The following is a 142,500-nucleotide window of genomic DNA, read 5'->3' as shown; positions in this document are numbered from 1 at the left end:
TAAGAGCACACAGGAGAACTGTCTGGATTATCACATGGGAATTTTCTCACCTACCACACCACAAAGTCTACTGTAAAACACACACACACACACACACACACACACCACACACTGACCATACCACTCATGCTCTAAGTGCGCTGGCTGAGTGGCTTGTGAAACTTTTGTTCATTAAGCTGCTTTTTTCTGGGCTTAGTCTTATTTTCCACTTTCCTTAATTCAGCTTGTTATTGCGAGAGTGTACTGTAGCCTTTGCTGCGTTTGTGTGTGTGTGTGTGTGTGTGTGTGTGTGTGAAGAGAGAGAGAGAGAGAGAGAGAGGTGTGTGTGTGTGTGTGTGTGTGTGTGTGTGTGTGTGTGGCATGAGTGTTTGCGAGTGAGTTCTGCTTCCAGATGTGTCTTGTGGGCACTTAGGGCCAACAGTGTATGCTTTTTATGAAGTATGCTTGCTGTTTTATATAAGTGTGTGTGTGTGTGTGTGTGTGAGTGTGTTTTGTTCCATACTCTCAGACTACTAATAAAGTCCCTTTACTCCATACACATCTGGGAGCCATGTGTGTGTGTGTGTGTAGGAACAAATTCTGAGTAAGGTCAAAAATATTACATCATTAGCGAGGGTGTGTCCAGTTTTACTTGAATTACTCAAAACAACGTGTTTCTGAATGTGTCCTATGATCCTATGTTCAAATTTATTTCGTAGGTCTCCTAACTATATTGTGTGTGTGTGTGTGTGTGTGTGTGTGTGTTTACAGGTGAAAGGATAGACCACAGACCGAAGATGATGATGCCGAGTTTGATTTCCATGGAAAGTTCTGGGTGAAGGATTTAGCACTGGTGTAGGCGGAGTCTCAGGGAAAGGGGTGTGGTCATGGCTTCCACCACGCCAACCAATGCCGTGCCCTCTAAGAAGAGCCGCAACAAGCCAGAGGTGGAGTCTCTGCAGGCAGCCAATGAGGACCTGAAGAGCAAACTGAGTGACATTCAAAATGAGCTACAGCAGGAGAAAGCCAAGGTAAGGGCTTCTACATACCTGACGCACCCGACCGGTAGCGCGACAACGTGATGTCAAAATGATAAAAATCTTGCTGGCGCCAGGGTTGAAACCAGGTAGCGGTGGGTAAGCCCACTCATTTTTTTTCAGGCCCGTAGCGACAAGGCGGAAACAGGAAGATGGACTAGTTCGAGGGCAAGTGAGAGTTGCAGTGTTTTGTTACTGTCGTGAATTTTTAATAGTTTGCTGGATAAGTTAACAAAGTTACCAGTGAGAGTTGCAACACATGGAATTAAGAGGAAATAATAGAAACGATTTATTTTCAAACAAAGGATATCCATTAAGGCCTGAACAAAATCTCTTTCCACTTCAGGAAATTACACAAACTCAGCCAGCTGTTAGCTAGCTAGCCAGCTAACTAAACTGTTTAAATTATTAAAATTTCCCTCGGGATGACTAAGATATCTATCTATATATCCATCCATCTATCTATCTATCTATCTACCTGTGCACACACCTTGGAAACTAGATGATAATGATGATGGTAGTTGTGAATAGTAGCAACCAAAGTCTGAAGTACCATCACAGAGGCTAGCTAGGTAGCTACCAGTGTTTCTTACTGCAGCTTCTTCTGCTGTGTAAGGTAGTTAGCGTTAGTCTTTTCACAACAGCGACACCTCTGTTCAGGAGAATATTGTAACTAGTGTCGCGACCACCACGCGCGAGTATAAATGGTTACGGGGTTTCTGTAACGTCACATTGTCGCGCTACAGGTCGGGTGCGTCGAGTATGTGGGACGTTTAAGACTGGCCTATGCTCTGGGGAAAACCAATAGAGATCGGCCTTTTTAAACAACATTCCGTGACATGCAACCAGGGAGTGTTCCGTGTAAGCATATGATGTGTGCCATGCCCCAGTGTGTATGATGTGTGCCATGCCCCATGCCCCAGTGTGTATGATGTGTGCCATGCCCCATGCCCCAGTGTGTATGATGTGTGCCATGCCCCAGTGTGTATGATGTGTGCCATGCCCCAGTGTCCATGCCCCAGTGTGTATGATGTGTGCCATGTCCCATGCCCCAGTGTGTATAATGTGTGCCATGCCCCATGCCCCAGTGTGTATGATGTGTGCCATGCCCCAGTGTGTATGATGTGTGCCATGCCCCATGCCCCAGTGTGTATGATGTGTGCCATGCCCCAGTGTGTATGATGTGTGCCATGCCCCATGCCCCAGTGTGTATGATGTGCCCCATGCCCCATGCCCCAGTGTGTATGATGTGTGCCATACCCCATGCCCCAGTGTGTGTGATGTGTGCCATACCCCATGCCAGTGTGTGTGCCATGCCCCATGCCCCACAGTGTGTATGATGTGTCCCATGCCCCAGTGTGTATGATGTGTGCCATGCCCCGTGCCCCAGTGTGTATGATGTGTGCCATGCCCCAGTGTGTATGATGTGTGCCATGCCCCATGCCCCAGTGTGTATGATGTGTGCCATGCCCCAGTGTGTATGATGTGTGCCATGCCCCATGCCCCAGTGTGTATGATGTGTGCCATGCCCCATGCCCCAGTGTGTATGATGTGTCCCATGCCCCAGTGTGTATGATGTGTGCCATGCCCCAGTATGTATGATGTGTGCCATGCCCCAGTGTGTATGATGTGCCCCATGCCCTAGTGTGTATGATGTGTGCCATGCCCCATGCCCCAGTGTGTATGATGTGTCCCATGCCCCAGTGTGTATGATGTGTGCCATGCCCCAGTGTGTATGATGTGTGCCATGCCCCATGCCCCAGTGTGTATGATGTGTGCCATGCCCCATGCCCCAGTGTGTATGATGTGTCCCATGCCCCAGTGTGTATGATGTGTGCCATGCCCCAGTATGTATGATGTGTGCCATGCCCCAGTGTGCTTTTCCTTGCTGGTACTTGTCTTGTCTGCCCGCTGTTGTGTGCCCGTGCATACTTGCACATGCCAGTCTGCTATTCTGTATTGATGTATTCAGTATCAATGTATTCAGTGTCTGCAAGTCTATGTATTTGTGTTTATAAACATCAGAGAAGCTGAAGATACAACTCTGTGAAATCTCTTAAGTACTCTATTAAACCTCAGTGTCTCCATCCTCCAATATCTCCTCAGTGTCTCCATCCTCCAATATCTCCTCAGTGTCTCCATCCTCCAATATCTCCTCAGTGTCTCCATCCTCCGAAATCTTCTCAGTGTCTCCATCCTCCGAAATCTCCTCAGTGTCTCCATCCTCCGAAATCTCCTCAGTGTCTCCATCCTCCAATATCTTCTATTTTGTCCTTTCCTCTCTATCTCTCCCACTTGCTTGCACACTTTCTCTCTCTCTCCTCTCTCCTCTCTCTCTTTCTCTCTTTCTCTCTCTCTCCCTCTCTCTCTCCCTCGCTGGTTGTGTTTGAGTGTCATTGTGTACTTTCAAGCAGGAAGTTTCACTGATGCAGTGGCCTGCTTTGATCTCTGGGTACAGTGTACAGGAGATACCAGTAGATTTTTTATAGTACACACATCACACAGGGAGAATATCTATTCAGCAGTGTACTGTCTTTCTGGTTGTTATGCCACTGTATGGCCACTAGGTGGGATCAGTTACATGTGCATATGCAAGGGTGTGAAAGACCATGTTTACTGGAATTTAGTTATCTTGAAGTGACCCTTTTGTTTTTAATCGAGTAATGGTTTATTTCACCATGTGTTAATTGTGGTTAGCACTCTAGTCCCATGGTCTAGTGTAGCGCTACTGTCCAGTGGCAGAGATGCTGTGTGATGTCTCAGGCGCTCTCCCTGCTGGATCTCCCGATCCCGCTCCTGCTGCAGTTGCACTTGACATGTGGCATGGCTGCCTTCACATTTGCACTTCCCAGAGAGAACCATGACAGCAGAGACCTAGGGGCTTTCCAAGTCTGTGGTTTTAGTTACAACAAACCTGGATAATGTTACTTCAGAGTGCGTTGTACACCTCCTAAAAGAGGAGAATACTGGCTTCATCGTGCAAGCAAAACAAAGCCATAGTGCTCTTCTAGTAGGAGGTTTACCACTCTGAACGAACTTACCAGGTTTGTGGCAAAACCACATTTGGAATTCCCCCCTAGGACTGCTTGTGGCATCAGACAATGTACACAGCACAGCACAGTGAGGGAGAGGAGGGCACTCGCCACTCAGGGATGGATTACTGAACGGGCCTACCAGGGGCGGTGCCTTTATGGGTGCCCATGAGCCCAGTGGCTCATAATCCGTCCACGACACCCCTGTGCACTGGGAGGGCAGGCCCATTCTGACTGTCTACGTCTTTGCTGGTTATGTAAGGGGGAGCATGTGTTTGTCCCGATTTGAATACTTACTCATGTAGTGACGTTATGTATGAGTTCATCAGCTTTGGCTGCAGCGTGAACTGAACACACATGTTGGTAGTGGACCAAGAGTGTGTAGCTTTGGTCCAGAATAGCAGGGTTGCCATGACGTCATCCATCACAAGAGCACAGATGGTCTCGGTCCCTTACAGTCGTTGCTGTCCACTTGTTGGTTGAAAAAACATGAGTGGCAGGCGTGATCTGCAATCAATCACACAGACACAGTATTGTCCCAAGCAATGCGGCAGAAGATGGGTCTGTGAGTGCCACAGCACACTTGTATAGGCCGTGGTCTGGCCATGAACTCTCTGACCTCCCTGTGACCCCTGTAAGTTGCTTACTTAGTAGGTAACATATTTGTTTTCTTTTGTTTGTTTTTTTGTTGTTGACTTTGGTCAACTGCCGTTGTTTATAAAAGTGCTGTATGAATACAATGACATTGACATTACTTACTTATCGGAACGTCACATATTACCTACCGTCACGTATGTCCAACCTCTTACATGTATGTGTCACTTAATATTCATTTCAATATAAACCAAGACGGCGGATTCCTAAAGAAACGCAAGCACCCACACCATAAGTTTATCTAAATTACAGTGTTGTAAGGCTGCATGTACAAATCCGCTTGGATCTCCAGTGGAATTTTGATTTGCCGACGACAATTCTCGGGCTAACCGTTCATGTGCCTGAGAAAGGTTGGGAATAAGCACCCACCAGCCCAGCACTAAACTCTGAGCGTGGTAAACAAAATCGGATATTTCAGGCAGTAAAAGCCCCGGTAAGAACCAAACTAGATTTTGTTCAAATATACACACCTATGGCTACTGAAAAATGTAAGGTTCCTTTAGCAAATGTTATTTTGAAGTATTAAAAAACATATTTTTTGTAAGAATTTTCGAACGAAATGGTTTGTAATTAGCACGTTTACGATAACTTACTTAATCACAGAAGGCCAACACCAGTTCACTCCTCCTGCCATCCTCCTGCTGCCTTTTCCTGCTTAGGTTCCTACTCTTCATCTCCTTGGTCACTGTCTGGTGCCCGGCTTCTTGGCTGTGCTGTCTGGTGCCCGGCTTTTTGGCTGTGCTGTCTGGTGCCCGGCTTCTTGGCTGTGCTGTCTGGTGCCCGGCTTCTTGAATGTGCTGTCTGGTGCCAGGCTTTTTGGCTGGGTTGTGCCCTTGCACTTCAGTGTTGTGGGGTCTTGGTTGTTGTGCCATGTTCTTGTCTCAGCACGTGTGTGATCCGTTTACATCGTCTCCTTTTAATATCTACAGTGATGAGTTGTGTAGGTGTCCTGTTGTATGCTATAGTAGATGCTATTCATGGAACAGATGACCAGTTATGGATCCATTTCCATAATGGGCCCCTAGGGTCCCTCTAGGGCCAGCGCTCACTTAGATGTTTTGTGCTGATGTATCAAAGTTCTCTTTACTTTTCAAAGAGGTTACAGGCTTCTCTTATTTTAGCTGAATATGTGTTTGTGTGTGTGTGTGTGTGTGTGTGTGTGTGTGTGTGTGTGTGTGTGTGTGTGTGTGTGTGTGTGTGTGTGTGTATGTGTGTGGGTGTGAGTGTGTGTGTTTCTGCGTATGTGATGCCTCCACAACCACATGACTTCTCCTACAATTGTGTTTTAGTTCAGTGGTCAAGTGCCTAGAGCCCATGTTCATGTTGCTCATAATAAATGTGACTGAACTGAGTTGAAGTGAATTGTAAATGGAGTTCTGAGACATGTGAGCTAGAAGAGGAAGTCCATTCCATGTGTCGTGGCGCTGTCCTGTTCTCTCTCTTCCTGTGCTAACTTAGTCGTGGGCTGCTGGGTGATGCTGCTCATTGTAAAAACATCCTCTGACTCATTTGTGGGGATCCTTTGGCAGGCGTCCCTTCACGACTCAGATCAGACATATTTGGGTTAAGTTAAGACGTTGGTCGTTAAATCTTTATAGGCTCTACCTGCCAAGATTCCTCTGTTACAGCTGAATGTCTTAGTTACAGCCCAAATACAGGCCAATTTGAAGAAGAAAAGCCCATCACTCACTTTATGTTTCTGTGCTTGTCTGCATCTTTTCTCATCTGCCCATTTCTCTCTCTCTCTCTCTCTCTCTCTCTCTCTCTGTCTCTCTTTCTCTCCCTCTCTCGTCGATTTTGGCTGTGTTCGGCATTAGATTAGTTTCAGGGAGGCAGTTGTTTAACTTGTACAACTATAAAATCTCTCTCTCTCTCTCTTCCTCCCTCTATCTTCTTTTCTCCCTCCCTCGCTCTCACTGTATTTCTCTTTCTCTCTCTCTCCCCCTCTTTCCCTCTCCTCCCTCCATTTGGTAGCGGTTAGGTGGTAGTAGCCAGGTGGTAGTGGCTAAGGAGCTGGGCTAGCATGCAGTAGCTTGAAAAAAAGTTGTGGGTTCAATTCCCGGCTTGCACCATTGTGCCCTTGAGCAAGGTACTTAACCCTGAGATGCTCTGAGGACAAATTGACACTTGTAAGTCATTTCGGATAAAATGACTAAATGTAAATGTACTCTTTTCTGTCTGTCGTCCACCCCCTGGTCAGATGTGTAAGTTGCGGGAGCGTGTCCAGGAGTTGCGTTCGCAGCGGGAGTGCGAGCAGCACAAGCACTCGGTGGCCATGACGGAGCTGCGGGTCAAGCTACACGAGGAGCGCCAGCGCGATGTGGCCGCCGCCCGCGAGGTGTTGGCACGGCAACATGAGGCCGAGCTGGCCAGGCTGGCGCGGGTGCGTGATGCTGAGGTGCAGCGGCTACAGGCGCAGGTCAACGCCCTCAGGGAGGGAGGCGGAGTCAACAGCGAGGTATACCATCTGTCCACCTGTCTATCCGTTCACTGCTTGTCTACTGTGTGTCTTCATGTCTGTCTGTCTGCTTCTTTATATGACTGTCTGACTGTCTGTCTGTCTGTCTGCCTGTCTATATCTGTTTGTCTGCCTGTCTGCATGTCCATATGTCTGTCTGTCTGTCTGTCTGCCTGTCTATATATGTCTGTCTGTCTGTCTGCCTCTTTATATGACTGTCTGTATGTCTGTCTGTCTGTCTGTCTATATGTCTGTCTGTCTGTCTGTCTGTCTGCATGTCTATATGTTTGTCTGTCTGTCTGTCTGCCTGTCTATATGTCTGTCTGTCTGTCTGCCTCTTTATATGACTGACTGTTTGTCTGCCTGTCTGTCTGTCTGCATGTCTATATATCTGTCTGTTTGTCTGCCTCTCTATGTCTGTCTGCCTGATATATATATATATGTCTGTCTGTCTGTCTGTCCATGTGCCCGCCCAGTATGTTTGTTCCTTTAAAATCAGAATGTAGTTGTAGTTGTAGTGGTAGTTTTAGTAAGACTAGAAGTTCCTAGCCATATAGTGGCCATTGAGACAATCAATTTTCTGACAGCACACACACACACACACACACGCACACGCACACGCACACGCACACGCACACGCACACGCACTTCCTAACTGCCGCCCACCTGTGCAGATACGGAGCATGCTCAGAGAAGATGCCCGGGAGGAAGTGAGGCGGGGACACGAGGCAGAGAAGCTCCGCCTCTCCCAGGAGCTGCAGGAGGTGCGGTCGGCACGGCGACAGGCAGAGGAGGCCCTGGCCGTAGTGCAGCAGGCGGACAAGGCCAAAGCAAACGATCTCCGAGTGGCCCATCAGCAGCACCAGGAGGAGATCCAGAGGATCAAGCGAGAGAGCGAGAGAGACATCCGCCGACTGGTGAGAAAGACAAATAAAAGAGAAAGAGCGAGAGACATCCGCCGACTGGTGAGAAAGAGACATAAAAGAGACAAGAGATGATGAGGAAGAAGAAACTATTGAAAGACTGAATTAGGCAGATAGACACAGAAAGGGAGAAAAGGTTTAAATGTTGACAGATAGGGAAAGATTAGACCAATTTCAAATGTATTTTTAATTTACAAACTGCAGACCAGAAAAAGCTCTCTGTAGCCTTTAAGACAGAAGTGAGAGGGGTTTGGGCCTCATATCAAATATCAAGAGCCAAAACACAGCAATGCACTACTTTTATTTGTAATGTTCAAATGTGTGTGTGTGTGTGTGTGTCTGTGTATGGTGTGTGCGTGTCTGTGTGTGTGTATGGTGTGTGTGTGTGTGTGTGTGTGTATGGTGTGTGTGTGTGTGTGTCTGTATGGTGTGTGTGGGTCTGTGTATGGTGTGTGTGTAGATGGAGGAGCTGCGTGGTCGTGACCGTGTCCTGCAGACACTGGAGAAGGAGCTGGGTGTCCAGGCGGGTCAGACCAAGAGACTCCTGCTCCAGAGGGAGGAAGCCGAGAAGAACCACGGCAGCCCCAAACGAGAGGTCGCACCCTGCATCGGAGACAGTCCAGAGTACCCCAACAACCAGGTAACACTTTCAGGGTCTGTACGTGTGTGTATGTGTGTGTGTGTGCGTCTGTGTGTATATGTGTGCGTGTGTACGTATGTGCGTGTGTGCTTGTGTGTATGTGTGTGTGTGTGTGCATGTGTGTGTGTGTGTATGTGTGTGTGTGTGTGTGTGTGTGGACTTGTGTGTGTGTGTGTGTGCGTGTGTGTACGTGTGCGTGTGTGTGTGTCTGTGTGTGAGTGTGTATGTGTGCGTGTGTGTATGGGTGTGTGTGTGTGTGTGTACTTGTGTGTGTGTGTGTGCGTGTGGGTACGTGTGTCTGTGTGTGAGTGTGTATGTGTAAGCGAAAAGTTCAAGTTGCAGCTTTAGCATGGAAGTGATCAAGCTCTTGCTTGCAGTTTGTATTATTGTGGTTTTAAAGTTGGCAGTAAAAGCCACTCTACATGTGAGTAGCACAAAGCATTCTGTGTTTGGTCAGAGCTGTCTAAACCTGTAACATACTTTCATCAAGGTTTGCATCTGTAAATTCTTCCCCTGTGTTAAGATCCAAATCAAAGTATTAAAATGTGTGTTTGTGTGTGTGACAGAATCTTCGGTAAGAATGCATTAATTCATTCATGATTTATGCATGACTTCATGCCTTAATATCTCATGAATCATCACGAATTGACATGAGTTCACCATATGTCATTCATGACCTCATGCATGAACAACATATCAATTAAAGCATTAAGTATGGTGGGTACATCATTATAAATTATGCTTTATTACGTAAGCATGATCATGATGATTTTTGTTTTTCTGTCACAAATGTGGTCATGACGGTAACTACTCATGGAATTCAATTCAGGCTTATTGTACATGAATTATCATGAATTCATTTCACAATTTTGCCATCATTACTAACACGTCATTCATCAGTGTTAAAGTAGGACTTATTCACCACTTTAGTTGAGGAGCCACAAACATGATGAATTCATGAGTAATTAATGTAATTAATTATCATGTAATTTCTCAGTTTTGCCATTATTAATACCATGACCATGTCATACATCAGTGTTAAAGAAGGACCTATTCACCACTTTAGCTGAGGGGCCACAAACATGATGAATACATGAGAAGCTAATGCTTAGTTAATGATGATGTGCATGCATAAGATAAAATGAATTCTTGTATTATTGCCCTAATAACTCAAGAAGTCTTACATGCATTAGTTCATGATAATTCATGTACAATAAGCCTGAATTGAATTCCATGAGTAGTTACCATGATGACCACATTTGTGACAGAAAAACAAAAATCATCATGATCATGCTTAATAAAGCATAATTCATAATGATGTACCCACCATGCTTTAGTTGATATGTTGTTCATGGATGAGGTCATGAATGACATAATATGGTGAACTCATGTCAATTCCTGATGATTCATGAGATATTAAGGCATGAAGTAATGCATAAATCATGAATGAATTAATGCATGAATTCATGATGATTCATGTTCCCTTACCGAATCTTCACTTCCCTTCCTTCCTTCCCTCTCTATCCTCCCTTCTTCTCCTCTTCTCTCTGTCCCTCCCTCTCTCTCCATCCCTCTCTTTTTGCCCTCTCTCTGATGCCCTTGCCTTGGCTTTCCCCATCTCTCAATCACCTTTCTTTATTTGTCTGATTTCTCTCTCCCTCTCTCTCTCTCTCCCTTTCCCTCTATCTTTCTCAGGAGAGTGCAGATGAGAGGGATACTCGGAGGTTTCAGCTGAAGATTGCCGAACTGCAGTCTGTTATCAGAAAGCTGGAGGACCGAAACGCACTGCTGTCTGATGAAAGAAATGAACTGGTACACACACACAAAACACACACACACACACATACACACAAACACACACACACACACACACACACACACACACACACACACACACACACATAGACACAGACACACATATACACACACATATACACACACACACACACACACACACACACACACACACACACACACACACACACACACACACACAAGCACATGTGTCTAGTGAAGGGACAATTATAGCCACAAGGGGGGGCTAGATATTTGATTGTAGGGCTCCCAGCCATGGCCTTGAAAGTCCCATCCATCAGCATCACCTAGCTGCTCCACTAGCACACTCAGGCTACTGATATTCCCACCTGTCCCAAGGCTTTCTGTGCAATCTTTCTGTCTGTCTTTTTGTCTGTCTGTCTGTCTGTCTGTCTGTCCGTCTTTCTTTCTGGCTGCCTGTTCTCTTCTCGCATTGTTGTTTTTCTCCCATCCTCCTTTACCATCCCATCTTACACTCTCTCTCTCTCTCTCTCTCTCTCTCTCTGTGTGTGTGTGTGTGCCTCAGCTGAAGCGGGTGCGTGAGGCGGATGGGCAGATGAAGCCCCTTCTGGAGAAGAACAGGCGGATGAGTAAGAAGAATGATGATCTGCTGCAGAGTCTGCAGCGCATGGAGGACAAGCTGAATAACCTGAGCAGAGAGAACGCTGAGCTGGTGAGACACACACACACACACACACACACACACACACACACACGCGCACACACACACACACACACACACACACACACACACACACACACACACACACCGCATGCGCTGCCTTGCCGCAAGACGCTATGCGACGCCAAGACGACACGCCTGCCTTTACGCACACGCACACGCACACACACACACACACATGTACAAATGCACACACACACAAACACAAACACACTCTCTCTCAGATGTATAGGCCAAAAAGTTAATACACACAAACACACACACATACACTGAAACATGGTAACACATAACAAAGACAACATACAGTACATACATTACACACACAATCAGACGCTATGGGCTTTGTGCACTAGCTTACTTGAAGTCGGCAAACCAGTTTCTTGTTCTTTGACATGGCTGTTAACAAGCACCTGAATAGGAGTAATTCAGTTGTATCAAAATGTGTTCACCTTCCCTCATTATTTTGTGCAGCCACTTTACATAGGCTAGCATTTTTAGAAAAATTGGTGGAAGCTAAAATTGCTTTGAAGCTAACAACTTTGAAGCCTTAGAGCTGCCCATGGACATTACCACAAGACTCATGCACATTGTATTTCTTACGTTTTGGAACAACTAAAGCACTTACTGTATCTTCAGGTGCTTGTTGACAGCCATGTCAATGAACAGGAAACTGGTTTGCCGACTTGTGCACAGAGCCCATATGCTTTTCCCAGTACTGCACCACAGAACCCATATGCTGTTCCCAGTACTGCACCACAGACCCCATATGCTTTTCCCAGTACTGCACCACAGACCCCATATGCTTTTCCCAGTACTGCACCACAGAGCCCATATGCTGTTCCCAGTACTGCACCACAGAGCCCATATGCTGTTCCCAGTACTGCACCACAGACCCCATATGCTGTTCCCAGTACTGCACCACAGAGCCCATATGCTTTTCCCAGTACTGCACCACAGGCCCATATGCTGTTCCCAGTACTGCACCACAGAGCCCATATGCTGTTCCCAGTACTGCACCACAGAGCCCATATGCTGTTCCCAGTACTGCACCACAGAGCCCATATCTACTCTGTGTTTCTCTCGCTCTCAGAAGGAGAACTCCTCACAGCAGTCAAACTCCCAGCATGCCGCTTTAAGACGGCCCAGTTCGCTAACAGACCTAAGCCACGCCCATGAACAGCAGGAGGTGGAGTTTCTGCGTCTCCAGGTGACGGAGCAGCGCAGATTCATCGAGGAGCTGCAGGTGGGTTGCTATGGTTACACTCTTGCAGCGCGTCTGTCTTACAACTGTGTGCGATAGGCATGAGTTATTCACAGTGAAGGAAACTACAACTAAAAAACGTCTTATTGTCTGTGCTGGCAAAATGTCTCAACATTATAGTGGTACATTTAGAATAAGCATCTGTATGTGTGTACTGGTGTGTGTGTATCTGTGTCTGTGTGTGTGTGTGTGTGTGTGTGTGTGTGTGTGTGTGTGTGTGTGTGTGTGTTGGTCTTGTCTTGCCTTGCCTTCGTTATGGACTGTTTTTTTTTTTGCCCGATCTCAATCTTTTAGTTTATTTTGAGATCTCGGTTAACAAACTGATTTGTGTACAAAGGATGTCTGTTAGAGTGTGTGATTTTTGTCTTCATTTGACATTGATGCATAATTGCACCAGTTGAGTAATTACTTGTTAGCTGATTAGCTTTTTCATGCTGTGAGGTTAATTAGTTTGTTTACATCGTTAGGAGTGATTGCATGAGGGCACACCTCCAAGCTCTTCTCTCTCCTTCTTTTCTCTCCCTCCTTCTTCTCCTCCTTTCATCACTTAGTCATCTTGTGTCCTAATATTTTAATGAATCTGCATTATTTATAGAATGTAATAAAGCATATTATAGATATTTACCTATTGGCTTTTTATAGTTAGATAGCTTCATAACATATCACCTGATCTGTACATTCATGAATCTTGAAAGTAAACACACAAGCACACACATTGTTCTTTTAAAGCAATAGATTAGATACTGGTTCATTCATTTGAGATGAAAAACACCATTGTTCAGACTTTTGACACATGAACAACTTTTGTCAGTGTGTGTGTGTGTGTGTTTTAGGGTGACTGATGTCAAGTGTTTTTCCTCTTTCTCCTCAGGAGCGAGAGAAGTTGCCGATCAACAAGAAGAACAAGCGGAAAGGTCTGAAAGTGCCCAAGGTGAGCGCACCTCTCCTTCCATCTCCCCTCCTCACTTCATCTCTCACTCTGTCCACCTCCCTCTTTCCTATCCTCTCTTCTCTCCCTCTCTCTGCCCTCCTGTCTCTATCTTCCTCTTCCTCCCTCGTTCTTTCATCCCTCTCTCAGGATGTTCTCATCTTAGTGTAGGCCCTCACAGCTTCAGCTGGTTGATGTGGCATTACCAAGCAACTGTGTGTAGCAATGTGTGTGTGTGTGTGTGTGTGTGTGTGTGTGTGTGTGTGTGTTCTGTGTGTGTGTGTGTGTGTGTGTGTGTGTGTGTGTGAGAGAGAGAGTGAGAGAGAGAGAGAGAGAGAGAGAGAGAGAGAGAGAGAGAGAGAGAGAGAGAGAGACATGGAAAGATAGATGGAGGATGTGTTTGGGGATGAGACCTAATTGGACTCTTGGGGACTCTTCAGGGCCTCTCTCTCTTTTCCTCTCCCTCTCTCTCTCGTTCTCTCTGGTTGTGTATGTGTGTGTGTGTGTGTGTGAGAGAGAGAGAAAAAGAGAGTGGGGGTAAAGATTGAGAGCCGTTGCCAGGTGGAGCTTTCATAGTTGAAAAACACAGAGGATGTTACCAAGGGGGAGGAGTTAACTCTGTGTATAAACTTGCTCATTTCCACACACATGCAAACCCATATAAACCAGTAGTGCGTTATTGTTCGACACATACACACATGGACTGGCGCTGTAAGGAACCTGTCTGTTGACCGCCGCTGTGTCGTCGTTGCTGGAACCTTTCAGTTTGACTGTTCAAGCAGAAGAACAATGATGATGATGATGATGTTGCCGATGACTGAGAAGGTCACAATGCTGAAGGACGTGATGAAGATTAGTGCTTTTTAGTGCTTTTCAGTGCTTTGGACCAGCTCACGCTTTCTTCCACACGCGCACACACGCACGCACACACACACTCAAGATGACGGAATACTTCCTGCTTATTCTCTATTTCTCGTCCTTCATATGTCTGTGTGCGCTGGTTTGTCTTTATTTCTCTGGCTGTCAGGAGATGACCTATAAAAATGATGGTAAGACCACACACACACACCCACACATACACACACAAGGAAGCTTGAAATATTAATGATTCAAGGGGTCACGTCAGTGCAAACCTGTGTGTGTATGTGTGTGTATAGCTCTGTGTAGCTCTGATAAAGTGTCTTTAGTTTGTCACCTGCATTAGTTTGATGATTTGTTTGGACTGCTACCATGCAGTCATGTTATACTTTAGTTATGGTGATATATTGTTTTATGTTAAATATGAACTTTCTCGTTGTTGCCAACCAGATGACCTTGACTAATGACCTTGGACAAAATAATGACCTTGGACAAAAAAATCTCCTGCGCAATATGTCTGTGAAGAGTATATATTATTCTACCAATCTTCAAGTATATTCTCCATCTTTCTCTCTCTCTCTCTTTCTCTCCTATCTTGCTCTCTCTTTCTCTTCTTTCTGTGCTGCAGAAGCATGTTGTGGAGACATATTTTGGATTTGATGAGGAGTCTGTGGATTCGGAAACCTCCTCGCTCACCTCCTTCAACACTGACCACACCCCGGCCACCCCAGAGGAGGATCCAGAGGATGTAAGGATGGTCTTACTAACATCTATAACACATTTAGAAACGTTTATAAAACACTTATAAAACATTTATAAGAGCATTTGGATGTGTATGTATGGAAGAGCCATCGTATTAACAACTATAATACATTTATAAACATTTATAAAACACTTATAAAACATTTATAAGAGCATTTGGATGTGTGTACATGTAAGCATCACTACATCATGTACCTACTCTGTTATTGCTGATTGCATTGCTGCGTTAGTATCCATGTGCTGTGTGACTTATTGCATCTGAGTTGAGGGATTATCCTTCTGGTTGACGTTTAGCAGCAGTGTAAGGGGGCGTTCACACTGACTCGCCTTTTTCACCTCCAGATAGTGATTATTCCAAATTAGTGAGAGTTAAAAAAACGTGCCAGGTAGAAATTGATTGTGTACATGTTGTTGCTATGATACATTGTATTTAGCTTGGCAGCTAAGCAACGACCCATTGTTGAAAAAAACGCAACCTCAAAAATTTGAACTATTTTTAACTTTCAGCGTCTCATGTTTTTAGTAGCCCGCCTTTTTTTCTGATTGTGCCCCGCTTTTTATAAACACTAAGCACGTTGCAATGGTCAGTTGCGCCTTTCCAAAGGGAAACAATTGAATTTGAGCGCCTGGAGGGGAAAACTCTTGTCAGTGTAAACCCTGCCTAATTCTGTAATTGTTTTATTTATTTATTTATATTCAGTTTAGTTTAAAGCACAGGAATATAGTTGGAAATCTCAACTCAGTTAGACCAGTTGTGTCAGCGTATGTGTGTGTATTTAAACTGTTGGCAATTTCTATAATGTAGTGTCAGAGAGAGTGTGTATTTAAACTGTTGGCAAAATCGAAAATGCAGCTCAGTTAGAATGATTGTGTCAGAATGTTTATGTCTTCAGGGTGCTTATCTGTAAAGAGTGCTTACCTCTTGTTTGTGATTGGTCAGACTTTCTGCAGGGAGGAGGCGGAGCTACGTTTCCGTCAGCTGACTCGTGAATACCAGGCTCTACAGCGAGCTTACGCCCTCCTACAAGAGACCACCGGCCCACTAGATCCAGAGAGACATTGTAGGGTAAGTCTGTGTGCTTGTGTTTGTGTGTGTGTGTGTGTGTGTGTGTGTGTGTGTGTGGGTGTGTGTGTGTATGTCCTCACAGCCTTTGCTTACGTACATGAGGCCACTGCCCCCTGGATCCATAGAGGCACTGGGGTGTTTGTGTTTGTGTGTGTGTATGTGTATGTGTATGTGTGTGTGTGTGTGTGTGTGAGTGTGTGTGTGTGTGTGTGTGTGAATGTGTGAGTGTGTGTGAATGTTTGCATGTGTGTACACTTGCACTCCAATTTCTATCTGTGTGTTTTTACTATTCTGATGATGTGTGCCCTGATGACTGTCCTGATTGATGTGATGGTTACATGTGATGGTTACATGTCTGCGTCTTTGATTGGCTGTGTGCTCTCCCTGCGCCTGTCTGATTGGCTGTGCTGTGTGTCCATCAGACACGGGAGCAGCTGCAGGCGGAGCTGACCGCCTGTCAGGCGCGGATCGTGGACCTGGAGCGCAGCCTGGCCGAGAAGGGGCAGGTAACGCAGAGAAAGGGCGGGGAACGGGGCGTCCTGGCTCCACTCTTATTGGTTGTGCTGCTTGTCTGTCTGGTGGCGGGGGGCCTGTGCTGGCGCTATGCTGACAGGGTGTGCCGAAGCCTCACTATGTGATGTCACAGCTACGCTGGCCAATCCCGCAAGGCCCTGGCTGTGTTTTACTCATGCTCCGCCCACTCATCTGGTGCTGCGTTCCAAGTGCTCTTAATATGGTGCACGCACCCTGCATCCAAACCACCCCACAACCAAACCACTCCACAACCAAACCACCCCGTATCCAAACCACCCTGCATCCAAACCACCCCACAACCAAACCACCCCACAACCAAACCACCCTGCATCCAAACCACCCCGCATCCAAACCACCCTGCATCCAAACCACCCGACAACCAAACCACCCTGCATCCAAACCACTCCACAACCAAACCACCCCACAACCAAACCACCCTGCATCCAAACCACCCTGTATCCAAACCACCCCACAACCAAACCACCCCGCATCCAAACCACCCTGCATCCAAACCACCCGACAACCAAACCACCCTGCATCCAAACCACTCCACAACCAAACCACCCCACAACCAAACCACCCTGCATCCAAACCACCCCACAACCAAACCACCCTGCATCCAAACCACCCCACAACCAAACCACCCCGCATCCAAACCACCCTCGATCACTTTTAATCCACCCTGCATCAACACTACACGCTAATATATACTAAAGCAAAACAGTGACATTTCATTAGGGCTGCACAATATGGCGAAAAGAACTAATTGCGATTTTTCTGACAGATATTGCAATTGTGATTTTATTTGCAATTTAATTTTTGAAAGTCAAGCTACAGTTTAATACTTTGATACAGTTCAAAACTTTAATTTAGGTTGGTTCTGATTGGTGATCATGTATAGTGCATGAGGAGCAACACTCCTGTTATGTGAGCTTCACTGCCAGTCACACAAGGAGGATGCCATACATATATAAGCATTGGGACAGAGTTGCAAGCTGGACGATTAATTGCAACCTTTATGATTAGCTAACTGCATTAGATCAAAGTTAAAAAAATTGTAATTTCAAGCACTCACATACTTTTACTTTAATTTAAGACACATTAAAGACACACATACACAAACACACACACGTGCACATGTGTTAAGTTAAGGAATTAAGAAGACTAATTTCTAAGATATCCTAAGCACTACATAAAAAAGACTAATTTATAAAGATATCCTAAGCACTATGCAGAGTATTTTTTTCTGAGGACCTGCATATGAATGTAGGCAAGTGTACTAATACCAGGCAAAGAGAATCATTTCATGATGACAATCACACTTGATCTTTCAAGTTATATTGAATTAAGAGTACACTGTCAACACTGTCCTATGAGCAGACGTCCTAGGAGAAAAATGCTATTTGGTGTATTTGGTCTGTTACAGTTCTCGGTTTGGGTTATGTAGTTTCACACACAGTCACACCACAGTCCTGCATGCACACCAATCATTTAAAAAGGCGCATCAGTTTGTCTTTCTGTTGCTCAAAGCTTTTCTCCACTCAGCTTCCTGAATGTCTGTCCTTGCATGTCTACCAATGACCAGCTCCTCCTTCCATTGGTTGGCTGTTTCTGTTTGTTTTGATTTGCATGTATTCTCTTGTGACTTCACTTCTTGTAAAACTGGTAATGGATTCTGCTGTTTGTTCAATAAAAGTCAAAGCAAAGCCCTGTCTTCTGTCCATTTGCATGTGTGTGTCTAAATTAGTCTTGATGCATGCTTGTGTGGTCCATTTGCATGTGTGTGTGTGTAAATTAGTCTTGATGCATGCTTGTGTGTTTTGTGTGTATTGAGACTATGTGCATATGAGATGTGTGTGTGTATTAAGACTATGCGTGTATAAGTTGTGTGTGTGTATTAAGACTATGCGTGTATAAGTTGTGTGTGTGTATTAAAGCTATGCGTGTATAAGTTGTGTGTGTGTATGAGCTGTGGGAGTGCCTTATGAGTATAGTCTATTATTTTTCTATGAAGTTATTTAGACACCAGTATGAATGGTGTTATATTCTCAACTTAAGTGTGTGTGTGTGTTAGTGTGTGTATGGGTAAGAGTGAGACACTACAGTGGAAAGAGAGGAGGTGTGTGTGTGTGTGTGTGTGTATGAGAGAGATCACTGAGGTGTGTGTGTGTGTGTGTGTGTGTGTGTGTATGAGAGAGATCACTGAGGTGTGTGTGTGTGTGTGTATATGATTAATCAGGTGTGTGTGATGCAGGATGCTAAGTGGGTGGAAGAGAAGCAGAACCTCATCAGAACAAACCAGGAGCTCCGAGAGAAGGTACGTAGACTGTGTGTGTGTGTGTGTGTGTGTGTGTGTTTGCTTCATGCTGCCTCAAATATTAGTTCAGTGTAATTACCGGTAAGCATGCAACTAAAGTGGCCCCACCTACAACTGGTCATAGGTCAAAGGTTATTTACTGGCATAAGTGAAAGGACCATGGTCATATGATCTGTGAGCTGTTAGAAAGGACACACAATAAAACTCAACACTACATTAATGTGTGATAAAGGACACAATAAAGCTCAACGCTACATTAATGTTTGATGCTATGCATTACACACCCTCTCTTCCTGTCCTTCTATCATTTCCTCTCTTCCTGTCTGCCTCTCTTTCCTCTCGTTCTCTCTCTCACTCGCTCTCTCCATCTGTCTCAGATCACGCAGCTGGAGCAGGCGGAGCTGCGTCTGCGGTCGGAGGTGCAGGACTCTCACGATCAGAATGAGCTGCTGGAGTTCCGAGTCCTCGAGCTCGAAGTAAGAGACTCCTTCCTGTTACCGCAGCAACCACCATCTGCCCTGCCACCGTCACGTGGAGGCGACACGCACCGGCAGGCCAAACACGCCGTCTACATTCAATAACACACACACATGCATTACACATATAGTTTTATATACAGATGTATGTAAGCATGATATGTTTACATATGGAAACACACATACACACACATCCATTCATACATTACACATTTATATGTGTATATAGAGACATGTTAATGTGACCTGTTTACATATAGCAACACACATACAAATGTACATAAAGAGGGATGCATCAGGCAACACTCACACTTAAAGGAGATCTCCAGTGAAGGCTTTCCCTATCCCACAAGCAGTGAACATCTCAGCAATACTCATCACATACGTCCTGTTTTGAAAATGTGTTCATAACTGGTCTACACACACACACACACACACACACACACACACACACCTGGATGTGATGCACTGTATATTGTCCACTATCTGAAGCCTTGCATGTATATAATGCACAGCCCCCCCACACACACACACACACACACACACACACACACACACACACACACACACACACACACACTCCTCATTTGCACTTGTCTATGTGTCTGTGTTCTGTTGTCCCCCAGCCCTTAAGTCTGTCATTATTAAAATTATTATTTTTTACATTGAGATGTACAGTTATGAAGTTTAAGACATTTTATTTGAGTTTGAATGCAATAAAATGTATTTGATTTCAATTCCTCCATTTATTCATGCATTGTCTCTGTGTTTGTGAAGTGTGTGTGTGTGTGCGTATGTGCACATATTAGTGTTTGTATGCATATGTGGGAGTTTGTGTGCACGTACATGAGTGTGTATGCATGCATCTTCTTATCCTGCATGACTGAGGTATGAAAAACACACACACACACACACATCGGGATAATGACTTGGAATATACAACAATGTTAAACCTCCAAACACCAAAACACAGATGTCATATGTAATGAGTTCTCTAGAGTGTGAGGTGATAACTAAACATGCTCTACTCTAGACTCCACTGCACCCCGAGTCCAGCTGCTTAATCCCCCTGCATGAGTCTTATAGTGTTTCTGTTGGACTTTGGGTTTTTGACTGGGTTTGTGTTTTGATTTTTCTATTAAGTTTTCAATGAAGTCTCATTTTCTATATCCACACCTCAACACCTCACACACACACTCATTTTTCATCTGTGTGTCCATTCAACATTCAAACACGCAATGCATCTCTGTACACCATAGGCAATGTGATGGATTTTATTCTCTTTATCTAACCTAAGCGCTTTCTCTTCATCACCACTCTAATGTCCTACTCTTAGTTTCTCTCTCTCTCACTCACTCTCACACACACACACACACACACACACACACACACACACACATACACACAGAAACAAACAAACACACACACACACATACATATGATATGGTGATGAAGCTGATGAACAATAGTAATGAGAACATAAACACCTCAACTATGCTGGTCATGAACGAATATCATAAAGTGTGTTAATGTGTTCATTCAGTCTTGAAATGTCTTCATTCAGTATTGAAATGTCTTCATTCAGCCTTGAAATGTATTCATTTAAAACATCTGGTCACCTCTAATTGACCATGAGACTCTTAAGCGTCTCAAAAAGGGACTGGACCGAACTAGAAGACCATAGGAGAATGAGGCCAAGGGGTGGGGTTAAACCTGTTAAAATCACCAATGGGACAGGAAGTAGGTTTGTATAATGACCTGTTCACCAATAACAGAGGAAGTATATGGGAATAATGGTATTCAGACTGATAAGAATGTTGGAGGTTGGTATAATTGTGTTTTGACCAAAAGGAGAGCGACTAGGTGGACATGATTGTGTTTTGGCCAATAGGATAGCGACTGGGTGGGCATAATTGTGTTTTGGCCAATAGGATTGCGACTGGGTGGGCATGATTGTGTTTTCGCCAATAGGATTGCGACTGGTTGGGCATGATTGTGTTTTGGCCAATAGGATAGCGACTGGGTGGGCATGATTGTGTTTTGGCCAATAGGATAGCGACTGGGTGGGCATGATTGTGTTTTGGCCGATAGAAGTGTGACTAGGTGGGCATAATTGTGTTTTGACCAATAGGAACGGGAGCGTCGATCACCTGCATTTAACCTCCAGATATCTGCCATGGAAAACAGCAGCAGCCTACAACTGCACTGTCATGAGGAGGGAGTGCAGGTACTGCACACACACGCACACACACACGCACACACACACACACACACACACACACACACACACACACACACACACCCCTAGGAGGACATTCAGAGAGCAGAATACAGAAATAGCCATTTCATATGTATTCATACAAAAGTACAGATGTATCTACACATATGGGAAACATACACCACGCAGGCTTACACACTGAATAAGCACACACATAAACAATGATGAGGACCTATGGATACTTGATGCTGACAAACTGCATGAGAAGTAGCACTGGATTTGTTGATATTAAAGGTGCTCTAAGTGACGTTGCGCGGTTTCAAACTAAAACATTTTTTGTCACATACAGCAGACATCACTTCACCATCTGCTAGCTGACTGTGCCCTGAATACACTGTAAAAAAAAATGCGGTCTCTGTGGACAGCCCAGGCTCCAAAAACAGCAACAAAAACAACCTGGTCCAGCCTGGACCATAAAAACATAACAAACTGTTCCAGCCAATCACCAACGAGATGCGCGTTTAAGAGAGTTTCCATTGCACGGGAGGGAGGGGGAGGGAGTAGCGAGTTAGCTCTCTGTTTTGTTTGAACATCAACAGAAGTGACGTTACCCAGCATCGCTTAGAGCGCCTTTAATGTAATTTCACAGAAAGAATGTGAAAAAATGTAGAGGGCAGTACCTAATGCTTTAGCTGATGTGTTGTGCGTAGCTGATGTGTTCATGATAATTCATGTACCCTTATTGTAAAGTGTTACCCAATAGGGGCTATCACTAGCCTACCTTCTCATGCTCCAATTCCTGAGTGCTTTTGCTAGCTCTCTAGATCCAGGATACAGAAATGATGGAGCATTCGTGTTTCACTGAGGAACATTTAGAAGCTTCTGGATTGAATGTGGTTCTGATCTGGAACATATCAGGTCCAATACATGTATACTGATGTTCCTGTATTAAGTTTAATATAATATATTATGCTTACAGTAGTACACATACACACTTGTAAACATGCTTGTGTGTGTGTTTGTCTGTGTGTGTTTGTAAACCTTAGGATGTGATCATCCCCGAGCTGGTGAAAAAGTTGGATATTTTGGGAGATAATGGGGTGAGTGCAGGTCTTTGCATGTGTGTGTGTGTGTGTGTCTGTCTGTCTGTCTGTCTGTGTGTGTCTCTCTCTCTCTCTCTCTGTGTCTGTGTGTGTGTGTGTGTGTGAACATGTACAGTAGCTGCAGACTTTTAAAAAGGCATGTGTATGCCTCTTCTCCTCTTCTCTTCTTTCTGTTTCTCTCTGTCTGTCTCTTTCTCTCTCTGCATGACCTCTTCAGAACCTGCGCAATGAGGAGCAGGTGACTGTGATTCAGGCCTGCACTGTGCTTTCCTTATGTGAGAAGGTACCTACTTAACTAGTCATTTAAAAACTCATATAACGGCTATTACAGTATATGTCATGTAACACATCTATCTGCTGACCTTGTCTCACTCCCATGCACTAATGCAAGCGGTCTCCTCAGCTTCTTCTGCTATAGAACACTTCAACCTAAATAGTGAACAAACCATGCATAAACAACTCTATTGGCCATGCATAAACAACTCTATTGACCATGCATAAACAACTGTTTTTTGACCATGCATAAACAACTCTATTGGCCATGAATAAACAACTCTATTGGCCATGCATAAACAACTCTATTGACCATGCATAAACAACTCTTGGCCATGCATAAACAAGTCTTATTGACCATGCATAAACAACTCTATTGACAGGGAGGGTTACACAGACTTAGATTTGGGGTTGGATATTTTTAGCTTGAGCACTTAGTAGTTTAAGGGCAGTTACTAATTGTCTGCCACCTCTTTTGCTCCTTCTAGTGGCTGAAGCAGATAGACAGCACAGAGGCAGCTCTTACTCAGAAGATGGTTGATCTGGAGAATGAGAAGGTGACATATCACACACACACATGCACACACATGCACATCCCCGCCATGCCAACCCACCCATAAGTCAGTTACAGGTTTATATTATTATCTTTTGTTTGACTATCACAAGCAAGTATCACATATTTGATCAGTTAATCAGTGTTGCCGCCAAATTTCTATTTTACATTATGCATCGTCATTCTTATTTTTGCATTGTGGATCACTTGCGTAGTTAACCGTTTCTGGTAATCAGTATTATCACCACTTCCAGTGACACATCCTCGTCTCATAGCATGTCTGAGCATCCCTCCACCTGGAGCCACCATGGTGACGGTTCTCTGCAGAATTCTGGTGGTAGACCATCACTGACAGGCTGAACTCTCATCTCTTCATTTTGAAATGTTTTCTTGTTCTAAATGGGATCTCGTGTATCTAATCTAATCTGTCTATGCACCAGAAGGAAACTAGCAAGGTGTATTTATTTATTCAGGAATTATTTCAACTATTGTGTGGTCAAATAGTCCCTTTTTGCTGAATGAATTCTCAACAAATGTTTTCTTTCTCATCCCATTTAGCACATGGTTCACTGAACCATCCTTAAAGAAAGGAGGCCCCACAATTCCTTATGGCAGCAATATTTAAAGCAACACACCATTTAGCCATTCACCCGTACTGTAGCAGTATCATTTGCATTATGTTTCCTAATCACACAACATGTTGGTTTCTCTTAGCACTACAATCTTTATGAATTCATCTTCACATCTATCCTTGGCATCTGGGCCCAGTTGTTCAAAAGACATCTGATCGGATTTCGGCTATCAGATTGCATCAAATCTTGAAAATGGGTTGTTCAAAAGGAAAAAAAGGATCCTGAAATTGGATTGGATCATGTAATCTAATCTTGGTTTTGATCTGGATAAAACCTTCACTTTTGAGTTGGATTGGAATAAATTTGATCCAAAAAATTAGGATTACCCTGATTCCAATAGAAGGGTGGATTTCAGGCACAAAATGTTAAAGTAATAGGAGACGAAGTAAGATTATATTTATTTATTTGTTGTGGTTAAGATGAAGGGTCTGATAATGGAAGGGGGTGTTTGTATTGTTTTATTGTGATGTTATCGGTCTCTTTAGATAACACAATCAAAGTTACCTCAGGCCACCTATTCTAACTGTTGTTCCTTACATAGCCACTAGGATACGTGATATAGTTCCATTTAGAAACACAGGTAATCCGGATTTCGTAATCCTGAAAAGGTTGTATCCTCAATTGCTTTGAAAAACAGGCAGAAAAGAAACATGGATTACCTGATCCTGGATTGTAAAACATGGGATTTCTAAATCTGTATAATTCTGATCCAGATTAAACTTTTTGAACAACTGGGCCCTGATGTTTTTAAGAGGTCAGGGAGATATTGTCAGCAACAGACATGGGGCATAGTTGTTTTGACTGTTTGACCACAGCCCGGGTCATAGTCCTCTTCTGATGATGTAATGTGCAGGAGCTGTTCAGCAAGCAGAAAGGCTTCCTGGAGGAGGAGCTGGACTACAGGAAGCAGGCTTTAGACCACGCCCACATGGTAAGGGCTAATGAAATATTCTGCATTCTGTGTTTCCACATAGGTGTTCTAATGAAATATTTAGCGTTCTGTGCTGGCATAGGTGTTGTGTACACATAGGTGATGTGTTCTTGCCAATGTGTGTGTGTGTGCGCGCGTGGTCTTTATCCAGAGGGTGCGGGAGTTGGAGGCCACACTGTATGCCATGTTGCAGCAGAACCCTGACAGCCGTTTGGGCGAGACTTTGAATGACAGGCAGAGGGCGGAGCTTGCAGAGGCGATGGAGGCGGTGCGGAGGCAAATCCTCCGACAGAGCAGACAGGCAGACAGCATCATTCTACAACAACGTATGGAACTACTACAGTCAGCACAGCAGGTGTGTGTGTGTGTGTGTGTGTGTGTGTGTGTGTGTGTGTAAGCCAGCAGACAATATCATCTTAAGCTACAGATGAAATTGAATTCGGAATAAATCTGAAACAAGAAACAAATGATTAGAATTGCATGAGGTGATTCTTGTGACTCTTGCTGGTATTAGTTGAAAGCCACTCTGACTGCTGTATTGATTCCCCCTATAGCGAATCAGAGAACTGGAGGATAAGATCGATCTGCAGAGACGCCAAATCAAAGAGATAGAGGAGAAGGTATGTGGGAGGATTAGGCTGTCTGGATCTGTGTGTGTCCAGAGTTGGCTCTATGTGTGTGAGTGTTTGTGTTCAAGACACATTCCAGCATGTCTGTTTATGTGGCATGTTCTAATCTAAAGGGTACAAGAGTGTGTATGTGTGTTGTGTGTTAGTACGACATGCCAGCTGTGTGTGTGTATGTGTGGCTATGAAGAGTGCGGTTTGATTGTGTGTGTATGAATTACCTGTAGTCCCACTTTAGATGCTGACCTGTTTGTGTGTGTGTATATATGAATTACCTGTAGTCCCACTTTAGATGCTGACCTGTGTGTGTGTGTATATGAATTACCTGTACTACCAGTTTAGATGCTGACCTGTGTGTGTGTGTGTATATGAATTACTTGTACTACCAGTTTAGATGATGACCTGTGTGTGTGTGTATATGAATTACCTGTACTACCAGTTTAGATGATGACCTGTGTGTGTGTGTATATGAATTACCTGTACTACCAGTTTAGATGATGACCCGTGTCTCCTCTCTTTTCTCCATTTATTTTCTGGTTATAGTTTTTGTTCCTGTTCTTGTTCTTCTCTCTAGCGTTTATCCTCTGGCCTTAACACAAACACACACACACACACAATCACACTCCTCACAATCAGAAACCACTCACAACCTCTTTCACACGTGGACACACACTCTGCCTCTCACACTCAGTTTGACCTACCTGGTCACACCCATGGGACCTGATTGGACATTCCTTGCTCTGTTCTTGTGCGTGATTGGTTCCTGTGTTTGGTGATGTGTGGGAACTGTGCACATGATTGGTCACTGGTCTCTCAAACTTCTATGAACAGAGTCAGAATGTAATCTTGTCTGTATATTTGTTATATTGTTTACACAATCACTTCTTTGATTTAGTTTCAATAAATTATATTGTATTTTTTCCCATGGTGGTTTGGATTCATTTGGAAATTGAGTGTACTTGTCTATGAACTGGTTTCTAAAGCATATTTCTGTCTCAGTCATTCAGCTTTCCAGCACTTCTGGGGCGCGTTTCCCAAAACCATAGTTGCTAACTAAGTTAACAACTTTGTTGGTTGCAATGCAGTTTCCCATTGCCAACCAACTAAGTTGCTAACAGGTTAGCAACTATGGTCTTGGGAAATGCACCCTTGCTCGGTAAGACATGGATGTGCAGTGGAAACTAATGTTAATGCTCAATATCAAACATGGACTGCTGTATTGAAATGCCACTACAAAGCTGTTGTAGCACGTTTCACAACACAATAAGACATAATTCTGCTGTTTACTGTTCACTGTGTGTTCATATTGCTGTGACGTCAATTTGACCGACATGGAATCCCGACTTCATTTGAATGGCCGTTCTTGTACTTTTCCGAGTCAGAAGTCATTTTTCACCCAAGATCTAAGTACAATGGAACGCAGCATTACATAAGGCATTAGAAACTCGCAATTCAACAAATACTTCACTAATGATCTCTTTTTATAATGTACATGTTTTATTTTTGTATTAAGTTTTGTTTACACATTGTCTTGGTATTGTACAGGTCATTCTTACAGCCTCTGATAAGAGTAATAATTACACAAAACACGCGGACGAGTTGAGACACACACACACACACACACACACACACACACACACACACAATCTCTACCAAACACTCTGTAGAGACAACTATGCAAACATTCTCAACCAACTTACTCACTCTCTTTCTCACTAACACACACACGCACAAACACACACACACACACGCACACACACGCACACTTCCCTTACACATATTGAGATAAAAATGTAAAACATCAACTCAGGAAAAAAAAAAAGAAGTAAAAACACCCCTTGACCTCCACACAAGGGGTCACACACACACACACACACACATACAGAGTAAAAGAGATACATGAATATGATTACTAAAAGTTACCAACAAGATTACTCATAATTACAAAATAAAAGACAAAAAGGTATTGGGTTTGAAAAATAAGATAACTAAATCAAAACAAACCAAAGAAGGCAAGGCAAGTGAGTCAGAGAGAGCCAGTGGGGGCCAGTGTGGAGGGTGGGGGGGTGGGTAGGGGTCCGGGACGGATGCGGCCCTGGTCTGGTGCATGTCTAGACTCAGTTGCTATGCAAGCAAACTTTACAGAAGCTAACGCATAGGGGACACAAGTGAAATGCACCAAATACACATTTAGCAGATGTGGCTAACATGCTAACAAGATGTTAAGCACACTTGAGGGGGGATATGCTAACCAAACATGTAAGTAGACATGGAGAGGATGCTAACCAAATGTATAGCAAACAAGTAGAGGATGCTAATCAGACGTGTAGCACACATGGAGAAGATGCTAACCAGATGTTTAACCAGACATTTAGAAGTCAGTTGATGTGGAACAGTGTTTACAAACACACTTAGCAGACAAATACTGGATGAGCAGCAGAGATCTAAAAGTGTTGTAGTAGATGAAGACACGTTATCGTGTAATAGACACAGATGAGATGCCTAGCCAGTGCCTAGCAGATATAGATCTCGGAGAGGACCTTCAAATGAATCACCGCTATCAGACAAGATAGCTAACTGCTAACATTCACGTGGCTGACACAAAGCGAACAACAGCTGAGCAAATGGCTGAGAGGTGAGTATGAGTGTCAGCTAGCCATAAAGTCACGTTTTAAGCCCTAAATCCCGGCATCTGGGGTTAGTGTAGAACAATGCTGCATTACTGGCTCTCAGAGGAAGCTTGAACAAAAACACTCAACACACTGAGATGGGGTGGCAGCTAGTTAGACAGACAGACAGACAGACAGACTCACACACACACATACACACTTATGGCACACAAGATAGGCAAGGTTTGAGAGGAGATGACAGACACACACTGGCATCATGTTCTACAGAAAGGCCACCACTACAGTGACTTTTTATACAGACAGACACACATGCTGACACACACAAATATAAGCACGCGCACACGCACACTCAAGCACACACACACTCACACACGCACGCACACACATACTAAACCAGAGGTACAGACAGACATAAAATGTAATACACCAAATCTCTGGTGTCAGTCAGGTCAGCAAAACGCTCTAATATTAAAATCACAAAGACAAGAGAGCAAGTGTATGTGTGCGTGCGTGTGTGCGTGTGTTTGTGTGCGACATGTTCTACACATATGGAAGCTTCCAAAGAATACTGGCTCTCACGCATACCATAGTGGTTTGTCTTTGCAAGTTTGTTTTTGCATTGATATAGACTCCTCCCCTACCTTGCAAACACACACAACAATGCGCAAACACACACACACACACACAGAAACCAACACGCACATACACGCACACAAGCATGCATGCAGCTTCATGATGCTTTTCCCATGACAAACAAACCACATACTTTGTCTAAGACCACACACACACACACACACACAGGCGAAGTCCTCTACAGTAACATTAGACTTCATCCATATGATGTCCATCCACTGTGCCACCGCTGTCTCTCTCTGTCCCTCCCTCACTCACTCACTCACTCCTGCCCTTCCTCTGTAATGGCCGCTTTAGAAGTCCCTTGCGGCGTCGGCGGTTGGTTCCGCGTGCCGCAGCAAGTTGGATGTGGCCTCCGACGCCACAATCAGAGGCCGCACCACAGTGGGCGGGATCTGCCGCAGGACTCCGCCCACTGCCCCAGGCAAGCCTTTCTGCTCGTGCCCTCGAGACGCCACGACACACAGCGTCTGCGCTGTATCAATCACACCCTACAACACACACACACACACACGATACACTTTGATTAGACCAAAGATAAACAGACATTCACAGGTACTGTTATATGTATATGTTGACCGTCTTTAAACACATATTAAGTTAACATACATTCACACACTACTTCGAGGGGAGAGAGCAGTCAAACCACCCAGCCACGAACCACAGTCCTCCTGGGTACTTAGTTCACAGCTTGAGCGCGAAGCCAAGGAGCCAGGCTCATAGGTATGGCAGTAGGGGTCGACCAATTATCGGCCGGGCCGATTATTAGGGCCGATATTTAATTTTTTATAATGTCGGTATCCGTTTTTTCACCGATAAGCCCGATATTGAAATGGATAAAAGAATGAAGCAGCTACTTTGTCTGTACAGCGTCTCACTCCCTGCATTTGCTACTCTGTGGTCGGTGAGCATTGTCCGCCCACTACACCGTCTGATTTGTTAGTTAGCACGAATGCAGCCAATCAGGATCGAAGACTGAACACAGAGAAAGTTTAGGATTCAAGTTTAGGAGGCAAACTGTAGACTGGGCTTCAGCTGTACGGAGCTATTTTTCGAAGATAAGGAAGGTACCTTACATTGCTGAAGTTGCAATGAATCACAATCATCTACACTGAAGTTATAAAAACACCACTTTGGGCGGCTATTGTCTCTTTGATCCGGATCAGTAAATAAAGCACCCACTTCCTTCATTTAGCGAATTCCCGATTGATTTAACGTTAGTGATATGCTGTTTAGCCTAGGCTACTGGTTAGCCTACAAACTTCGGAGTGCTGTCGTCGGGGAGTTCTTCGCGTCCGCCGTCCATTAATTGTGAATAGCGGGACACCTCGGGCGGACGTTATCCCTTAGGCCTACATAGTGGACAAGTCCTAAATTATCGACAGCCAACGTCAAAAGTCTAGTTCTTCTTTTTTTGAAACGGACTGTCAGAAAAGACTAGGCTACAGGCACCCAGGGCCAGCTGTAATTTAATTCGACCTGAAGTAGCCTAAATCGCGGCCTGAGCTGGCTATTAACGTGCCTTTTAGGCTCACCAAAGTGTACCCTACATATGGACACAAATTGCATGCTTAAATAGCCTAAGAACTATTTTAAAACTGTTTTGTTAAACTGTTCAACCGTAACACTTGCCATCACACATGCACCTCTTCCTCTCCCTCTCTCGTGCACTCACACACACGATGGCAAAGCATTCTCTTTGTGACAGGTCCCTTAACAAGCACATAGGGGCCTAGCCCATTGTGTAGGACTAGTCTATGAAAATAATTGCTATCACTCAGTTCTTGGATTAACATCATACACAGGATTTACACTTGTGATGCAAGTTGATAGACAATTATCGTGTATCAAAAGAAGAAAGAAAAGTTTGCATAATTAAATGCTTTTGAATGATTTTTTGCAGCATATCACCTTTACTATCTACCCCCATTTTTGACAACTGACATATCGGTTTTACGTATCGGTTATCGGCCTCCTGTTTTGGTAATAATTGATATCGGTATCGGCCCTGAAAAAAACATATCGGTCGATCCCTATATGGCAGTCAGAATGCATATGCAACCATAGGCACTCGGTCACACACGCATAAGTGTCTGCAAACACGCACGCACGCACACCTCTGCTGATGACTAGCAGGTGCATCTCTACCAGGCCACACAATGAGAAGTGCTCACCTCTTTGACAGTGTCGTAGGCTTTGGCCACGCCCTCCCTGAGGTCGGCAGGTTGGGGGGTTCGTCTGGGTCTGGGGGCAGGTCGTCCTTCTGTGATGCAACGCGTCAAGGGTGGAGTCGGGGACAGGATATCGTAAACAGTCTCAGCTGTGGCCTAAAACACGCACACACATACATTGTTCGCATTTGCACAGGTTAAGTGCATACACACACACAAGTGTAAGTGTATGTACAGTATATGCATATGCATGTTTATGTCTGTGAATGGGTGTGTATGTGTTTCTGTGCGTATTTGCATACATGTGTATGCATGTGAGAGAGAGAGAGAGAGTGTGATTGTGTGTGTTTCTGTACGTATTGGTATACATGTGGATGCATGTGTGTGTGTGTGTGTTTCTGTTCGTGTTTGTCAACATGTGGATGCATGTGTGTGTGTGTGTCTGTGTGTGTGTGTGTAATGACCTGAATGGCCTGCACCAGGCGGTTGCTGAGCTCCAGGGCTGCTGCAGCAGTTGATGTGCCGAACGATGCTGCCCCCCTCTGGAGGCCGCGGATAATGCGGCCGTCCCGTCGGTACTGCTCGATGGGCATCCAGAACAGATCCCTCACTCCATGGACTGGACAGAGGGACAGACAAGAATGAATATGAAATAAATATATATAATATATATATATATATATATATATATATATATATATATATATATATATATATATATATATATATATATACATATATATATACATACATTCATACACACACACACACTTACAGCCAACAACAGAGCCTATATCCAACACAGTATGCTCCCAAGTTATAGTTTAATTACGCGGACGTTTTCGGGCCGCCCAAACGTCCGCGAAACTATAACTATAACATATACTGGTGTTATGGACTTTCCCTCTCTCTCATCGTAAGTGTTTTGTCCAGCACCCAGGATTAGATCGGGATGTGCGTGCGTTTTTTCCTCTTTATACTATATCCAACACTCAAATCTCTCATGAGGCCCAGGTGGAGCACAATCAAAGCTACTCACATAACTGCACTACAGAGTGCATGGGGCCTACACCTCCCAGAATTCCCGGCAGCTGGTTCTTCCTGATGTCCGTCAGCCACTCATTCACAGCGTATTGAATCACCTTATCAACTCCCAACAGACTTCAAACAGGAAAACATACAACAAAAAAAATTAACTTTGTTACATACTTACATCATTGATCAAGATTTCAATAGCAAAACAGTGCATTTGAATCACCACACAGAAGCATGATTACATAAGACATAAGGGAGAGACGTGGTCACCAGACACAAGCCTCAATAAGGACAGAGAAGAGAAAGAAGGAAAAAAAAAAGAGAGAATAAGGGGTTGAAGAGACAAATAAAGAGCGAAGGTAGAGAAGTTACCCATGTCGACAGCAGAGTCTCTTTAGCTTCAGTTCAGAGCAATTCAGCTGGGCTAATCCAATCAGAATGCCCGCAAAGGTACCCTGTGGGATATCATCAACATCAGACATCACAATACTCTCTGCTCTTGTACTCTGTTTATTCTCTAAAAAAACAAACAGAAAGGAACACAGAGATGGAAACGGAAATAAACAACATCTCCACACAATCACTTATGCATTTAAGCACATTTTATTACTGTTCTGATTTCAGTCCACTTACCTGCTAAATCACTTATGCAATTAAGCACATTTCACTACTGTTCTGATTTCAGTCCACTCACCTGCTCAATGACCACATGCTTGCCTTGGTAGTCCAGCCAGATGGGCACCTCAGACGTGAAGCGGAACTCCCTGAAAATATGATAGACAGAACACGGGAAGTGGAGGGGGAAGAGAGAGGGAGGGAGTAACAGAGAGATATTGGGTGAAAGAAAGACAGGTAATCCAGGTGAGTATGAGAAAGAGAGAGAGAAAGAAAGAATGAGGGGGGGTTGTGGGAGACAGATCTGATTTGGCATCTCTACTGTGATCTGGTTCTGATTGGACCTTCTTAAAGGTGATGTAGGTGCATCTCTACTGAGATCTGGTTCTGATTGGACCTTCTTAAAGGTGATGTAGGTTTGTTTACCGGAAGTAGATTGGCTGCTCAGTGGAGGTAGAGGAGCCAGCGGAAGAGGAGCTCTGCTCGCTGAAGGTCGTTTCCACTGACACGCTGAGGTCAGTGCCCAGCCCAGCAACAGGCTCTGCGTCGTCAGGCTGCTTCTGAGTAGCTTCAGGTTTCACTACAGAGAGACAGAGTCACGTCAGAGAGGACAGGAAAATGAGGGATGAATGCAGACAGACAGAAAGGAAAAGAAATGCAGACAGACAAGTGAGAGAGAGAGAGAGACAGGGAGTTTGATGTTTACATGTTCATGTTGACCTGCGCATTTTATTTATTTATTATTTATTTTTTATTTGTTCTCTCTTTTGTGATATTACTGTGTCATTCGTGACACTAGATTTGGCAACACTGTAGTCATAGTCATGCTAATAAAGCACTTTGAGTTTGAGTCTGAGAGGGAGCGAGTGGCGTGGAGTGGAGAAGTTTGGCGTCTTTCGTACCTTCAGCCGCCAGGTCTACAGGCAGGTAGGGGTTCACTCCAGACGCCATGTTGCTGAAGAAGTCTTTTAAGAAGAACAAGGCATCCTGGGAAATGGAGGAAACACAACCCTCTTGAACACCATGACAATACACAGCAGAAGTTAGACCCTCATAACCCACACAACTAATCAGAAGTGTGTGTATGTGTGTGTACCTGGTCTATGTTGAGTCTCAGTGGCAGAAGGCTGACTCTCAGGCAGCACTCTGGCCCTCCCAGTCCTGACTCTGGGCACAACTGCAGCGCCTTCACCGTCAGCTGGAACACACACAGATTATGGATGAGTGACCGTTTGTGTGTGTGTATAAACGAAAAGGACACAGAATATCAACAGAATATGTGTGTATTTACCAAGACATTTCACTGGTCAGACAGGGTCAGACAGGGTCAAACCACAGATTTGTGTGCATGTGTCTGTGTGTGTGTGTGTGTGTGTGTGTGTATGTGTGTGTTCACCATGTTAGAGTGGGCTCTGCGCGGCATGCTCTCGCTGGTGTACAGGTAGAGGAACTTGTTGATCTGGGAGGAGGCCAGGCGATCTCGCACCTCCAGCTCCTGCACTATGAACACCTGCCGAGACACCGGCTGCTCCCCGACGCCCACACACACCCCCTCCTCCCCACCTGGGGCCGCTGCGGGGGGTGTCACCACGTACGACTCGTGCTGAAAGCTCACCTATGGGCACATGCCATACACACACACACACACAAACAGATATATCTCATTAGGGCTGGGCAATATATCGGTCTTACGACTACGACCGATATATTTTTGAAAAAGATATGTAGTTGAGACAATATCGTAATACCGGTATTATGTCAAATAATGGGCCATTTTATCAAAGCCACTTGCTCTTCTGTGTTTAGACCATTCAGATAGCCGCAGCTCTGCTCAACTAACTGCCCCTTAAGCGCGTGCACGCTCCCCTCGCCCAGCACTACAAACTTTCAAACATGACGGACACGGAGTCAGATTTTGTTTACCTTGATCAGAGGTTGGTGCTGATGCCTATAATTCCGTCGGCACATCAACGGCTAGACCGAGCTCCAAGCGGTTTTGTACACGCAGATTTAAGTTGCAACACTGTTTAGCAGCTACAGCTCTTCGACTCACGGTAAAATGTAATTTTGGTAGGCCTACATAGCTTAGCTAATTTAAATACACTGATGAATGCTTGCGTTTAGCGATATACAGTAGCAGATCTAAAGTCCTCAGGGAGACAACCTACACGCTGATTTTATTAAGAGGATATGCACGCGACTCGCGAGCAGTTAGGGCATAATTTTTTATGATTCCTGAAACCCCATTCAATCGTGCATAGGGATTTTTCTTACGAACCGGAACATGCAAAAATGAACGCATACAACGACGACGGTAGCGTCTATCACACTCTTGATGAGTGACTCAGTTACATTGTTTTAGTAGCCTAATTGTTTAAAACTATTTTTGTTGTTAATAGCAACATGTCTAGGCCATCATAGTCTACATTTGCTTGTCATCTAGGCCCTATCAAACCCTTACAGGTAAAAAAACTGCATTGTGTGACAAAACTGCAGGTTTTTTCAATATTGTTGTGCCCAAAATAGCCTATTGCATTGTGCAGTACAATGTAGGCCTGCGTTGTCAGTCAGGGTCAACTTTTGGTCTTTTGTTATTTGCACAGCTTTATCAGAGCAACTGTAGCCTATGCCTATTGTAGGCCTATATGTTATTGTTTACACTTTTTTGCACAGCTCTGTTAGAGCAGTCTGAAATTAATATAATTAAAACTGGCTGTCATAATTGTTGTGTTGAGTGAATATATGAAGCACTTCGCTCTTTCTATTTGAAATATCAATATCGTATCGATATCGTATATCGCCAATCAGCCCCAAAATATCCAGATATCAGTTTTGGTCCATATCGCCCAGCCCTATATCTCATCTTGCTGGAGAAAATCGTGGACAAGGAATTTCTCTTTACACACACACGCTACCTTGGTGAGCTGGATCTCCATGAGCAGTGTGTGTTGGCGGCCGCTGCCTCCTTGCCAGCGCCAGGAGTTCTGGGGACGGGAGGAAGGCACGGAGCGCGAGGGCGAACCACGAGCACCAGCTGGAGCAGAGCGACCCCTATAGGACAGGAGGATAATTACACAACTACACAGCACCCCATGCTACACTATGTAGCTCAGCGGGGTGTGTGTGTGTGTGTGTGTGTGTGTGTGTGTGTGTATATGAGCGTGTGTGTGTGAGCGTGTGTGTGTTTGTGTGTGAGCGTGTGTGTGAGAGCACGAGCGTGTGTGTGAACGTGTGTGAGTGCGTGAGCGTCCTCTTGGCTGTGCTGGTGTGTGTGCATGGGTGTGTACCTCTGGGTTTGTTGGTGGGCGTGAGGTGTTGCAGGCTTGCCCCCGAAGTCCTTGCCCCCGTACAGGTGCCAGACCCCGGAGATCTCCTTCAGCACCAGCCGAGTCTGGGGCACCGGGAAGCGCGACGGGGCACGCAGCAGATCCGAACTGCCCCGGGGGCGAGAGAAATAGCCCTCCTTCACACGGATGGGGCCCGGAAGCAACACGGTCACCACAGGCTCGCCATCACGGGGCTACGGAGCGGTCAGAGAGAGAGAGAGAGAGAAAGGGAAAAAAGAGAGAGAGAGAGAGAGAGAGAGAGAGAGAGAGAGAGGAGAAAAAGTGAGGGGACATGAAGTGGTGTTATGTTAAGACCGTGAGATGGTGTCAAAATCACATGGACAAATACACAAGAGGACACAGAGACACTCATTCACATGTGGACAAGAACCCTGGCAAACCGCACGATAGCACAGACACACACACACACAAACTAATCACTCTCCAGAGCAAGACACACAACAACTACAGTAAGATACACACAAATAAGACTGCAAGCAAAAAACCCCAACACACCAGACCACAGTAAACTCAAAACACACACACACACACACACACACACACACACACTTACCGGGATGCCCATGCCTGGAGCCTCCAGAATGCAGAAGTCATCATTGTCGGTGGACCCCTCGGAGCCTTCATCAGACACCATGTCTGCGTGCGCCTCTGTTGCCGTGGCAACCTCCCCGTCCAGCGCCAGGTCATCCCCCTCCAGCACCGCCGGACGCGGCTTAGGGGCCTCCCCCGGGAACAGGTACACCGAGACCGGCGAGGCTCGCGGCACAGAGGTGGGAGAATCTGCCAATCACAGCCAAACAGCCAATCAGAAGAGAGGAAAACAATCCAACAACACTGATAAGTGCATTTGGAAGATAACATTTCATTCGGCAGTCCCAACAGATTGACTCATCTGAAACTGAAACATACAGTAAACATATAATAATGTTCTGATTTTTGTGATCAAATGTTGAGCTCACCAGAGTCCAGCCTCTCGTCTCTGCTCCTCTCTGTGTCAATCAAGGCATCGGCTAGATCGTATTGGTTGATTTCAGCCGTCTCGGCAGGGGGGCATGGTGGAAGGGAGGCGGGGCTTTCTGATAGCTTCACAGGTCACAGGGTCATCACCATAACGACAGCCAATAAAAAAGGGGCACATTTACATACAACAGAGCACCAATATGTGAAGTACTACAGATGAAATATCACATGTTCTGTTTCTCACGTTTACATTTCAATACTTCGTTTGATCTATTTATCATTTTATAATCATGTTTACAATACAAACAAAATCTGACACATTTCCACATGTAAACTTGCGTGCCTTACCGGAAGCTTCTGTCCAGCGATCTCAGTGGGGGACGTGTGTTTGGGCGGGGGATGCAGGTCGCCCTGGCCGACCAGGTACTGCAGCAGGTTGACCAGGGCGGCGCACGAGTCAGCACAGGTGTGGAGGTGCACCACGTTATTGGAGCAGCGCAGTTCAAACAAGGGCTGGGTCTGGAGATGGAGATGGACACACACACACACACACACACACACAATGAGGAGGTTGAGTATTCCTCTTTCTTACAAGGGTATCCCTACACTAAAATAAATGATTGACCATTTGTGACTGTGTGTGTGTGTGTGTGTGTGTGTGTGTGTGTATGGGTGTCTCTGAGCGTGTGCTCTTTACCAGTTTTCCAGAGTTGCCGCCTTTCCAGGTGGTGATGGCCAACTCCAAAAGATCAATGTCCAACACACAGACATAATCTACAAGAGAGCAAATGGATTTAACATGCAATGTTTGGTTCCAGGTTAGAGTAGATTGTTCCGCAAAGACCAACAAAGCTGTATGTCATTGAATAAATACACACACAGGAAGCAGGAAATGAGCTAATAATAAGATAGAGCCAGTAAGCTATGTTGTGTGGGTGGTAGAGTAATAGGTGGGAGGTAGCATAGTAGCTAAGAAACTTGGCTAGCTTGCCGTAACCAAAAAGGTTATGGGTTTGAGCCCCGAAAATAAAAATAAATAGAATTTTACCTCTCCTCAGATCCACGGTGTCACTCTCACACTTGTCCGAGAGATACAGAGCAGAATCATCCAGGATGAACCTACAAGAAAACATCAAATAAAAACCAGTGAACACACAGACAATCACAGCTATGGAGAGTAGCCTAGGTGAGCTCCTAGCATCTCCATTTAAATCACAATAGCTGGCTGAGGGCATCAGCATTATTGAAATCTCCACAGTTACCTGAGATGGAAAGTGGCTGTGTCCACAATGATGTTGCTGGACAGAGAGAAGGATTCGGCCGTGAACAGCACTCGCAGAGGAAGGTACAGGGGCCTGAGAGAGACACAAGAGGGCGGGGGTGGAAAATGAAGGAACACAAAAAAAACATTCTGGACTGACAGAGAGAGCCTACAAGATAGAGAGACTGGAGAGACGAGAGGCAGTGGATCACAAGAATTGGGTTTCTCTCTTCCGAGTCTCTATCCTACAATGTGACTTTAGTGGGTTGTCTAATAGCAGGACTTACTACCACTACTGGCAGTGGATTTGAGTGTGAGCAGACAGGTATTTGACTAGGTGTGTGTTACCTGTAGTCCACTGCACAGGTGGCGAGGTGTGTGTGTAGCACCGTGATCACAGCAGGGGATGTGTATCCCAAAATGTTATCATCCACCACATCCAGGAAATCCACCAGCTGAGGAACACACATAGAGGTTTGTCATTACCTGAATCAGCTTTGACCAGACCGGTCACTCATCCCTACACCCCAAATCCAGCCCAACACTGTTACCTGCTCATGCCAGCTGTGATTGGTCAGTGCCATGTAATGTCGTAATGTGGCGCCATGGAGACGCAGAGCAACCAGGAACTCCTGAATAAAGAGGAAAAAAGAGTGAGTTGCAATAGGGCACGCATGCACGCACGCACACACACACACAGATCTGATCATGAAAACAATCTAGAGATTTGTCTTACCGAGTGACAGTAAATCATAAATACATCCAATACGTCTCAACGGTTTAAGACCCATTTAAATGTGGCAAACTTATGAAACACATTATCCCCTTATGCAACACACAGACAGACAACGGCTGAGCACTGACCTTCACATTCCTCTGTGGGTCCAGTGTGATCTTGATGGCAGTGGACAACATCTGCACACCAGCCTCCCGGCCACCAACGCTAGTCACCCCCACCTCTGTGGGGCAGATGGTAGGGTCCAAATGTTCAGGGGCTGTGAACCTGGGCATCTCCAACTTCTCAGGGAGGGGGGAGTCGGGTACAACCGCTACACAGAGAGAGAGATTGGATTTTAAATGGGGCAAAATTAGACTTGCCTAATCTCCACGTTGCCATGGCAACGCCTCCTGAAGCGTGACCTCTGGCCTCACCTCTATGGTGTAGCTCCACCCTCCTGCTCTCTAGTGTTAGGAAGTTGAGATGGGGGGTGTTCTGATGCTGCGTCACGCTGAACATCTTCCCCCCCTCCACATCCAGGATGAGCTCTCCGTGACTCAGTTCCACCTTGCGGCCGGCTTCGTTCTGATGGGGAGAGGGAGGAGGGCACCACACATGAGAGATAGAGAAGAGTCAAGTGACGGACTTACAGTTTGGTTCTTTTTTCAGAATCACAAGAATTGGGTTTCTCTCTTCCGAGTCTCTATACTACAATGTGACTTTAGTGGGTTGTCTATTGCTCATAACTTTTTTTAAAACTTGCAAGACAAACTCAAAGGTTTCAACCTACAGACAGCCCTTCACACAAGTTCTCATAGAAGGCATGTGGATACATCTCAGAGTGGTGACAGGATGAGTGGATTGGCTCACCTTGCTGTCCGTCATGGCCTGGACACGCCCCTTGCCTATTAGCACAGTGAGGCACAGCAGGCTGAGGGTGTGCTCAGGGCAGGACAAGGACTTCTTCCGACGGGCTGATTCTTTGGCGGAGTAGAACTGGTCCTCTTCGTCAGAGTCAGAGTCTACAGAGACACATATACAAATGTGATTGCAAAAAACTGTGAGAAACTCTATAAGGAGTCATGATGTAGGGACGTTATGCATGCTAGAGCAGTGAGAAACTCTATAAGGAGTCATGATGTAGGGACATTATGTATGCAGTGAGAAACTCTATACGGAGTTGTGACGTAGGGACATTATGTTTGCATGGATAGATGAATTAGGTGTATGTGTGACCGCAAAGAGTAAGTCGAGGATGACACGAATTCTGAGATGCTATTGGATGGTTGGACTGAAACATCTCGGACATGTGATTGGAATATAGGATGATTTGAAACTAATTGTCAGATCAACTGAGGATGTAACTGCATCTGCAACAGGCGCACAGACTGGTGCAAGTACAAGTGCATGGGACTGGGTGGCACTGTGTACTGTGGCAGAGTCTGACCGAGTCTGAAAGCTGATTTGCAGAGCAGGAACTCGTCGTCCCGAGTGGAGCGGAATGCGGGGGCCTGCGGCCGCTCTGGGTCAGCAGGAGGCGCCACAGGAGGCTCCCACATCAACAAGTCGTTATTTATCCTGAGAGAGAGAGACGTTTAAAACACTTAGTTCACTGAACCTCTACTCAAGCCTTTACATTACTACATGGAATGCATTGGAGCATCCAGAAACACAGACAACCAATCAAATCCTCAAATTAATAAGAAATCAGAAACCCCAGCTCCTCTGTTTCACACCACACACCCAACACCTCAGTGATAAATCACACAAGCATCAGACGCTCCCATATATACCGTAAAAGTCATCATTCATTCTGAGAGGTGCTCCCCTATCAGCAAGACATTATTAACACTGAGAGATAGATAGGCTCCCATATCAAGAGGGGGGAAATGGAGAGAGAAAGAGAGAGGGATAGATAGAAACAGGGAGAGGTCTAACATTCCATCATACATTGTCTTTGTCAGTTTCTTATGTGATGTTATACACAATGTTAAATGGCAAGAAGGCATTTTACCAGTTCATGCCATAGTATGGACCAGTGACACAGCTAGGTGATTTGTAACCAGAACCCTAGTCTTGTAGGATAGCTCCTGTAATAGCCAACGCCATGTAGACATCTTGGCAGACACCTTGGCCAGTACACCCTCCCAATTCCTGTGTCGGCAATCCTCAGTACCCAGAAATACTCCTGAGACTCCGAAACCCTTCTCTCTCCCACCTTCAGCCCTTTTGGCAGGGCCTAGCCAGCCCTACTCTGCTGCCCAAGGTCTGTTTAACCCTCTACGAGGCCCCTAAGCAACAACAAGAACACTACGGATCACAATCAGACCCCCCAATAAAGAGCTCTGTAAAAGGCCATTCATATCATTCCTGTGAAAAGGCCAGTGTTATAAGTACAGTGTGGATAAAATACTTATCTTCTAGCTGTAATTGGGATTCTTAAAAGCATTATTTTTTTTTTTATCATAACCAATGTAGAGCAGGTAAATGCAATCAACTGTAAATGCTCCGAAAGTAATCTGCTGTGATCGGAGGTCATTTATACAATTCTGTAGAAGATGAAGACACATTCTCCTTGAGGCTTTATGGGTATGCAGTGACGTCCAGGTGAAAGCTTGAAGGTTACCTGTTGTAAACGCTGTTGAAGGCCTCTTTGCTGGGCAGCAAGATGTAGGCGGTGGGCAGTACGATGTCCACCACACACTGACTCTCTGACACACACTGCTCCTGAAACACACGCATCTCCTCTGGATCTGCTGGGATGACCATCTGAGAGGGGTTGAGTGGGAGGGAAGACAAAAGGGTGAAAAAGCCGATACTGTATGAGTGGAAACTAGCACACATATTGAGTTGAGCCATAGGCTGAAAACAGAGGCCAGTCAAGGCAGATGTGCCTATGAAGGTTATGTGAGTAACAGGGTATGTCTGTCTGTGTGTGTGTGTGTGTGTGTGTGTGTGTTTGTGTGTGTGTGTGTGTGTGTGTTGCAGGTACCTCTTCAGTTTCAAACATGGTGCGGTTAGATGAGAATGGTGAGCTGTTCTTCTCGTGCATCTCACACGGGTTCTCCAGAGACATGGAACCCAAACCCAGGTCCTGGAGAACCCCACCCACTACAGCCTCAGCGCTGACATTGCCCCGCACACGCACAGAGATCCTACAGAGAGACAGCCATGGAGTGAGAGATCCTCTTCAGTGAGTTCTACATATCTTAGAACATATATACTATTTTATATACTACCCATTTCCATATACACACAAAGACACACACACACACACACACCTGGGGATGGCATCAGGATTCTGCTGGTCTGGGCTCTTCTGCACACGGATGCAGGGGAACGATCCACCTTCCCACCCCTCATACACACCTGAGACAGAGACAAGAGGCAAAGCAGAGAGAGAGAGAGAGAGAGAGAGAGAGAGAGAGAGAGAGAGAGAGGAGGGAGGAGAGAAAGAAAAAGAGGAGAGAGAAAGAGGGAGAGAGAGTACATGAAGTAACTATAAAATCTGAACCTTAACAAACAAACAGTCTTCCGAATCTATATATATATCGCTATATACTATATATATATATATATATATATATATATATATATATATATATATATATATATATATATATATATATATATATATATATATATATATATATACACACACACACACACACACACACACATACCGTGCAGGTCACTGAAGGTGGCTTCAAACAGCGTGCTGAGGTTGAGGTCTGTATGGGAGTCTGAATTGGGCGGCGTGTGTGTGTCTGCGTACGCTCTGGCGCGCGAGTGCTTGTGTGCGTCCGCTGGCAGATCGGACAGGCCCGACTGGGTTTGGATCTCCAGATGCGACACCTCCAGCTTTAGGGTCTCGCTCCTCACCGCCCGCTGGGTCATAGGTCTCCGCTCCTCCGGGGGTCGGAGGTCAGGGATAGGGAAACGAATCTTGAGGACCGCGTGAGGAGAGAGGAGAGAGAGGGAGGAGCGCTGCTCTATACACTGAGTCTGCACAGACAGACAGACAGACAGAGAAAGGGAGATGAAGAAGACAAGGCCGTGAAACAGAGAGAAAAAGTGACCCTTTCTGTCTAACTGGGCCAGGAAGGACAGAATATATTATTGCCTTGAAACATTACAGATTATTCCCCTGAACGTTGATCATCAACCACTGTACTTTCCACGTCTGACAGTATTTATGGCAAGAGACTGAGTTCATGTGACTTTTAGAGGTCAAGATCGTGTCAGATGTCGATGGTACGCTCACCTGCGTTTTTGTGGGTGAATGGGAATCAGTGGAGCTCAGTGATTGGCTGATACAGTCCAGGCGGCCGATGATGTCAAGATCCAGCTCAGCAGTCAGTTCCCCAAGTTCTATACGCAACACACTTTCTCTGTGCAACACACGCTGTTTCGCTCCCTACACACACAAATCAAAAGTGACAACAAATATATATATATATATATATATATATATATATATATATATATATATATATATATATATATATATGTATGTATGACTCTCCAAGGTACTCTCCAAAGCAGTCGGAAATCGCACGTTGCCGTGTTGAGGGGACATAGAATGTGTCTGCTAAAACGGTCAAATTTCACAGCAGACTGTTTACACTTCCACATTGTAAATTAATTTGACAGAAATTCAAACCGTATACCTTTAAAAATACTTTTGTTGAGATGGTGTATTCCTACCAGTGTCATGCTGGTGCCATGCACCTGTTTAACGCTATTAATAGGTTTACGGGATTCATTGACTGACACAAGTAAGAAAACACAATAACACGCTGATTACCACCATGGCTCCTAATTTGAATGGTGAGCTAAGGGCAAAGCCTTAAGTCTTAAGTCAATTTGCAAATTTAACACCATGGGCAAGACAGTCATCGCAAACAATGATGTGTCAGCTCCCAATGCTCCCGCATGCCACAGGACTGCTATAGTTGATAGAGAAATTTCATGGAAAATTTGCTTGTTGTCTGCCATTTAAATTAGAGCCCCATGTGACAGACATGCTGTGAACAACATGCTAGTTTCTCTAATGTTGCGTGCGTGCTACCTTGCGCGTGTTCCTCTCCGAGAGGCTGTGATGGATCTGAGCACAGGGTCGGGCGGTGGCTCCCACAGTGAACAGGCCTGCCGTCTGGAACTGGATGAGCTGCCAAGGAACACACACATATACACACAGTTACACACACACACAGTTATACACATGGACACACACACACGCCATTATTATACACACATGAACTCACATACACATGCACACAATTACACAAATAGACACAGACCAACTAGCTTTTGAACTAGAATTTCCCCTGGGGATCAATAAAGTATCAATAAAGTATCTATCTATCTATCTATCTAGCTTTTTGAAGGTGAACTAACAAGACAGCCTCTATCTCGGTATACTCCAGCTGTTCCAGGCTGGTTTGTATGTGTGTTTCTGTATGTGTGTGTACACCTCTGTATATTGAAATTGATTGAGTGTGAGAGTGTGAGTGTACCTCTGTGTACTGAGGTCCTGTGCTTTCCCATAGACACTCGAGCAGCTCCAGTCTGCTGAAGGACAGGTCGGAGGTCACCGCACGTGTGTGTCGCCCAGCACTCCGCATCTCACACGATATCTGCATGGCTGCTCCCGTCAGCCTAACACACACACACACACACACACACACACACACACACACACACACACACAGAAGACAACAAAAAAACTATTTATATCAAAAGACTATTATCAAGTACTATCATCTCATACTTCATGTATGACTGCAGAACCCCTAAGGTGCTCTAAGGTGCTGTGTGTGTGAGTGTGTGAGTGTGTGCACCCGATCTGTAAGTGCATACCTGATGTGTGAGTGTGGGCAGGCTCTGCTAAATCCTGCTCTGAGGTGATGGAAGTCTCTTTCACTGAACATGCTGTCTCTAAAGAAGGCCAACTCTTTAAAGAACACCTCTGAGACCGCAGCCAATGAGGGCTCTCCGTCTGGCCCAGGGGGCGGGTTCTGCTCCAGCAGTGTCAGTGTGACCCCGCCCAAGGTCAGGCGGAGCAAAGCATCTGGCTTCAGGGGCTGCGATTTGCTGCCACCTGAGGATCGACCTATCATGGGAGAGAGAGCGGTTACATATGCATGACAGGGTGGGATTCCCATAATGCATTGTGCTGCATTGGAGCAGCATATACAGGGTTTTAAAAGGGTATGAATTCTTACTTAATAAACATGAACTCTCCCTCTCATGCTAGCCCAACATCTACTAAATCTCATGGGCCTAGACAACCAGGAAGCTAATTGTGAAGCTAACTCATTTAAATCAGTTTGGTTTGTGCTTCCATGTGTGAGTGTGTGTGTACCTGGTGGCCGGTTATATTGGGGCAGAGATGATAAGGATCCTGCTACAGGATAACGTCTGGGACAGTTCAGCATACCCTGTAGACACACACACACACAAAAGATTACTCCAGGTTATGACACATAGCAGTTTAGTTTTGGTAGGATTTGATAGGATCCTTGATAGGATCCGTCTCTTCATGGGCTTTGTTAGTGCAGTCATGATCTAATCGTTGACTTGGTAATGACAGAGTCATCTGAACATTATGTTCTTTATTTGATACTGCTATTTTTATTAGCATCATCAGCAAGTTCACAGCCAGCAGATTATTGCGACGATGCTTCCTGGACTTACATGTTTGAAAAGACCCAGTGGTGATGACTGATACGGCAGAGGCTAACAGGGGCTAAACAATATATCATTTTACATTTCTGCTACTTTCTCAAATGCATGTTTTTCATTTCATTTTAAAATGCTGTACTATTATCATCAACTATCAATATCGCAATTCATTTCACATAATTGCACTGTAAAGAAAGTTAGTTATATTAGTTCAAACACACACACACACACACACACACGCACTGACCTGTGGAGAGAGAGGGTGCGTAAAACTCTGTTGGCTGTGTGTGGACGACTCCATATCGCTGTCTGAGAACTCACTGCCTGAACGTGCAGATAACACACTGCTGCTCATGCCAGGCCCCATGGAGTAGAACATCTCTGCACACACACAAACACACACACGTGTGTGTTTATGTGTGTTTATGAATACACACACATACGTAGTATACAAGCACAAAATGCAAAAATAATACACTCATCTCATGTCCTTCCCAATAAAAGACATCAAAAAATCACTGGAAACATACAGTATCTGATTAACTCAACACACATGCACTCACACACACACACACACACACACTAACCTCCATTCTCCCGGCCTGTGAGGAACGGTTCTTCATCAAGTTCTGGAGCGTAGTTCTCCGTGCTAAGCTGTTTGTTGAGGTCTTCCTCAATCACTCGTAGATCCTCAGTTCCCAGTGGGCGACTACGACCACCACACACCCCCACAGACTCTACAGACACACACACACAGAGACACAGGTCACTAGGGATAAAATCCATCCAATATCCAATATGAAAACACAACATCACCAACATCTCTACAGCTGATCTGATAGAGTATGTAATCAAGTAACCCTTGGACCCTCGTAATGCTTTTATTGTTTACTGAAAATACTGAGGATAGTGTCCCAGGCAACTGAGGGTACTAGGGACACTGGACAGAGCAGAGAGCATTGCACTGCCCCCACAGCCACTACCATCCCTAGTTTCTATGGAGACAAGTGAGAGGCCTTGTACTGGGTCACCTGTCTCAATGCAGAGGGCCTCGAGCAGGCTGGTCAGGTCAGTGATCTGGTCAGGGCTGAGAAAGAGGTGCAGGCAGCCCACTTTCCCATCCAACTCCAGCTGAGAGAGTGAGGGAGAGATGGAGAGAGAGAGAGGAGGAGAGGGAGGGAGAGATGGAGAGAGGAGGAGGAAAGGGAGAGGGAGAGAGAGAGAGGGAGGGAGTGATGGAGAGAGAGGAGGAGAGGGAAGAAGAGAGAGAGGAGAGGGAGAGAGAGATGGGAGAGAGAGGAGGAGAGGGAGAGAGAGATAGAGCAAAGGAGAGGGGGGGAGAGATGGGAGAGACAGAGGAGAGAGAGAGGGAGAAGTGGAGAAAGGGATTGAGTAGAGGTGACCGAAAGGGAAGCAAGGGGGACAGAGGAGAGGGGGACAGAGAAAGGGAGAGGAGAGAAATAGACAGATAGAGAAGAAAGAGTGGGAAAGGCAGAAAGGCAGTAATGTAAAGAGATCCATTGACTCGCATCACACACACCCCCACCACTCACACACACACACACACATACACACAGACCCACTTACCTTGGGTCCAGGCAACATGTCATTCTGCTTGATTTTAACTGTGGTCTCCATGAAGCCAGAGCAGCTGCCAATCAACAGAGGCTGGCTGGGGGGGTGAAAGGGCGCCCTGGGGCCTTCGTCAACCTCATCATCATCCTCCTCCTCCTCGTCCTCCTCCTCCTCCTCATCATCTCCCTCCTCTTTCGTATCTTCCTCCACGGGATCATCAGCAATCAAATCCTGAGGGGCAGTGACACACATTAAGCAGCTAGTTTGGCTTTAGGTCATGTGGCTATGCTCATCCACAATAGCACTAACCAAATGATGTGTTTATGAATGCACAAGGATGTCAAAGTGTGTGTGTGTGTTTACCCGAGGTCCTCCCATCTTCTCATAGAACAGCTGAACTGCACTGAGCTGGAGGATCTTGTGTAAGAAGGCAGGTGGCTGGTGGATGTCTACAGGCACCGTTTGACTGGAGTCCCTCACTGCCTCATCACAGTAGTCCAGCCTGCAGTACCACAGAGCACCCAGGGGCAGCGCACACAGAAACAAACACAAAGATACAAAGGCACAGTGTTTTTAACCAAGAGCCAATGAACCCAGTCCATTCCGTTTCAGCATAAGGGGTCAATCAAAAGAACAAGTCAAAACAAGCTGATACAAAATCAAAACAAAACAAGCTGATACAAAATCATCTATAAAATCATGTTTATAATGATTATAACATTATAATAGCTAGCTAACTGGTGCTCTGGCAACAACCTCTCACTAAATGTCAGCTAAACAAAAGAGATGACGGTGGACTACAGGAGACAGCAAGCAGGAGAGCACCAGACCATCCACATCAGTGGTGCCGAGGTGGAAAGGGTCAGCAGATTTAGGCTCCTGGGGGTGAATTTATTTCTGTACTCCTACATTTCTTGATTTTATTTACATGTTTGTTTTTGAGAGTAAGGCTACATGAGCAGCAAGTCCCCAAAGGACATAACAGTAGTGTAAATACATTGTCTGCTGGGCCTGATACTTGATAAGGAAGTGCAATGGCGAAAGCTCAGTGTTGGGCTTGTGTTTGTGCTTGAGTTGTGTAAGAATCATACAGCATGTCTGAATCAGTCCATTGTTGGTGTACTAAACAAATCTGGTCATCATCAGCTCATGTAAACTGTTTGAAAGCAGCCGCCCTCCCCTGTGTCATCATCGTGCTTCTGTGATGACCCTCTACAAGAGTGCGTGTGTGTGTGTGTGTGTGTGTGTGTGTGTATGTGTTGATTTGAGGGTAGCCAACTTCAATCCTCAGCGAAATGCGATCATGACAAAGTTAGCAGCAATGGCACTTAGTCTCCTTACAACTAAAATGGAGTTGCTTGCTCAAGGCAGCAGGGTCAAGTTCAGGACAGGACTATTTAACTTCCTGAAAGTGTGAAAGAAACTGTGCGTGTGTGTGTGTGTGTCTTACCGTTTGATGTTCATCTCTAAGGCAACCCCAGACTCGGCGTCCAGGGGATGGTGTTCGATCCGGACGATGGTGTCCAGGAAGGTAACTTTGATCCGCCGCAGCACTAAATGAAACAGAGAATGTGAGAGAAGACCATGTGTGTTACACAGAAGGTGCAAGAGTGACAGTATGCAAGGAAATCATCTGGGTGTGTGCAGATTGAGTGTGTGTGTAGAGTTGATGTGTGTCTGTGTAGAGTTGATAGGTGTGTACATGGTAAAAAGTGTGTGTTAAAGGTGGATCCAGAGCAAGGCTTTGAACCTGTTCATGGAACAAAAACCTGAAACAATTGATAGACTGCTAGGAACAAAATCAGAACAAAGAACTTTTTACTATTACTATTTACTTTTTTAATGGTAACCGGTTAATTTTTTTTTCTTTTATTATTACAACGATTAAAATATTGTCTGTTTAGAAACTGTGTATTTGTGGCTGCTTTATTTAGAACATCAAGCTGAATTGGCTAAAATACTCTATCAGCAGAGTGAACGCCTTCGGATGATATAGAGCGGCTACTAGCTAAAGAAAGAGAGACCTCCGTTGTAGCAAAGTGTAGTGTGCCCACTGCGTCTCTCTTAGATGCTTGTTTGAGAGAAGTGTGTTTAAAGTGCAATGGAAAGGCCCTCAGTTACTGGGCCGCTATGGCTGTAACCAATCCCAATTTGCACAAACTTGCCATGAGTGTCATTGCAAATCTGGTTAGAAGCCCTGTTTGTCAGACAACAAGTGGGGATTAGGTGCCATTTCACCACATACCGAAGCTTAACAACTGAGTTTTATTGTGGCCAGGTTTAGTATCCCATGTTTTCTGGCAGGTTTGTAACTTGGTCTTTTGACAACTTTGGATTTTACAGTAGGATACATGACATCAAACATCTAGCTGACAAATAAGCCAAGCTAAGCAGCAGTTGGAACGGTTCTTCAAGAAATGAGTGAAGTGATTGAAGTTGTGTTAAATGTTAACGGGGGTGGGAGCAAACGTACACAATTTGCTTGTTTCACTGGTTGGGACTCGTGGGCTTTTTTGTATTCCAAGACCAGGCAAGACCACTCATCACAAAGATTTAAGATAACGCAGGAAGGAAGCGAAGAGGAAATAAGGACTTATCCAGTTGAAATGTCTCGCAGCACAATACATTTCCCATATCTCTGTTGGGACAGTTTCATGTCTCTGTTGCAGTGAGAGTGATGGGCGTCAAGACATCACAATGGGCAAGCATCTTCTAAGAGCTGTTTTTAATGAGTATTGTGTGTATGAAGTTTATGAGTGAACAGACTAGGCTTATTTTTTGGCATAACTCACCTCAAATGCCTTAAAACAAAAGTACAGATGCCTGAAAATTCTACTTAAGCATTTGTCATCACTCACATACATTACATACAGTACTCTGCTTGCAATAGTAAGTCCCTGCCCCCCCCCCTACATACACAGCACATTATTTCATCAGGAAGCTTCTCCAACACACATATTGCACACTGCCCTCTCCCCACATACACAGCACACTATCCCATCTCCCCTGTCATCCCCCCAACACACACACCAAGACCCCTGGCAGTTGGGTTAGCCCCTTGAGCCGTGGATCTGCCCAAGGTTTCTTCCTTGGTAAGGGAGTTTTCCTTGCCCCTGTTGCTCTTGGGTGCTCCTTGTTGGTGCCCCCACCCAATCCCAATCCTCCCCACCTTTTTTTATGCAGCCCTTGCCACTTAATCTACTAAACCCCTCTTCTACTGCACTTTTTACCCCCATTAATGCACAAATAGGCTGACACCAGACATAATTTCACTGCATTTCTTACTTCCAGTAACTATATGCATGTGACAATAAACTTCCTTGTATCCTTGCACTTTGTTACTTCCCATCTCTGTGGAACACACATATAGCTTCAGAGAAAACCTCAACTTTCTTTGATCATAGTGCACACACACACACACACACACACAAGATAGACAACATATTCCTAGTTGTGTCAATGATCTACATATGATATGACATCAAACAAAGACAAGGGTGCTTTGACAGTGCACAGTACCAAACATGCAGACACCTGTCACCCCACAGGCCCAGGCAGCCGTGGCCCACTGGTTAGCACTCTGGACTTGTAACCGGAGGGTTGCCGGTTCGAGCCCCGACCAGTGGGCCGCGGCTGAAGTGCCCTTGAGCAAGGCACCTAACCCCTCACTGCTCCCCGAGCGCCACCGTTGTAGCAGACAGCTCACTGCGCCGGGATTAGTGTGTGCTTCACCTCACTGTGTGTTCACTGTGTGCTGTGTGTGTTTCACTAATTCACCGATTGGGTTAAATGCAGAGACCAAATTTCCCTCACGGGATCAAAAAAGTATATATACTTATACTTACAGCTGCCTCATCAGCTCACATATCCACGCACACACACACACCTGTCTCGATGGTTTGTGCAAACATCTCCAGACCCTCCAAAGGTGCAGGCGGCTCTTCGGATGCCTCTGGCGGGTCCTTCAGGCACTCCTGGGCCAGCTGCATGCTGGATGTCATGCAGGAGGACCAGCCCTGAGAGTCCCATCCTCCTCCTATATTCACACACACACACCAATTACATCAGCTTAACACGCCAAAGAAGCACTACATTTTATTTTGGGAGTGACAGAGGCGAGAGAATGAGAGTTACAGTTATCCACCTTCACATCAAGTGTGTACAACAAAGCAAAGTTTCAGCCCATAAGTCAAACCAATGTCCCATGTCGCCTGTGGAGGTGACATGTTCTCACCTGTTCTGTACTTGGGGCGACATGTGATTTGTAAACCGGTGACTTCAAGGATGCAGTGGTCTGTGACCAGCGCGGCCCACGGTATAGTCACGGCGATGCTGCTGACAAAGCCTTCCAAAATCTCCAACGGAGCCCCGAGGGACTCCAACAACTCGTTCACCGCCTGTAACGTTAAGGCGTTCACAACATGAGCACAAGTTTATAAAGAAAGTAACGAGGCCGTGAGAGGAGAAACTAGGAGGGACCCTGGAGACATTCCTTAAAGAAATACAGACCGTACACCACATCCATAACGCTAAAGGGCTAGTAGATAAGGTACAGGGCGGTTAACGTTATCTGGAGAGCAAAACAATCCGCTAGCTGGCTAACGTTATTTAGCACCCAGCAATAATCATCACAACCCAATCACAGAACTGTCTTCTAAGTATGTCATGTAATATGCTCACACCATTTTACCGCGAACACATATGCTCTGAAATAACATGACACAGCCGTAGCTTTTAAGACTCGTTTTCATAGAGTCCTTGGTTGCGAAATCTTCTTGGAAAGAAGCTGCCTAGCGCACAGCTAGTTTACGTTCCTCAGTTAGCTAGATAGCTAGGATGCCGTGCTTACTTGCGAGCAAACGGCTTCTAGCAAGCCTGCCAGGACCCGATACTGATAACTTACCCATACATCGAGGTTGATTTCTTTGAGGACCCCGCTGCCATTGTACAGGTCGAGAGTAAGCTGGTCCAAACTCAGTCGCTCTTGCAAGTAGTGCCCGAGATAATGTTGAAGAAGGTATCGACAGGCCCGTTTCTTTATTGAGCCCGACCAGGGGAAGAGCCACCGAGACATAGGGCCAGAGAAGTGGGGGTAAGGAAGCGAAAAGGTGGCGGAGAACGTGTACGAGAACAGACCTCCGGTAACTGCATAACAAACAAAACAAAGTGGACCGATAACGACGAGCAAAGGGTCGGGTTGCTAGCTCGTTAGAGCTAAGGAAGGGGGTAACCCGTAACTTCCTCTCCTGAGACACTAAAATTTCACAAAATCTTGTCAGGAGAGTCCGTTACTTCCTCATGGGACTTTACAGTCTTTGTCTATGGTCGTCTCCGTGTGTCCCGTACCAAATTCAGGTCGAAACGGAGCGACAGGTCCTCTGGCGTTTTTTCTGTGGCCGAGGTTGTTTATTGTTTTCATACACTAGCCAAGTGATGGAACTAGTGGAGGTACGTCATAACGTCAGAGCCGTCGTACGTACAGGAAGAGAGCGCTGATGCGACTCCATTTTGGGAAGGTCAAAGCAGAGCGGTTAGTAATCAAGGGTCTTTGGTCAAAGTACTGCGCTGTACTTTGTCTAGAAGCAACTGGTGTCCTGGTTGGAAAGGACACTGCATGTCTAATCACTACATTTCAATGACAATATTTCTAAATAGCATGATATAATGAAAACACCCAGACACCACATGACTGTAACATGGTTTTTAATTATGTCAAAAGCCACTGTACAAAATAATTTAAAACAGAAACACAATGATAGTTTTGGCCTTGACATTCTTTAGTGTTTCCCTGTGTTCATAAAAACAAACTAAAAAATAAACAAAATTCCATATAAAACAGGGTCTGGGGATAAACATTTTCCACACAAGACAGCTGATGCTCTCCGAATGACAAACAAATTAATTGTGTTCCTTTTCACTTTATAAAAGCGACGTCTGGGATTTTTCCTTGAGCCTGTACAAAAACACAAGAAGAAGCACAATAAGTCCAAACACCACAACTAAAGGCTTATCTACTTCTGTACCAATTATCACATATTCCTTTATGAGATGTCTTACAACAGTTTGGGTTATTGACTTGTAAGAGAGGGGGTGTTTTTTTTAGCAAAATCATCTGTTTGTGTGTGTGTGTAGAAGAAAAGGACTGTGTGCGGACCTAAGGATTTACATAAATTAATTAGTGGAGTATGGTTATATATGTGTGCAATAACATTTTTGAAAGACTAAGTCTCTGTGTGTGTGTGTGTGTGTGTGTGCGTATGCATGCAAAATTACCTTCATTTGTGTGAAGACTGTGGCAGCTCTGTCAAAGTCCCACTCGTTATCCTGGAGACATCTAAGAGGAGAGAGGCACACAGAGAGAAGCTCAGTACACACAAAAACAAACATAGAGGTCACACACATCGAAGGATCCCAGCACAGCTAAGAGCAAAAGCGTGTGTGCAATGTGAACACACTCAAGTGAGAAACCTCTCTGCATGTGTGTCTGTTGGTCACCTCTGTATCCATTCCAGGTTCATGCAGGAGGTGCATGTTTGTGTTTACTCACTTTGCGACCATTCCAGGAGGCTATTCCAAGTACGTGGTGTAGTGACAAACCTGGGTAAGTTAACTCGGATTAAGTGGTAAACCGCCTACAAGAGCCCTATGGCATTGTTTTGTGAGGAGAATGAAGCCATACAGCTCTTCTATTAGAGAATTTCCCCTAGGGGATCAATAAAGTACCTATCTATCTATCTATCTATCTATCTATCTATCTATCTATCTATCTATCTATCTATCTATCTATCTATCTATCTATCTATCTATCAGGAGGTTTACCCCTTACTCTGAGTTAACTTACCCAGGTTTGTCACTAAACCACATACTTGGCATAGCCCCCAGGTTCATGCAGAAGGTCCATGTTTATGTTTACTCATGTTTTTTTTTTATTTATTTATTTTTTTACGTTTTTCCATAGGTGTTATACAATATTAACAAAAACCCACAAAGCGTACAAAACCAAACTAAGTGTAAAAGACATGAAACACATTATACAAAGACTTTGAAATTATAGACAGAGCTTGTGATCACAGACAACATGAAACATACAAAGACAGTATTTGACAAAACATTACGCTAAAGGGGACAGATTATAATGGGGGTGGAGGAGGTGCGTGTGTATGTGTGCATGAAGACATGTCCGTGCGTGTAAGTGTGTGAGTGATGAATGTTTAAGTATTGAAATCAGCAGGATTGGCATAGTATGAAATGTTGTAAGTCGTAGTACTGCATCCTGGTTATAAGAGGGAGTGGGTATGAAGTTTTGAGTATGGGTTGGGTCAGTCTCATCAGATTTTTCCTCTGACTATTGTTATCCCACTGACGGGCCAGCTCATCTACACACCCCACTATCCCTGTGGTATGTGTGCCTTCTAATGTCTAAGTGCAGGAAGGTCCTTCCGGGCACACATCCTCCCTCAGGGTAGGCACCCCCTCCAGCTCATTCACCCAAACGCTCCACAAGGGAGCCAGTCTCAGGCCTCTGGAGGTCAGAGCAGCACAGAGGAAAACTGCAGGTTGACAGTGAGCCATTCAGGGGAGGAGACATAGAGGATCGATTTGGGGCAAGTAGTGGGGAAGAGGGGGTTATCCCAATCCTGCTGATTTATCTCAATTGCTGGATGTGAGTGAGTGTTTATGTGAGTGGTGAGTGATCTGAGTAGTGAAGGGGTATGGCGGACAATGGTGAGGCAGGTTTGCTAAGGTTGATAAGTGAATGGTAAATGAAATTGCGAAAACTGAGTCTCAGGCAGAGGGGGCCAGCGGGGCTATGCATTTAGGAATTTGGAGAGTGATGGCCAAATGGAGAGGGAGTCTTTTGAGTTATTACCAGAAGGGATATTTGATATGTCTAGTAAGATGTGATCCAAAAATATTTTTTTCCAGATAGAAATATGGATTTTGTTTTTCAGTTCATGAGGATGGTTTTCTTGGCAACAGGTAGGGTGACCAGCAGAGTTTTACTGTTAAGGTGGTTCAGGTTGATTGTGAAGGTGTCTCCAAGCAGACAGAGATGGGAACTCATGTTTGTGTTTACTCACTTTTGCGACCATTCCAGGTTCATGCCAGACTTGAGGGAGAAGGTGTTTAGCATGTCCTGCTGGGGGGCCGAGAGGGTGGGCACGGGACTGCTGGACGGGGTCGGAGCTGGAGCCGCAAACGCCCGCCGAATCTCCTCCGTCGTGGCATTCCGCACAAACAGTTCATCATTTACTATGCACAACCTGAGACAAAGAGAGCGAGCGAAAGGAAGGCAGCGAGAGGGAGGGAGAGAGAGAGAGAGAGAGAGAGAGAGAGAGAGAGAGAGAGAGAGAGAGAGAGATTAATGTAACAAAGGAGTGGCATAAGATTGCTTAAGGCATAACCAAACACTAGAGTATGATATTTACCTAACCAAGTTGGGAATGTTAACCCTTTAGGCACCAGAGGTTTTTTTTCGAAACGTTCGATTTTGACATCTTCATTTCAAAAGGCTATATCTTAAAAGTGATCAGAGATAGAGACTTTCTGTAAATTAGAGAAATATTAAGGATGACCCAAAGTGTATGTAGGGATTAAATGTTTATATCTAATTTGCATATTATGACATCATATGGTGGCGGCCATCTTGGATTATAGAATTTTCATGAAAAGTCGCATGTTTGAATGATAAAATGCACCACTTCTTTCCCCCCAAAATATCCCTCACCTTCTGTATGCTATATTGCACAATACTGAATGCTCAGGTAAATACTAAGTAGTAAACAAACTATGTAAATCATTACTAATAAATGGCAGAAACAAACCAAATGCATGTAGCGGTAGGCGCCTTTTGCTGTAGAGATTTTCTATTTACTACATACAGTAGGCACTCTGATTCCATGTATGGGGCACATATATATTATTCAGATGACACACAAACACAAGTAGACAAGACCTGTTTAGTTCAAAAGCTCACGGCAAGGCACAGATCAGGAGTGAGATGACGAGACAAGACTAGAGACAATATTAGTATTTGTTTTCTTTTTGTTGTTTTTGTTGATGTTTTTTTCTTAACTGACAAAGACACACACACACACACACACACACACACATCATCAAGGACATGAACACACAAAAAAGAACAAATGTCCTAAATGGTCAGGGAAATAGATAATCAACAGTGTAAAATCATTCCTAATAAATGGCTGACAATTTTTTATTTTTTTTATGTAGCAGGCCTTTTGCTGTAGAAATAATGACTATCCATATCCATATCCTATCCATACAGGGCCGGCATTCCCATCATCTTGTGATAGACTATGCATGGCCTAATGGCTCTCCTGCCCTGTGTCACCACCTCTGCTCCTGTTGCAGCAGCATGGCCAGATCTGCCTCAAGGCCAAGGCCAAGTGGGAGAGAATTTGGCGAGCTCGGACTAGGCCTACTGTCATTCTCATTATGACTCCCCACACTGCCTCTAATTCCCCCCCTAACTGTCCTATGAGCACTTCGACCTTGTCTAACATACCCAGTGGCATTAGACAAAGGCTCCACCACGCTACTGTCGCCCGGATTGGCGGAGAGGCACACGCTCAAAAGACAGAAGCTAAGCGCTATGGACATTAGGCTACCTCCAGCCTCGTTAGCCACACCACTAACACCCTGCTAACTTCCCCGAACACTCCGATCACTCCGTGAAACATTATTCACCAGTGACATTGGGCAAACGATTCAACGCTTTGTGCTTGGTGTAAGCTAAACTATGGAGTAAACTCTCACTTTGTCCAGCTGCATCATTGCAAGGCAGGGGCGATCTGAAGCCTCACTAAACGAATCACCGCTATTTTCTGAAGGCAGATATTCCCCTTCAGAATCAGGGTCCGCGAATAGAAGACCCAACACTTAATTTCGGGTAAACTTTTTTGATGCCATTAGACGATAATCTAATGCAAATACTCGCTGACGTTGACAATATCGCTCTGACAAAGTGGCTCACACGCACACTGGCTCCGGTATTTCACGCACTGATTCAATGCGCTGTAGCTTGAAAGTTTTGTTTAAAGCCTGCCATTTTTTTTTTCTGGGATGACGTGATGACATGTCTGCCATCTAGTGAAGTGGAGGTCGAACGAAATATGACACCCTATTTGACTAAATCGGCCGTTTTATTCAGTACCGCATCTTGTCGACTAAAGTCGACCGTGGCGCCTAGAGGGCTAATGTAAATGCTCATGTATGCTTTACAAGCTTAGACTCCTGCTATTCTTCTGTGTTTACGTGCTCTGGCATTAGCATGGGTGATTATGATTACAAGTGAACTGACATACTTTATTTTATGGAAATAGAAAAAAGGTGCCAAACAGATGTGAATGTCCCTGTCTCCATATGTCAATCCTTTCTTCTCAACAAATGTGATCCAAGGCAGACAGTGGTACTTGTGTGTTGACCACAACAAACAGTTAAAATGAATGTTAGTCTGCGTAAAACTATGACTCAATCACATAAACATGTTAAGTCGTTATCTTGTTTACTTGTCATGAGCAGAGAGGTAAACAAGGACACGTTAGACGGCAACATCTGACCGGGCGGCTACCCCGGCATGATCAAGTCTCTATTACAACAGACTCATAGAGATTCTGAAAAGGGAGAGGGGATTACCCAGAATTCCCAGCAGGAACAGCGATGAAGACTCTTGAGAACGCTCGCACGGAGTCTCTGGATTTACCATCCACTAGAGAGGGAGGCAGAAGAGGAAAAACACAGAATATTTTATTTGTCAGTTATAACCAACCATCTCTCTCTCTCTCACACACACACACACACACACACACACACACACACACACACACAAACAAACACAAACAAACACACACACTTACTGCATTTGTGACCTGCTCATGAACATACCTTCTTTGAAGACTCCACTCACAGTGAACGTTAGTAATGTATTCTGAAAGCACATATACACAGAATATGAATGACAGGCAGAAATAGGATTAGAAAGTACGCTGTCTGAAAATGGAGGGTATCAGGGCCTTACCGTGTACGTGTTGACGTCTACGTTGAAGCACGCTGTGTCATGCTGAGTCTTGGGCAGCTCGTTCAGAAACGCCACCACGTTTAGACGGGTGTGCTTGACCAGGCGGAAACGAGTGGCTGAAAAATGAAGGAGAAAGAGATGATGTGAAGGGGTGGAGCTTCAGACTCACCCGAGGCTGTGTGTGTGTGTGTGTGTGTGTGTGTGTGTGTGTGTGTGTGTGTGTGTGTACGCGTGCGCAAGAAAGCGTGTTCTGTAGGCAAAACTTACTGGGATCTTTCAGCCTCTTGAGATTCCTGCTGTCTTTTTGGTACTCCCCCAAACTACACCTGAGAATGTGAGAAATGAGATGGACACAGGCAAATAAGATTAGAAGAGCATAGGACGGTCCAACTCACAATAAAGAGTTCAACATGCTTCTGCGTCAACTCCACGGCGTAGCTACGGCGTCGTGACCCTTTTATGGTTCTGCGTCAGGTTGCTTTGCATCTCGCTGCATTTCACCGCCATAACGCTCGGTGTCGCCTGTGTCTGCGTCGCTCACCACCGAAACAATAGACTGTATGACCGAAACAGTACTCAGAATGGCAAACCTGTGCTAAAATATTAATCTTATTGGTTTGGCCTTTTCTTGATTAGATTTTGTAAAAAGTAACGAGAAAGAGACACAGCAAAAGCCATTGATCTAGTTACTGTAACCAGCACATAAGTCTGAGGTTATTTGCGAGGGGTCTGCCAGCCAGTTTAAGTTATGGTAGCAAGCGAACTTTAGCACAACTGCCCATAAAGTACTGCTTGCTGGTGAAGTGCAAATTTCAAAACATTACTGACATATAGACACTTTACAAACGGATAACCCCATCATTGTAACCAAAATATGTCTGAGTTTATTTGCAAAGCTTATGTCAGTGAACTAGCATGTTGCTAACTCCCCACAGTATGCTGCTTGAAACACCGACTATGAACACACAGGACGAATCACAGTCCTTGTGGTCTGTGTTGCCTCGACGTGAATGACTATTTTTTGGAGGTGCAAGTCAAGATACGGCGGAGGGGTCAGAGAGGGGTTCACGGCGAAGCAGAGGGGTCTTCGGGTGTACGCCGTCAATTCGACGCAGAAGCATAAAACAGGCATAAGGGTAGGAAATACAGACAGTTAATGAGTGGACAGAGTGAAAGAGTGTGTGTGGTGTGTGTGTGTGCGCATTTATGTGACCATACACCTGGCAGGGTTTTGTGTGTGTGTGTGTGTGTTAGCATGAACATACACTTGGTAGGGTTGTTTGAATGTACGGTTCTGTGTGTGTGTGTGTGTACACCTGGCAGGGTTCTCTGTGTGTGTGTACCTGGCAGAGTTCTGTGTGTGTGTGCGCCTGCGTACCTGGCAGGGTTCTGTGCACTGAATGGTGTGCTGAGCGAGAAGCAGGCGCCATCATGATAAGCGTCCAGCAGAGGCTGTCTGTCTCCTGAGTCATACACACTGAAGTACCTAAGAACACGAACACACACACACACACACACATGATGAGACCTCCCTGACCAGATCAAAGCCCACAAGCTTTTGTATTACCCCCTGTATGCAGGACAGCTTATCGCCCAAATACCACAGACCATGACCACAAACACTCGGTCTAGCCTCAGAGCGTGCTGTTCCACCACTACACAGGTCCTCTTTGAGCCTCATGTCGACTAGTTTGATTTGGAATGTTTTAGAACTCCTTCAAGGCTCAAGGTCTAGAGTGCCAGGAGTCATCACAACTTCCACCTGTGCTCACTTTCTCTGTACTCTGGGATTGATCTGAAGTCCTGCCATGGCCCATGTCTGTTTGTGACAAAGTCTGAAGAATGCTGGACGAGTAACTACCACACCAAGGGACATTTCCTCCACTCAGCTACTGACACACAAACACACACACACAAACACTTACTGTTGTAAGAACCGCGAGATGAGGATCTTGATGTCATCTGAACCAAAATAACTACCCTGAGGTTGAAAACAGAAGGGAACAGCTTATTAAAAGAACAACATACATGGCCAGTTACAGCACTAGTGCATTAAAACCTGGAACAACAAAGAAAAGTGTGTGTGTGTGTGAGTGAGTGTGTGTAATGGGGAGATGAGAGCAGCGAGACTGGAGCTTAAGGTACCTTGCTGGGAGGAATGGTGGTGGGGGCCTCGACATCAAACCCAATAGGAGGAGGAAGATCATGGCCATCCTGAAGTAGGAGAGAGAGAGAGAGAGAGAGAGAGAGAGAGAGAGAGAGAGAGAGAGGGAGAGAGAGAGACACAGACAGACAGACAGACAGACAGAGAGAGAGAGACTTAACATTTGAAAATCATATAATATTAGTATCAGCATCAGAGACAAAGCCTTCTCATTTGGAAGATTTCCACCCGATCTCAGTCAGGGGCCAATCACAGCGCAGCATTGATTAAAGGACACCCAGTAGGAAAACCTGCTGACTGAGCGGCAGCGCCCACTTGCTGATAAGGTCCTAGCAGATAACGCTCACGCTGAGCAACAAAACCAAAACAATCCTTCTGGAGGATAAAATATTGCTGCTGTTCCTAATCTCTCTTTCTTAACTACTGCTTCCTGACTTCACACACACACACATTCAACAGTGTGTGTGTGTGTGTGTGCACAAGTGTGAGTGAAAGTGTGTTATGTAGGGAGCTAGCTGTCCTTGAGGATGTAATTATTGACCCGTTTATGACTTCAATACAAACAAAAGGGGAGAGCACAGCACGCTCTGAACTGTGAGTGCAGCAAAACATCAGAGAGCAAAACAGCAATCAATGGCCGACCAAGAGAGGGTGCAGAACTAGCCTAGAGAGTGCGAGGGGAAAAAAAATGGGTCTAGGAAAGAGAGGGAAGAATGATGGGAAGAACAGAGAGGATGATTTGAGATGGAAAGAGGAAAAAGAAGGAAAAAGAGCAAAGGACCAATAGTGACAGTGAGGGAGTGATCGAGAAACAGAATAGATAGAATACAAAAGAAAAAAAGAGACAGAAGCTGAGCAAGAGTATGACTGTGAGGGACAGAGAGACCGACGGGACATGTAACAGAGTGTGTGTGTGTGTGTGTGTGTGTGTGTGTGTGTGTGTGTGTGTGTGTGAGAGAGAGAGAGGGAGTGGAAAATGATGAACTGTATCTCACCAGCTTCAGCAAGCGAGGGAATCGCTCCCTGATGGCACTGTCATTTCCATGGTACCCAGGAGAGAGCAGAGGAGAGAAACATCATCTCTGACTACTCTCGGAGTCACGCGCACGCGCACACACACACACACACACATCCAGTCTAATGAACACACTCTCACCATACACCACTAAAGACACACATACAAAGACAAACACACACCCTCCCTGCCAAATCAACAAAGCTTTCAGTACATAATTCATGTCTTATCAATCCATGAATATTCCAATCAATCAAATCCCAGGGTACTGTAGAACATGAATGTCTTCTTACATTTTGTAAAGTTGACCCACTCCCTCCCCATTTCTCACAAGCATAGCATACATAAGATCTCTCTATCTCCCCCCCACACACAGAGTCCGATACAAACACGCAGTTTCAAACTTGCGACAGTAAGGTCATGCCTCTTCCCCATTCCACACATCCCAGAGCCCAGGTGCACTTACCTAGTTCCGGGGACTCACCTGTGTTGCCACACACACACCACACGCAGGAGAACACACATCATTAAACACACAGCCGCCAACAGTGCAATGTGTCCTCACTAGCATTCACACGCAAGCACAAAAACACACACACACACACACACAGTATGTAATAGTGTGTGTCTAATCACAGACACACACAGTTGTGACTGCTGCTTTCAAGGAAGCACATGTAAGAGAGTTCAGAGTTAGAATGGCGACAGGCACTCTCACTCACACACAAACACGCACACAAACACACTAAAAGCACGTGAAAAGCGCACATTCAACAAAACTGACGCGTTGTAGAATTCTCCTGAAACTGTGGAAAAAAGTTCCAACACATCATCACCCTGACATACACACACAGACAGATCACTGAGGGACATATTCTGCTTGAGCCAGCTGTTTGTCTTGAAGAGAGCACACACACACAGTCCCCTGGCTTTGAGGCTGTCTGCAGAAAAAAACACCATTAACCCGCTGCAGAGGCAGAGCTGTAGATAGCCAAAGCAGGACGTATGCCCATGGCAAAGCTGACCCCTGCTGCCCCAAGCAACAACTGCCCTTCTTGACCGTCTTAGTCACAGTCCATGGCTGTTTATAATCTCATAATCAGATGAGTGTGTGTGTGTGTGTAAGAGGCTTTTTGGTTCTGGTTGTGTTTGGGCCCGAGTCTGCCTTGCAGACGGAGGTGCTCTAAGCTCAGAGGTGAGTCGGTTTGGATTTTCACGCCCCAGTATCAGGTGGACATGTCCGTCTACACTCCCCCCTCCTGACCGTGAGCTGCCATTGGCAGGAAATGGGAAGGAGGAGTGCTGCTAGGGGAGAAGTGAAGGCAGTTGCTCGGAGAGCCATTCCGACGGGCAGTGTGGCTCTGCAGCTGCAGGCCCACTGGAGCTCAGAGTGGTGGACACCATCCCACGTCCTCTCCCACTGTGGCGGAGGGGTCATGGAGCTTTTCTCATCTACCCCCTGCTCACTGGAGGACAGGTCAACTGTGAGGAACCAATCAGCTGCTTAGAAAGTGATTTAAACAATGGCCTCCCCTCATCTTCCCAGGGCAAGAGCCCCTCTTGTCTGATGGTCTGTGATTTCTTTCCGGTGAGTTCATCACCAACTCCCATGATGCACCTCTGCTGCAGATCTCCACTGGGCCAGATCTAATGACTGTGCCTGCCTTAGGTTGCCCCGGGAGATGGAAGGTGGGATCTTACCCGTCATTGGCTACCAGCCTATCACACTGGCCCGCTGCAGCGTTGCGATTGGTTGAGGGGAGTTGGTGGGAGGGGAGAGGAGCCATTGGTAGAGCATGATTGGATGATTCTAGCATGATTGGGTGTCTACAATGTGGTAAATGCAAGTGAGTTTGAGACATCTGCTTCTCTTTTTTGTTTGTTTTTTCGCATGAACGGGGATTTGAGACATCACAATTCCTTGACCTAGAACGGTGTTCTGTTCACTTTCAGTTTTAATTTGGCTAATCTTGCCTTTGAAGAAACAGGAGACTCTTGGTGGAGGTTAATTAGTCTTCTGGATCTTTTTTTTTTGTTGTTGCTATTAATATTTGATTATTAAAATTTCAGGAGATAATAATAATGTGAGCATAATAATGTGAGCTATAAGATTCAAGCTCAGACGGCCAATAGGGGCGACTGTCAGGAGGGAGAGGGGTCAGCTTCCCCTTGAGAGAAGAGGTAAAGAACCAAGAGAACCCGTCTGGAGACCCCGCCTGGAGAACGCAAGCAAAAAGCTGCAGAGAAGGATGGAGAAGGAGGAACAGAGGGGAGAGCTTCCTGGTCACAGCCTATACCTGAGAACAAGACACAGAGCTGCCACAGATCACCAGTCCTAGGAGAAAACTGTGTTTATTCAAAACAGAGTCACACAGGGACACAGAGGCAAGTGGTTCACACACACACGCACGCACACCAATTTTGTTGCTTTGAGAAAAGCAAAGACCAGTCAGTTGCTTAGTATGAAAATAACAAAACAAGCCTAAACAAACACACACAAAACCATTCAGAATTGTTCAGTCCATTTATATGAGGTGTCTTTAGTTCAAGTTAACCCCAAAAACATTGTAAATCCTCATACTACCAGACATCATCAGAGCTACAGACCAGCACAGTGGCCATCCGCCCCACACACCCCCCTTCTCTCTCTCTCTTTCTTTTTCTTTCGCTCCATCAGTCTTTCAAACAGTGTACTGTACACACGTGGGACCAATGACCACTCCTTTGTGTGTGTTTGGGTCTGCACATCAGTTCCAAAGAGTAGTTGGCTCATGAACCTACACTTGTGCACGTGTGCATATATTTACAAGTGTGTGTTTGTGTCTCACAATACAGCAGCCACAGAATCTGTGTGGTGTTTGTGTGTGAGTAGATTGCTACTGAATCTCTCTCTCTCCCTCTCTTGCTCCCTCTCTCTCCCCCTCTCTTGCTCTCTCTCTCTCCCCCTTCTTTTCATCGTGTTTGTGTGCAAACACAAGACCTGTTGAATCATCCACAGCTGGAGACTTGCACTCAAATCACACCAGCTGGTCATACAAACAGGCGAAAGGCAAAACACACAAAGAGATGGCCCTGTTGACCACCCTCACGGTCATCACCGTCACCTTACCACCCCTAACCCAACCTGCCCCCTTCCCCTCCCCTCACACACTCACTCACACAGACGCCTCAAACTGCTTGGACGACCCCTGGGGGAGTGGCTGACCTGATGTAGGTGGGCTGGTCCTTGAAGTAGTCGCACAGGGGGTTGTGGTCCAGCCACAGCTCAACCAGCTTCATGCCCTTCACCTTATCCAGCTCCCGCTCCGACCGCAGCTAGAGAGAGAGAAAAAAAAGTGAGTGAGTGAGTGAGATTGTTTTGTTTTGTCCTGTCTTGGTTTTCCTATGCACATGTACAGACAATGGTCTTGTATGGTTGTGACGTGCTGTGTGTGTGTGTGACGAAGTGTAACAATGTTTGTAATGTTTGTACATGTTTATATCATTTTGTATTTGTATTTTCTTTAATTATTATTATTCCTGTGAACGCTTTGGCAATGCATCATATGGTTTGTCATGCCAATAAAGCATATTTGAATTTGAGAGAGAGAGAGCGAGAGCGAGAGAGAGCTACACTGTTTGTTCTGATGCACATGCATCTGTGGGGAGGTTGAGGAGAAGGTGGTGTCTGTGATGAAAAGCTGTCGTTCAGTTGCCACAGCAAATTAATGTTGGAGGGTGGTGACTAGCGCAGGTGCACTTGACAGGAATGCCACGTTATATGGCAGAGTGCTAGAACACATCTGATATTAATTCACATTCATATGGCATATAGTGTGTGCTGTGTGTGTGTGCTGGCGTATACCGTATGTGTGTGTCTGATGCCATGTGGTGTACGAGTGTGTGTGTGTGTGTGTGTGTGTTCACGTGCAAGACTCACCTCGTTGTGTGACAGATTGAGGATCTTCAGGTTGTGCGCTTTGCTGGCGAGTTCCGCCATATCGTCCAACTTGTAAAGCTTATTACTGCTGAGATTCAGACTGACCAACTACACAGAGAGAGTGGAAGAGAGGGGGGGGGGGGGGATAGGTCACAAGGTGTCCTCTTTGTGTGTGTGTGTGTCACAAGTCATATGAGACCAGAGCACCTGTAGCATGTCAACAACATGACTGGCCTGTAAACATGTTCTCTCTGTGTGTGTGTGTGTGCGCGCGTACTAGTATGCATGCTACTTCTGCAAGGATGGGAATGTGTTTGTGTGTGCATTTGTACTGTGTCTGGAATGTGCTTCTCTGTGACAACAACATGCATATTGTGTGTGTGTGTGTGTCTGTGTGATATAAAGTGTGATGCTTTTGGCCAAGGCCTGTTCTAACTACACAGACAGAGCAGAAAAAAGTATTTTAGTTTTGTTCTGGACAAGTTGAATGATCTACAGGCTATAGCAGAAGCATCCTCCGACAAGTACTGCTCAAGAGAGCCCCCCACCCCACTCTATCCCACCCCCACAAACCCAATGCCCTGAATCAAGCTAATCTTCCTTCCACCAGCTTGCTCTGTGTTGTATTGGCTACTAAGAACTAGCATGCTAATTGTGTGACGGAAGTGATGGAGATAAATTTCATAATATGGCCATACTGCTCAGAAAGTGCCAGTGTGCTGATTCTGTGATTTAGCACACTGTGTGTGTGTGTGTGTGTGTGTGTGTGTGTGTGTGTGTCTCACCTCTGGAATATTCTCTTCAATGATTTTCAGAACAGCATGCATGCAGTGTTTTCTATTCAGAATTATTTCCATGTTCTGGGACACCAGATCTGCAGGAGAAAACAGCATGGCAATGAATATTCCAAAACAAACACACATGCACGTGCGCACACACACTAATGTAGTTCGAGCGAACACAAAAAAGGAAATATGGAGTTGACATATTTAGAGGGGGGTTGTTACCTGGGTCTGTGCGTATGCTGTTGAGATCCAGATACTGCTGAGAGCCATCAAAGCGCTTGGACATACATTGCTGAAACCAGAGTTTCAGAGTTTATTTACACACACACGTTTATCTAGACATACTTTTAACCAAGGCGACATCAAACACACACACACACACGTTTATCTAGACATACTTTTAACCAAGGCAACATCAAACACACACACACACACACACACACACGTTTATCTAGACATACTTTTAACCAAGGCAACATCAAAAACACACACACACACACACACACACACGTTTATCTAGACATACTTTTAACCAAGGCAACATCTATGTTCTCAGCATGTACTGTTTGGAAACTCGTGATCCAACCAGTATCCCTCCCAACCCACATGGGGGCGCTATGTCTGACCTTTAGGCTCTCCATCTCTTCTGGCTTCAGGTCAGCGAGGGGGCACAGGGGTTTGAGATCACAATGACCTGCAGAAAGATACACATACACATTCAGCTCACACAGGGGCCCACACTGCAGCTTATCCCAACCACACCAACCCCACAGCATGGACATTACACAACACACACAGTTCAACAGAGTAGGATAGGTGTTTCAGATGGATGCTCTGTGTGTGTGTGTGTGTGTCTGTGTGTGTGTGTGTGTGTTGGGGTCGTGTGAGCGTCTCCATGGCGGACGTGGGTCTAGTGTAGGTATTGTGAGATGTACCTTGTAGCCCTCTGCGTCTGTGATCTTGCGGGAGATTTTCTGTAGCGCGTTGGCAGTGGAGGAATCCTCAATGTAGAACTGGACTCTATGACCTTCTGTGCTGAACTGGAGAGAAACAGTACATTAACACACACACACACACACACACACACACACACACACACACACACACACACACACACACACACACACACACACACACACATGTGATGCATTTGTGTGTGTGTTTGTGCTATTGAAAGTGTGTATGTGTGTGTGACTTGACTTACTTTGACTGGCGTGAAGGGGACAGGACAGAGATTCTGAAGCACGTCAAGCAGCCATTTTTTTTCATACTTCTTCCCATAAGGGATCTGAAGGTTCAAATGACACACGCATCATTACAAACACTGTGACAAGGTCTGTGAACTTGACCTGTAAAGGCAGTATTTAGTCAGCCTAACCAAGACAAATCACACTTTGATGAGGCATTTTGTGAACTAGTAGGAAGTCATTCAGCAACTGACACCATGTTTGGTATAAATGAGTGTGTGTGGGTGTGTGTGTTACTTACTATGATCTTGAACCAGCCCTTCTTCCCACCGGCTCCTCCTCCTCCCCCGCCTCCTCCTACTCCTGAAGGCCCTCCTCCTCTGTGACCAGATCCACCACCTCCTTTACGATCACGGTCAAGTCGGCCATCTCCGCGGCGACCTGGGCGGCCATATGGGTTACTAGAGAGAATAGGGAAAAAAAGGTCTCGCAGTAAGAAACACCACCAGCACATAAACAGTCACACACACACACACACACACCACCAGTGTCACCTAATATGAAAAAACATCACATTGTGTATCACACTATAGAGCTCAGCAGTCCCGCCCACCACCCATTTCAGAAGTAAGAATTCAACACAATTTCTCCATTTACAACTGGAGTGTAAGCCATAACATCATAACCGCCAGTGGTAGACTTAAAACCAACTGTGTCATGACTAAGCGAGTGATATGGTCATATAGATGTCAAAAGTTCATGGGGCATCCATCTAGTTTTGAGAAAAATGTGTTTTGTTCACGATTTCACGTTAAAGCACTACACTACCCAAAATCCTAACGTGTAAAAGCAGAGCCTTTGATTGGTAGAGAACACCTTTGCCACCGTTACTAACATGGCTTGTTCTTTACTGAACAAGATGGATGCCGGCAGTCAGCGCGATGCGGACCATCTGATGAAAACTGTCTCTCACCTTGAACATGGAATCTACTCACTGGAAACGGTAGGAAGTTAGTCATCTTGTTGTCTTACATTCAAAAGTAAGCATGTTAAACTATTGTTATGTTGGAATGTAGGAAGTAAAGTCAAGTTTATTTATATAGCGCATTTCATACACAGAGGTCATTCAATGTGCTTTACATAAACAAAAGCAAACAGTAATAACAATCAAAAGCATAAAAGGGCAATAGTGAAAGAATAGCTTAAAAGGTAAATATCATAATAAAAAATGAAAGCATAAAACACACAAGGTAAAATCATTTACAAATAAAGAATAATTAAAAAGACAAAATAAAAGACACAAGGTAGAATAATTTTCAAAATCGATTCAGAATTTGTAACTCAGTGCAGTTAGCAGACAGCATCTGAGATAAGTTTGGTCTTAAGTCTAGATTTAAAACTGGCTACAGTTGGGGCCCTTTTAATGTCATCTGAAAGTTGGTTCCAGAGCTGAGCCGCATAGCAGCTAAAAGCTGCTTCACCATGTTTAGTTCTAACAGCAGGTTTTACTAACAGGTTTTTCTCCTGAGACCTGAGAGGTCTGGAGGGTGTGTACTGCTAAAGCATGTCTGATAGGTATTTAGGTCCTGCTCCATTTAGTGATTTATGAACAAGCAGTAGTGCTTTAAAGTCAATTCTGTGACTTAGCATGAACTTAAGAATTGGAGAAATGTGATCAGTTCTTTTAGTTTTTGTGAGAACTATAGCTGCTGCATTTTCTGAAGCCGTTTGATCGTCTTTTTAGGAAGGCCTGTGAAAAGTCCATTGCAGTAATCAACCCTGCTGGAGATAAATGCATGAATGATTTTTTCTAAATCATCTTTTGACATCAGCCCTCGAAGTTTGGCAATATTTTTGAGGTGGTAAAAAGCAGTATCCTTTGCTTTCAACCCTTTTGTGTCAAGGAGAGTGGCAACCCTAAGTCTTTCCTCCTTTTTACCAAATATAATTACTTCAGTTTTTTCTTTGTTCAGCTGAAGAAAATTGAGACATCCAGGTGTTGATTTGTTCTATACACTGACACAGAGATTCAAGGGGACAATAGTAATTTGGTGACAGAGCTAAGTAAATTTGTGTGTCATCTAAATAGCTATGATATGAAATCAAATTATTTTGAATGATTTGTCCAAGTGGGAGCATATAGAGGTTGAATAATAGTGTCCCCAAGATCGACCCCTGGGGAACACCACAGGTCAAGGACGTTGGTGTTAGGGTACAGTTTCCAATGGCAGCAAAGAAACTCCTTTCTTGTAGACATGATTTGAGCCATTTGATAACTATGCCTGTAAATCCAACCCAGTGTTCTAAAATAGAATATTGTGATTAACAGTGTCAAATGCTGCACTACGGTCCAGTAGCACTAGGACTGATATTTTACCCTAAATCTGTGTTGAGGCGTATGCCATTGAAAACCTTAATGAGAGCAATTGGTTGGCAAAATGTCTAATGTGGAAGAGCTGAGATTCTGTACCATTTTTTCAAGTGTGTCGTGGTCTATCAAGCTGAACTCTGACATCAAGTTAAGTTTCCCTCTATTTGTAGCTGTAAGTTCCGGATGTTGAATTAGTAATTGAGCAGATATGTTGAGTCTGATTTTCTCAATTTTACCTTTGAAAAAAGATGCAAACTCACTGCATTTATTAGTTGAGAGAAGTTCAGGCGCTAATTGTGAGTGGGGGATTTGTTAACTTATTGACAGTTGAAAATAGAACACAAGTGTTATTTGAACTTCTGCTGATGATGTTAGAAAAAAGACTGTCTTGCTTTGCATATTTCAGAGATATATGTGCGGAGCATCTCTTTATGGATTTCATAGTGGATTTGAAGTGTGTATTTACGCCATTTTCTTTCGGTCTTCCTACACTCTCTTTTTAGGAGTTTAACCGTTGGAGTTTGCTTCCATGGTGCTCTGTTTGTCCTTAACTTTCTTGAATTGTAATGGAGCAATGTCATCCATAATGTTTGCCATTTTTGCATTAAAGTGATCAAATAAGTCTGCTACAGAGTCTGACAGTTGACTTGACGTCTGTGAAAGTGCTTGCACAAAGAGAGCACTTGTCTGATCATTTATGATTCTTCTTTTTACCATCATAGATCTGTTCTGAGCGTATGGGGACATAGACACTAGGGCTGTCACTTTTGTGAAAAAATCCTGTTCGATTTGAGACATAGTGTTCATTGAATCGATTGTAAACTCAATTTTTCATGTCTGAAGACGTTTCCATTTTCAAAAGCAAATATAGGCCAATTCACAAACAACTAACAGGCATTAGGACGAACGTAAAAAGAGGGCGCTTGTAGACGCAAGCCAGCAATATTGCTGATGATTTATTGGCGTGAAGTTTCGTGCCTGCAGTACTGCTGCAGGCTTCAACGTAGCTGTGTCTGTTTACGATTAGAAATGTCAACAACAAATTTCGCCTATGTAGAACTCGATTGCACAGTTTGCATAGCCTACCGCTTTGTGCTTCTCCATAGTTTGATATACCAAAAATCCGAAGTACTTCCACATCGAACTACTCAAGTTATTAGGGCCGATCACTCGTCTCTCATGTCACACAGGTTGATCGCGTTGTCCTCCATTTTTTGGCAAAACACGAGCAGCACAGCAGCTGATTGAAACAGCTGTTTCCGGTGCGTAAAATTGGTGGGAATTTTTTTTTTAGCTTTCGCAATGCTTACTGCACTTCGGAATTCTTTTATATTCTTGTTTGTGAATTTTGTTACAGCTATCCTTTTTATTTGTTTAAAATTAATAGTGTACATATTTGGTTAAAATCGATTCCCTACTTTAGTTTTAGAAACTTGTGCTGTTTGGGTCCAATCGATTGTGCAATCGATTTTCGAACGTAAAGTGACAACCCTCGACACGTCAAAGAACACGCAGAAATGATATGCAATTAAGAGTGTGTCCATGAGAGGACCAGGCGGGGGTGATACATGCTACGTCACCGATTTTGATGAAACTTGGCCAGTTTGAAGGGTCCACCTAAAAACTCAAAAAGCCAAAATTTGAAACAACCCAGGGGGAGTTAAGAGCCCCTCCTTGTTTTATGCCAAAAAAACTCAAAAAATGGCCCAAAATTGCATAAAATGTTGACATCCCTCCTGCTGTCAGATTTAAACACAGCAAAGTAACAATCCATGCCATCAAAGGTCCATCCAAGGTTAGTTTAAAACTGGAATTACAAGGCGTAAGGTGTGACGGGTGTCAGTCCAGGACTGCACGTATCCACTATGTCACATTCCTTTTGGCGAATACCCAAAAAATAGCAATATTCAGATCTGAATATCTCCGATGAGCAACTTCCTTTTTTCAAAATTCTTTCTGCACATGCAAGAGCCATCTGTGGACTTTATAAATCAAAAGAAAAATGCTCGGCCTTTTTATTATTTTTGTTGCTGTAACCACCTAAATAGTGTGATCGAGCCAGTGATTTCAAATACATATCTACTTCAATGATTGGTTGAAAAATAATGTTTAGGTAATTTATGGTAGACAAATGGAGATATATTATCATCAATCATGTCTACTGATCAAATCCAAGCTAGATTTAAATGTCCTGAATGCAATATATTCCTTAAGGTAGCTTAAAATGACATCATTGGGTGACATACACCAGTATGCCCGTAGGTCCAATATTTGCAAATGTGATGTCTCCAACATATCTCAGGGCTAGAAACAGTCACTTGGACTCAAATAATAACTTGTAAGATTTTGTTTGCCAAAGGTCAAGGTCACTGTGACCTTATGTACATCCCTTTGTGGTGAATTAACCTCAAAAAATTCCTGACATAATTTCATATGCGATACAAATATTCACTTTGACTCACAGACAACAAATATTTGAATTTGGTGGTCAAAGGTCGAGGTCAAGAGCCTTGCATTCTTGAGAAAATGATATTTCATAAATGCCTGTAGAGAGTTTTTTTTCTTCAAATTTGGTACAAATATTCACTTCCTTTGTCTTTGATCGGTGACCTCCAGAAGGCTCAACAGTAGTATCTGGCATCTCAGACCCACTACTGGTTTGGTAATTTGTCTTCTTTGCTGTGGACGTTTATGATCCGATCAGCAACATAGCCAGACAAACTGCAATCGCTTGATGTGGGAACCCACAGATACCAATAAATTCTTGAGTTATTAAATCTTTCTTGCTGTGGCCATTTATGATCCCATCAGCAACTATACAACAAACAAAACACCAACCCTTAATGAGGGCACCAAGAACTACTGTACCACCAAAGTCTTTGGTCATTCCTCTTCTTTGCTCTTACCGTTTCTGATCGGTTTCCAACCGTAAGCCCTTGATGTGGGCAACCACAAATACCTACACATTCTTCAATGTCTCTACATTGCTGTGGCGGTTTATTATCTGATCAGCAATATACCCAGTCAAACCGCAAGCCTTTGATGCAGACATCAACAAATATTTCGATACCAACTACCAACCAATGTCACAAATTCTTCAGTCATTCCTCTTTGTTGCTATGGCCATTTATGATCCAATCAGCAACATACCAACATACAAAACACAGTGTACTGTTATTATTTTTATTATCACGTGATGGACATCGATGTACAGTAAGAAAAGCCCAGGACAGTGCTGACTGACTTGCTAGAAATACTCAATACATAACACTCAATTCCCAAAGTAACCATCATGTCCTTGTTTGTAAAAATCTCCGTTTTGGATGTTCACACAGATCCAAGTAAAGCAGCATTCTCTTTAGGCTTTAAAAATATATCTGTGTGGGCTAAAACACAGTTTACGTGTGGACGAAAGACCCAAACACAAATTATCTGGGTATGTGTGTACAGGGCCTAAGTTGTGCTAAATTTTAAATAACTCCCTGAAGGTGTTTTTAGGATATTGTGTTCAAGGTGTAAAAATACAGTAGGCCCATGTTGTTTTTTGTGAGGTAAGTACTAAATGGTAAGTGAGTAACAATGACTTTTGACCACTCAAATCTAATCAGTTCATCTTTGAGTGCAAGTGACTGTGTGCCGAATTAAAAAAAAAAAACTTCCTACAGGCAATGACCTTTGACCATACCCTGGAAATCCAGAGTTCTCGCGAGAGCACAATGGAATTGTCTCTACGAGACACTCTGGCAATGACCAATGATGCACGTTACTTTTACCCCTTGCATCCCGGGGAACCAATCAAATTGGCGTATCTGATATGTGCGGGCCAGAGGCGAGCTAAACTGATAACGACAGTGCTGAGAGCTCAGTAAACATCGGTCGTAGTGTTATCCAATTCCGTCGAAGTCCGGAATCAATCAGAGTGAACATTGGTCTAGTGTTATCTAATTGCGTGCAGTGAGATTTTTTTTGATGCCGCCCTTCGAGTTGGGCCATTACATTGTTCGTGGCCAGACCCTTAATCTTTCTAAATTACCTGGATTTTCCAGGCTACACTCTCACCCTAGCCACTTGCACTCCTAATCAAGTGTTGAAAGAACACACCAACATTTTGGGAAATTATCTTACTCACTGTCTCCGCCAGAGTTAGATAAGATGATACATACCCTTATCGTCTCTGTGCGTGCAGTGCCTCAGTCTGAAACGCCCACTGTTAGCATAGCTTAGCATAGTTCATTAAGGTGGCAGTTCCAACTAGCCTATAACACCTAAAAGTGATAAAAGAGCTCCAACATTTTTTTCCATTTACATGTTGTGACTTATACAGTTACAACATATAGGATACAAATATGCGATTTTCTAAGCATATGCAAACTTGTTTTTTTTTTCCATTTACATGTTGTGACTTATACAGTTACAACATATAGGATACAAATATGCGATTTTCTAAGCATATGCAAACTTGTTTTGAACTAAGCATTTCTAAGCATATGCAAACTTGTTTAAAACTTTTCCTATTTTTATTCAGGAAAAGCACTGCTACCTTGGCAGAGTGATTTGCACGCAGCACCTGAAAAGCTCCAGTAGCAGGGCTTCGCCTGAATGAGAATGTAGTTCCAAGCTTGTATACGCTTAGAAAATGTGTTGCATTTTACATTAAAATTTGTACACACTGTAATTATACTAGTCACAACATGTAAATAGAACAATGTTTGAGTGCTTTTGTCACTACTCATGAGATGTACAGTATTTCGTAATATCTTTATTCTAATTATGTTTCCCATTGTAATCGTGCAATGTGTAATGCTTTGCATGGACGTGCACTGGTGTGCGTTCATGAAAGATAGAAGGATGGTGTGTGCACCTGCCAATATGACTTGACATGCGCTCTTAAAATAGCATATGAACAACCATTGACTTCTGACCAGGTTTAGGTGGTGTACGATAGCAATTTTTAGACAACGTGCCAGGCCCCTCCCTAGGTTGTTAATTGCCACACCCCTGGGCGCAATGTTTAAAAAATAAATGTGCAAAATACCGAATTAAACTTTGCGCGGGTGGAAAACGAACTTTACGCCATGCGCTGGTGCCCAAAATACAGCCCAGGGTCTAAAACTCTTTATATATGGATCCCCACACATGTATATACCACAGCAACACATCAGAGAGAGAGAGAGAATGAGAAAGAAATAAAGAAAGAAAGAAAGAGAAAGGAGAAGAACTTACTATCTGCGCTGTAATGAACTGTCCTGCGACCCCTCTCCCATGTTGATGTCACCATCATCATCATCAAACCGGGAGCGGGGGTTGGGTCCGAACCCCCCTGCTCCACCTCTGTGCCGTTGCCTCGGCCCCTGATGATCAGAGTGCATGCGGGCCCGGAACGGACCCCGGACCTTCCGGTTCCGGAACTGAGGGCCCCCAACGCGGTCATCATGCTCTAAAAAGGACATAACATTTTGGAAGAGAGAGAACCAAATGAAATAAATAGATAGATCATAGAGAGGCAGATCAGAGAGAGCAAGAGTTTTAGTTCTGCTGACAAATGTGCCAATTGAATAAAATGTGTACTGTACATTGATCAAAATGTGTCTGGGTTCATTTGGGTACATATTCAGCAACCATTCTCACACAGGCTAAATACATGCCTGCAATTCTTACATAAAAAGCTTTCCTCTAACTAATTAATAAAGACATATAAGCAGACACTGATTCATAAAGACAGGGTATCCATGTAGTCAGAAAGTAGGAGATTGTGTTGACATTACAGCTTAGAATATCCTAAATACCTCAACCAAAATGTACAGGTCACACAACCAATGAATCTAACCCTAGGTGTCATACAACCAATAACCCTAACTCTAGGTGTCATACAACCAGTAAAGCCAGGCAATTACAAGAGCACCATGATGCTCACAGAGTCAAAGAACAAGGCTAAGGATGCATGCACCAGAGATTATACAATTGCAAATTATATAAACATACATCACCAATAAGATTGCTGGACCTTACAAAACATAAACTCAAGAAACCAACTAAAAAAAAAAAAGAGTCTAGTGTAACAATTACCTAGCTACGTTCAGGGCCTGCCCAATTACGTAACTGAATCCTAAGCTCACATACAAAATGCGTCAATAAGCAATCCCAATCCTCTGTCCACAAAGGGGAAATTATAAACTAGACAAATATGAAATTAGTGAGTCGGCGGTGACCCAAAGAAATATCAGTCGGTTATTATAGCAGGCTACGCAATGAACGGGATACAACACAGGACAGTTTATGAGAAGCGCGCCAGTCTTGTCATCGCGTCCGGGGCTGACTTCTACGATTGCCTTTCAGTGTTTACCTCTGACGAACATGCCACTGCTGAACACCTCTCTTTCGGATGAGAATCCATCTACAGAAGAAACGAGGAAGACAGTGCGTCTGAATGTCACCGTATGGGTCAAGGGACTGTGAAGAGACTTACCGTTGTAGTAGCGGGAGTCGTCGGCCGCCGCCATGTTCTGTCAAGGGGCTGTAAACAATCCTGTTATACTGGAGATAGGACACACTGGGACGGCGATTCTCGACCAGAACACGGGGCCCACAATTACTATATTCGAGTTATTGAAATACAAAGCCCGTCAGGTCAATTCGGGTTACTTTACAGTATGTAAGGTTATACCGTCGCACGATTACCAACTGTTTTCTACTGCGCATGAGTGATAATATCCAAAACTACAGTATCTTTCTCTTTGGAATGTCCAGAGTTTTCTTTGAAGAACAACCCCCAGCACCCCCTTCTGGAGAGGAGGGTATACGCATGTTCCAGCGTGGGGTGATACCCAAGTCTTACTAGCAAATTTTGCCTGAAAATTGTTTTCTTCGGCAGTATTACCGCTCAAAAAGTAACTTGTGGTATTTAATTACATTCATGTCAACCAAACAATCCTGTCTTCAATGTTTAAGACTTTATAATTCAAATAATGCACATTCAACCTACCAACCAATTTCATGCCAGACTGGATGGTTAACTAGATGGCTTGCGCACAAGTTAAAGTTAACCGTAACGTTAGACAACATAAATCAATTTTAATCCTATTTCAGTTTTTTTCTCCCCATTCACATTGTGCAGATAGCTATCCACATGCTTAGCAGCTACTAAAATAATGCTTCTGAAGATATATTGCCTTAAGGTATCCTACAAATCAGTAGCCATCTTTATTTCTGAAAAAGAAAAAATAGGCCGATTTGGATCAAGCCATGAATACATTCTGTTGCAGTCACGCAGTTCAATTCATAAATACATTTGCGATATGAGTTTTCCCGCTTAATATTAAATATCAAACCCTATAAATTCGGTATTAGCATGCTAGCTGAAGTGGCCATGTGCATGCTGCTCCTGCTGACTTGAGCGCCACACACACCGGCTGACACCAACTTCTGCAGCAAAAAGTCGTGCAATGAGCTGAAATACCTGGTGAAGGTCGAATACGTGTAGTCACTGCAAGTGTTGGGCGAAATCGGAAAGCCATTTTTCACGTCCGTCCCATATGCTGCCATCTAACCTATTTCTCCATCCAAAATAAAGCAAGTAGCAGCTACCCCTGCTCTATCCACACGAACTGTACACTACACTGCCAGAGGGTGGCGTCTTCCAATTTCAATTGTCAAGATAACCCAATTCTCTAAACCACCTGTATGAATAGTTACCCGGTTTGCACTGCGTGGGCCTATCGGCTTTAATGTGGGGTGAGACAGATTAGCAAACAGTTATAGTGTGCACATCCCACCTTCTGGCAGGTGCAGGACAAAAGAAAACTATACTCAATTGAACAAATATAATGTCCGCAACACTGCTTTTGACTCCCAATAATTTAATGCAACGTTTCAATTTGCCTGAAGAAGACCCAGTAGGGTCGAAACGTTGCATTAAATAATTGGGAGTCAAAAGCAGTGTTGCGGACATTATATTTTTTCAATTGGGTGAGACAGATTAGCCATAGAATGTTTTACCGTGAAATGGTTATGTCAGTATTGTGATGGCAACCAAGTACACAAGCTGACAAAATGTGACATAGACATTGCCCTGATTGATGAGAGAGCAAGAACATTTTAACAATTGCATTAGGCCACATTCATTTGGTGTGTTTGGTGGACTACTCACTATTTAAGTTGAAATCTAATTAGTAATCTGTTAGACATGTTAATAATAATAATAAAATAATTTAATACTGGTACATTGAAAGTTGCATTCTAAAAAAATAGCCTTGACAACTAGTTTCACACACAATATCACAAAGTCCCTCTCAGGTCAATCTAACAGCTGGACAAAAAAATAGAGAATATCACATATCAAAACTCATTACAGTCACTATCACTGTGTGTTTGAGTGTGTGTACACAGCCTGGCTACAGCTTATTTTGTTTTCACAGATTAATTAAAGTTCAGCCAGTCCCTGCTCCCAGCAGGCTGATGTTCAATAGCATTAGCTGCCCCTGTGCTGGTGGATGTGAGCTTCCTGACCCTGCTGGGGTCACTGTGCGGGGTTCAAGCTGCCATACTGCACAGACTGTGTGTTCTCTTCCTCGTCTTCGTCCTCTCTGTCCCCAGCCAGTGTCTGCGAGTCCGAGCGCTCCAGGCCGCTACCTCGGGCTCGTCTGATGGCCTTAGCCAGGAGCCGGTTGATGGAGGCCAGGCCAATGAGGTACCCGTCCTCCCGGTTCCCCTCGGTCCACGCCACGTCGTGCTGCAGGTGTATCCCCTCCGGGGTCGGCATGCTCTTCCCAAAGTCGATCATCCAGACGTTGGCCTTGCTAGAGCTGTCGTGGACGAAGAGGAGCGAGCTGCCAATCAACTGGGAGGGAATGGGAGCAGGACAACAGACATGAGTGGACAAGCTGGGTGGTTAGAGACCTGAGGTGTGTATTCATGTTTGGGGGGGGGGTATAGATGGTACGTAGACAGAGGATGTTGAGAGGAGCGCTTGGACAAACTTGGTAGCAAAGGAAGGCATGGGGCTGGTCCCCACCTCGTCCATGTCCTCCCAATCAGGACAGTGTGAGTACTCAGGCAGTGCTCACCTCATGTGTGTTGAAAAACTCCGACTCGTGCAGCACATCACTTAGAGCCTGCAGTCTGGACTGGTACGCCCTCTGGTGGACACAAAAGGCATGACTGTTTGGTGCGCATCGAGTGTTTTGCATAAGCTGCCAAATCAACAGCAGCACAGTCTACCTATCCAGTATGTAAAGCATGTGTAGGGTGCAAAATATGGTGAATAAGTTGAGTGAAAAAACACATTGCAATGTAGTGTGTGTGTGTGTGTGTGAAGATTAATTAATGAAGGATCACTGCACTGACAATGAAAGAAACAAGAGGAGTGGCAGACCAAAAGACACACGGAAAGAGAGTGGAAGTCTAGGAAAGATGTGATCTTGTTTGCAAGAGGACAGATCAAGGAGAGACTAGATGACACTGTGTTTGTCTGCGAGAGAGAGAGAGAGAGAGATAGAGAGAAGAATGAGAGAGGAAGGGCAAAGAGGAGAAATAACAGATTTATGGTGGTCAGAAGATGGAGAGAGAGAGAGAGAGAGAGAGTTAGGAACAGGGGAGTGGCAAAGAAAGACAGAGGACAGAGAAAGAGGTGAATACCACAGAAGACAGAGAAAGAGGTGAATACCACAGACCAGGATGTGGAGATTGCTCTTGGTGAAGGTAAGGAAGGCATCTATGAGTTGACCTATACTCTGGGTCCTATTGAAGTCCCGCAAGACAGTCCCATTCTCCAGCTGGAAATACACACACACACACACAAACACATTAACACACAAACATGTACACATATCACACAGGAACACATTAACACACAAATATGTACACATATCACACACACACATTAACACACAAACATGTACACATATCACACACAATAAGTGGTAAGTTTACATATAGGCCTAATGACTAATAATTAAGAAAACATATACATATGTATTTTGTGTGTGTGTGTGTGTGTGTGTGTGTGTGTGTGTGTGTGTATACTATATATGTATATGTCTAAGCTTCCTTTCACCATGATGCCTTCAATCCTGAAGCCCAGGGTTGAACTGGAGCTGACTGAATCCCTCCACTGCATATACCGCAGCTTGGTCACAGCACCCTGGGCGTGTTCCTCCGCCAAGGGTGCAGATGGATCTACTTTCACCATCTTCTGGTACATATCATTCCGAAGGGTGTGACTCATCCTGGCCTTGGCTATCTCCTCCTCCAAATATGTTCTAAGGGAAGCCAAGACAAACATGTCGCAAACACCAAGAGAGACGTCAAGATATACAAAGGCAAAGGGGGGGGGCTCCATGACACCAGGGGGCACTCTCAATTAATTGACAAGAGAAACCTTTCTACCTGATGTCTTGTGGGCCAATTGTTGGTATCACAATAATGGTCTATACATTTGAAAAAAAACGCACTGGGGATATGTGTGCATCTAAGATGTGTGAACTTATTGTGTACTCTCTCTCTCTCTCTCTCTCTCTCTCTCTCTCTCTCTCTCTCTCTCTCTCTCTCTCTCTCTCTCTTTCTCTTTCTCTTTCTCTCTCATGATGATAACGGCCTCTCTCCTTTTCTCATACCGCACTCCCATCTTGCAGTCCATGATGACAGGGTGGGTGAGGCCACTGAGCAGGTCCTCCAGCCGCAGGTAGTCGTTGCCGTTGCGACTCAGGGGGCCGTAGTACCGCGGCACAAAGACCCGCAGAACGTCCGACATCAGCAGGCTTAGACACGCCCCCTCCGTCTCACTCCAGCGCTTCAACACCTCACCTCCCTCACTCAGCTGGAAGTTACCTAGCACACACACACACACACACACACACACACACACACACACACACACACACACACACACACAAAGAGAGAGATTTGAAACAATGTCACTTAGTCAGAAATCAAATCAGAAAAGTAAATACAGATATAGATAGATAGATAGATAGATAGATAGATAGATAGATACTGTAGATGAATAGATACTGTAGATAGATAGATAGATAGATAGATAGATAGATAGATAGATATACTTTATTGTCACACAACAATGTTGCTGGTAATTGTTGTTACAGAAAATGGTAGCTCAATTCAGTAAAGGAGAAAAGAAAGAAACAACACATTGCATTTATATAGTGCTTTTCAAGACACCCAAAGGACTTTACACTCACGAACCAACCACCAATGTGTAGCCTGAATGCACGGCAGCCGTTATGTGCCAGAATGCTCACCACACACCAGCTTGAGGTGGAGAGTGAGGGAATGAATTAATGAGCCAGTTAAACTGGGGGTGATTGTAAACCAGGTTGGGAATTTAGCCAGGACACCGGGGAACCCCCTACTCTTTGTGATGAGTGCTATGGCATCTTTAATGACCACAGTGAGTCAGTACTTTGGTTTAACGGTTTAATGGTTAAAACAAAACAAAAAGGTGAATAAATAAATTGTTCAGATCTTTTTCAATTGTTCAATTTTGTTCAGGAGTCTGATTGCTGAAGGATTTTTTTTTTTTCAAAAAAATGTGTGGTTTCAGTTTGTATGGACTTCTTGTCTTCAAGAGGACATATGATGGTTTGGATGAGAGAGGGTCATTGATTATTTTGGTTGCGCAGTTTAAAGTGCGTTCAGAGTAGAGAGTGGACCGAAGTAAGGTCAGAGGCTTTGGGGACAACCCTCTCTAATTTCCTTTTGGTGCGACTGTCTCTAGACAGTAATGGATGATGCTCTCTGTGAATAGGTGTTTGCTCACATGAAACTTCTGCAGCCGCCTAAAAAAGTGTTTATCCTGTCTTTCTGTTTATGTGAGTGGCGTTTATTTACATTTGCATCTATTCATTTAGCAGACGCTTTTATCCAAAGCAGATTTATATACAGTATGTCAGTTATACTACAAGGGCTGTTGTCCCTGGAGCAACTCTGGGTTAAGTGCCTTGCTCAAGGGCACAACGGTAGAAGCCAGGTATTAAACCCACAACTTTTCAGGCTAGCCTTAGCCACTACGCTACCACAGCCCTACACACACACACACACACACCTACACCCAACAACATGCTAGCCCAGCTTTTTAGCCACTATACGCTACCACCATCCATTTGTCCCATTTCAAGTTCTGTATTCACCAATTCACACAAAAGCATGAAATTACTTTCATACACAAACCCACACACACACACACAACTCCAATATTTAAGTAATACAGTGTGTGTGTGTGTGTGTCCTATGTATGAGGACAACAGCAAACCGGTCATCAATGCAGTGGAATTCAGTGTGAGGTCGGACTGGCTTGACTTGAACGATCCGTCATCAGACTGGAATACATGGAAAAACATGGAAAACTGGCACTTCCACCATTTGTAGAAAACTCCCTGTCCCACACCATATTCTCAAATTCCACTCTGTGAGGATATTCTCACTTTTACCATCAAAGCGCGCCTTCAAGTCTTCCCAACAAGATCTAACCTACGTGGTACCCATCCAGCTACAACCCACACTGCATTCTTCACCCCACTAACCATGACCAACGAGACCACGGCACATGTTCTGAATGGATGCAGTTTTTATAAAGGACTTATATTCAGGCATGAAAGACTGGTGGACTTAGTGTCACAAAGCATTAAAGAAGTGCAGGAGGGAACAACAAAAAATATACAAACACCATGCTGTACGACACCATCATAGATATGAATAGTAAGAATGTGATTATTGTTGAGATAGGACGTTCTTGTGACTTGTATATGGACACCTGTTTCAACTCCAAGCTGTTAAAGTATTAACCACTTGCTTACAGTATCACAAACCTGGGATTCTAGTGCAATCGTTCTTGTGTTTGGGAGTCTTGGACATGTGCACAAACTTGTTTTACGTGGACTGCATCTGTGTGGACTAAGCAAGCCAAATGCAAAAAGACTCTTCAAAATGTGTACTTATCATACCTTGATGGCCAGCCAGCTGGACCCAGGAACTCTGCCTGCGCTTGGACCACTGCATCATGGTCAGGAAGGTCCTCCAAGAGCGACACTGTACGATAGCGGGGATCACACAGGGAACAGAGGTTAAAGTTGATCGGTAAAAGGTTAAAGGAGAAAGAACAGTTCCTATAAGGTCAAGAGGTCATCGTTGATTGGTGAGTGAGGCAGTACTAAGAGTGGTCTTCCTCAGATCAATTAGCACTCTAGACAATGGACCATCCCTTCCTATCATTACTGCAGCCAGAAGGATGTGTGTGTGTGTGTGTGTGTGTGTGTGTGTGTGTGTGTGTGTGTGTTTTGGGAGGGTTGGGCCTCTGGATGTAAAGTTTTGCCTCTGTTGACTAACACTGGCGATAAATCTGGTCATATTTTTCCAGCCTGAAGCCTGATGTGACCTATGGAACCCAATCAGAGTGTATCTGTCAGCATGTGTCCTCTCTTGTCAAAGTCACAGTATTGCATTCAACTGCCACCTGCCATTCTCTGTTCTCACCACTCAGCAAATAGCGGCGCAATGGTAATGTATTCTGGAAATGTTCTCAGTGGAATGCTTTGGGTGATGGTTCTGTATGCACACAATGTTTGGTGAACAGAAATTCTCTGGAACGGAGTGTGTATCTTTGTGTGTGCGTGTGTGTCTGTGTGTCTAGACCATGCTTTCTAGAGCATTTGGATCTTGTTTTCCTTGCTTGCCTATCGGATCCAAATAAAAGCATTTAAATGTGTGTGTGTGTGTGTGTGTGTGTGTGTGTGTGTGTGTGTGTGTGTGTTTGCGTGTGTGTGTGTGTGTGTGTGTGTTTGCGTGTGTGTGTGTGTGTGTGTGTGTGTGTGTTTGCGTGTGTGTGTATGTTTAGCTGACATGGGTACAGTGCAAATTCTACAGTTGCTCGCCTATCCTCATCAGTACTCCCATGCAAATGGCGTATTCAAATCAGCAGGGTCAATGCAAATACAGCCGCAGGGATGCAGAGAAAGAGAGAGCTCATGTGCGTGTGTTTCTATCATTCTAATCATTTAACAGTTAAAGAAATAAATCCTGCAGCAGATTCTATACAAGTTCTTAGTAAGTCCTGTGCTCTGTAATAATTAGGAACTTAATGTGAATGAATTTATGATAACTTGAATGATGGGATTTCTTGAAAAAAGTTCCAGGACGTCTCGGCTACTGCTAATGGAGTCCACTCTCTCCCTTCAATGTGCAGAGCACAGAGCTTACTTGTGAGATAAGGGTGTCTCTGGAAGATCCAGTTTACCTTCCTGATCGTGGAGCCCAAGAACGATAAAGACATTTATACTGTGGCTATCAGAATGTAATACTATTCCCAAAATATTAGATATTACAAAACCAGTCAGGGTAAACACATCATGTCCACTGCTGCAGAGAGTGCAGAGCCACAAGTACCACACATGCTTGTTGACATTTGCTGAACAATAAATACAATGTAAAAAGTAAGATATAGTTAAGACTCAGTAGAGGTTATGCATGTCCTTAATGCTGCCTTGAGGCCACCCTTTCCTGTTTCATGTATGGGACACAGAAAACTGTTCAAATGGATCATTCTGGGTGAGTAGCCATCCTTCTGGCCCAACACAGTGCTTAGTTCCATCCTGTTGTTATGACTACTGTCACCATGGAGCTGTGGTGCAAGCAGCAGCAGTACCACATTTGGGTCTCAGAGCCCACGGGGACACGGGATTGAGTCTGACCATGCGGTTATTTCCTGACCCCACTCTCCAACTTGCATCCTGTCTCTCTCCACTGTCCTATCAGCCCAAAAGCCCCCCCCAAAAAAATCATTTTCAGAACATGTGAGCCTTTTCACCCCCTTTTTAGTGAGGGTACAAAAGCTGCTGAACTCCAACAGAGTAATTAGTGTAGCTGTGCAGCTAGACGATCTAATCAAGAGTAATGTCTAGGATTTTATGAGATTGAGGTAGAAGTGAGTAGTACCATTTTTGTTGTAGGCTACTTTGAACAGCGGGAAAAAACTCTTTCTTTTACTGTCTATGGAAAAAAAAACAAGTCACTCTCAGCCAAGTTGGACCCAGAAACAGAAGAATCATCGGCACGTTATTGCATCACGACACGACTTACCAATCGCATTATGATAATCAGTGTCAGTGCAGACCACTCCAACTCCAACCCACTCAGAGAGCATCTCTTACAGCTGGACCCAGTCAACCCAGAGGGTGCTGCTGACCGGCCCAGTCGGCCTAGAGGCTGCTGCTGCTGACCGGCCTAGTCAACCCAGAGGCTGCTGCTGCTGACCAGCCGCCATGTTGTTTTCTAACTCTCACATGGAGACATGGCACAGAGGGAGCTGCCCACTGACAGGACTGCAATCAGAACTCATGTCTTATGATTTGTACCTAGTCATGAAAAGTTTAGATAGATAGATAGATAGATAGATAGATAGATAGATACTTAGATAGATAGATAGATAGATAGATAGATAGATAGATAGATACTTTATTGATCCCCAGGGGAAATTCAAGGTCACAGTAGCATACAGACAACACACACACACACATTCACTAACAGCAGAAAGTAATTAAAAGTATATAATATAAAAACACAACTAAGCAATAAGGACAGTAGAAGATAAATATATACTAAATACTAGATATACTAAAATACAAATTATACTAAATAACACAATTAGGTTCTTATGTTTATTTTTTCTAATTTGTGTTTCTTATTGGGTGACCTTATGTGTACTGAATGGCTGAATAGAATAATTCAACTAAGTCAGCTGTTATGTGTTCTAGAATAGAACAGAATAAGTCAGCTGTTATGTGTTCTTCCACATGACTGTTGACATGACATGACTGGTTTTATTGCATTCTGTTCCTGTATTGATCCTGAGTATATATTTGTGTGATTGTGTCTTTAGACATAAAGGGGACTATTGTGTTTTTGCTGTGTGTACAATTCTCAGTAGTTATCTAATCAGTTTCTGATGTGGGGTCCACTAAGGGGTCCTCTAAAGACACTTAGACCCTGACTGTTTGTTTGTTTAGTTACAGCAGACGGAGGATCTTTATGTGAAGGCATGCAGTCCCTTGATGTGCATCATTGTAAATAAAACTCCTGATTCTTTCTACTGTACTGTGTACTGAATGACCATCACTACATATAGTCATTCCTCTGTTGTATCAAAATGGCCATTCCTACACATAGTTAAGTGAATCATTAAAGTAGTGTGAGTAAGCATTTCCAAAACTGACTTCATTTAAACTGTAAGTGTGTTTTCTGTGTTTTTAATTTATTGGTAACTGATCCAGTAGCATCTGTGGTGCAAAGCCTAACACCACAGACACTCATGAGCAGAAATACCAGCCTACAAACATGTGGACACACACACACACACACACTCACCCTCCTCATGATTCTCCGGCGAGAAGACGTCTCCTCCCCTTCGCTGAACACCTCGTCGCTCTCTGGAGAGGAGAAGTTGAAGGAGGAGGAGGAGGAGGAAGAGGAGGTTGATGAGTGTACCAGTACGCGGGACAGAATGTGATGGTGTGGTGTCTCCTTCACCCTCCTCTTCTCCTCCTCCAACACACTCCTGGCCTCATCCCTCTCTCCGTCCTCCACCTCTCCGTCTCTGCTGTGCTCTTTCCACATCTTTCCTCCTCTCCTCCATCCCATGCCGCACCCCTCCTGCGATGTCCTCTCCAGGCTGCCGCCGCGCGGCCATTCTCTCCTTCCTTCATTCCGCCTCTCGTTCATCCCTCTCTCCCTCAGACTCCACAGGTTTCTCCTCGGCGCCTCTTTTCTCTCTGTCCACTGCATCCCTCCTTCTTTCTCCCTTTCTCCATCTTCTTTCGCTTCCACTCCTCCACCTCCCCCCTCTTCGCGTACCCTTCCCTCCTGAGTGGAGGGGCCTGGGGCTGTGTGTGATGTGGGGTGTACTGGTGTGTTCGTCTGCTGTGTGTGTGTTGTCTCTCCGGTCAGGGTTAGGGTTGTGTCGTGTGTCGCTGGTTTGTGTGTTTGTGGCAGGTGTGCGGTCACTCCTGTGTGTTCCGGTGTGTGTGTGAGCTCCCCCGTCACCACTGGTGGTGTGTGTGTGACCTCTCTGCTGTGAGGAGACCCCTCTGGTGTGTGTATGACGTCTGGTTCCCCCTCCTCGCCATCGTCGGCCCTGGGGGAGAGGACTGCCTGGGCAGACTGAAGCATCGGTGTGGCTCTGGGTCCCTGCAGGACTGCAGTGTAAATTCCTGACATCTCCTCTTCATGAGGGTGTCCCTCTAGCAAACAAACAATTCCTCCTTCTTCTGCAACTGTATCCGGTAACTTTCTTCTTTCTCCTTCTCCTCTCCTCATTTCCAGTGAGACCGAGGGAGAAGTGGTGACGCTCATTTTCCTCTCCAAAGACTTAACATGAGAGCAGAAGTTCTGCTCATTGGCTTCCTTAAGACATTACAAAATGCGTTCAAAGCAAGAGGGAGTTTTTTTTTCAACTTGTTTTACGTACGAAAGTATGATAGCCACCGAGTGTACTTTCACTGCTGTTCGTGTCCTAGAAACCGAGGATAAATCAAGTATAACGCCGACCTTAGGTCCTGAACGATCTCTCTTCCACCATTATTGAGTCGATCTGCTTTGCGCCTAGAGTGAGAGTAATTTACATGATGTGACGTGAGACTACAGGCACATCGTAGAGGTTTCCAAAACAACTCTGGACTCGACTGACACGTGCCACAACCACATTAGGCCTACATGTCAACGATCATAATCAGCACATGGCTGATGCTGCGACTAGGGTAGCGCATAATTGAAGGAACGAGATATCTTGGCATTTTCTAATGAATATGCGGTGTATATATAAATATTCAGCAATAAAGCCCGATTTGGTTAAATGTATTAATTGATGACTCGCTGTCCACAGCTTTTTTGCCATTTGTTTTTACAAAATAATTATCTTGAATGTACTTCTTCGAACACACCGCCACTTTTACTCCTTTTCTTTTCTGGGGAATATTTTCTACGCATGCTATTATACAGTGGCCTCAAGGTGTGTGACCATGTGTGAATACAAGCTTTTGTTCACAGAACATGACATAAACAAATGATCCCTTCTGTGTGTGTGTGTGTGTGACAGAGTAAGGTCCATGGAAATGAATGCAAATTCAGGCATAATTTTCCACATTCCACCGGATGGGTTTCATGCGAACTCGTCGTTGGAATCGTCTACCCGGTTTACTGTCTGCGCCCAGACGCCGAGACCGGAGAGAACAAAACAGGAAGTCAGAAGACAAACCAAATGAGATTTAGGAATAATGTAATTGTTTGTTTAAACGTGTACAAACATAAACAAAGGAATGCGCACACAAACATACTCCACAATGCCAATGTTTGAACATATTTATCTACACATTTTGGTAACAGCAGAAATATCACTTGTTTGTTGAACATAAAAGCAGAAGCAAAATGAAATAACATAAATAAATAAACCATACTGAGTTGTTGTTTGGTTTATATATTAAGCTTGGCAGACAGCTTTGAAATATACTATTTAAGCACACACAACTGAATTAGATAGATAGATAGATAGATAGATACTTTATTGATCCCAGGGGAAATTCAATTTGCTAGCAGCTCATTAAGTGCCATTGCAGTAGTGCCACCTCATCCTCCTTGTTCAGTCACTTTTTCCTCACTTTGAGCTGGGTTCTGATAACAGAGAAAGTAAACACACAAATGGCTTTACTTAAGGTGAAGGCTGCTATAATGTGTCTTTAAAAAGCCAGGAGGGAGTCCCCTATAGTGCAAGAGTGAGTGTGTCTTTAAAAAGCCAGGGGGGAGTCCACTATAGTGTAAGAGTGAGTGTGTCTTTAAAAAGCCAAAGGGGAGTGCAAGAGTGTGTGCAAGCTCTGAACTTGCTCCTCAATTATCTTTTTCAGGTGCTGAAATCCAGAGTCGGACAGTGCTGGACCACTGGATGTACCGCATTGCATCTGATTTGGTATCCATCGTCATACTCGGACTCACGCCAGCGTTGGCCCAAACTCGTCCCAGATCTGGCTATGTGGCCAGAGCATGCGTAAAGCTGGACAGAAACTGTGGAGGCCATTTTTGGACAATTGAATATAACTTTGACGCAATGAGGGTTCCAGATCACCTCCCCTCCCCCCTCCAGACCCCAGCCCTACTATCTGTTCAGACCAGTCTGACACAAGCAGGGTAGAGCTGAGAGGACCCTGTGGAGGACATCATAGAGGTCAATTAGGATGGGCTGACCCCGGTCTTTCAAGTGCCACCTTTTTGTTACAAAGATTGCTTGCTATTTAGTGTCAGCTATTTTGCACTGATAACTCCTATTTGACCTCTGACCTCCTTGGTTTGTGTGTGCAGATAAATTCCTGTTCATGTGCTCAGTTCATTTGTTTGGGAAATCGTGGTTGAGCTATCAGTAACTGTAAATGACAACCCACGTTCGAGAAAACGCATATCAGTTAGGCTTCTCTCACCTTACTTCCAAAATATGCAGCCTCTCTTTATCTCTCACTCTCACTCCCTGTCTCTCTCTATCTTCTCTTTTTCTATCTTCCCTCTCTCTCTTACTCCATCTCTCTCTTTCTGACACACATAGAAACATTCATTTGGTGTGCATATGGTCATTTGAGTTTGCATCTGTTTTTAAACACTCTGTATGTGTGGCTGTTGCAGAAGTGAGGTGTGTGTCCATGTATGTGTGTGTGTGTGTGAAAGAGCTCAGGAGATGACACAGTGGTTGGCCTGCTCCTCCTCTGGGGGATCCAGGGCTTCTGGGATACTGGAGGACCCCTCTAGTTCAGCCTTATTCATGCTGGCCTTCTGCTGCTCCTCTGCTGCTCCCGCACACAGACCCTCTGCTCCCACTTCCTGATCTAGCGGCATATCTGGCTCCGGCTCAGAGACCCCTGCTCCCTCAGGAATGGACTCTTCCATCCCATCACAAGCTTCTACAGATGGGTCACTGGATACCAGCAGAGGAGGGGAATCCGTGCAGTAGCTTGGCTCATCTATGTCAAAAATGAAAACAATTGACACCAGATCACGTCATAGATTAACACACTGCACTGCTTCTTTCTAGACACCAGGGGGAGATGATGAGTCAAACCAAAAGTATAAGTACAGTATAAGTATATATACTTTTGTGATCCCGTGAGGGAAATTTGGTCTCTGCATTCATCCCAATCCCTGAATTAGTGAAACACACTCAGCACACAGTGAGGTGAAGCACACACTAATCCCGACGCAGTGAGCTGCCTGCTACAGCGGCGCTCGGGGAGCAGTGAGGGGTTAGGTGCCTTGCTCAAGGGCACTTCAGCCATTCCTACTGGTCGGGGTTTGAACCGGCAACTCTCCGGTTACAAGTACGAAGTGCTAACCAGTAGGCCACGGCTGCCCCAATGCCACAATGCTTGGCATGTCTTGTGCAGATACAACATGTTACACAAGTGCATGCAGCTGTTCTGTTCAGGTGTACTGTGCCAGGTGCATGCAGCTGTTGTGTTCAGGTGTACTCTGCCATCTCACCTGTGAAGATCTGGTAGCGTGACGTTAGTTCAGCTGCAAGCCTCTCGCTCAGATCTGCAGTAACGTCAGTAGGCTCTGTACAGTAGGCTCTCTCGGGTCTCTCCTCCCTTCTGTTCTGCAGCCGAGACCGCCGTCTCACCTTGAGTTAACACACACACACACACACACACACACACACACACACACACACACACACACACACACACACACACACACACACACACACACACACAGGTAAACAGAAACAGGTAAACACACACACAGAAACAGGTAAACACACATACAAACACGTTTTACTTACATATTGTGTATGTGTGTGTGTGTGTGTGTGTGTGTGTGTGTGCTTGTTTACCCGTGATCGTAAGACCTGTGTGTTAAAGCTGTACTGTAGTGAACTAAAGAGGATGATGACGCTAAGGAAGCCGAAGGTGCTGGACACTCCAAGCAGAGCGGACAAAGTGGGGAAATTGAACAGCACGTATCTGCAACCACCACAAACAACACAGATCCAAACAAACACGCACATGAAATTAGTCAAACGCAAAACCGAGAGACAGGAATTCATCTATCTTTCTCAAGGTGTGTGTGCAGAATCAGATGGAAAGCTGGAGTGTTTGTGTGTGTTTACCTGATCCCAGTGAAGTGGGCGTGTATGTACAGGTGTGCTGAGTACACTTGGACTCGTGGGCTTTGCAGCTCAATCACAGCGCCTGCAGTAGGTAAATACTGATACCACACAAACACAGAGAAAACAAAACAACATGTGTTTATGCCTAGGGATGGAGCCGAGTCTGTGTGGTATGAATGCATATATGTGTGTGTGTGCATGTTTATTTCTGTGTGTGTGTATATTATATAAGTGTATAATGTGTATGTGTGTGTGTGTGTGTGTGTGTGTGTGTGTGCGTGAGTGCATGTGTGTGTGCGTGTGTGTGTGTGTTTCGCTCACTGAGTTCTCTGTGTAGTCTGTGAACAACTCTATAGTAACGAGCTGCTTCTGCTCAGAGGCTCCACTGAGCAGCAGGGGAGACAGTAGGACAGTGGACATCACCTGCAGCAGAACTGACCGGTAGTGCAACATGACCTGCTGAGAGAGAGAGGGAGGGAGAGAGACAGATATGAGAAAAAGATAGAGAGAGTGAGCGAGAGAGAAGGAGGGAGAGAGCGATATATGAAAAAAGATAGAGAGAGCGAGAGAGGAGACAGGGAGGGAGGGAGAGAGGGAGATATGAGAAAAAGATAGAGAGAGAGCGAGCAAGAGAGAGAGGGAGAGAGAGATGAGGAAAAGAGAGATAGAGTTAAGAAAAAAAGAGATCAGAAAAAAGAGAGATATGAGAAAATGATTGAGAGAGAGAGTGAGTGAGAGAGACAGGGAGGGAGGGAGAGAGAGAAATATATGAGAAAAATAGAAAGAGATGAGAAAAAAGAGAGATATGAGAAAAAGAAAGATAAAAAAGAGAGAAAGAGGGGGGACATAGGATAGAGAAAAGGTATGTAAGTGTTTTCCTTTGTCTACTCTATGACACCCAGTAGTGTTCATTCATTAGCATACTGTTACTTGCAACAGACACGTAGGTGTGTGTGTGTGTGTGTGTGTGTGTGTGTGTGTGTGTGTGTGTAGTGTGTGTGTATTGAACTCACAGAGCGTGCTGCTGTTTTGATGGTCTTTCCATCTCTGCCATATGAAGTCATCTTCACCATGAACATCCCTAGATTCTGATTGGCTGGTGACTCAGGCATTTCCAGCTGAAGAGATATGCGATAGGGCTGCCCATATGTCATCACCTAGGAGGGTGGGACATTACTCACAAATCAGGCATATTTTTTTTCCTGTTTAGAGGATAAACAAGCTGACTGTGTGTGTATGTGTGTGTGTGTGTGTGTGTGTGTGTCATACCTGATCCTTGCTTTTTCTTAATAGAGAGACATTGGCCATTGGAAAAGAGCACACAGCAGATGACTGACAGTTTGGGCTGTGAAGCAGACACAGACACAGACACACACACACACACACACACACACACCAACATAAAGTGTGGGTGTGAGAGAGATGCACACATACATGAATATACAAACATTACACAAACATGCATTAGGCATATAGAGATTAGATGATCATTATCCTGTCAGAAGTATACTTCCCTGTTCAATCAGAATGCAATAACAAAATCTGGCTTGAGGGCTTTTGTGGGATTTACTGTTAAACAAGTGCTGCTGCTTCTTGCCTATCGTCTATGAATCCAGACCAATCCAAATCATTCAGTGTGCTCTAACTTGGAGGCCTGCGCTTACCATGTGCTTACCATGCACTTACCATGTGCTTACCATGCACCATGCACTTACCATGTGCTTACCATGCACTTACCATACACTTAACATGCGCTTACCATGCGCTTGCCATGTACTTCCCTTTCGTCCCTCCTCTGCCTCCTTCTTCTACCACACTTTGACTAGTACTTATAACTTCTGCACTCTCATCCTAATAATATTGATTGATGTAGTATTAATTGCTTCCTAAGGTCTCCTCCACTTGGGACCTTGGATGTTGTTCCTTATTTGTGTATGTCGCTTTGGATAAAAGCGTCTCCTTATTGGATAAATGTAAATGGAGGCAGTTATCACTGATGATGCCCATGGAGGCCAGTTATGGTTGATGATGTTGATGATGCTCAGTCAGAATGTTGTCCTCATTTCTACATGGCACTGTTACTCAGATACTCATTTTTGAGACTCAATACTACCACTATAGAGACTGGAACTAACGCACTGGCGAGGCCTTGAGTTGTTGGCGCAATACCCTATCTGCTGTTTTCCTAACTGTCAATGAATCAAGGAATGCCGAGGTCAAGGAATGCCCCAAAAGAGAGAGAGAGCGAGAGAGAGACAGAGACTCTAACCTATAGTAGAAGTGAACTGGCGTGGAGTAGCTGGCTGTTGGCATGTATGAGTAGTAGAAGGTCCCATAGATGAACACAGCCATCCACAGCAGCAGTGCCAGCAGACAGAGCACCACGGCGAGCTGCAGCGCCCTCTGCTGGGCGCGATGGAACAGCAGCCGCGAGGCCTCCAGCAGGTTCTGCAGCACCACCACCACCTGCCCCAGCAACTCCACCTCGCTGGGCTGCTCCTGTCCATCCGGCCCCTGGAACTCCATCTGGGGGGGGCACACACACACATGCACGCACGCACGCAAACACACACACCAAATTATGTCCAACTTGTTCGTATGTGTGTTTACCTGTTCCACACACACACACACACTTAAGGAGTCCAGTGAGAACCACATATTTTTTGTGTTTCTCTTGCACTTGCTCTGACTGACCTGGAAGAGATGTGTACGTGGGCTCTGATGAAAGAGAACCTAGGGGAATACATCATAGACATTAACACATTGTAAGTGTGTGTGTGTGTGTGTGTGTGTGTGTGTGTGTGTGTGTGTGCGTGCGTGCGTGCATGTGTGTGTGTGTGTGTAAGATGTAGAGGACGGACAAATGTATTCAAATAGTATGACAAAAATGCATTAGAGAGACAGCCTACAAGTGTGTGTCAGTGTGTATGTATGGAGGGGGGGCTTATTATTGGCCAATTCCAAAGAATGAAGATCATGCAGGGGCGAAGTGGGGCACTAAAATCCACCGGGAAAATTCTAACGGCACAAGCCCCCCCCAGCATGTACACACACACATTCATTAATAGCCAGGGGTGGAATTGCAATCGGGACGATCGGGAGTTTTACAGGTGGGCCGGCCCAGAGACCTATTCTCGCGGACGTCAGTCGTACACGGTCATCGGCCTGATAAATACATTAATCTTTTTCCACGAAAACCTCCGCTATCTACACTTCAACATTTCGGAAGTCCAACCAATATTTATACCACTCGCTTACTGTCTATATGTCATTCATGGTTACCCTGCACACTCATCTCTCCCATGCTGTTTTTGTGTAGGCTAGCCTTAATTTTTTATCTTAATTCATTTTTGTCTTATCCAGGCGTTACAGACCTTTCATCACAAAAAAAAAAGACAATTTAATTTGTTTGTTTGTACTTAAATTAACGTAAGCCAAGGCTAGAATGGAGCAAAGCCTCCTGGGAATGGCGAATGTGTTTCTGGTTTATCCAATGAACCGATTGCAGGTCAAGTCTATTTACAGAAATGAAGGGGGAGAAATGAGCGGCCCCTCGTCTAATGGCATACAAACTACAAGCAAGTTCGAGGAAAACTACAGGAGTTTTGACAGTCGACGGATTTGCGTGGCTGTTTGCTGTTTTACATATGGATGGAAGGCAGAGAGCAAGTTTAGCGGAGCTAAAGCATTGACGTTATTGAAACTAGTACAAGCTAGTCTTATGTTGATATGTAGCCTAGGCCTAGCCTAATGACTAATTAGTGGCCACTCAGGCTGATAAATGGATGGTGGAACTCGTTGGAACTGTCTATATGTAAGCCTATATAGGCCTACTTTAATCGTTGTCGTACAAACCTATTCAAAGTGCCTGTTTTTTCTCTGTAGGCTAGGCCTTTTTTAAATTTATAAAGGCAACTATTGGAGTGCTATGATACCCATATGTCCTTGCATGATACTTGAAATTTCCGTGCACCCAGAAAAGCTGTTTTTATACTGCACGGTTGCATATCTAGTTCCTTACATTAAAAGTGCCTGGTTTGTGGTTGATTGGCTTGTTGTATTGCATTAGCACTATATATTTTGTTTGTGCTATTGATGTGTGTGCATGTTTTAGGGGGTGTTGGAGTATAAAAACAGCTTTGTGGGACATATAGACCGTGAGCGAGTGGTATAAATATTGGTTGGACTTCCCAAATGTTAAAGTGTAGATTTCGGAGATTTTCGTGGAAAATTCTCAATGCACCAATCAGGTCGATGGCCGCGTACGACTCACGGCCGCGATAAAAGCTCTATGGGCTGGCCCGCACCGCGCAGACTCATCGGCCGGCCCACCGGGAAAACTCCCGATCGTCCCGATTGCCACTCCGCCCCTGAATCATGTGAGAGGGCATCTAGACAGATTAATCTTTGATACACTAATGCAGGGTAAAATTCTTCAGACACACACCACTTTTCCAGGAAAGTCCGCCATCAGATATTATTTTATGGGTTGCTTGCACTCTATAACCAAACCCAATTAATACATAATGTATAAAACAAAATTGTTCACACACTGCCACATATGTAACCTCCTGCATTGAGGCCAGTCAAATCAGGCAAAACGTTAAAATTACATTTCACCTGAATATGAATGGTTTATTATCTAGCCAACAACCCAAACTTGCAATTTAAATGTGTGTCCATTAATTATTGAGGAAATTGTATTTCATGTGTAATGTACTGACAATGGCAATACTAAAAGTCAGACTATAAGCCAATATGTTGTCTTAATGTAATGTCCTCTCTATGGCCAGGCATGTAATGGCTACCCTACATGTATAGCCTCTGAAGACAAAGTTTGTCTAGATGAGAACTTTTGAGGAGAGTTTTGACATGGAGGAAGGTGCAGCAATGTGTGGCAATCGAGAATGACTGTAGACTAACGTGCTATAAATACGACCAATATAGCCTGTATTCTTGTCATGCTAATTGTTGCTATTAGTTGGTAAAGCTGTTCTACTTTGGTTATGACAAATAAGTTTCATTGAGCTTATGCCAATTCTCTCAAGGTTTTAGTAGCTTTAACGGGGTCGACGACACAGCAAGTTCTTCATTCGCGACAATGTAGCCTGTTCATATCTTAGGGTAGGCTACTTCACAAAGTGAAAGAAAGTAACGGTTAGCTTACCCTTATTTTCCGTAATGTGACCGTGTTGTCTGGATCCCTACGTGCTCCGATGTGTTGGGTATAGCGCTCCAGCGCGTTCTGCGCTAAATATCCTCCTCAAGACTTCATGATTTCAACTTCACGCATGTTGTTATGAGCCATATCTAATGGAGTGGTCAGCCTGCATCTGACCTCAGGGTGGAGTTATATGCCCACTTGGAGAGGAATAATGCAACAATAATAGTTATCTATACGTTATAGCGCCTTTAAATTGGCTGGACTGGATACATGAAAAATAACCTTTCCTGTGATTTTCAGCAGGGCAGGCGCATCTGATTTCCAAATTTCTCTCAACTAGATGAATCAGATGTTGAGAAATTCTTTGGCCTTGTTCCAGTAGCAATTCCTGCCATTTTTGGCCTATAATATTTCGTTTGAAATAGGCTGGCCAGAAAGAGACGTAGGCCTTCGCTATAATTGGCCTTAGACCTGTTGCAATTGTTTATTATTTTCAGATAATGATAACACTCACTCTTGACATGATTCTCTTTGATCAAAGGAAAGGACATAATGGCTACATTTTAAACTGAATTAGGTCCTCTTGATTTTGCATGCATTCAGCGACCCACTGGATAGCCAAGCCAAATCTTTAAATTCGGACTAGCACAATACACTTACCCCGCCCATTCTGGTATTAACCAACCAACTTTGAGCCTGGCTCACCAGTGTTTTGTTTGGGTCGGCCACCATTTTCGATTAGACAAGCAAGCAAGCAAGCAAAGGCTATTTCGCAGGTTGTTGAGGTGGCAGCAGGTTTTATATTTAACTACAACAAACAGAATCTCTTATAAAAGAAGTGCCCAGGGAGTTTCGATCTCTTCGACTTTCAACCTGTGCAGACATGGAGGCTCACCCTCTCGTTGTGTGTCTGATGCTAGCCGTGTTCGGTTCGGCTTTCTGTGTCGATGACGGCCCCGACGCGCAATTGATTGGGGCTCCGGAAGCCATGGCCCGCTTGTCTGAGTCGGACCCTGGTGTTTTGAGAGCGGTTAAATTCGCCGAGGAGCGATACAATATGGGATCCAACGGCATGCATATCCGCAGAGTCAGTCGCGTGATATCAGCCAGCAAACAGGTAACAACACTATTTCACCCATTGCTTGCATCCGACGTTTGGATAGCCCAAGCACTATGATTAATGTCAGTATCAATATTTTGTTTATTTCATATTATTGGTATTTTCCATGTGTCACTATTTTACGGTTGGTGATTGGTGGTTGTTACGAAATGTCCGACTCGGAGTGAACATGATGTAAACAGCTATCTGGGCCGATGCGCAACTCCCGTTGATAATCCTATGGAGTGTAGATCATTGTAGCTCTTCCAAGCTGCGCACTACATGCGCAACTAATGCGGAATTGCGCAGCTAATCTAAAGTTGTGCAGTGTCTCTCTCACTGTCTCTCTCACTGTCTCTCTCACTGTCTCTCTCACTGTCTCTCTCACTGTCTCTCTCACTGTCTCTCTCACTGTCTCTCTCACTGTCTCTCTCACTGTCTCTCTCACTGTCTCTCTCACTGTCTCTCTCACTGTCTCTCTCACTGTCTCTCTCACTGTCTCTCTCACTGTCTCTCTCACTGTCTCTCTCACTGTCTCTCTCACTGTCTCTCTCACTGTCTCTCTCACTGTCTCTCTCACTGTCTCTCTCACTGTCTCTCTCACTGTCTCTCTCACTGTCTCTCTCACTGTCTCTCTCACTGTCTCTCTCACTGTCTCTCTCACTGTCTCTCTCACTGTCTCTCTCACTGTCTCTCTCACTGTCTCTCTCACTGTCTCTCTCACTGTCTCTCTCACTGTCTCTCTCACTGTCTCTCTCACTGTCTCTCTCACTGTCTCTCTCACTGTCTCTCTCACTGTCTCTCTCACTGTCTCTCTCACTGTCTCTCTCACTGTCTCTCTCACTGTCTCTCTCACTGTCTCTCTCACTGTCTCTCTCACTGTCTCTCTCTCACTGTCTCTCTCACTGTCTCTCTCACTGTCTCTCTCACTGTCTCTCTCACTGTCTCTCTCACTGTCTCTCTCACTGTCTCTCTCACTGTCTCTCTCACTGTCTCTCTCACTGTCTCTCTCACTGTCTCTCTCACTGTCTCTCTCACTGTCTCTCTCACTGTCTCTCTCACTGTCTCTCTCACTGTCTCTCTCACTGTCTCTCTCACTGTCTCTCTCACTGTCTCTCTCACTGTCTCTCTCACTGTCTCTCTCACTGTCTCTCTCACTGTCTCTCTCACTGTCTCTCTCACTGTCTCTCTCACTGTCTCTCTCACTGTCTCTCTCACTGTCTCTCTCACTGTCTCTCTCACTGTCTCTCTCACTGTCTCTCTCACTGTCTCTCTCACTGTCTCTCTCACTGTCTCTCTCACTGTCTCTCTCACTGTCTCTCTCACTGTTCTTTTCTCACAGTCGCACTTGTAACGACATAATAGTGTGTTAGCCTATTATGCTATGAAAATAAGATTTACAAAGAAAAACAACAAACTGTTCGTCATGACAGAATCTCCCAAAAGTCCCCATAAAGAAACTCAAAGACAATCTGTCAGAACGTGCCTTTTTATGGTAAATAAATATAGGCCCGCGTGTTTATTCCGTCTGTTTTGTGTTTGGCTGCAGGTGGTGAAGGGCATCAGGTACAGCATCACGGTGGAGATTGGGAACACACAATGCAAGAAGACGGCTGAGCTCAGTATGACTGACTGTGAGTTTGCTCCAGAGCCCCACAAGCTGAAGGTGAGCCAGACAGGTGTGTGTGCTGTGTGAGGAGAGGGAGGAATCAGGCAGTGAGGATTGTTGTTGCTATGGCTGTCAGAGCAGGCGATTTACAGTTGGAGGAAGCGGTGCTCTGTGACATTTGTGGCATCCAGTATTTGTACTGCACTTCAGTATGGGTTTACTTTGTCATCACACTTTCCTCTCATGCACAGATCACGTCCGCCGGACACACACACACACACACACACACACACACACACACACACATACACACACACACACACACACACACACACACACACACAGTTCCCCCTCAATATTTTGCAACTCTGAGCTGTGCCAAGTCATTGGTGCTCAGGTCATGGTCAGCAGGAGTGAACACACACACACACACACACAAGGTCTCACACAGTCTCACACACACTCATGTACACACCCTGGAACCCTGCCCTAATCCACAAAACACTGTAGCATGTGACCAAGCCAATGCCTAATATTAACACACACTCCACATTCTCGCTCTCTCACTGTCTCTCTCACTGTCTCTCTCTCACACACACACACACACACACACACACACACACACACACACAAACACACTCTTTGTTGGTTGACGTCAGTCATCCCTTCAGTTGTAGTAGATTCAGGAAGCTGTTTGTAAAGAGAACTGTCCGATCAGCTGGCTGTGGGAGCATCAGCTGGCTCTGAATCACCCTATACAAACCAAGCTACGCTGTGGAATACTGATAGCCCCAAACCCAGCCAGCTGCATAATGGGGGGGCTGATAATCCAGGTGTACCATGGAATACTGGTAACATTGGAACAATGGTAAACATACAAACATCTGACATTATGGAATGCTGATAACATTAGGGTAAACATACAAACATCTGACATTATGGAATGCTGATAACATTATGGTAAACATACAAACATCCGACATTATGGAATGCTGATAACATTAGGGTAAACATACAAACACTCTACACTGAAGTGGTGAAGTTACTAACTTTTTTAGCTATATATTCTTTCATATGTTGGAGAGTTTAAATGAGAAAAAAAACACTCCCTTCAATATATAACAAGACGCCCAGAAATCTATTGTCCTCAACACCAGCCAAATAAACACACACACACACACACACACACACACACACACACACACACACACACACAGTTCCCCCTCAATATTTTGCAACTCTGAGCTGTGCCAAGTCATTGGTGCTCAGGTCATGGTCAGCAGGAGTGAACACACACACACACACACACACACAAGGTCTCACACAGTCTCACACACACTCATGTACACACCCTGGAACCCTGCCCTAATCCACAAAACACTGTAGCATGTGACCAAGCCAATGCCTAATATTAACACACACTCCACATTCTCGCTCTCTCACTGTCTCTCTCACTGTCTCTCTCTCACACACACACACACACACACACACACACACACACACACACAAACACACTCTTTGTTGGTTGACGTCAGTCATCCCTTCAGTTGTAGTAGATTCAGGAAGCTGTTTGTAAAGAGAACTGTCCGATCAGCTGGCTGTGGGAGCATCAGCTGGCTCTGAATCACCCTATACAAACCAAGCTACGCTGTGGAATACTGATAGCCCCAAACCCAGCCAGCTGCATAATGGGGGGGCTGATAATCCAGGTGTACCATGGAATACTGGTAACATTGGAACAATGGTAAACATACAAACATCTGACATTATGGAATGCTGATAACATTAGGGTAAACATACAAACATCTGACATTATGGAATGCTGATAACATTATGGTAAACATACAAACATCCGACATTATGGAATGCTGATAACATTAGGGTAAACATACAAACACTCTACACTGAAGTGGTGAAGTTACTAACTTTTTTAGCTATATATTCTTTCATATGTTGGAGAGTTTAAATGAGAAAAAAAACACTCCCTTCAATATATAACAAGACGCCCAGAAATCTATTGTCCTCAACACCAGCCAAATAAACCCTCATTCAGATTGTGTGTGAGTGTATATGTGACCTACTTCAGAGATATGGACGTCCCTAGACTCATCCTCCTCTCCTCTCTCTGTCTGTCTGTCTCTGTCCTGCAGACGGAGGTGTGCCTGTTTGAGGTCTGGGATATCCCCTGGCAGAGCAAATTCACACTGCTCAAACAGAAGTGCCAGCCTTCAGGTGTGTGCTAAAACACACACACACACACACACACACACACACATACACACAACACAAGTGCACACACACAGGTGCATATACAGAAACATAAAAATGAGCATGCACATGTCTTGGTTATTATAATTATGGATTTTTCATATACAGTATGTGTAAATTTGTACATTTTTAATTTTTAAGTAAATCTATAATAATTATAGAATACAGAATTTACATTTTTATTATCTATTTTTTTCTCCATTCCCAGTTGCCCCTCAGGAGCTCAGGAAGGTTGTGGCTGTGCCCCTCTCTGTAAACAAGCCCTCACAGGTTGTGTGTGTGTGTGTGTGTGTGTGTGTGTGTGTGTGACTTTATATAAATGTTAGTATCTTTAATGGTCTTTCTTTCTCTCACTAAGGAGTCTGTGGAGCTGTTGACTCAGTTCAAAGACTTCATGGAGAGATATAACCGCTCTTACAGCGGTCAGGAGGGTGAGTGTACGCACACACACAAGCCACTGTGATCACTTGACACCTGACCTGACCTTTGACCTCTGCTTTCTGTCTGACCATCAGAGGCTGAGAGGCGCCTGCATATTTTCCAGGAGAACATGAAGACTGTGCAGGTCCTGCAGTCCCTTGAGCAGGGAACCGCTGAATATGGGGTTACCAAGTTCAGTGACCTCACAGGTGTGTGTGCACGCATGCATAACTGCTGCAGTATTGAGGAGAACATTGTTGTGTAAAGTCCTACAGGAGTGTGTGTGTGCATGTGTGAGTGTGTGTTCATCCCAGAGTTGCGTAGTGTAACTGCTGCAGGTGTGTGCGCGCACGTGTGCCTGTGAGTGTGTGTGTTCATCGGAGTTGTGTAGTGTAACTGCTGCAGTATTGAGGAGAACGTTGTTGTGTGTCTTACAGCAGTGTGTGTGGGCGCTGCCCTACTTTTCTAAATCAATAGGTTGAATAGTCTAATTGTGTGATCTGGGACATCCCCCATTTGCTCATTTGATTTGTTTCTTCTGCTTTGATTTGTTCTGCTAAACTCCATCATTCTGCCCGTCATGCTATTCTTCTTTCTTTCTCACTCTTCTCATTTCTCGTTGTCTTACTTGTATTATCTTTCTGTTCCCTCTGTTTCATCCCTCTCTCCTTACTTCTGTATCTATCTATCTATCTATCTATCTATCTGTCTATCCATCCCTCTCTCCCTCCCCTGTAGAGGATGAGTTCAGGACAATGTACCTGAATCCTCTCCTGAGTCAGTGGTCCCTGCAGCGCCCCCTAAAGCCTGCAGCACGCGCTCGCGACCCCGCACCAGACACCTGGGACTGGAGAGAGCATGGTGCGGTCAGCGATGTTAAGAACCAGGTTAGAGACACACACACACACACACACACATGTTTTCATGAACAACTGATTTTGGAGGGAAAATCAGCACTATTAAGATCCATTAGAATTAATAGCAACATGCATGCATGTATGCTTACTATGCAATTGCAAATTATAACTAATGTACTGTACATATACACAGTCAGAGGGTGATGTGTGTGTGTGTGCAGGGAATGTGTGGCTCCTGCTGGGCCTTCTCGGTCACAGGGAACATCGAGGGCCAGTGGTTCCTGAAAACTGGCAAACTCCTGTCCCTTTCTGAACAAGGTGAGCAACACACACACACACACACACACACACACACACACACACACACACACGTTTAGAGCTATCTCCCTTAACATTTAAAGGTGCTGTGAGGGATTTAACAGGAAGTCATGTTTGTTTGTGTTTGTTTTGTGTTACACACCCCTACCATCAGTCTTCCCAGAGAAAATCCACGCAGGGTTTGGTTTTTGTTTGGGGGACAGGCTTTGTTTGTTTCTAGTTTTCGGAGCCTGGACTGTCTACAGAGACTGGGTTTTTTACAGTGTACTCACAGAATGGGCAGCTAGCGGTCGTGAGGAGATGATTGCTGAATGTGACAAAACATTTTATGGGCTCGAAATCACTAGGGTTAGTTTGTTTGTTTGTGTGTGTGTGTGTGTGTGTGTGTGTGTGTGTGTGTGTGTGTGATACACTCACACAGTGTCACCCTTTGACTCACCTATGTTATTGACTGACATGACATCTCTGTCCCTCACAGAGCTTGTGGATTGTGATAAGGTGGACCAGGCTTGTGGGGGTGGGCTTCCATCCAATGCCTATGCTGCCATTGAGAACCTTGGTGAGTAACCATGGCGACCTCCACACACAGATATACAGCGGGGAAAATAAGTATTGAACACGTCAACATTTCTTTCAGTAAGTATTCTTCCAGTGAGGCTATTCGCATGAAATTTTCACCGGACATTAGTATTAACTTAGGTAATCCACACATATATAAAAATCCAAACATTAATGTCTAAAAGTAGTGTTATGAGTAAAAAAGTGGAATGACACAGGGAAAAAGTATTAAACACGCTAAGAAAAAGCAGTACACAAACGCAAAGAATGGCAAGGAACAAACTGGAATCTATAAGTAGTTAGAGAAATTATCCCTCCTATCTGTACAAATTGATATAAGCTGGGTTAGTACATACTGTACTGGTGGGCTATAAAAAGGTTTTTGTTAGCAAGGTGTCACACAAGAAACATTTCATGATGGGTAAAAGCAAAGAGCTCTCCCAAGATCTTTGCAACCTTATTGTTGCAAAACATATCAATGGAACTGGTTACAGATGCACTTCAAAACTTCAGAATCATCCAGCAAGCAGTATTGGAGCCATTATTTGCAAGTGGAAGGAACATCACTACATCATCAACTGGCCATGCACAGGATCTCCTTGCAAGATTTCTGACCAGGAAGTCAGAAGGATAGTCAGAAGAGTAGCCTAAGAGCCAAGGACCACTCTGAGAAAGCTCCAGAAAGATTTGGAGGCAGCAGGTACAATTGTTACAGAGAAAATCATAGGTAATGCACTCCACCGCCATGGCCTCTATGCACGCTCATCCCGCATGACTCTATTGCTGAAGAAAAACATGTCAAAGCTTGTTGAAAGTTTGCTACACAACATTTGAACAATCCTATGAAATACTGAGAGAATGTATTCTGGTTAAAAATTTAACTTTTCGGATGTCATACTACACACCATATTTGGAGGAGAAATGGCACTGTGCATCACCCTAAAAATACCCTACCAACAGTGAGGTTTGGATGTGGTGGCATCATGGTGTGGGCTGTTTTTCATCTCATGGTACTAGCAGACTTCATACAGTTGAAGGAATGATGAATGGAGTCATTTTGTTCCGGAAGAATCTTTACATCCACCAGGATGATGAGGATGAGACATGGCTAGACCTTCCAGCAGGACAATGATCCAAACCATTCAGCAAAGGAAACTCTCAATTGGTTTCAGAGAAAGGAAATCAAGGCCCTGACTTTAATTCAATTGAACAGTTTTAGAAGTTAACTAAAGATCAGGATTCACAACAGGGACCCCTGAAATCTTCAATATTAAAGAACTATCTGTTAAAAAGAATGGGCCAAACTCACACCAGAATACTGTGACTGATTAGTTTCATCATACAGGAAATGCCTTAAAGCTGTCATTACGAATTCCACAAAGTATTTAAGAAATTTCAGCAGGTGTGTTCAATACTTTTTTCCTGTGTCATTCCACTTTATTGCACATAACTCTACCTATGGACTTTAATGTTTGGATTTTTTTATATGGGTGGATTATCTGAGTTAATACTAATGTCTGGGGAAAATTTCATGCAAATAGCCTCATTGGAAGTATACTTACTGAAAAAAATGTTGACGTGTTCAATACTTATTTTCCCCGCTGTACATACATGCATACAGTACATACATGCAAGCCCATCAAAATGCTCTCTTGGCTTTGTGTGGGTATGCTGTGGTCCGAGCAAATGATGTAACAGACCTAACTAGCAAGCTAGTTACTAGAGTGAACCAGCCAAGCTGCTCTCTTTAGCTAAATAAGCTAGTCACTAGAGTGAACTGTCCTTCTGTTAAAGTATGCCTAGAATGAAATATCTAACTCACCAGGAACAGCAACTCTTTACAGGGCCAGTCAAGCTGCTCTCTTTAGCTAAATAAGAGACAGAACAGTGTCAACGTCCCGCAATTTTCAAACCATCAAAGACGATGACAGACAATCTGATTGGTCATTGCTGGGCAAAAGTCACTCCTCAGTTATGTGTTATTGAACTTCACTTCATTTATTTTGCTCACCTCTCCCAATTTGCTCGCCAAGCTGGAGCTTGGGAATGTAGATTTGAAGCATGAGGTGATTTTGAGAGGGCATGATGGAGTGATTGCTGCGCTCGTGGTGGTGGTGTTGTTGTTGTGATGTGTGTGTGTGTGTGTGTGTGTGTGTGTGTGTGTGTGTGTGTGCATCTGTTTACTACTTTATTTGTGGTCATGTTCTCAGGTGGCCTGGAGACTGAGACGGACTACACCTACACAGGTCACAAGCAGATCTGTGATTTCTCCACGGGGAAGGTGGCCGCTTACATCAACAGCTCTGTGGAACTGCCTAAGGATGAGAACGGTGTGTGTGTGGTACAGTATTCATTCATACATACAGCCATACCATAGCATAGTCTTCGTGTGGGTGTGTGTTTGTGATGGTTCAGATGTGTAAATAATTGCTGTAAACAATTCCTGTTGATGCCTAAACACTGACTACTACTGTGGGTAACCACAACAGCAGTATGCGTCATGTATGTATCTATACATATACTCACACACACACACACACACACACACTCACACACACTCACACACACAGAGAACAAACCTGTTAGGTTTGTTCTGTCACCCTCAAACTGGGTTCCTCATAGACATTAATACAAAAGTTCCAGTCTTGCCTCATGCTCTCTTCACATGACTTACTTGGCCCACCCCTACTGGGTGTTTTCTGTGAATTCTTTTGGGTTGAGATCATTGAAGTACTCAACAATTCAAAGGTTAATCATTTTAATACAAAGTGCAAGAATCAAACAGAACATTTTCCTGTGTCCACTGATGAGTTATGTGGAGTCAACAGAAAATGTTAACCCCCCCCCTCTCTCTTTTTGTCTTTCTATGTGTGTGTCCTTCTCTCAGAGATTGCTGCCTGGTTAGCAGAGAACGGCCCTGTGTCCGCAGCACTTAATGCTTTTGTCATGCAGGTAATCCCATATTATGATACAGCCATGTAATCCCATATTTATTACACATCTGGGTAATCCCATATTATTGTACAGCCAGGTAAAATCATATTTATTATACAGCCAGGTAATCTTATATTATTACTAGGGCTGTCAAAATAACTGATTAATTTCGATTAATTCATTTGAGAAAAAAATAACTGATTAAAAAAATTAGTGCAGATTAATCGATTCCCTATGACCCCGAGCCGCTCTAGTCAGTAAAAATTAGACTGTAAAATGAAGGAGAGAGAAGAAAACGTGCTGCCTGGATCATTGATTGGAACATTTACTTGTGTTTACTAGTGTTGAAAATAGTCCTCTGCAATGTCTGCAGCAAGGAATTTGCATATCACCGGAGTTCATCAACTCTATAGTCACACATTAATGCAAAGAAATAAGTGTTGACATTGAGGGGAGTGCCCTTTTGAATTTATTTCCTCAGCATATTAGGTCATTATTTGAACAGTGAAAATAATAATAAGAGTTTTTTTTAACTTTAATGTCACTAATGCTGATTATTCAATGATTCATTTGAATTTAAATATTTAAAATACTTTAACAGCAACAATTATATATGCGATTATTTAGATTAATTAATCACAGAGTATGTAATTAGATTCATTTTTTTAATCGATTGACAGCCCTAATTATTACACATCCAGGTAAACCCATATTTATTATACAGCCAGGGGCATATGTAACATGACGCTGTAACAATTAAAAGTTGAAAAACTCATCTGCTCACACCTATGATAGGTGGTTCATCATATAAATACTTGGCTTGTATCTCCCACATGCTAAGCACAGGCTCTAAGTGTAGGGTGTGAGTGTGAATATGAAGATGAGTGTGATTTAGTCAGTAAACCTCCAGAGACAGAAGAGTGTGTGGAAGTGCAGCCTCGGCCCAGCGGCCCTTAGTGGGTCATGGCTGTGTGGGTCAGTGTCCTGTAATTACATCGTCTGAGGCAACTCTGAGGGGAATGCTGTGTGTGTGGGTGGGTGTGTGACTGCGAGTGAAGTAATATTGGCCAGAGGTGAGTGCTTGTGCTGGTGTTCTAGAATGGCTTTAAGTTCCTCTGTCTGTCTTTCCCCTACACACACACACACACACACCACAGTTCTACAGGAAAGGCATTTCACACCCTTTGAAGATCTTCTGTAACCCATGGATGATTGACCACGCCGTCCTGCTGATTGGCTATGGAGAACGTGAGTCTTCAGTCCACCAACACAAAACATTGTACATTCTCAAATGGAAAGGAAAGGAAAACACAGAACCCCTACATTAGCTTCAACCTGAATCCCCCCCTCCTGGTTTTAAAGTGTGCTCAGCAAAAACACAGAACCCCTACATTAGCTTCAACCTGAATCCCCCCCTCCTGGTTTTAAAGTGTGCTCAGGAAAAACACAGAACCTCTACACTAGCTCCAACCTGAATCCCCCCCTCCTGGTTTTAAAGTGTGCTCAGCAAAAACACAGAACCTCTACACTAGCTCCAACCACAGAGAAGTAACTACATCAAAGGTAGGCCCTGCTGGAGTTAGCTGTATGTGTAGCACTACGTGCTTCTTCAGCAAACCTCATAGTTCAAATCAGCAGTTTATATGTGGTTGGTGCCATAATCAGTTTGTTATCCTTCAGACCAGACATCCGAGCCCCAGTAGCACCACGTGGCCCTTCAGTGGTCACATCCCCTCAAGTCATTTCAGTGGCAGAAGGGATATTATTCAGTCTAGGAAATGTGTAACTAAGTTGGTTAACACCACCATGCTCTATTTGGACTTGTCAGAATGCTTCTGGAATTCCTTAGAAAGAGACAAAGGCCTACTTCACTATATATCAGCTCACTGATAATAATATGGTTACATGTGATAGGACTCTGTGTGACTCTGATAAAGGTCTGACTGACCGAAATGTCAGGTTATCAGTATCGTGGACCAAGAAGTGTTGCCCTGTGTGTGAAAATAAGCAGGCTTGTGTATAGTAATGATAAGTGTGTGTCCATGCGACTGAACGATAACGTTAGGTGGTTTCAAAGGTGTCACATAAACAACCCATGTTCTATGTATACACTGCACCTCATTGTAGGCCCTGGGCTTATCCTCTCATTCTCTCTTTCTCCTGTTCATTCTCTTTCTCCTGTCCATTCTCTCTCTCCTCCTCATTCTCTCTCTCCTGCTTATTCTCTCTCTCCTGTTCATTCTCTTTCTTCTGTTCATTCTCTCTCTCTGCTGTTGATTCTCTGTCTCGTTCGCTCATTCTCTCTCTTCTGTTCATTCTCTCTCTTCTGTTCATTCTCTCTCTCTCTCTCTCTGTTGTTCGTTCTCTCTCTCTGCTGTTCATTCTCTCTCTCTCTCTTCTGTTAATTCTCTCTCTTTCTCTTCTGTTCATTCTCTCTCTCTCTCTCTCTCTCTCTCTCTCTCTCTCTTTCTCTCTCTCTCTCTCTCTCTCTCTCTCTGCTGTGGACAGGTAAGGGAGTCCCATTCTGGGCCATCAAGAACAGCTGGGGCGAGGACTACGGAGAACAGGTGAGAGAACTGGAGTTACACCTGTTGTATTGCTTACTATACTTTCACACCATGTTTAAACATATTTTATCACTCAGAGAGTGTTTCATGTTTACCTGTTGCATTCTAATAGCTGTACCTGGATGCTGTTTAGACCTTTTATTCAGTTCTGATACCATCTAGCATCTGAAAGTCAGAAAGACAAAAACATTGCAGGTGGACATCACACTATAAGACAAACTGAAGTCCCTAACCGCTAGATTTGGATGTGCAACCCACATTGTGTTAGACTAACTGACTGTGCGTCTCAGCCCTGCCCCTACCCAGACTCCAACCCACAAATTGCAGCATCTCAGATTGGGAGGCAAGCGTGGTCGCAAGGAAGCTACACCCATGGGTGCTAGCATCGCTTACTAGCATGTCTCTTAAGGTGTCAGGACTCGGGAGTGAGGTTTCCTTAACGTACAACCGGTGCAGCAGGACGCGGAGGTTCCCATAACGTACATACGGCGCAGCAGGACTTGGGAGTGAGGTTTCCATAACGTACACAGCCGTGCCCCTGCCTAGACGCAAACCTGAGCGAGCGTGTTAGCAAGGAAGCCAAAACCCGTGGGTGCTAGCATCTCTTACTAGCACGCCTCATAAGGAGCTAAACCCGTGGGAGCTAGCATCTCTTACTAGCACGCCTCATAAGGAGCTAAACCCGTGGGAGCTAGCATCTCTTACTAGCACGCCTCATAAGACATTAGGAGGGATGTTTACTCAATGAACACCCTGCACAGCTATTGCACCAGCTGGCTAACATTACACAAGCCTGGATTAGTGCACGGGCCTATCAGGCCCAGGGATCCAGGACAGGGCCCAAAAACTGCAATAGGCCCCTAACTGCTCCAAAAGGTTAGCTTGCACCTCATACTATTCATTCAGGAGGGCTACAATGTTTACAGATAAACCCATATTTAGGCCGTTGTCATTTGACAGGTGTGACAGATGTCAGGTGTCTGACCCATGACACTGTAAAGAAAGTGGGCTGGTTGCATGCCAAAAATCCTGCTTGAGTCTGAAGTAATTCCAGAGAAAAGCTAGCCTGAATGGCACTGAAATCCCATAATCCGGCCCTGACATTACATTTGTGTTTACTACAGTGCCACTGTCTGTCCATTTATCTCTTCAGTTAATCATGTAAATCTGTGCAATCAGGTCAGAGTGCAGCTGCAGTTTCTTCTTTATGGAGGTCAGGGCTCAGCCAGGATGATGTGTGATGAAGAATAAAGAAGTGACTGTGTGTGGCATTGAGACATGCTGTGTTTTCTATTGTCTTACAGGGCTACTACTACCTGTACAGAGGAAAAGGGTTGTGTGGCATCAACAAAATGTGTTCCTCTGCGGTGGTCAACTAGATGACACACACACACACACACACACACACACACACACACACACACACACACACACATACAGACATGCATACACACACACATATGTTCACTTCTGACAGATAATGCTGTCCATTGCGTTAAAATCACATTACACACACCTATCAGGCCCTACCTCTAGACGTCTTACCCGAGGACTCACTTGTGTTCTCACCTGAAGACTGACCTGGGGCGTGATTTCCTCTGCACACACCACAGGTCCTAAGGCCTGCTCTTTCACACGTAGGTTGCACATGTGTAAGTTAGCAGGACCTCCTACCCGTTAACACTAACAAACCTGCTGTATTTTGTGTTTGATGATGTGATTAGTTTGACATAAGCTTCACTTGTGTTGCTGTTTTAATTTAATGTAATTGGTATAACAGGTCATATTTTTTTTAAATGCTTTTTCCCTAGAAAGTACTGCAGTGATGTGGTGATAATCATATACATTCACCCAACTTGAAAGGGGGATTTTATGTAGCACATGTTGTTTGTTATGTGTGTCATACTAAGTACTTGAGGCATTGTAAGGGACAGTAATACAAAGAGGTCTGCAACTGCAGAATTTACTTTTTTTCCTGATGTCAGTGTTGTCTTTATATTACATAAAAATACACATAGATAACATTCCGTTATTTCTATAGACCTCTGAGCCAGCTAGCAAGTACACACACACACACACACACACACACACTATACTGACTTTAAGTGCTAATTTCGAGGTAGACCTGGAGTTGGGTACAGGGAGTAATTAACACACATCTGAAAACTGAAATGAACACGTTTTGCGCAGTTTGTACATCATCTCCTGTAGCCTTGTGTCTAAAAGTAATAAATCTCTGCTCCCCTCTGGTGGTCTATGTGCTTCATTTAAAGGTTGCGCTTGTGCTGTCTGATTTGATCCCTCATGATCAAAAACTTGCCTGAATGCACTGAAAAAGACAGAAGAGCTTTGAGGCCAAGACTATGGACCCTTTCAAGAGAGTTCCATTATCAGCATCATAGTTGGCCCCACAAGACTTCCTTTTTTAACATTCCATATGTTATCTTAATGTAGAGGAAGTAGATTGGGGCCCAAATAGAACGTTCAAGCATTGTTTTTGTTTTTATTTATCTGTGCAAGGGTCACAAGGTGCAAGGGCTGGTGAAGGGTCTATATGTAAGCTGATTATTTGTTGTATGTATGTTTGTATTTGAAAAAGTTTGGAAAAATAGTATTGGAAAAAAAAAACAGGAAGGTCCCATTGAGACATAATGTCTCTTCTTCCAGGGAGTCCTGGTCAAGATGGCAGCAATGATTTAGAAAGACAGTGAATGGATTAATTAATTAATTGAAGTTCCCTTATGCAAAAGAACTATAGTAATACTATACGATTTTGATAGTAGTGCATACTACTTCTATGACATTCTGTTATGGCTTACCACTGTCATAGCCTTGCCATAGGCTTATATGTAAGTAGCCTATCCTGTCCCAAAATACTGTAAGATTCCTATAATATTTAGTATTCCTATCAGATTACTAAAATCTAGTATTCCTATGAGATAACTATAATATTTCGTCCTAAAACACTAAGATTCTTCTCTAAGATAGCACTAAGATATTTCTGTTCACTTTTCACTTTGCCTTTCCATGAATGGACTACATTACCCACAGTGCTGTCGCCGCTGACAAACTGCAAAACAAGCAGGAAGTTCTGCAACGTGTGAGTGTGTCGCTGGATTTTCGAGCTGTGGCAACACATTTTCTTTGAAAGGTTTCTTAACCTACTCCATGTACTACCCATTGAAGATTAAATCGCCTCTTGCAACGATATTTCATCTACATTACCAAGGTGTGTGTGATCTTCATGCTTACCGCACAAAACTGGCCACGGATACGATATTTATCGTGTTAGCTGTTAGCTAGCTTCCTCACGGGTAATCTTATCGCTTGTCTATGTAAATAGAACTCTGCAGTGTTACACAAGGTCTATGTTTGCTGTTGCATTAATTCCGACTGTTGCTTTTAAATCTTTATTGCATTAGGGAGTCAATAACGTAATATCAAACTATACGGGATGGTTGTTGTTCCATAGTTCCAGACTAGCCATACCTGGATCAAGGCATAACGTTGATGGCATGCCTCAAAGTTAACTTTAGTGGTCTGGTCCAGAACATTCGAGATGCGCATCTGATTGATCGTGGATTAAATGTGTTGTTATCGCCTTTCTCTGACCCGTGTCGCAGCTGGAGACGAATTGAGACATTCACAATGTCCCAAGCCACTAAACGCAAACACGTCGTCAAGGAGGTGCTCGGGGATTATGTCACCCCGACTGAGAACCAGCAGATCGTGAGGGTGAGAACACAACCAATAAGGTTATTGTTGCATACATGCCTGGTATGTGTACATGTTAAGGATAGGGTTTGTCATGAGGTAAAGTCTAAACTTAAAATGCTGTATTATTTTTGCTTTATTTACTCTTATCAGGCCCTATGTCTTTGCATGTGTTGACAAAGACACTGTGTGTGTGTGTGTGTATATATGTATACAGTTTCTGTGATTTCTCTCATTTGGCTGCTTGTCTTAACAGGTTGTCAGTAGCCCTGGCAACAATTTGCATGAGGCTGTGACATCTGAGGGTGAGAAGTTTCTTGTGAGCATGCCCACAAAGTTCCGGAAGAACATCTGGATCAAGAGAGGTAGAGAATATGACATCATTACCTCACCCTTATCCGCTTTCCTAACCCATATGGCACTGATTACTATCAGCTATAATTTACTTATCATGCTGATAGCATATCAAACACCAGTGGCTTCTGTGGTAGACCCTGAAGACTTAGACATGCTCTGTCCATAAAGGTGCATCCAGTTATGGTCCAGCATGACTGCAAAACTGTGTTAAACAGAGTGTTGCTAGTCAATTTTCTTCAGTGTTTTGTGGTTCTGGCACTTGCTCATTAATATTTAAAAACAACTTAAATCACCAGTAGTCAAATTGTCATCCAATCAGAACATTGCACTGTAGCAGTATAGCAGTGTTGGAGCATTGCTCAAAAGGTTGTCTCTTAGATCATCACCATTAGGCCTTAAAGCTCATCTACCATGATCCTCAACAAGTTGGGAGTATCCACTTCGGACTTCGGACTTGTAAGCAGAGGGTTGCCGGTTCGAACCCCGACCAGTAGGCACGGCTGAAGTGCCCTTGAGCAAGGCACTTAACCCCTCACTGCTCCCCGAGCGCCGCTGTTGTTGCAGGCAGCTCACTGCGCCGGGATTAGTGCAGAGACTAAATTTCCCTCACGGGATCAAAAGAGTATATATACTTATACTTATATATGTCAGACTTTCTCTGTCTCAAGAGTGTGTTTGTGTGTGTGTGTGTGTGTTTCTCTGCAGGTGATTATGTGATAGTGGACCCGATTGAGGAGGGGGACAAGGTGAAGGGAGAGATCAGCTTCATCCTGTACCGAGATCATATCCATCACCTGAAGAAGCTCGGGATGTGGTGAGTGCCAAGAACAAACCTTTATCAGGACACTTTTTGCCATTCAGACACCCAAATGTATACAGTGTGGACAATTGTTTTTTAGATTTGAATGATCAAAGCACATGTTTTCAGGGTTTATGTCACTTAATCTAAAATGATGACTCTTAAAGTCATCTTTTCATTTGTAATTATTAATCGTACAACAGAAATTGATAACCGTCTCTTCATTGTATTTTGTAGTTGTTACAAGGATACAAGGAAGTTTATTGTCACATGCATATAGTTACTGGAAGTAAGAAATGCAGTGAAATTATGTCTGGTGTCAGCCTATTTGTGCATTTATGGGGGGGGGGTAAAAAGTGCAGTAGAAGAGGGATTTAGTAGATTAAGTGGCAAGGGCTGCATAAGAAAGGTGGGGGAGGATTGGGATTGGGGGGCACCAACAAGGAGCACCCAAGAGCAACAGAGGCAAGGAAAAACTCCCTTACCAAGGAAGAAACCTTGGGCAGATCCACGGCTCAAGGGGCTAACCCAACTGCCAGGGTTCTTGGTGTGTGTGTTGGGGGGATGACAGTGGAGATGGGATATTGTGCTGTGTATGTGGGGAGAGGGCAGTGTGCAATATGTGTGTTGGAGAAGCTTACTCATGAGACAATGTGCTGTGTAATGGGGGATGGGGGGCAGTGTGCTGTAAGTATGTTGGGGATGTGTGTTGGAGAAGCTTCCTGATGAAATAATGTGCTGTGTAAGTAGGGACTTACTATGGCAAAAGGCTAGGCAATCAAGGACATGGGTAGATAGATGGAGGAGAAATCAAAAATAATTTAAAAAAAAGTTCTATGGAGATGTGCAAAAGTTGGAGAAAGTCAGATATGTGTGTGTGTGTTTGACGTGTGATGAAATAAGAAAATAAATAAAAGGTCTGTAGCATAGGGAGAGGGATGTAAAAGTGCTAAAAGTCATGTAGGTGTGTGTGTGTGGGGGGGGGGTCATGAGTGCTGAGGAGTGAATGAGTGCAAATTCAGTATAGTGTGAATTCAGAGTTGGGAAATGTTTAAGAGTGCTGAGGAGTGAATGTGTGCAAAGTCAGTATAGTGTGAGTTCAGAGTTCGGATGGCCTGGGGATAAAAACTTCTCCTGAGTCTCTCAGTTCTGGCTTTGTGACTACATAGGCGTCTTCTTGATTTCAGCGGTGGGAATAATCCATTGTTAGGATGAGAAGAGTCCTTCAGAATCTTTTGGGCTCTTAGGAGTACTCTTCTGGAATAGATATCTTGTAGAGCAGGGAGTTGAGTTCTTATAGTATGCGTTCAGCTGAGCGACTACTCTCTGCAGAGTACTACAATCTCTAAATGTGGAGTTCCCATACCAGGTGATGATGCTACCAGTTAGAACACTCTCAACCGCTGAAGTGTAGAAGGCCTTCATGATGGATGTAGAAACTTTGAATTTCCTTAGCTGACGAAGGAAGTAGAGTCGTTGTCTGGACTTCTTCAGAACATATTGAGTGTTAACAGTCCATGTTCTTCAGTAATGTGGACACCAAGGTATTTAAAACTTGTGACTCTCTCTACAGGTTGCCCGCTGATCATTAGTGGGGTGTAACTGTAGTTCTGCTGCTTCGTTCTGTAATCCACTACCATTTCCTTGGTTTTATTAACATTCAGTGTCAAGCTGTTAGATTGACACCACTGTGCCACCTCATCAACCTGATCCAAGTAGAGCTGTTCATTGTTGTTACTAATCAGGCCCAAGATCACTGTGTCATCTGCAAACTTGATGATGGAGGTATGACTACTGTTGGCTTTCCAGTCATGTGTGTAGATGTTGTACAGCAGTGGACTCAAAACAAGCAAATTGGAGGGGGTCGAAGGAGGCAGGGAGGGATGAGCAGATAATGTTTTTCACAAGCTTCTCAAAACACTTCATCAATGTAGACGTCAGGGCTACTGGGCGGTAGTCATTCAGACATGATGGACTTTTGTTTTTCGGTACTGGAACAATAACGGGCTGCTTGAGGCAAGTAGGAACTATCTCTTGAGCCAATGATGTGTTAAAGATATAAGTGAACACAGGAGCTAACTGAGCAGCGCAGGATTTCAAAACCCTGTTAGAAATTCCATCCGGTCCAGCAGCTTTTCTACAATTAACCCTCCTAAAGGCATTGCTCACATCGACCTCTGAGACACAGAAAGGTGCATCCTCATTTGCTTCACATGCTGCAGCTAGTGCAAGATAATTAGGTTGTTAGGACCATTAGTAAGTATTGGTAGTGGTTCTATTTCATTGGTAGTAGTATTTCACCACAGTGTCACAAGCCACCAACCACCACCACCTATAAAGTCCTACTCCAGAGCAACTTAAACTGAACTAACTACAGGGACAGGCCCCTTAGAGTGACTTGTTAGGGACAAGATGTGCGCCACACCCACACCTATACCCATACACACGTCTTGCACCCACACCTGTACCTATACCCATACACATGTCCTGCACCCACACCTGTACCTATACTCATACACATGTCTTGCACCCACACTTGCACCTATACCCATACACACGTCTTGCACCCACCCTGTACCCATACACACGTCTTGCACCCACACCTGTACCTATACCCATACACACATCCTGCACCCACACCTGTACCTATACCCATACACACATCTTGCACCCACACCTGTACCTATACCCATACACACGTCTTGCACCCACACCTGTACCTATACCCATACACACATCCTGCACCCACACCTGTACCTATACCCATACACACGTCTTGCACCCACACCTGTACCTATACCCATACACACATCTTGCACCCACACCTGTACCTATACCCATACACACATCCTGCACCCACACCTGTACCTATACCCATACACACATCCTGCACCCACACCTGTACCTATACCCATACACACATCCTGCACCACTGGTTAATTTTCAGCTTTGTCTCGTCCAGGCCCGAGGGTTTCCAGGAAAACCGTATATCAGAGGAGAGAATGGATGGACAGCAGCAGAAAGATGGAGGAGAGGAGAAAGAGGAGGATGGCAGTGAGTCCGAGGAGGACGACAGTGACCTCTTCGTCAACACTAACCGCACAAACTATCACTACACAGAGAGCGAGGAAGACACCGAGGATGAGGAGGAGTCTGATGATGGGGACGAAGAGAATGAGGAGGAAGAGGAAGGTGACAAGAACAGTGTGTAGTGTGTGTGTGTGCGTGTTGTGGCAGCACACAAGCACCACTTGGACATAACCTCTTCTCAAAATGTCCAACTGCATTTCCTCATGCGTCATACATTTCCACTCAGACTTTCTTTTCTTGGGCTGGCGTTAAACTGTACACCGACCCCTCACACTGTCAAGAGCTATGCCCACTGTGCAAACAGACCAATCTGTTAACCTACCACAGGAACAAGACAGGACAGGAAGTTGTGTGCTTGTAAAGTTGTATGATAACAGATTATAATACTACAGCAGAGGGAGATGGGTGTGATCTCACTAGAGTACGTGTTCAACAATATGTCCAGACCACTAGGTGGCACTCTCTTATCCTCTTGAGATTCAACTGGTGGTCATCTGTAATCGGTCAGTCAGTTGTGTTTTGCAAACTGATCTTTTCTGACTTGTACTTGTATCGCTCAGTCAACAGCTGTTTGACGATTCAAAGTTGTTGTGCAGGTTATTTGGCTATTTGGTTACTGGAAAAACCTGACCTAGACCAAGTTTTCCCAGGTGTTGCCAGGCACCTGCATTTTCTGGATTCAGCACAGTGTTGAATATTATTAGTCACTAGCTGGAATTATTCTGTATAACTGAAGCCACCAATTTGTCAACAAAACAATTCTTGAAAGTAGGGTCTAGACTAAGTAAGACATTCTAATTCAGAGACTGATTTCATACAAAATAGCTAACAAGCTACAGAAGTGTCATATATTATCTTGGTAATCCACCAAGGGTTATTCACTTGTAAGATAGCATATTGATGCAAAACAAATAATGGAAGGCTTGTAAAATAATTCTTGTAAATATGATGATGTGTAATAAAATCTTTTTTTGTGTTATTTGGTTGCTAGGAGACAATGTATTATGGTTGTGTTTGACTGACAGCCTGTGTTTTATCATTCTCATATCTAAAAGGCAGAGTGAAGAAATATAATCTTTATTTACTACTTTCTGTCAGACTTAAACCCTTTGGGCATATTCTAGCATGTAAAGCACTTACCATACACTTACTATTAGTTATTTCTCACATTATGGGATTAAAGCCACAACAGGTAACAATCACAACAAGAAAAGCAGAAAACAAGTCATTTAATGTGTTACATTGTGTTCAAAAGAAAAAAGGGACGGCAAGTTGTCATGTTTCCTAAAGTAGGCTACACGTCTCTTCACCCTTAACTAGTGTTAAGTGTGCCGTTTTTAAAAGCAGTGTATATATTTAAAATATTTAAAAGCAGTGTAAATACAGCACACTGGGACAGTCACTGGATGAAAGGGAAAGTGAGACTGAAATTGATGGTTAAAAGTGGGAAGGGCATTTTGAAAGGTCAATACACCTTATCTTGCAGTCTAAACAAATATAATTCCCCCCTATAATGCAGATCCAGTCCATTCTACCATGACCCTTGATCAAGATGCTGAAGATGTTTATCATCATTGTTGCCCTTTTTACATGTCCAAAATCTACAGTTCTTTCTGAAGTTGAGGGCACACGCATCCCCTGATTCAACTTTGACCCATTAAAACCTCCGCCAAGCCTGCAGGAAATCAGTTAGGTTTTGTTTTATCCTGCTGGCAGCGACGATGGAAAAACATAATCTGTTGACAGCAGCCCATAATAATGATCAATGATCAATGATCAAAGCACCTGGTGAATGCAAGGGAACAGAGTCCAAAGACCACACCACACAGCACTTCACCGTCTGAGCCCTACCCCCTAGCAAGCCAGGGGTGGCGGTGGAGTACTTTGTTTGGCAGGGGCCAGTTTCTGTTCTTGCGTTTTGAGGCCTCAGGTCCTTGGCCATGTGGACCCGAAGAAAGCCCTATAGGCGATACTGGCCCCAGTGGTAGAAACGTGACTAATTATGAGAGGGTGTATGGAGACCAACCCTCAGGCTTTCCCACTTCTAAAAACAGGAAAAACAAGTCAGTGGGAAATCCTAAATCCTTGTTTTTCCAATGGCTTGCAGATCACCTTGATGATGACTCTTGCACAGTAATCTGTGGGCTCCAAACCCAGCTCTGAACTCAAGAATCCACCATCCCAAAGAGGCTTCACATGTATAAGTTACAATGACACTGTACAACATTTCCACAATAGGAATTCAGTCATTTACAATTTTGAGTAGACAATGAATAAATCCTTACAATAGAAAACATATTGCAAAAGTTTCACAGTATTCAAACAAAAAAACAGCTATTTATGGTACTGAATGTGTGCTTGTTCAGTGATAGTGCTTCCTGTAAACCAGTTTAAACCATTCTGATATCCTTATCAAAAAGCATGTTTGTCCTAGCTTATACAGTCCTTTCAATTGGTCCAGGAGTTTTATTGTGGAACCAGCCAGATAGTTGACTATCTAATCTATCTGAATATTCCATGACGGTAGGGAGCTATATCCCAGGGTAGGGCTGCGACTACCTATTGTTTCTACAGTCGATAACTTTGTGGATTATTTTCTTGATTAATTGAATAGTTGGTTTTATCAATAAAATGTAAGACAATTGTGAAAATCAGTGTTTCCCAAAGCCCAAGATTCCTTGTCCGCACGCCAAAGATATTTAATTTACTGTCAGAGAGGAATGAGTGAAGCTGAAAAGATTCATGTTCAAGAAGCTGCAATCAATTTTGAGGTATTGTCTTTAAAAATGAAAAGAAAAAATAGGCTAAAAATAATTGCCATCACATCTCTGTAACAACTTGAATGATGCCTTTGCCATCATTTCTCCTCCCAAGTCAACATTTTGCAGGTCAAGAGCTGAAGAGTATAAAATGAGGTGGTGAGATCTCCTGAGAATCTGCATCATATGAAGTCCATGATATCTAATTCCTGTGTTTGTTTTTGTTTATGTGCCATATGTTTGGGAGGGGCGTGTGTGGGGTTCACTCTGAGTGTGGTGTTGAGGCACTCGGGGGGAGGCACGAGGATCTCCGCCCACAGCCTCCTCACCGCCTCGGGGCTGCGCTTGTGGACCAGCAGGATGCTGTGGTATGCGCAGGGGCTCTCCTCCTCCTCCCCCTCGGGGAAGTCGAATGTGAGGAACGCCGGCTCGTGCGTGGGGACCACCCCCAGCCTCTCCAGGCACATGCCCACGTAGATGTCGTCGATGGGGAACAGAGCGACCCTCTGCGACACTTTCAGCAGTCGCAGGGCCAGCGCGCCTGAGTACACCACCCCTCCCCCACCCGCGTACGTGGGGTATGTCCCTGTATACAGGTGCTCAGGAATGTAGTATTTCACCTCTTTGGAGAGTATTGGTCGGGCCAGTTGGATCACATCCCCCACCAGAAAATTCTGCAGGGTCTCGTCGGGCGTCAGACCTGCAGCCGCCTTCTGCTCCTCTCTGTCCAGCTGCGCCTGCAGGTAGTCCAGCAGGGCGGGAGTCCTGACAAACACGTCGTCGTCGCCCTTGAAGATGAAGCGGGCGCGCGAGCAGTGGCGTGCGAGCCAGCCCCAAAACAGCACGTCCTTCAGGGTCAGGTTGAAGAAGGAGTCCCTGAAGCCCCAGCGCAGGAGATCCCCGTGCTGCTCGCTCTCCTGCTTCAGACGCTCCTCCTGGGTCCGGTTGGGACTCCCGCCACCTCTCCCCAGCAGGAACAGCCTGCGGACCAGCCCGCCTCTGCCCCTCCTGCCCCGCAGCTGGCCCTGCTGTCCCCAGGTCTCCCGGATGACCTGCCGCTGTTCGTAGTGCTCGTCCTGGCTCTTGATGGCCAGCAGCAAGAAAGGAGGCCTCCCAGTCTCTTTGTGACATAAGCGCGGCTGGTCGGTGAGGAGGGGGAAGTCCCGGCACATCATCCGCAGAACGAACTCCCTGATGTGGAGTGGTAGCGTATAGAACCCTGGCATCGCAGTCTCCACTGAGGTCAGGTTAAAGGCACAGGGCCTGCCCCTGACGCTGGCTACCATTTGGACACCCTGTGGCCTGGCCTTGACTGAACGAAAGATGTTGCTGTTCCACAGATCCAATTTATACTGAAGCCGGTTCCACAGTCCAGTTTTGTTGGCGTCCATGCGATCCCTCCAGAAGGCCCCCTGTGGTTTGGCGGCGTACTTTGGGCTCTCTGTGGTTCCCGGGGCGGTGAACTTCACACTCATGGTGTTGATGGCGAGGATGCTCTGTGGATGATAGGGTCTGTGCGTCGGGGCCATGGACAAGCAAACGGCAAGGGTGACGTAGACCATGAGCCCAGCCAGCAGAAAGCAAGGCAAGCAAAGCCAGAACAGGACTTTGCGGAAAGAGGAGAAGAGGGGCATACTCTGGAGAGGGGCCAGTTGGAGGAGAGAGAGGAAGAAATGAACACACGTTATTTTCACATTCATATATACTCTGGAGAGGGGACAGGTGAAGGAGGTAAACACACATCATTTTCACATTCATCCAGTCATACTACACTTTTCATATTTTCTCTAAGAGTATTTTCACTTATGGCCTATACAATACAGTATTGATGGATGTTTAACATAATACAACATATACAACTATTTCACTTCTTTACAAAACAATATTTTCCTTTTTTTTAAAAAAAAAAAAAAAAAAGTAAAACACTAGGAACTGGTTGAACCTTCTAGTCCGGCAGCCATGGGGTCAGACCTGTTTTTGTTTTTTTTTTGCAGAATCTTGTAGACTAGGGGTAGCTCTTTAAGATTTAGGAGGGTGCACAGGCAATTTCGTATACTAACCCTTCAATGTGCTGAGTATAAAGACTACTGGTGAATAGGGTAAAAATAAATATCCAGCAGATATCACTATGAAGCTTTCCCAGTTGATTACTTACATTAATATGAAAAAATGTATTAATGTAATTGAATGTTGAAATATGAAAAAGCCAAATGTGCCAAAATCATGAAGAAAATAGGAAATATCTCTAATTTCAAGATGAGTAGGCCTACTCATATTTGAAAATCAACTCAAATAAAATGTACTACAATACAGTGTTATGTGCGATAGTTATTCAGACAGTAGCCTACCTATACTACTTCATGCATTCAAATTTGCATAGAATTTAACCATTCTCAATTAATGCATTTCTGTATTTCAGATAACGCAGTAATAGTCCGGGAGCCATTGTGTCAGACCTGTTTTTGTCGATTAGGCTATTTATTAATTTAATTTTTGCTTTTTCTTGTGGACTTGGGGCGACTCTTTAATATTCAGGAGGGTGCCCAGTGATATGATGTCCCTTGAGCAATTTCATATAGGCCTAGGCCTATTAACCCTTAATGCCGATATCTAGCCAAAATAATTCTCCTAACTTTCACAAACGCGATTTGGGCAGATTCAAATTACGCCAAAAATAGGCCTACAATAAGCTAATAGCCTGTATACTTACCTCAGTTTATGTGTTGGTTGAAGAAAGCTTAGCCTATCTGTTGATTCACTGTAAATCTTTGACAAATGAAAGCTTCCTCCGTTAATCCGTCGATCACGATAGTTTAGCGAAATATCCGCGGCATAGCTGCAAGTGGTTGTTCTGTGCAGGTTCGAATGAACACCGCCCGTAGGCTATAGCGCCGAGGTTAAACTGTGAATTAGGGCAATTTGTTGTAGTTCAGTGTCTGCTGATTGACTCACGGGTCAATGAAATGTCAAATATTTTAAAATCCAGCCAGAAAGGCAAACTTCCAAAAACGACGGATAAAATCGTGGCAATTTAGGCTATAACACAAAAACCTTCAGTGTTGGCTATCTTGAGATCGCGCAGGATGCCCTGCAAACAAGCACACACTTAAGTTTACAGACTCGAACACCTGCAGGCAACCCTATCAAGAGAACTGAAAAGCATTCCACATAGTATAGGCCTACCCACCTTCGAGTCATCTGACGTCTCCGGTTCCGCTGGTCGGCAGAGAGGGGATGAGTGAAAGCGTTGCCATGGAAGTTCATATTCTTTGAGTTTCTTAGGAATGTAGAAGATCATCTTTAGGTGGGATGAGGCACACCTAAAGACTGGTGCGAACAAAACCGTGATGTCACACACAGACTAGCATTGATCTCTTGAACTGGCCACACCTAGCACAGATCTGTAAAGAACCTCCCATGAGATCAGTGCCACCAACGAAGCCTAATAATTCCCACCAACGTATGATTGCAGTTTTATAGCTAAACTTTTAATTGCAGTAATAACCCTGCAGACGGGAAGGTTAAACAAGGTTATTACATTAACTTCCCACAAGTGTCAATATAATGACAATGATCCAAATAGTAAGGAGGCCTATGCAGAGGCGATTCTAGAGTCTGTGGGCTCTAAGCAAAAATTCCTAGGGGGCCCTATAACCATGGTTCATCACCAATATGTTAGGCTGAAAAATAATCTGACATGAAAAACCTTGTTATTTTGAAAATATAAATGTAGCCTAAAGAATGAAAAATTAATAAATAACTAAAAAATAATACAGTAGATGAATACAGTAAATTACTTTAAAAACTTTTTTTACAAAATATAGTTTTATTGGGGTTTTATTGGGGCCTACCCAAAATTAGTCATTCATTTATATTGATGAACTCTGTTTTCATCTCCCCTTTCAATATTGTGAATAGTAAATGTGGGCACTTCAACATGAGCACTAGGCTACAATAATGGCATTGATGGACAGTTTAACACGGAGCCTGGTTTATTCTAATTACTTCTTTGGATAAAGTCTATCTTACTTTTGGGCAATTCCATGCAAAGGTCATCCTTACCATGGAAAAAAAAAAGTTGTGCAAACGCAAATAGAACTGTTGTTAAAATCTTCATTTAGGTCTATATTTTATTGTTTGTAACTGATCTGATTGAATTTGATGGAGAATGACACTCTTTTTACATCATAAATATGGTGTGCAACCATATAAACAACATTTTTCACATGGTAATATTATACATATTTAAAAAGTGGATAAATGGACCCAAGGTTGAAACAAATTGTGTCATTCGACAAATTCCAGATTGACAAGGGAATGGTAGAGCAATGTCTATGCTCAGCTTGCCTTTAAGAGCACAACTCCTTACATTTGTAAGGCTTTTGTTTTTAAGTCAGCAAGTTCCATGGCCATGTCACATCCATAACGTTTTATAGGAAATGTTTATGCTACACATACAGTGTTGATGCGACAATGTCCATAGTGTCTGTGCAAAGCTGATTTATATCAATGTAAAGTGTTATGACCAAATTGTGCCCCTTTCTTACTTTTAAAACCTTTAATGGTGCGTTATGGATGTGACGTTATGGATGTTACATAATGTGAATTTACAAGACTGGGGACTTTATTATACCTCAAAGCCGATAAAACGTCTGTTCTGGTGGCATGTCAGTTTCAACGCATTTCAACTTAGTGTTTACAATTGACATTTCAAAGATTATTAGGATGATCAAAACCTCAGGGAGGCCTTGCCTAACCATTAGCAAAACAAACATAATATTAAAATACCTCCAGTGATTAGCCTAGCCATAGCCTATTTTCAAGTGGCCTAATAACGAAAAATCTGAGCGATTATCTTCCTGTAACTGTCATACTGTTGTTGTACAGTAACTGGATTATTGTGTTAGCTGGTGAAGATGGCTGACTTTGCAGCTGGAGTTAACATAGCAACCTCCCTCTGTTGCAGATCTGTTCAGCCTGCCGTTCACGTCTGCTTAACACAGTTTAATTTTAAATGTGACACGATATGACAGCATAAGTGTCAGGTCCTCTGTAGCTAATACCCACAGAGTAACATGAGTAAGGGCAGCAATAAACTAGATGTACCACATAGCGGTACAAAATATGACCGCCTCTCAGTCCTGCATATTCTCTTCGCAAAAATAAATCACGCTTGTCAATTTGTCTCCATCTCCTACTCCTGCAACTCATGTATATGTAAATGAGTGTGTGCTGTGAGTTTGCTTTTGTTTATAAGAGTGTGTGTGTGTGTGTGTGTGTGTGTGTGTCTGTGTGTGTGCATGTGTGTCTGTGTGTGTGCATGTGCGTATGCGTGCCTGTGTTTGTGTGTTTATGTGTGTGTGTGCGTGTGTGTGTTTGCATGCGCACATGCGTATGTGCGCCTGTGTGTGTGTGTTTATGTGTCTGCATTCATGTGGGTGGGTGTTTGTGCATGTGTGTGTTTATGTGTCTGCATTCATGTGGGTGGGTGTTTGTGCACCTTCTTTGAACCTTCTAGTCCGGCAGCCATGGGGTCAGACCTGTTTTTGTTTTTTTTGCAGAATCTTGTAGACTAGGGGTAGCTCTTTAAGATTTAGGAGGGTGCACAGGCAATTTCGTATACTAACCCTTCAATGTGCTGAGTATAAAGACTACTGGTGAATAGGGTAAAAATAAATATCCAGCAGATATCACTATGAAGCTTTCCCAGTTGATTACTTACATTAATATGAAAAAATGTATTAATGTAATTGAATGTTGAAATATGAAAAAGCCAAATGTGCCAAAATCATGAAGAAAATAGGAAATATCTCTAATTTCAAGATGAGTAGGCCTACTCATATTTGCAAATCAACTCAAATAAAATGTACTACAATAATGTTATGTGCGATAGTTATTCAGACAGTAGCCTACCTATACTACTTCATGCATTCAAATTTGCATAGAATTTAACCATTCTCAATGAATGCATTTCTGTATTTCAGATAACGCAGTAATAGTCCGGGAGCCATTGTGTCAGACCTGTTTTTGTCGATTATTTATTAATTTAATTTTTGCTTTTTCTTGTGGACTTGGGGCTTACTCTTTAATATTCAGGAGGGTGCCCAGTGATATGATGTCCCTTGAGCAATTTCATATAGGCCTAGGCCTATTAACCCTTAATGCCGATATCTAGCCAAAATAATTCTCCCAACTTTCACAAACGCGATTTGGGCAGATTCAAATTACGCCAAAAATAGGCCTACAATAAGCTAATAGCCTGTATACTTACCTCAGCTTATGTGTTGGTTGAAGAAAGCTTAGCCTATCTGTTGATTCACTGTAAATCTTTGACAAATGAAAGCTTCCTCCGTTAATCCGTCGATCCGCGATAGTTTAGCGAAATATCCGCGGCATAGCTGCAAGTGGTTGTTCTGTGCAGGTTCGAATGAACACCGCCCGTAGGCTATAGCGCCGAGGTTAAACTGTGAATTAGGGCAATTTGTTGTAGTTCAGTGTCTGCTGATTGACTCACGGGTCAATGAAATGTCAAATATTTTAAAATCCAGCCAGAAAGGCAAACTTCCAAAAACGACGGATAAAATCGCGGGCAATTTAGGCTATAACACAAAAACCTTCAGTGTTGGCTATCTTGAGATCGCGCAGGATGCCCTGCAAACAAGCACACACTTAAGTTTACAGACTCGAACACCTGCAGGCAACCCTATCAAGAGAACTGAAAAGCATTCCACATAGTATAGGCCTACCCACCTTCGAGTCATCTGACGTCTCCGGTTCCGCTGGTCGGCAGAGAGGGGATGAGTGAAAGCGTTGCCATGGAAGTTCATTTTCTTTGAGTTTCTTAGGAATGTAGAAGATCATCTTTAGGTGGGATGAGGCACACCTAAAGACTGGTGCGAACAATACCGTGATGTCACACACAGACTAGCATTGATCTCTTGAACTGGCCACACCTAGCACAGATCTGTAAAGAACCTCCCGTGAGATCAGTGCCACCAACGAAGCCTAATAATTCCCACCAACGTATGATTGCAGTTTTATAGCTAAACTTTTAATTGCAGTAATAACCCTGCAGACGGGAAGGTTAAACAAGGTTATTACATTAACTTCCCACAAGTGTCAATATAATGACAATGATCCAAATAGTAAGGAGGCCTATGCAGAGGCGATTCTAGAGTCTGTGGGCCCTAAGCAAAAATTCCTAGGGGGCCCTATAACCATGGTTCATCACCAATATGTTAGGCTGAAAAATAATCTGACATGAAAAACCTTGTTATTTTGAAAATATAAATGTAGCCTAAAGAATGAAAAATTACTAAATAACTAAAAAATAATACAGTAAATGAATACAGTAAATTACTTTAAAAACTTTTTTTTACAAAATATAGTTTTATTGGGGTTTTATTGGGGCCTACCCAAAATTAGTCATTCATTTATATTGATGAACTCTGTTTTCATCTCCCCTTTCAATATTGTGAATAGTAAATGTGGGCACTTCAACATGAGCACTAGGCTACAATAATGGCATTGATGGACAGTTTAACACGGAGCCTGGTTTATTCTAATTACTTCTTTGGATAAAGTCTATCTTACTTTTGGGCAATTCCATGCAAAGGTCATCCTTACCATGGAAAAAAAAAGTTGTGCAAACGCAAATAGAACTGTTGTTAAAATCTTCATTTAGGTCTATATTTTATTGTTTGTAACTGATCTGATTGAATTTGATGGAGAATGACACTCTTTTTACATCATAAATATGGTGTGCAACCATATAAACAACATTTTTCACATGGTAATATTATACATATTTAAAAAGTGGATAAATGGACCCAAGGTTGAAACAAATTGTGTCATTCGACAAATTCCAGATTGACAAGGGAATGGTAGAGCAATGTCTATACTCAGCTTGCCTTTAAGAGCACAATTCCTTACATTTGTAAGGCTTTTGTTTTTAAGTCAGCAAGTTCCATGGCCATGTCACATCCATAACGTTTTATAGGAAATGTTTATGCTACACATACAGTGTTGATGCGACAATGTCCATAGTGTCTGTGCAAAGCTGATTTATATCAATGTAAAGTGTTATGACCAAATTGTGCCCCTTTCTTACTTTTAAAACCTTTAATGGTGCGTTATGGATGTGACGTTATGGATGTTACATAATGTGAATTTACAAGACTGGGGACTTTATTATACCTCAAAGCCGATAAAACGTCTGTTCTGGTGGCATGTCAGTTTCAACGCATTTCAACTTAGTGTTTACAATTGACATTTCAAAGATTATTAGGATGATCAAAACCTCAGGGAGGCCTTGCCTAACCATTAGCAAAACAAACATAATATTAAAATACCTCCAGTGATTAGCCTAGCCATAGCCTATTTTCAAGTGGCCTAATAACGAAAATCTGAGCGATTATCTTCCTGTAACTGTCATACTGTTGTTGTACAGTAACTGGATTATTGTGTTAGCTGGTGAAGATGGCTGACTTTGCAGCTGGAGTTAACATAGCAACCTCCCTCTGTTGCAGATCTGTTCAGCCTGCCGTTCACGTCTGCTTAACACAGTTTAATTTTAAATGTGACACGATATGACAGCATAAGTGTCAGGTCCTCTGTAGCTAATACCCACAGAGTAACATGAGTAAGGGCAGCAATAAACTAGATGTACCACATAGCGGTACAAAATATGACCGCCTCTCAGTCCTGCATATTCTCTTCGCAAAAATAAATCACGCTTGTCAATTTGTCTCCATCTCCTACTCCTGCAACTCATGTATATGTAAATGAGTGTGTGCTGTGAGTTTGCTTTTGTTTATAAGAGTGTGTGTGTGTGTGTGTGTGTGTGTGTGTCTGTGTGTGTGCATGTGTGTCTGTGTGTGTGCATGTGGCGTTATGCGTGCCTGTGTTTGTGTGTTTATGTGTGTGTGTGCGCGTGTGTGTTTTGCATGCGCACATGCGTATGTGCCTGTGTGTGTGTGTTTATGTGTCTGCATTCATGTGGGTGGGTGTTTGTGCATGTGTGTGTTTATGTGTCTGCATTCATGTGGGTGGGTGTTTGTGCACCTTCTTTGAACCTTCTAGTCCGGCAGCCATGGGGTCAGACCTGTTTTTGTTTTTTTTGCAGAATCTTGTAGACTAGGGGTAGCTCTTTAAGATTTAGGAGGGTGCACAGGCAATTTCGTATACTAACCCTTCAATGTGCTGAGTATAAAGACTACTGGTGAATAGGGTAAAAATAAATATCCAGCAGATATCACTATGAAGCTTTCCCAGTTGATTACTTACATTAATATGAAAAAATGTATTAATGTAATTGAATGTTGAAATATGAAAAAGCCAAATGTGCCAAAATCATGAAGAAAATAGGAAATATCTCTAATTTCAAGATGAGTAGGCCTACTCATATTTGCAAATCAACTCAAATAAAATGTACTACAATAGTGTTATGTGCGATAGTTATTCAGACAGTAGCCTACCTATACTACTTCATGCATTCAAATTTGCATAGAATTTAACCATTCTCAATGAATGCATTTCTGTATTTCAGATAACGCAGTAATAGTCCGGGAGCCATTGTGTCAGACCTGTTTTTGTCGATTATTTATTAATTTAATTTTTGCTTTTTCTTGTGGACTTGGGGCGACTCTTTAATATTCAGGAGGGTGCCCAGTGATATGATGTCCCTTGAGCAATTTCATATAGGCCTAGGCCTATTAACCCTTAATGCCGATATCTAGCCAAAATAATTCTCCCAACTTTCACAAACGCGATTTGGGCAGATTCAAATTACGCCAAAAAATAGGCCTACAATAAGCTAATAGCCTGTATACTTACCTCAGCTTATGTGTTGGTTGAAGAAAGCTTAGCCTATCTGTTGATTCACTGTAAATCTTTGACAAATGAAAGCTTCCTCCGTTAATCCGTCGATCACGATAGTTTAGCGAAATATCCGCGGCATAGCTGCAAGTGGTTGTTCTGTGCAGGTTCGAATGAACACCGCCCGTAGGCTATAAGCGCCGAGGTTAAACTGTGAATTAGGGCAATTTGTTGTAGTTCAGTGTCTGCTGATTGACTCACGGGTCAATGAAATGTCAAATATTTTAAAATCCAGCCAGAAAGGCAAACTTCCAAAAACGACGGATAAAATCGTGGCAATTTAGGCTATAACACAAAAACCTTCAGTGTTGGCTATCTTGAGATCGCAGGGATGCCCTGCAAACAAGCACACACTTAAGTTTACAGACTTCGAACACCTGCAGGCAACCCTATCAAGAGAACTGAAAAGCATTCCACATAGTATAGGCCTACCCACCTTCGAGTCATCTGACGTCTCCGGTTCCGCTGGTCGGCAGAGAGGGGATGAGTGAAAGCGTTGCCATGGAAGTTCATTTTCTTTGAGTTTCTTAGGAATGTAGAAGATCATCTTTAGGTGGGATGAGGCACACCTAAAGACTGGTGCGAACAATACCGTGATGTCACACACAGACTAGCATTGATCTCTTGAACTGGCCACACCTAGCACAGATCTGTAAAGAACCTCCCGTGAGATCAGTGCCACCAACGAAGCCTAATAATTCCCACCAACGTATGATTGCAGTTTTATAGCTAAACTTTTAATTGCAGTAATAACCCTGCAGACGGGAAGGTTAAACAAGGTTATTACATTAACTTCCCACAAGTGTCAATATAATGACAATGATCCAAATAGTAAGGAGGCCTATGCAGAGGCGATTCTAGAGTCTGTGGGCCCTAAGCAAAAATTCCTAGGGGGCCCTATAACCATGGTTCATCACCAATATGTTAGGCTGAAAAATAATCTGACATGAAAAACCTTGTTATGGGCAATTCCATGCAAAGGTCATCCTTACCATGGAAAAAAAAGTTGTGCAAACGCAAATAGAACTGTTGTTAAAATCTTCATTTAGGTCTATATTTTATTGTTTGTAACTGATCTGATTGAATTTGATGGAGAATGACACTCTTTTACATCATAAATATGGTGTGCAACCATACAAAACAACATTTTTCACATGGTAATATTATACATATTTAAAAAGTGGATAAATGGACCCAAGGTTCAAACAAATTGTGTCATTTGACAAATTCCAGATTGACAAGGGAATGGTAGAGCAATGTCTATGCTCAGCTTGCCTTTAAGAGCACAACTCCTTACATTTGTAAGGCTTTTGTTTTTAAGTCAGCAAGTTCCATGGCCATGTCACATCCATAACGTTTTATAGGAAAGTTTATGCTACACATACAGTGTTGATGCGACAATGTCCATAGTGTCTGTGCAAAGCTGATTTATATCAATGTAAAGTGTTATGACCAAATTGTGCCCCTTTCTTACTTTTAAAACCTTTAATGGTGCGTTATGGATGTTACATAATGTGAATTTACAAGACTGGGGACTTTATTATACCTCAAAGCCGATAAAACGTCTGTTCTGGTGGCATGTCAGTTTCAACGCATTTCAACTTAGTGTTTACAATTGACATTTCAAAGATTATTAGGATGATCAAAACCTCAGGGAGGCCTTGCCTAACCATTAGCAAAACAAACATAATATTAAAATACCTCCAGTGATTAGCCTAGCCATAGCCTATTTTCAAGTGGCCTAATAACGAAAATCTGAGCGATTATCTTCCTGTAACTGTCATACTGTTGTTGTACAGTAACTGGATTATCGTGTTAGCTGGTGAAGATGGCTGACTTTGCAGCTGGAGTTAACATAGCAACCTCCTTCTGTTGCAGATCTGTTCAGCCTGCCGTTCACGTCTGCTTAACACAGTTTAATTTTAAATGTGACACGATATGACAGCATAAGTGTCAGGTCCTCTGTAGCTAATACCCACAGAGTAACATGAGTAAGGGCAGCAATAAACTAGATGTACCACATAGCGGTACAAAATATGACCGCCTCTCAGTCCTGCATATTCTCTTCAAAAAATAAATCACACTTGTCAATTTGTCTCCATCTCCTACTCCTGCAACTCATGTGCATGTAAATGAGTGTGTGCTGTGAGTTTGCTTTTGTTTATAAGAGTGTGTGTGTGTGTGTGTGTGTGTGTGTGTGTGTGTGTGCATGTGCGTATGCGTGCCTGTGTTTGTGTGTTTATGTGTGTGTGTGCGTGTGTGTGTTTGCATGCGCACATGCGTATGTGCGCCTGTGTGTGTGTGTTTATGTGTCTGCATTCATGTGGGTGGGTGTTTGTGCATGTGTGTGTTTATGTGTCTGCATTCATGTGGGTTGGTGTTTGTGCATGTGTGTGTGTGTGTGTGTGTGTGCTTGCCTGTCTGTATGTGTTTATGTGTGTGCTTGCCTGTCTGTATGTGTGCGAGTGTGTGTGTGTGTGTGTGTGCGTGTGCGTGTATGTGTGTGTGTGTGCACGTACGCGTGCATGTACTTTATGTGTGCAAATCACAAATGAGTGGGTATGGGTTAGGTTGATGCGGGCTCTTGAGACTAACATACCATAAACATTTTGTTATCTTGGGTGCAACGGTTGAGGTAGGGATAGTTATTTAGGGGAGTGGCCACCAAGTTTCATGTTCCCTGGTGTTTCAGTAACCCGGGAATCACTGACCAAAATTGATGACGGTAAAAGAAAAAAATAAATGTCTTTTTTATATTTTAAATTACTTGTTGTCCTGATTCTTCCTGTGGATCTTAGTGGGCACTGAGGAAGCAATAATTTCATCGCTAGTTTTTCATGATTACTATTTCAATTGTTTCATATCAAAATTTACTACTTAAGTATGTGTTTTATGTAGTTTGTCGAGGACTGGTTCAGACACGTCACATCCATAACGTGAAACCGTCACATCCATAACGCCAGTTTTTCCTACATAATGCATTACGAAAATGACGCATAGTTTCAAAAACACACTTTTTGTGTTCATTCAAGTCTCCTTCATGCTACATATATCATAGTTTCGGCAGTTTCCTTCAAAATTCACAGAGTTTGTAGAAAACCTGTAATCTCTCACAAAAGTGTGTCCATTTCATGTCACATCCATAACGCTGATAAAATGCCTTGTATTCTTAGGATGAAATTGATTATATGAAATTTGAGGATTTCTCAGTATTCAGAGGACAGAGGTTACATTAAAAGTTATGCAAATTAATTCACTGATACTAATTTTGCCCCCACTCTAAGGCATTTTGTTTACCAATATGAGTCCAATTGTCACATCCATAACGCTGGAACTGCCCTCCTAATACAAATATAACATTAACATCTCCTTGCTGAACTGGTTGTAACTGTCTCTAGCTAGCTCAAGTTTATTGTCGTAGCAAACCATGTTCAATCTTTCTGCCAATTAACATTAGCCTACCATAACTTCATTGTCAATGCCAAACTCCGATGTTGATCCGTCATCACTTTGCACCCTCGATTGTTTACCACTATAGCCTAAATAAATATGTAGGCTATACGGATTCTTTGAACTCTTTTGTACACAGATCCTCTGTTTATAAGTCCATAGCATGCATGTACCGATGCACTGTCTGTACAACAGGACAGGAGCACGCAAAATCACTCAATCATTCAATATCTATGGACGAAATTCTCGCTTGTCCCATCGACAAATGCGCTGAGACCAGGTCTGGGGGGCCTCCTGGCAGCTCGGGGCTCCAAGCAGTCGCCTGCCTTGCCTATTGACAAGGTGCGCCTCTGGGCCTATGGGTCTAATTTGGGAGCTTGTGGGTTTTGCGTGATCATTTTTAGAGAGTATTATCTTGGTTCTAGGGGTTCTTAAGAGTAGCCTAGGCGTAATAAAAAACATGTCTCCATTTTTTCTTGGAGGTTTTAGTGTCCCTAATTCAGGTCAAATTCAGAAAAGGTCAAATTTGGTGTTTTATCCATATTTCTGGTATTGTAGCATTCTTATGTTAGGTGCCAAAAAGCAGATATTCTACAAGGTAGTGTGCCACAGTGGTCCACATACTCAATATAACATTATAAAACAATTGTTAGGGTGAAGATTGATCTCTAGAGCAAGAAAGTATGCCTAAAATGCTCAAAATTGTCAAAAAAAATTATATTTATATCAACTATTAGTGCGCTTGAGTGTATAGCCTGCTCAGACAGCTGCTCTAGACGCATTTGAAAGGAATTTCAGAGCACAAAGTGCAGAGATCAGGTTTAATAGATGTTTGCGTAGCTGAAGTCTGGCCTTCCATATGTGAGTGTAAAGAAAAGAAAGGGTAAAAGGATCATAAAAAGACAAACAGACAGGTGTGTGTGTGTGTAAGAGAGAGATAGTGCCTAACTACCAACCAAAGTAGAATGAATTCCTATCTGATCCTAAAAGAGAATATTAATTGGCAGAGTATCTCAGCTCTGTCAGAGATACGAAGCAGAGGCATATCCTGACCAAGTACAGTCTGTGTGACCACAACCTAGCAATAGAAACAGGCAGACACAGAAAAACCTGGATGAATAAGAACAAAGGATATGTGGTCACTGTCAGGCAGAGAAGGTTGAGTCAGAGGACCACTTTCTTCTTCACTGAGAAAAATATGACATGTTAAGACAGACCTTTTTCATAAACTTACAGCAAACCATACCAAATTTATAGACATTGAAGACAATGATAAAATGGCCATACTTTTTGGTGAAGGGCCCTCTGCTGCCCTGGCAGCACAATATGTCTTAAAATGTCACAACCTGTGGGACATGACTTAAGTAAACCTAATGTCAAACAGACACATATGCACACAAGCATGTGTGCACACACGCACGCGCACACACACACACACACACACACACACACACAGAGAGAGAGAGAGAGAGACACTCTCTCTCTCTCTCTCTCTCTCACACACACACACACACACACACACACTCACCCCTACCTATCATTCATTATTTCTACTACTGTTTATTTTGTGCTCACATGTTTATACATTGTATGCTGTATCTCTGTCTTTTTTTCCTTGTGATATTGTGTTATTTGTAATACTAGCTTTGGCAACACTGTACCAAACAGTCATGCTATTAAAGCCCCTTTGAATTTGATAGTGGCTGTTGATAGCTGGCAGTTGTATAATATATCATAAGCTGGAGGGTGAGACTATAGTCACAGTTGGCCATTGAAAACTAGCAGTTAGATATAGAATAACATGTAGAATATAATAACTGATCTTCTAGCCTACATTGAGCAGGCACACTTTCATAGTTCATGGTGGCACAGTCTAGTTAGGTTATATGCTGAGGTGTGTCTTTGTGTTAGGTGATGACACACATATTGTCTCCAGCAACACAAGAAACAGGTGTTGGACTCTCTTTATCCAGTGTCAGAAGGCAGATATGTGTGGACTGGTTAATGACCCACTAGAGACATATGCCAAATTTCTTGTTTTTGTCCAAGATGGAAAGAGTATGGAGATGGCGATTACCCACAGATCAGCCAACTATTACAATGTTATAGTGCAGATGATTTGCAACAAAAAAAGCAGTTTGGCATAGGAACTGCAACAAATCCACCTGTAACAGTGAGCATTTGCTAAGATTCACTACCAGAAAGCATGTGAAGCAGGCAGGACTCAGTGTCTTCAGAAAAGACGTGGTAGACCATCTTATGAACCTGCACCAACACCTGCAACTGCGTTATAGTCCATCTAGTGAGACTCGTTCACCTGCAAATGCTGCCAGTACAGATAAGGGCTTCTTCTGTCAGAAGAGAGGCATCTTTCAACGTGAAACATGTACGTTCAATGTGATAAAAAGTGATATGACGATCTTTGAAAAGCAAGAACATAATGTTGTCGTAGTTGCATGAGATATTGAGTTTGTCAGCCTAGTTTGCTCTATCCTGAAAGTGGGAGAAGTCCACGGCATCTACTTCAATATCTTTGAACGTAACAGTGCACAATGTACAGCCAACTACAAAAGCCATCAAGACCATGATCACATTCATAATCATAATCAAAGCAACGTTATGACCAAGATCTATGTTTGTCCAGTGTGTGATGCTGCCATAGACAAAGTGATGTCAAAGAAAACTGATGATGACATCCAAAAGTTATTTGAGAGTGCTTCTACACTCTTAAAACAAATGTGTTGAAAATAACACAACTTGCGTTGTTTCACCTCTGTGTCCAGATAGGGACAACACATTCGTTTTAAAGCAATGCCAAAGCAGACAGGAAGTGGAAGTGTCTTGAAGCTGTCATTACAAACAAAGGCTTCTCCACTAAAGTATTAAATACATTTCAATAGTGTTCAATACTTTCCCCCCTGTCATTCCACTTTATTGCACATTACTTTATTACTGGACTTTAATATTTGGATTCTTTTATATGTGTGGATTTCTCAAGTTAGTATACCAAAGTTTGGTGAAAGTTTCATGTAAATAGCCTCATTGGAAATATATTTACTTGAAAAAATGTTGAAAAAAGTGTAGTAATCCTTGCATTGTCCTTTTTTTTCAATTGACACACTGTTCAATGGACACATGCCTTTTTATGGACACAAGTATGGGATATACACTTTTAAGTCTCTCACAATTTAAGTAGACTAGATCATAACACTGATATTAAACATAAAATTAAAAGTTGTGGGTCTGGTCTGTTCCTGAGGGCTCTGCCAATTTCAAACAGTTCCCACATTAAGCATGATTAAGGTAAAAAACTAAATTTGATAATTCTTGATGACACTAAAGTAAAATATCTTTGAGAAGTAATACTTTGAGAAGTCTTTGAGAGGTTTAACACTCAAGTAGGTAGAAAATCATTATACCGACAGAAAATATATGATTCAGTCATGTGATGTAACATGATATAAATCTGATTCATTAACAAAACATAGGAACACAATGAGTGCCTTCACAGCTTCTTGGCCCTCAGTGCAAGGTGATGAAAATAACTAAAATACAAAGATTGCCATGCAGCATTTTTGCTTGGCCCCAGTAAAAAGCAATGGATGCTAATACAGCTTTGCATAAAGAGTCAGAGACCTGTCCCTATAGCAAATATGCTAAATTTAAAAAACATATGGTTACCATATAGTTCTAAGAGCTGCCACAGACTCCAATTATGGAAGATAGCAAAATTATAAGAAAAGAACACAATGGAGGTCAATGCAGCTTTGCTAGAAAGCTATGCTACCCTAAAATAATTATGGAAAGATTTATAGTCATGAAATTGGATTATATGACAAGTTTCAACAACCATACTCTTACTGATAAAACATATATAATTTCTCACTCTGAGCAGGTCTTATGTTCTTTAGTGCGGCTATAATGTAATAACTATCTTACTAACCTTCCCAGAAATGTAATAACTTCCTGCAAATTTAATAATTATTATGTTGGTGGGAAATTAGTTTATTATGTTGGCAGTATGCAACAGATATGTTGCTGGGAAATTATTAAAGGTGCTCTAAGCGATGCTGGGTAACGTCACTTCTGTTGACGTTCAAACAAAACAGAGAGCTAGCTCTCTACTTCCTCCCCCTCCCTCCCGTGCTGTTCCCGTTCAATTGAAACTCTCCTAAACGCGCATCTCGTCTGTGATTTGCTGGAACAGTTTGTTATGTTTTTCTGAGCTAGGTTTGCCCAGGTTGTTTTTGTTGCCGTTTTTGCTGTCCACAGAGATCACGTTTTTTACAATGTATTTAGAACACAGACAGCTAGCGGTTGTTAGGTGATGTTTGCAGTAAGTGACATAAAATGTTTTAGCCTAAAAAAACGCGTGGCATCGCTTAGAGTACCTTCAAGTTTGTAGGATTATCACGTTTCAAGCATGCAGATTTTTATTACATTGGTGGTTTATACGATGCTGGGAAGTTGTTGCGTTGGTGAGTGTAATAATGGTATGGAAATGTAAATTAAAAAATCAAATCACAGTAATTTATATATAGCCTATAATCTATAATATACAGAACCCCAGTGGTGTCATTGCAAGATATTTGTTTTGTGTATATCGAGAAAATGTGTGCTCAAAGTGTGCTCATTTTATTAAATTGTGAGCTCCTTTTACTAAATAATGCTCTCATTCTACAAGATTGTGTGCTCAATTTAGTAAAATCCTTTTACTAATTAGTTCGATTTTACCAAATTGTGAGCTCATTTGATAAATTCTGCTGTCATTTTAAGTTTTTGTGAAATGAGTACACAATTTAGGAAAATGAGGACACTAATTAGTAAAAGGAGTGCACAATTTCCTAAACTGAGCACACAATCTTGTAGAATGAGAGCATTATTTAGTCAAAGGAGCTCACAATTTAATAAAATGAGCACACTTCGAGCACACATTTTCTCTGTTGAATAGTCTCACAACATTTAGGCAGCATTAGTTCACAGCATAAGTCTTTACATGAAAATGGTTGAACAAGTTGTCATAATGTGTCAAGCATATTCGTTGCGAATTTGTGGCCCAACAGACAGGAACGTCAGGAGGTGTAGTAAGACTGCACTGTAATTCCTACAGCACTGCATTTACAGTTTTCCTATGATTGTCCTATGTTCACATTTCTACTTTTTTTTTCTTTGTGCTCATTGCTGTCTTTAACCTTTCTGTTTTGCATTGACATAGTCTGTCAACAAATTACAGTACAAACAGTAAAAGCGTAAATGTGAATCTTGTCCAGTCTCTCGCAATCAAACTCCCACATACACTAAGGTGTAACCTACAATATATGGTTATTGTCATCAAAATTTTAGCCATAGTTTACATCAGAACATCCCTCCAGAGTACATTGTTATACTGACAACATGACTAAGCAATTTGACTGTCTTACTGTATCTATGCTTTTATTTGCTATTACTGTTTGCTTTTGTTTATGTAAAGCACATTGAATGACCTCTGTGTATGAAATGTGCTATATAAATAAACTTGACTTGACTTCACCAAACACAGTAAAATACAAGCAGGGAGAGAAAGAAACAAAGATAGAAATGATAGATAGAGTGATAGATAGAGTGACAGATAGAGTGATAAATAGATATATAGATTGATAGATACAGAGATCGATAGATATACTTAACAACACACAGATGACAAAATAATTGGATTTTGTTAAAATGGTAGGAATAAAGATTTATTTTTTTCTCTTCTTATATGAACAAGTTTTTTTTCCGTTCTTTTTTTCCAAGTTCATTTTTTTTTCTTGAGAAAACTTGCAAAAAACTTCTAGCATATTCCAAGTCAAGGATGGACATGAAAAAAAAGGGAATTTATTGCTGAATGTGGGAATGAAGACTACACTTTGAGCAGATGCTGCTTGATCCATGCACCCTCTATCTGCCACTAGAACATGCAAAGAGAATGGACCCAGAGAGTCACAGAGGAGGGCAAAAAAACACGGGAGGAGAGAAAGCAAGAGGGAAGGAGAGAAAGAAAATAGGGAACAAAAGCTCCTAGATAAGAGACATGGCATATGTCCGAGAGAAAGAGAAAGGCTGGGATTTACTTTATGGAACAATGTGACAAGCAAATGTGTGAGCTAAGTGGGGAGTGTAGGGGTGTGTGTGTGTGGGTATAAGGGTGTGTGTGTGTGTGTGTGGGTGTGTGCATGTGGGGAAGGTGAGGGTGTGAGTCTGACCGTAAGAGGTATGTTTGCATACTTCTACATTTTACTGTGTGTGTTTGTGTATGTGTGTGCGTGTGTGTGTGTGTGCGTGCGTGTGTGCGTGCATGTGTGTATGTGTGTGTGTGTACTATGTCAAGGAGAGTGCACAAGAGTGGATTGTAGGGGCACTTTTTCGAACAAATAACCCTAAACCCCCTCTACCTCCTTTCCATAAACAGTACTCACTCTACACACACAAGAAAGGGCAGATTGCATACAGACTTATGTCAAAAGAGAGAGAGAGAGAGAGAGAGAGAGATGAAGGAGATAGAAGGGAGGAGAGGAAGACAACAGAGGAAACACTAAAAGGGGGAGAGGGGGAATAACAAAATGAGAGACAGAGAGTGGAAACCTTGGCAAATTAACCCCCACACCAGACATGTTTGAGGAGTGCACACATAAACTTTTTCACAAGTGTCACAAACACCAGTTAAACAGCGTGAGTCGAAAAACCTGTCAGACCTCTCCACATACTCCCCTACCACAAGTGGCCACCAGGGGGGGGCGAAACAACCGGGAGCTCAGGGTGAGCCCCAGTGACCTAGGTCAGTAGTGGAGTGGAGCAGAGCAGGGTGCTCATGGGTAATGTAGTTCTGCATGAGAAGTCCTGAGACACAGAGCGGCTAGAGCTGCTGGCTTTGGAAGGGTGGAGGAGGGAGCAAAGGAGCAGGGGGGGTGGGGGGGTTGGGGTTCAGGGGAGAGCCCCAGGCAGCAGCCAACTGACCACGCTGGATCCTGTGCCGGGTTCGGACCCGGCACCACTCCTTCACAGATACCCGTTCCAGTTGCAGTCCAGTCAGTTGCATTCCGGGGGGATGAAGTCAGGCTGGATTGGTTCCCCTGGCCCCCTCCCCGCTGCAGTCACGGGAGGTCAGAGGTGAGGGGGCAGGGGTCAAAGGTCAGAGCCCAGATAGCAGCTGGAACAGATCTGGCCCTCGGCAGGGTGCGGATCTGGGCCAGAGCACAGCCAGATCCGCCCCAAATAAGCTTTCCTACAGGAGCGCAGGGGGCCTAAAGTGTACTGGAGCTGATCTCGCCAGCCCAAGGACCTACTGCATCACAATGACATGAAGACACACGCACGCACACACACACACACACACAAAAAAAACACACAAACCTTGTCAAGTGACACAAACAGGCATACCTACAAACACATACACACACACAGTTCACGTTCGAACACAAATAAGTGGATAGATACAACTAACACGTTTATCTTTTCTTTGTCTCTCTTCTCTTTCTCTCTCTCACTCACACACACACACATAAACACACTCATACACACCAAGTTAAAGGTGCAATAGGCAGTATTGCATCACAAGGAACAGATAAGAAAGTGAGATGTCTTTTACATACCACTTAACAACTTGCCAGTTGATCTAAAGAATCCCCCGTGATTTTGACTTCACTAATTATTCTACTTGAGTTTCTGCACTGTCGGGGACAACAGTTGCCTATTGTGGCTTTATCTGAGCACACAGGGCTCACGAGCCAGGGCATCCCAACCTTAGATGTGTACACAAAGAAACATATGCACATAAACACATGCCAGATGTATAGAGCATCACCCAGATGCCACAGTCACAGGTATCACTGACACACACTCACACAAACACACTGACACACAACCCATAGGCTTTTTGCTCTTGTGACGTCTTTGTGATTGGACAAACACACTCAGAAAGACAGACAGGCAGACAGACACACACAGACAGACACACACACACACACACACACTCTTACAGACTTCTAAACCCTGAACACCTGGGCACCGCCCTCAAGAGACTTCTGCATACCTCTGTTGTTATGGAAACAATACGAGTGACAGGAAGCAAACAAACCCCATTGCCATGGGTCTAAGTGAGTAGACTGAGTAACTTCCTGTCTGGACAGGAAGTGGAATTATCATTGCATCTGCAGATGCCCCCCTCCAAAATAAAATAGCAATGTGTGTGGGTGTGTGAAGGTGTGTGGGAATACCCAAGATTCTCTAACTGTGTGCCTCTGTGTGTGTGTGTGTTACAGTGTGTCAGTTTGTGAGAGTGATTAAATGGGTGCATGTATTTGTGCTCTGTGTGTATGTGTGTATGAGTGCGTGTATAAATCTGGATGAGAGTGTGTGTGTGTGCACATGTGTGCGTGTGTGTGTCCATATCGCAAGAAAGCATGTGTGTGTATGTGTGGGTGTGTATCATACTTATGTAAACATATGCATTACACAAAGAAGTGACCCATATTGCATGATGTCAGGAGAACCTCACAGTTCTGATGGGAAAGGGGAAGAAAGAAAGAGAAAAAGACAAACATGTCTGTAGAAAAGAAGAGTTCGTAAGAAAGGCTAGAAAAACTGAAGCAAAGCCCTCCACATGGGTGAACAGCAAAAGGCACCACAATATTATTCTAGTATCTAACTCCTGAAAAAACTGGCACGGAATTCTCTTTTGATTTGTATGTTTTTTCGTTTTTCACATAATGCTCGTAAAGTGAAATTAATCAACATATAAATAGTTTCCCCTATAAAAAAAGTCTTTGCTGCTAGCTAGTAGACAAGTTTCGCTGAAATGAAAATAAATATTTCATTTGTTTAGAATATCTGTCTGTTATATAAAATAAAAATATTTCTTATCGGTGCAGGTCTATGGTATAACTGTCTGTGTGTGTGTGTGTGTGTGTGTGTGTGTTACACGTTGAAAGAGTCTGACTTTTCAGTCATGTCTGGAGTGCACATGTGTAGCTCAGGAGCGCGTCTGTTATGTGTGTGTGTGTTTAAAGGGGTGCATTGTCAGGCCTGCCACGGGGCTGTGTGAGTTTGCCGTGCATGCGGCGGGGGAGGGGGGCCAGGCAGGGCGTGTGTGTGGGCGTGTGTGTGGGCCGGTAGATGGTGGCCGGCTCAGGGGACGGCGAGCTCATGTTGAGCGCGCTCAGGAAGGGCGTGCTCTCGCCGTGGCCCAGTTCCGCGCCCCCCAGCCCATACTCCTCGTCCCACTCGCTGTCCGACAGGTTGCTATGGGAACTGTGCGTGGCGTCGAGGAAGGCGAGCGGGCGCGGGCGGCGCTGACGCCCGGGCGGTAGCGTCCCGCCCGCCCGGGCGCACTCTCCCGCCGCCTCGCAGACGCTGTCATCGTCCACCAGCCGATACGGGCTGGATGGCAGCGAACCCGTGCTCTCCGCCGGGTAGCACGGCCGCCGTGACCGGTGGTAGTGGCGCAGCAGTGGCTGGTCGTCATCGGCGACCGCGTAGTTCGCCATGGCGGCGGCTGCCGCGGGGGGGAGGGAGAGGGCGTGGCTGGCATTGGGGGTGGTGATCTGGAAGGTGGGCACCTGCCCAAATTCCACCGGGGAAAGGCGAGCCGGTGTGGTGAGCGCCGACACGTACCTAAGACACACACACAC

At 43.9% G+C, this 142,500-nt stretch overlaps 9 protein-coding genes across 14 annotated transcripts in view; 3 read left to right on the top strand and 6 right to left on the bottom strand.

The window, feature by feature from the left end:
- The window catches only part of jakmip1 (janus kinase and microtubule interacting protein 1), a 29,737-nt gene extending 3,059 nt beyond the window's left edge, over nucleotides 1-26,678 (top strand). The window contains exons 2-22 of one of the 4 annotated variants that reach the window (XM_048263241.1): nucleotides 751-1,010; nucleotides 6,903-7,160; nucleotides 7,835-8,077; nucleotides 8,544-8,723; nucleotides 10,419-10,535; nucleotides 11,065-11,211; nucleotides 12,314-12,463; nucleotides 13,353-13,412; nucleotides 14,896-15,015; nucleotides 15,970-16,095; nucleotides 16,518-16,601; nucleotides 18,884-18,946; nucleotides 19,324-19,422; nucleotides 21,554-21,649; nucleotides 22,687-22,740; nucleotides 22,961-23,026; nucleotides 23,505-23,573; nucleotides 25,055-25,132; nucleotides 25,284-25,487; nucleotides 25,687-25,752; nucleotides 26,302-26,678. In XM_048263241.1, coding sequence (XP_048119198.1) covers nucleotides 867-1,010; nucleotides 6,903-7,160; nucleotides 7,835-8,077; nucleotides 8,544-8,723; nucleotides 10,419-10,535; nucleotides 11,065-11,211; nucleotides 12,314-12,463; nucleotides 13,353-13,412; nucleotides 14,896-15,015; nucleotides 15,970-16,095; nucleotides 16,518-16,601; nucleotides 18,884-18,946; nucleotides 19,324-19,422; nucleotides 21,554-21,649; nucleotides 22,687-22,740; nucleotides 22,961-23,026; nucleotides 23,505-23,573; nucleotides 25,055-25,132; nucleotides 25,284-25,487; nucleotides 25,687-25,752; nucleotides 26,302-26,352 — 2,475 coding nt within the window. In that variant the 5' untranslated portion in view covers nucleotides 751-866 and the 3' untranslated portion in view covers nucleotides 26,353-26,678. Of the gene's footprint in view, nucleotides 1-750; nucleotides 1,011-6,902; nucleotides 7,161-7,834; nucleotides 8,078-8,543; nucleotides 8,724-10,418; nucleotides 10,536-11,064; nucleotides 11,212-12,310; nucleotides 12,464-13,352; nucleotides 13,413-14,895; nucleotides 15,016-15,969; nucleotides 16,096-16,517; nucleotides 16,602-18,868; nucleotides 18,947-19,323; nucleotides 19,423-21,553; nucleotides 21,650-22,686; nucleotides 22,741-22,960; nucleotides 23,027-23,504; nucleotides 23,574-25,054; nucleotides 25,133-25,283; nucleotides 25,488-25,686; nucleotides 25,753-26,301 lie in introns of all 4 variants that reach the window. The other 3 variants (XM_048263239.1, XM_048263240.1, XM_048263238.1) reach the window with 3 other exon arrangements.
- A 2,605-nt stretch (nucleotides 26,679-29,283) lies between these two features.
- On the bottom strand, nucleotides 29,284-52,820 carry atg2a (autophagy related 2A). The gene is given in 43 exon segments (XM_048262609.1): nucleotides 29,284-29,356; nucleotides 29,358-29,512; nucleotides 31,196-31,348; nucleotides 31,657-31,811; nucleotides 32,232-32,353; nucleotides 32,600-32,682; nucleotides 32,922-32,991; nucleotides 33,269-33,422; nucleotides 33,745-33,829; nucleotides 33,939-34,040; nucleotides 34,239-34,457; nucleotides 35,758-35,893; nucleotides 36,130-36,362; nucleotides 36,743-36,969; nucleotides 37,149-37,272; nucleotides 37,498-37,668; nucleotides 37,847-37,923; nucleotides 38,198-38,268; nucleotides 38,412-38,504; nucleotides 38,759-38,865; nucleotides 38,962-39,042; nucleotides 39,275-39,459; nucleotides 39,563-39,713; nucleotides 39,999-40,150; nucleotides 40,576-40,706; nucleotides 41,755-41,897; nucleotides 42,121-42,283; nucleotides 42,410-42,497; nucleotides 42,812-43,133; nucleotides 43,393-43,545; nucleotides 44,200-44,298; nucleotides 44,648-44,789; nucleotides 44,991-45,243; nucleotides 45,496-45,571; nucleotides 46,063-46,196; nucleotides 46,403-46,552; nucleotides 46,847-46,946; nucleotides 47,403-47,621; nucleotides 47,754-47,892; nucleotides 48,841-48,943; nucleotides 51,277-51,426; nucleotides 51,625-51,787; nucleotides 52,294-52,820. Coding segments are annotated over 43 exon segments (6,078 nt in total). The 5' UTR covers nucleotides 52,465-52,820.
- A 256-nt stretch (nucleotides 52,821-53,076) lies between these two features.
- On the bottom strand, nucleotides 53,077-77,507 carry LOC125306969 (nuclear RNA export factor 1-like). Its single transcript, XM_048262631.1, is given in 23 exon segments — nucleotides 53,077-53,343; nucleotides 53,664-53,724; nucleotides 55,472-55,654; nucleotides 58,050-58,122; nucleotides 58,299-58,341; nucleotides 58,432-58,547; nucleotides 58,699-58,757; nucleotides 59,810-59,917; nucleotides 60,357-60,412; nucleotides 60,577-60,645; nucleotides 61,591-61,627; nucleotides 64,816-64,925; nucleotides 65,530-65,637; nucleotides 66,315-66,403; nucleotides 66,537-66,606; nucleotides 66,941-66,978; nucleotides 66,981-67,008; nucleotides 67,250-67,354; nucleotides 67,519-67,602; nucleotides 67,803-67,962; nucleotides 75,096-75,309; nucleotides 76,339-76,464; nucleotides 77,329-77,507. Coding segments are annotated over 22 exon segments (1,884 nt in total). The 5' UTR covers nucleotides 76,373-76,464; nucleotides 77,329-77,507; the 3' UTR covers nucleotides 53,077-53,304.
- A 550-nt stretch (nucleotides 77,508-78,057) lies between these two features.
- si:ch73-22a13.3 (inositol-trisphosphate 3-kinase B) lies at nucleotides 78,058-86,833 on the bottom strand. The gene is made up of 7 exons (XM_048262632.1): nucleotides 86,241-86,833; nucleotides 82,826-82,910; nucleotides 80,483-80,696; nucleotides 79,924-80,128; nucleotides 79,541-79,642; nucleotides 78,935-79,006; nucleotides 78,058-78,708 (listed from the first exon to the last, which is right to left on the bottom strand). The coding sequence occupies exons 1-7, from the start codon at nucleotides 86,655-86,657 to the stop codon at nucleotides 78,388-78,390; spliced, it is 1,416 nt and encodes a 471-aa protein (XP_048118589.1). The 5' UTR covers nucleotides 86,658-86,833; the 3' UTR covers nucleotides 78,058-78,387.
- Nucleotides 86,834-88,217: 1,384 nt separating this feature from the next.
- Nucleotides 88,218-96,877, bottom strand: LOC125306884 (seipin-like). 2 transcript variants are annotated; one of them, XM_048262468.1, is made up of 10 exons: nucleotides 96,182-96,877; nucleotides 93,709-93,747; nucleotides 93,284-93,540; nucleotides 92,284-92,359; nucleotides 92,028-92,171; nucleotides 91,336-91,473; nucleotides 91,015-91,112; nucleotides 90,739-90,868; nucleotides 90,387-90,525; nucleotides 88,218-89,869 (listed from the first exon to the last, which is right to left on the bottom strand). In XM_048262468.1, exons 3-10 carry the CDS (start codon nucleotides 93,538-93,540, stop codon nucleotides 89,580-89,582), a joined length of 1,272 nt encoding a protein of 423 aa, XP_048118425.1. In that variant the 5' UTR covers nucleotides 93,709-93,747; nucleotides 96,182-96,877; the 3' UTR covers nucleotides 88,218-89,579. The 2 variants fall into 2 exon arrangements, with proteins under 2 accessions (XP_048118425.1, XP_048118426.1); XM_048262469.1 differs by having other exon boundaries at nucleotides 91,336-91,470.
- A 39-nt stretch (nucleotides 96,878-96,916) lies between these two features.
- ctsf (cathepsin F) lies at nucleotides 96,917-111,053 on the top strand. Its single transcript, XM_048262467.1, has 14 exons — nucleotides 96,917-97,295; nucleotides 98,827-98,943; nucleotides 101,037-101,118; nucleotides 101,363-101,424; nucleotides 101,513-101,585; nucleotides 101,670-101,783; nucleotides 102,313-102,461; nucleotides 102,653-102,749; nucleotides 103,228-103,308; nucleotides 105,518-105,637; nucleotides 106,195-106,259; nucleotides 107,399-107,489; nucleotides 108,750-108,808; nucleotides 110,113-111,053. Exons 1-14 carry the CDS (start codon nucleotides 97,062-97,064, stop codon nucleotides 110,185-110,187), a joined length of 1,419 nt encoding a protein of 472 aa, XP_048118424.1. The 5' UTR covers nucleotides 96,917-97,061; the 3' UTR covers nucleotides 110,188-111,053.
- Nucleotides 111,054-111,879: 826 nt separating this feature from the next.
- Nucleotides 111,880-117,747, top strand: eif1ad (eukaryotic translation initiation factor 1A domain containing). The gene is made up of 5 exons (XM_048262466.1): nucleotides 111,880-112,037; nucleotides 112,432-112,543; nucleotides 112,779-112,887; nucleotides 113,585-113,693; nucleotides 116,641-117,747. The coding sequence occupies exons 2-5, from the start codon at nucleotides 112,457-112,459 to the stop codon at nucleotides 116,888-116,890; spliced, it is 555 nt and encodes a 184-aa protein (XP_048118423.1). The 5' UTR covers nucleotides 111,880-112,037; nucleotides 112,432-112,456; the 3' UTR covers nucleotides 116,891-117,747.
- Nucleotides 117,748-117,829: 82 nt separating this feature from the next.
- On the bottom strand, nucleotides 117,830-130,015 carry si:dkey-160o24.3 (N-acetyllactosaminide beta-1,3-N-acetylglucosaminyltransferase 2). 2 transcript variants are annotated; one of them, XM_048262463.1, is made up of 4 exons: nucleotides 129,840-130,015; nucleotides 126,278-126,417; nucleotides 122,715-122,854; nucleotides 117,830-121,164 (listed from the first exon to the last, which is right to left on the bottom strand). In XM_048262463.1, exons 3-4 carry the CDS (start codon nucleotides 122,823-122,825, stop codon nucleotides 119,710-119,712), a joined length of 1,566 nt encoding a protein of 521 aa, XP_048118420.1. In that variant the 5' UTR covers nucleotides 122,826-122,854; nucleotides 126,278-126,417; nucleotides 129,840-130,015; the 3' UTR covers nucleotides 117,830-119,709. The 2 variants fall into 2 exon arrangements, with proteins under 2 accessions (XP_048118420.1, XP_048118421.1); XM_048262464.1 differs by lacking the exons at nucleotides 126,278-126,417; nucleotides 129,840-130,015 and adding an exon at nucleotides 125,799-125,870.
- An 8,549-nt stretch (nucleotides 130,016-138,564) lies between these two features.
- The window catches only part of nrg2b (neuregulin 2b), a 68,648-nt gene continuing 64,712 nt past the window's right edge, over nucleotides 138,565-142,500 (bottom strand). The window contains exon 11 of the mRNA XM_048262858.1: nucleotides 138,565-142,483. Coding sequence (XP_048118815.1) covers nucleotides 141,874-142,483 — 610 coding nt within the window. The 3' untranslated portion in view covers nucleotides 138,565-141,873. The remainder of the gene's footprint in view (nucleotides 142,484-142,500) is intronic.

Source organism: Alosa alosa, chromosome 14 (genome assembly GCF_017589495.1).
Source record: "Alosa alosa isolate M-15738 ecotype Scorff River chromosome 14, AALO_Geno_1.1, whole genome shotgun sequence".
Taxonomy (NCBI): Eukaryota; Metazoa; Chordata; class Actinopteri; order Clupeiformes; family Clupeidae; genus Alosa; species Alosa alosa.
Note: the sequence above shows the minus strand (reverse complement) of the source record. Positions and strands in the feature narration are given on the sequence as shown.

Excerpts from the sequence above, each read along its gene's own strand:
- ctsf (XM_048262467.1), top strand. The coding sequence starts at position 97,062 with ATGGAGGCTCACCCTCTCGTTGTGTGTCTGATGCTAGCCGTGTTCGGT. Across the intron at positions 98,944-101,036 it reads CAGAGCCCCACAAGCTGAAG|ACGGAGGTGTGCCTGTTTGA; the intron begins GTGAGCCAGACA and ends TCTGTCCTGCAG. Across the intron at positions 102,462-102,652 it reads TCAGCGATGTTAAGAACCAG|GGAATGTGTGGCTCCTGCTG; the intron begins GTTAGAGACACA and ends GTGTGTGTGCAG.
- si:ch73-22a13.3 (XM_048262632.1), bottom strand. The coding sequence starts at position 86,657 with ATGCAGTGGACAGAGAGAAAAGAGGCGCCGAGGAGAAACCTGTGGAGT. Across the intron at positions 79,643-79,923 it reads TCAGGATTGAAGGCATCATG|CTGGAGAATGGGACTGTCTT; the intron begins GTGAAAGGAAGC and ends GTGTATTTCCAG. Across the intron at positions 78,709-78,934 it reads AGTTTTTCAACACACATGAG|TTGATTGGCAGCTCGCTCCT; the intron begins GTGAGCACTGCC and ends ATTCCCTCCCAG.
- eif1ad (XM_048262466.1), top strand. The coding sequence starts at position 112,457 with ATGTCCCAAGCCACTAAACGCAAACACGTCGTCAAGGAGGTGCTCGGG. Across the intron at positions 112,888-113,584 it reads GAACATCTGGATCAAGAGAG|GTGATTATGTGATAGTGGAC; the intron begins GTAGAGAATATG and ends GTTTCTCTGCAG. Across the intron at positions 113,694-116,640 it reads CTGAAGAAGCTCGGGATGTG|GCCCGAGGGTTTCCAGGAAA; the intron begins GTGAGTGCCAAG and ends TGTCTCGTCCAG.
- LOC125306884 (XM_048262468.1), bottom strand. The coding sequence starts at position 93,540 with ATGGAGTTCCAGGGGCCGGATGGACAGGAGCAGCCCAGCGAGGTGGAG. Across the intron at positions 91,474-92,027 it reads TCAAAACAGCAGCACGCTCT|CAGGTCATGTTGCACTACCG; the intron begins GTGAGTTCAATA and ends TCTCTCTCTCAG. Across the intron at positions 90,526-90,738 it reads CACAGGTCTTACGATCACGG|GTGAGACGGCGGTCTCGGCT; the intron begins GTAAACAAGCAC and ends TGTTAACTCAAG.
- si:dkey-160o24.3 (XM_048262463.1), bottom strand. The coding sequence starts at position 122,825 with ATGATCTTCTACATTCCTAAGAAACTCAAAGAATATGAACTTCCATGG. Across the intron at positions 121,165-122,714 it reads AGACGTCAGATGACTCGAAG|AGTATGCCCCTCTTCTCCTC; the intron begins GTGGGTAGGCCT and ends GCCCCTCTCCAG.